This window comes from Sciurus vulgaris (assembly GCF_902686455.1).
Source record: "Sciurus vulgaris genome assembly, chromosome: 3".
Lineage (NCBI taxonomy): Eukaryota > Metazoa > Chordata > Mammalia > Rodentia > Sciuridae > Sciurus > Sciurus vulgaris.
In genome coordinates this window covers 121220996-121365174 of record NC_136463.1, presented here as the reverse complement: position 1 = coordinate 121365174, position 144179 = coordinate 121220996, and the positions used below count along the sequence as shown (strand labels likewise).

At 35.0% G+C, this 144179-nt stretch overlaps 1 protein-coding gene across 1 annotated transcript; it reads right to left on the bottom strand.

Annotated features, from left to right (window-relative positions):
- Window positions 1–114106: 114106 nt before the first annotated feature.
- On the bottom strand, window positions 114107–114709 carry LOC306655754 (uncharacterized protein; the record flags this gene model as incomplete). Its single annotated transcript, XM_079130377.1, has 1 exon — window positions 114107–114709. One exon carries the CDS (start codon window positions 114707–114709, stop codon window positions 114107–114109), a length of 603 nt encoding a protein of 200 aa, XP_078986503.1.
- Between the last annotated feature and the right edge of the window lie 29470 nt (window positions 114710–144179).

Below are 144179 nucleotides of genomic sequence, written 5' to 3'. Positions count from 1 at the left end.
CTGTAGTATGCAATAGGTCTTGGTTTTTAATACAATATGTTAATCTCTGTCTTTTGATTGATGAGTTAGGCCATTTACATTGAATGTTATTATTGAGATATAATTTTTCCCAGTCATTTTGATTTATTTCTGTTTTTTAATTTGAATTAGTTTCTCCTTTGATTGACTGTTCTTCTAGAGTAGTTTCTCCCTTTGCTGGTTTTCACTTTTATTTTTTATTTCTTCTTTATGAAATATTTTTGCTGAGTATTCTGTAGCACGGGCTTTCTAGTTGTGAATTCTTTTAACTTTTGTTTATCACGGAAGTTTTTTTCATCAATTCTGAAGCTTAGTTTTCTTGGTATCCTATTCTTGGTTGGCATCCATTTTATTTGAGAACTTGGTATATATTTTTCCAAGACCTGTTAGCTTTGAAAGTCTGGATTATGAAGTCAACTGAGATCTGGATTGGTTTATCTCACAATGTTCCCTGTTGCTTTACTCTTGCAGTCTTTAAAATTTTATCCTTATCTTGTATGTTAGGCATTTTCATAGTAATGGCCTAGTGTGGCTCTGTTGTAACTTTGTATATTTATGATCCTTAAGGCTACTGTACTTGGTTTTCCATTTCTTTCTTAAGGTTTGGGAAATTTTCTGTTATTATTTCATTGAAAATATTGTGCATTCCTTTAGTTTTGATCTCTGCTCCATCTGTTCCATTTAATATTAAATTTGGTCTTCTCAAATTATCCCATATTTCTTGGAATGATCTAGACATGGGGATATAGGCCATGGATTATGCATCCTCCTTTTCTATTGTGTTGCTCACTATGTTGAAGGTTAAGGTTAAGGTTTACCAATTTCTAAACCCCAGTTTCACTTCTTGGGAAATTATTGTGGGTGGGTCATGCTGCAGGCCTGGAGGTAAAGTGGTGTGCTGGGGAAACTGAGCTACTGGTGGGAGGAAAAGCAGTTGGCCATGTTGTGGGTGGGCAAAAGGATGAAGGCCTGGTGCTGGATCCCACCATCCAGTTTCTAGGCTGTGTGCTGGACCAGACAGATTTGGCAGTGAAGTCATAAGTTGGGCAAGTTGGGGCCTGGCCATGTCAGAGGCTCAGCTGTGTATACCAGGTGGGTAAGTGTGGGTGCTGGATCCTGTGGGCTGTCCACCAAACTGCTGGGATGGGCAGGTCTGATGGTGAATCTGCAGCCTGGCCTGCAGATTTACGGACTGGTGGCTAGATTTGGGCCTATTTAGCTGAGGGGTGGGCTGGGGCTGGGGGTTGGGAGACTGGGAACTGGGAACTGGTGAGCTGGAGTGCCTGATGGGTGCTGGATTGGTGCCAGACCTGATGGGTCCCAGGGACTCATAAATGCTGGAATGGGGAGGGGGCCAGGGACCAAAATGGTTCCAGGACTGGTGAGTTTGGGTTCAGATGTGCCCCAGAAACCTGATAGGTGCTAGATTGACTGACTGGGTGAGCTGAGAGCAAAATGCCCTCACACCATGGCTTCCAACCTTCTGACCTGCTATAAGGCCATCAGTCCCCACGAGCCACAGGACTGATGGAGCTGGGGAAAGCCTGCTTCTCTTAAGCCTCTCAAACCTGTGTTTCTCCCAAGGCAAAATGCTCCCAGTTTCTAACTTTCCACCAATTTGTTAGACTCAAGCCTATGCAGACTTAGCTGCAAACAGGTGTAACTGGGTTTCTAGTTTCTGTAGGCTCCGTCATGCTGCAGTCCCAGAATGACTCCTGGATCTGCTGTGGTTGATTGATAAAGTCTGGTGGAGAATTTATTTTAGAACTCATTAGTGAGTCAAACAGTCTCTGGTTCAGCTAGGGCAGACTGTTACTCCAGTCAGGATTTTTCTCTCTAAGCTTTGGGGAGATCTAGTATTCCTCTTGCATGAGTCCTGGGAGCTGAGCTAAGAGAAATGCTGCCTCATTCTAATCTGCCATCTTGCCTCCCTCCTAGGCACTCTCTTAAGGATGAGGGCTATGAAACCCAGCCTTTGCTGGGTCTTACAATTCAGTGGGGATCTGGAGACATTAAGTGGCAAATATAAAACACTACGATTGTTCTCTCCATCATACTTTCCTAGAGGAATTAAATAGCAGGATCAAGAGAGATAGAAGAAGGAGCAATCAAGTAGCAATCAAGCAGTGCTAGTGAGGATGAGGAATACTGAAAAGGGAAAGATGATTCAATGTGGTGAAAACAGGAAAGGAGATCTCAGTACAGTGTAAGAACAGGTTCTGAGCTGAAAAGTGGCATTCCATGAGTGAGAAGGAGAGCTAGAGCTATCAAAGGTCTCTCCAAGAAAACAGCCAAGGGCAAGGAATTTCCTATATTTTCAATGTACTACAAATTTCACAGCAGCTTAAAAGGTCAGTAATATTCAATGCCTGCTAAGAAATTTATATTTGAAAATCACTTTCATGACAAAATTGCTGTATGGTAATTGTTTTTATTGCTTCTTTTATCTCCATATTATAAAAGATGAAGAAATTGAATAGTCTATCTTTAATTTTATAGTAGACACAGAAGGGACCTTTTCTCAATCTCTTTAATGATAATAGCAATAGAACAAATATTATCAAGAATCTCTTAAAGAATGTGACAAATTTCAAAGAAAAAAGGTTCTTACTGATCATGCATCTTTAAAGTTGCATTCCAACTGATCATCAACACTACTTGATCCTGGTCAGTCTTGTTCTAATACACCTCAGCAATTTAGACAGTATTCTTCAAAGGTGTCAAGTCCCAAAAGAGAGTCTTGGGAACTTTTATAGACTAAGAAGACAGAGAAATTGATACAGGTCTGAGGGCGCTGGGAGAATATCTTCAAAATCAGAGTGAATTAGAATGTCTCACTACCCCTCTATGGAAGGGGTCCCAAAACCCTCCACTGATCATTCCAGAATATATCTAAAGAAACCTAATCAACTAAATATATGAAGTTGTGTCCTTATTCTCACAATGTCTCCTGTCAGATGTAGTGGTGTCACATTACCACTGTCTCTGGGTGTCCCTCAGGCTGTGATTCACTCCCTGGTACAACCCGGTACTTTACTTACTCATTTCCTCTTCTGCGATAGGAGACAGACTGCAGCTTTCTAGTTCCACCAGTGTCTATCAATGCAGGTTACTCTTCTGTCAAACCTGGCCAAGTATATTTTCTTCCCTAATCACTAGATTGCTTTACTTGGGCACTATGAGTCTTCTCTCTGGTGGGTTCTGAATCCTGAGAGCATTGTTACTATTGTTTTTAGAGTTGAATAATCAGAAATTCCTAACATCACCCACACCCAAACCAACAGTAATGTAACCATTAGTTAGGTAAAGCTACTATATTAATTATTGAAATAAGTAGTAATCCTAAATAAACATTTTGGCAATGTTACCCAGTGAGTTAAAAATGACATTTGAGCATATACACATGCATGGAAGATCCTTTGACTGTATAGATTACTTTTCTTTTTCTTGTCTCTCTCTCTTTCCTGCCTGTTAGCTGAGGTCACCTGGTTGTACTTGTAAATGCTTTAATCGTTGTTCAAATTGATTTCCATTTTTAATGAAGACAAAGGGGAAAAGAGTTGTGATGTGTTTAGTATCACTCCAGTCACTGCTTGTTTTTATTTTTATTTTTATTTTTTTTCACTGCTTGTTAATCACCAAATTTTGTGCAAGATGTTGTGAAAATAAAGAATTATATAACACATCTGGCAACTAGAGTTTCAGAGAGTACATAGCACCTAGGCAAATAATTATACTCATTGAAACCAACAATGAGTTAGATTGAGTTGGATTTTTATAAGAGCATTTGGTTTACAGGTGGAGACAAGGCAGGAGAGTTAGAACTGATCTTTAAGTTAACTTTGTTTTTAGTCTTACAAAGTCAATATCCCACCAACCTGTAACACGTGAATGATTTGGCCTATCTAGTTCTATAACCCAAATGACAGAACTCCCGTTTAAGTGACAAAATTCCAACTCTAATGTTTCATGAAACATAACTTATTCAAACTCTATACATGTGTTTCAACACTAATGTCTTCATACTCATTAGAACTATATTTTGCTTCATTTAACATGGATTTCATTAGTATTCTATCCTTGGTAAAGCACGTTTTTTGGTACAGTAGTTTTTCATTTTCTATTTTTTAAATTGTTGCATTTTAATTATACAAAACAATGAGTTGCATTGTGACATATTTGTACATGCACTTAATATAATTTGTTGAATTTCACTTCCCATTGTCTCCCCTTAACTTCTTCTCTTCACTCCCCAATTACTTTCCTCTGCTTTGTCGTCCTTCTACTTTTGTGACCTTTTTTCCCTTCTAGCTTCCACATGTGAGAGAAAATATACTAAACTTATTTTTCTGAATCTGACTTATTTTCCTTAACATGACACTTTTCAGTTACATCCAATTTTTAAAAATGTCATAACTCTGTTCTTTATGGATTGATAATACTCTTTTGTGCATATGTGACATATTTCCTTTATCCATTCATATGTTGATAGATGCCTTGGCTGATTCAATAACTTGGCTATTGTGCTTTGTGCTCCAATAAACATCGGTGTGCATGTATTGCTATAGTATGCTGACTTCAATTATTTTGGATAAATACCAAGGAGCGGTATGGCTGGGTCATATGGTTGTTCTATTTTTAGTTTTTTGATGAATTGCCATATGGATTTCCATAATGGCTATATAAATTTACATTTCTACCAATAGTATATAAGAGTGCTTTTTCTCCTGTATCCTTACTTGTTACTTGTATCCTTTATTGTTACTTGCATACTAACTGACTAGGCTGAGATTGAATCTCAAGCAGTTTTGATTTGCATTTCCCTGATGGCTAAGGGTGTCGAACATTCATTTCACATAATTTTTGGCCATTCGTATTTTTTTTTTTTTGAAAAGTATCTGTTCATATATTTGCCCAAGAGTTTAATGGGTTATTTGTTGCTGTGGTATTGAGTTTTTTTCAGTTCTTTAATCTGTAGCTAGCAAAGATTTTCTTCCACAATTAGTTTTTCTTTTCAGATTATTGTTTTCTTTGCTGTGCAGAAGCTTTTCAAGTTGATGCCATCCCACTTATCAATCCTTGGTCTTATTTCCTGAGCTATAGAAGTTTCATTCAGGAAGCTTAGTTGCCTGTACCTATGTATTGAGAACATTTTAAACACTAGTCTTAATGCTCAAGTATTTGTTTGAAAACCTGAAAATAATAGCTCAAATAAAAGTATTACTTTCCCAGCAAACGGGTATTCGTGAGTTATACATTGTTATACTATTGTTTTATAGTGACGCTTAAACTATTTTACAAATATGTGAAAATTAACATTGAGAATAAATCTCAAGAAAATTACTAAGTCATATTAAATATTTCACACAAATTTATTTATTTATTCATTCATTTGAAACCATGGATTAATCCCAGGGGTGCTTTACCACTGAGCTATAGCTCCAAACCTTTTTATTTTGAAACAGGGTCTCTTTAAGTTGCAAGAGGCCTTGCTTAATTGCTGAAGCTGGCTTTGAACTTTTAATCTTCCTTACCTCAGTTTCCTGTCTCTGGGATTACAGGTAAGTCTCAAGAACGATATTGAATAGAAGTGGTGAAAGAGAGCATCCCTGCCTTGTTCCAGTTTTTAGGGAGAATGCTTTCAGTTTTTCATCATTTAAAATGATACTGGCATTGGGCTTAGCATAAATGGCCTTTACAATGTTAAGGAATGTTCCCACTACCCCAGTGTTCTCTAGTGTTTTGAGCATGAAGGGATGCTGTATTTTATCAAATGCTTCTTCTGCATCTATTGAAATAATCATGTGATTCTTAACTTTAAGTCTGTTGATATGGTGAATGACATTTATTGATTTAAGATGTTGAACCAACCTTGCATCCCTGGGATAAAACCCACTTGATCGTGGTGCACTATCTTTTAAATATATTTTTGTATGTGATTTGCTAAAATTTTGTTGAGAATTTTTGCATCGATGTTCATTAAGGATATTGGTCTGAAATTTTCTTTCCTCAATGTGTCTCTGTCTGGTTTAGGTATCAGGGTGATATTAGCTTCTTAGAAAGAGTTTGGGAGGGTTCCCGCGTCTTTTATTTCATGAAATACATTGAGGAGTATTGTAATGAGCTCTTGTTTAAAGGTTTTGTAGAACTCGGCTGAGAACCCATCTGGTCCCGGACTTTTCTTTGTTGGTAGGCTTTTGATGACCTCTTCTATTTCATTGCTTGAAATTGATTTATTTAAGTTGTGTATGTCCTCCTCGTTCAGTTTAGGTAATTCATATGTCTCTAAATACTTGTTGGTATCTTTGAGGTTTTCTGCTTTGTTGGAGTATAGATTTTCAAAATAGCTTCTAATTATGTTTTGTCTTTCACTCTTGTCTGTTGTGATATTTCCTTGTTCATTCAGAATTTTAGTAATTTGAGTTTTCTCCCTCTTTCTCTTTGTTAGTGTGGCTAAGGGTTTATCAATTTTGTTTATTTTTTCAAAGAACCAACTATTTATTTTGTTAATTTTTCTGATTGTTTCTTTTGTTTCAATTTCATTGATTTCAGCTCTAATTTTAACTATTTCCTGCCTTCTACTACTTTTGGTGTTGGTCTGCTCTTCTTTTTCTAGGGCTTTGAGCTGTAGTGTTAAGTCATTTATTTGTTGATCTCTACTTCTTTTCTTGAATGCACCCATGAAATAAATCTTCTTCTAAGTACTGCTTTCATAGTGTCCCAAGATTTTGATATGATGTGTCTTTTTTCTCGTTTACTTCTAAGAATTTTTTTATTTCCCTCCTGATGTCTTCTGGTATCCATTCATCATATAATAGTGTATTATTTAATCTCCAGGTATTGGAGAAGTTTCTGTTTTTTAATCTGTCATTATTTCTAATTTCAATCCTTTATGATCTGATAGAGTACAAGGTAGTATCTCTATCTTCTTGTATTTGTTAACAGTAGCTTTGTGGCATAAGACATGGTCGATTTTAGAAAAGGATCCATGTGCTGCTGAGAAGAAAGTGTATTCGTTCTTTGTTGGATGGTATATTCTATATAAGTCGGTTAAGTCTAAATTGTTGATTGTGTTATTGAGATCTATGGTTTCTTTATTCAATTTTTGTTTGGACGATATATCCAGCAGTGTGAGAGGTGTGTTAAAATCGCCTAGTATTATTGTGTTGTGGTCTATTTGATTTCTGGAATTGAGAAGGATTTGTTTGACGTACATGGATGAGCCAATGTTCGGGGCATAGATATTTATTATTGTTATGTCTTGCTGATTTATGCTTCCCTTAAGCAGTATGAAATGTCCTTCTTTATCCCTTCTGACTAGTTTTGACTTGAAGTCCACATTATCTGAAATGAGGATGGATATCCAGCTTTTTTCTGTGTCAATGTGCATGGTATGTTTTTTCCCATCCTTTCACCTTCAGTCTATGGGTATCTCTTTCTATGAGATGAGTCTCTTGCAGGCAGCAAATTGTTCGATTTTTCTTTTTAATCCATTCTGCCAGTCTATGTCTTTTGTTTGATGAGTTCAGGCCATTAACATTCAGGGATATTATTGTGATATTATTTGTGTTCCCAGTCATTTGACTCAAAAGAGGAACTCAAACTATCCCTGTTCGCTGATGACATGATTATATATTTAGAGGAACCTGGAAATTCCACCAGAAAACTCTTAGAACTCATAAGTGAATTCAGTAGAGTAGCAGGTTACAAGATCAATGCTCATAAATCCAATGCATTTTTATATATAAGTGATGAATCTTCAGAAAGAGAAGTTAGGAAAACTACCCCATTCACAATAGCATCAAAAAAAAAATAAAATACTTGGGAATCAATCTCACAAAAGATGTGAAAGACCTCTACAATGAGAACTACAGAACACTAAAGAAAGAAATTAAACAAAACCTTAGAAGATGGAAAGATCTCCCATGTTCTTGGATAGGAAGAATTAATATTGTCAAAATGGCCATACTACCAAAAGTGCTATACAGATTCAATGCAATTCCAATTAAAATCCCAATGATGTACCTTACAGAAATAGAGCAAGCAATTATGAAATTCATCTGGAAGAATAAGAAACCCAGAATAGCTAAAGCAATCCTCAGTAGAAAGAGCGAAGCAGGGGGTATCACAATACCAGATCTTCAACTCTATTAGAAAGCAATAGTAACAAAAATGGCATGGTATTGGTACCAAAATAGACAGGTAGATCAATGGTACAGAATAGAGGACATGGACACAAACCCAAATAAATACAATTTTCTCATACTAGACAAAGGGGCCAAAAATATGCAATGGAGAAAAGATAGCCTCTTCAACAAATGGTGCTGGGAAAACTGGAAATCCATATGCAACAGAATGAAACTAAATCCCTATCTCTCACCTTGCACAAAACTCAACTCAAAATGGATCAAGGACCTTGGAATCAGACCAGAGACCTTGCAGATTATAGAAGAAAAAGTAGGTCCAAACCTTCAACTTACTGGCTTAGGATCAGACTTCCTTAACAGGACTCCCATAGCACAAGAAATAAAAGCTAGAATCAACCACTGGGATAGATTCAAACTAAAAAGCTTTCTCTCAGCAAAGGAAACTATCAGTAATGTGAAGAGAGAGCCTACAGAGTGTGAGAATATCTTTGCCACTCATACTTCAGATAGAGTGCTAATTTCCAGAATATATAAAGAACTCAAAAAACTCTACACCAAGAACACAAATAATCCAATCAACAAATGGGCTAAGGAAATGAACAGACACTTCACAGAACAAGATGTACAAGCAATCAATAGATATATGAAAAAATGTTCAACATCTCTAGTAATTAGAGAAATGCAAATCAAAACTACCCTAAGATTTCATCTCACCCCAATTAGAATGGCGATTATCAAGAACACAAGCAACAATAGGTGTTGGCGAGGATATGGGGAAAAAGGTACACTTATACATTGCTGGTGGGGTTGTAAATTAGTGCAGCCACTCTGGAAAGCAGTATGGAGATTCCTCAGAAAGCTTGGAATGGAACCACCATCTGACCCAGCTATCCTACTTCTTGGCCTATACCCAAAGGACTTAAAATCAGCATACTACAGAGATACAGTCACATCATTCTTCATAGCTGCTCAATTCACCATAGCCAGATTGTGGAACCAACCTAGATGCCCTTCAGTTTATGAATGGATAAAGAAACTGTGGCATATATATACAATGGAATATTACTCCACCATGAAGAATGATAAAATTATGGCATTTTCAGGCAAATGGATGAAATTAGAGAATATCATGCTAAGTGAGATAAGCCAAAAAACTAAATGACAAATGATCTCGTTGATAAGTGGATGAGGACATACAATGGGGGTAGGAGGGGTTAGCGTTAGGGTTAAGGTTAGGTTTAGGGTTAGGGATAAGGAGAGTGGTAAGAATGGAGGAAGGAAGGACTGTATAGAGGGAAAAGAGGGGTGGGAGGGGTGGGGGGAAGGGAAAAAATAACAGAATGTATCAAACAATATTGCTCTATGTAAATTTATGATTTTTTAATTAAAAAAAAAGAATGCAAGTAATAATAAATGCTGGAGAGGATATGGAGAAGAAAAAAAGTTAAGGATGTACTGTGAAATCACTAGAGGGACAACTAAACATGTCCAAAAGTAAGTAACTAAAAATTCAATAAATATGCTGAAGGGAAATTCTGAAAGTATTCATTAATTTTAAAGTATGATTTAAAGGAAAAAAAAGTAGAAAACAAATAATAAAATGATGATTATAAATTTTTAAATGATGATAATTTTTAAATGATGATTATAAATTTTTAAATGATGATAATATTTTTTTTTAAAAAGAAAGAGATGTTTATTCCTGCCCCATAATTTTTGTCATTATTTCTAGTTACCATGGTGGGTTTGTTTCCTTTAAGGGCAAATGTCATTCGATATTGTGAACAAACTATCCTTGATTGTATCATTATTAATTTTCGTTTGTTTTGTTTTTTTATCACGCACCTTCCTAATGATACCTAGATAACTTGAACTCAGGGACCTTTCTTTTCTCCAATTATGTGATATTCTGTGCACACATTGCTTGGATTTCTGTTTTTTTCATAAATTGTACTTTTGCCTACTTCATGATAAAAAGCCAGTTTCCAAACTGAAAAAGAAATGATGAATATTACTTAAATCACACTAACAACTTTATTAATCACATGAGTAACAATAATAACTGCATTGATGTCGATAATTACAATAAATATTGGTCAACTAAATTCTTCAATTAAAATGCAAGATGGTCAGAAAAGATTGAAAAAGCAAGACTCAGCTGTATGCTGACTACAAGAAACAACATTTTAAAACATCAACAAAATATTTATAAAAATTTATGGACTAAGCAACAGTAATAACAAAAAAGAAAATAATAAATTGCCAATATCAGGTTCAAAAGTGGGGTTATCAATATAGAAGCTACATATATTAAAAGTATAATGTAGAAATTTTTTTGGGGGGGTGTATACTGAGGATTAGACTCAGGGGTACTCAACCACTGAGCCAATCCCCAGTCCTATTTTCTATTTTATTCAGAGACAGGGTCTCTCTAAGTTGCTTAGAACCTCACTGCTGCTGAGGCTGGCTTTGAACACTGGATCCTCCTGCTTCAGCCTCCCAAGCCACTGGGATTATGGGTGTGTGCCATCATGCCTGGTATAATGTGGGAATTTAAAAATTAACTCCACGTGTTTTAAATTTAAAAGAAATTTCTTTTTAGATATATATAATAGTAGAGTATATTTTGACATATTATACATACACGAAGTATTTTAGCACATAAAATGGACAAGTGCTAAGAAAGACATAAATTGCTAAGGTTTATATAAGAAGACATAAATAAACTGAATTTCATTACACCAATTAGGATTCTGAATTCATATCTGAACATTTTACCAAGAAGAAAACTCCAGGTTCAGAAAGTTTTCTTGACTATTTTAGGAATAAATAATTTCAAGTTCAGCCAACTCTTTCAGAGGTACAAAAGAAGGGGAGTCTCCTAATTCAATTTCAAGGGCAGGATTTTCTTGATAACAAAGCACATAAAAACTTTGCAGGCAAACTATGTGCCAATATGACTCATGAACACAGTTGTGAAAATGCCTAACTGTATTAGTAGTTTTAAATAATCATTAAATCAAAAGGAAAAAACCACCATAACCAAGTAGTGTTTATCTTTAGAATGCAATGTTGTCATACATTAAAAAAAAAAATCTATCAAAGCAATTTGTCATACTAATAAAGTAAAGCAGAAAAATCCCATGGTCATTGCAGTGGATGCATTCGAAAACATTTGACTAAACTAAATACTTATAAAAATAACATTAGATCAAACTTATAGTAGGAGGGAACTAAACAGTACTTTAAAAATAATATTTGAAGAAACTTACAATCTTCAAAATGATAAGTGATATGTTTGAAAAACCAACTCTTAGTCCCTTACTTAACAGTAATGTATAGAATGCTGTCTATTGACATTTGAGATAAGTCAATCAATGCCCATTAGCCATTATGCTGGAGGCTTTAACTCCTACTGTATGGCAAGAAAAAGGAGTTAAAAGCAACATACTACTGTGATGCAGTCATATCAGTATTTATAGGAACTCAGTTCACAATAGCTAAGCTATGGAACAAACTTAGATGCCCTTCAAAAGATGAATGGATAAAGAAAATGTAGTATATTTACACAATGGAAGATAACTCAGCCATAAAAATGAATGACTTTATGACATTTGCTGGAAAGCTAAGTGAAATAAGCCAATCCTTCAAAGCAAAGGTCAAATGGCCTCTCTGATATGTGGATGCTAACACACAATAAGTGTGTGTGGGGGCGGAGGACAGAAGTTCATTGGTTAGGCAAAGGGGAATGAAAGGAAGAGGGGGATAGGAATAGGAAAGACAATGTAATGAAACTGACGTAACTTTTCTATGCACATCCATGCATACACCACAGTGAATCTGACCATCATGTACATTCACAAGACAGGGATCCTAATTAGAATAAGATATAATCCATGTTTGTATGAATATGTCAAAATAGACTCTCCTGCCATGTACAATTAAAAAGAACAACAACAACAAAAAGATAAAAAAGAAACAGAAGGCATAAAGATTACTAGTGCAAAAATCAAACTATCAGTATTTGTAGATGGCAGACAATCTATGTTAATAAAAAATATTAGAAGTAATATCCTAACACTATTTTTATAAGAACATTGGATATAATGTAATATAGAAAATTATTTTTTATATGTAAGCAGCAAATAACTGGAAATAATTAAAAAGGAATTCTTTCCCCAATACGATCACAAATATATTTCTAAAGAAAATCAACAAGACATATGCAAGATCTTTTCACACTGAACTACTAAACAATGTGGAAAAGTAAAAAAAAAAAAATAGAAATAAATTGAGATATCATGATCATGACATGGAAGACTCAATAGTAAGATGTCTATTCTACCACAACTAATCTATAAATTTAGTGTAACTGGAATTTCAGTGTGACAAAGTTCTTCTGTAGAAATTGATAAACTAATTCTAAAATTATGTTGAAATTCCAAGGAATTACAATACAAGAAGTAATCTTGGAAAAAGAAGAATCAAATTGGGGGACTTCTAATGTCTTCTTGTAATTCACTACAATAAAAAGAGTAGAGTAATGGCATTAATATTGAAAAATAGACTAGTGCAGCAGAATGGAGTACAAAAGAACAAGTATACGTCTATGGAGTTTCAGCAAAAGTGCCAGAGCATCCTGATGGGATAATCGGCAATTTTTCAAAGGTAATGCCACAAATACTAAGTATCTACATAGAAAGAAATGACTTGACTACTTTAGTATGAATACACATATTATTTAGAGTTGGACTGTAGAACTAAGCACAAAATTTATATATAAAAATTTGAATTTTAGAAAGGAAAAATTTATCAGAAATTAGATGTAGGCAAAGGGTTCTTAAATAAGATACAGAATATAATAATTTGAAGCTAATTTTGCTCTTGAGGTAAGGGACTTCTGAGTTGGTTGTCTCATGCCCCATGACTTCTGAGGATTACTCTCCTTTCTCCATGGCCTGCAGCTTTCTGCAGCAGTAAGCTAAAGAGATTGCAGGGCTTATCTCATTTATTATAGATTCTATTTTTCACTGCTTACTCTCTTTGTTGCTCTAAATCTAATGACTTCATAATTGTGTTCTTATGTCTTTATTCTGTTGTTGTTTGCAATAGGAGGTTAAATTTGTTCATTGTTACTTTTTTTGGGTTAGAATCTGCAAAAATTATCAAATATAAAGTATACTGAAGGATGGATAAAGGGTTGGAGAGAGAAATGATAATACAAGTATAGAAAAATGTTTATTGTAGAATCAATGTGATGAGTGTATAATAGCTCACTGTAATACCTTTGTAGTTTATGTTTGGTTGAAATTTTTCCTAAGCCAATGCTGAAGCAAAATGAACAGTTTCACTGTGAGAAAATATGAAGTCTTCTAAAATACTTGAGACTGGAGTATATTGGAAAAAGTAGACTGAAAATGGGATAAAATGCATTTTTGAAAAAAAATATAACTGAAATTTCCTATTTTTGAAAAATGTTGACAAGAAGCTTTATTTTAAGCTTGGAGAATGCCAAGCAATATAAATGTATGCACATGTCCTCATCGACAGCTAGATGTACCATGGCCAAAATTTTGAAAATAAAAAATGGGATGTATAAAGTATTGAAAGTAGCAAGAAGAAAAAAGACAAAAAACCCAAATACATGTTGCATTTAAAAGAACAATGACATGAACAATGGTTGATTCATAATCAGTTATTAGTTGAATGAGAAAACAATGGAGAGATCTTTAAAATGCTGAAAAATAGTCCCCGACAACAAACTATGACTTTCTAGAACACCCTTCAAAAATGAAGGTGGTGACAAAATATTTTCAAATTAACGAACACTGAGAATTCATTGGCACCAGACCTACACAAGAGGAAATGCTAAAAAGTGATGTTAAGATCAGGGAAGTGCTAACATATGAGATACAAATCTTGCAAAAGGGTGAGCCCAAGAAATGGTATATATGTGGGAACATTTAGATTATATTTTTCTTTGACAAGTGGGAAATGTTACCATACTGATTCTAAGAAAATTGATAATCTAAATTGCATTTTGTAGCCACTTAGCAAACACTGAAAAACATTAAGGAAGCAGGAGGCTTAAACTACAGAGCTGTAGTAACAAAAACATCATGGTATTGGCACCAAAACAGAAATGAAGATCAATGGTACAGAATAGAAGACACAGAGACAAACCCACATCAATACAGTTATCTCATACTAGATAAAGGTGTCAAAAACATTCATTGGAGAAAAGATAACCTCTTCAACAAATGGTGCTGGGAAAACTGGAAATCCATATGTAACAAAATGCAATTAAATCGCTTACTCTCACCCTGCACAAAACTCAATTCAAAGCAGATGAAGGATTTAGACACTATGCCTAAGAAGTAGTCCCAGATCTTCACCATATCAGCTGAGGATCCAACTTCCTTAACAAGACTCCTAAAGTACAAGAAGTAAACAAGAATCAATAAATGGGATGGATTCAAACTAAAAGGTTTCTTGACAGAAAATGAAACATTCAATAATGTAAAAAGAGAGCCTACAGAATGGGAGAAAATCTTTACCATGTGCAACTCAGATAGAGCATTAATCTCCAGGAAATAGAAAGAACTGAAAAAACTCAATACCAAAAGAACAAATAACTCAATCAATGAATGGGGAAAGGAACTGAATATTCACTTCACAGAAGAAGAAATACAATCGATCAACAAATATATGAAAAATGTTCTACATATCTAGCAAGTAGAGAAAAACAGTCAAAACTGCACTGAGATTTCATCTTATTCTAGTCAGAGTGACAATTTTCAAGAAACAAGCAACAATAAATGTTGGTGATGATATGGGGGAAAAGGTACACACATACATTGCTGGCAATATTGCAAATTGGTGTGACCACTACGGAAAGCAGTATGGAGATTCCTCAGAAAACTTTGAACGAAACCACCATTTGACCCATTTATCTTACTCCTCTGGTTTCCATCCACAGGATGTAAAATCAGCACAATATAGTGACACAGCTGTTTATAGCGGCTCAATTCACAATAGCTGAACTATGGAACCAAACTAGATATTCTCCAATGGAAGAATAGATAAAGAAAATGTTGTACATATACACAGTGGAATGTTACTTATCCTTAAAGAAGAATGAAATTATGTCATTTTCAGGTACATGGATGGAACTAGAGAATATCATGCTAAGTAAAATAAGCCAATCCCCAAAACCCAAGGTTGAATGTTTTCTCTGATTTGTGGATGCTAATTCACAGTAAGTGGCAAGGGCTAGGGAAGAATAGAGGTATTTTGTATTAGGCAGAGGGAGGAGAGGTAAGGGATGAGGGTAAGAAGGATAACAGAATGAATTGGACATTATTACCCTATGTACATATATGACTATAAAACTGGTGTGATTATACATCATGTAGGAGCAGAAGAATGAGGAGTAATACCCATTTATGTATGATGTGTCAAAATGCAATCTACTGCATGTATAACTAATTAGAATTTTTTAAAAGTTGGTTGAGATTGAAAGTGTCTAAAAAAGAACTTTAGCTAAAATGCTAATAGAAAAAGAACTAAAATGTTAACAATAATAAACTTTTATTTTACTTCTCAAAAGAGGCAGAAAAGAAGCAACAAAGTGATTAAAATACAGAACAAATAGAGGAAATTTAAGCTGATAACAGAATGTGAGAGTGGAAGCAAGGCCACACAGCTAGAAAATCTGGCCTTAGATAAAAGAGTAGCCTCCCTATTATTACAAAAGAGCGCAAAGGCAACAGGTACCAAGAAGATAGAAAATATCAATCAAAGTAATTTCTTATGTCTGTTAGGTTTTATCACTTAGGGAAACTAAATCTCAAAGAGATTGGGGATTATACCTGTTTTAAAGTCTTTTAAATGATGACTTCATAAGTGGTTAAACAACTGTTAACTATACATCTGAGGATAGTTGGAACGTTGTCTGTTTCAATGTAAAAGTTAAACTTAGTTAATGAGGACATCTGTATTGTTATGACCCTATATACTGACTTCTCTGTATACTAGGTGTATTCATGTTCTTCCAGTGTACAAGTCTTTTCAAATGTAAATCTTAGGAAAGCATTTTGTCAAGATGGTGTTCTTCAAGTTAAAATTGTTGCGATAGTCTCCTTCAGATTTATAATTTGGTTGGCATTTATGTCATTTAATGTTTTGTAACTGTACAAAGGTAACATCTTACCAACAAGTTATATATATAATTTTGTGTTACTCTTTATACTTGGATGAGATTTTAAATGTGTTTTTGGAAGATAATAAGAGTCTGACTTGTTTAAATTAAGAACTCTCTTAGCTTTTCTGTTTGATTTATGTTTCAGGTGTAATATTTTATTACATTAAGTAAAATTCAGATAAATTCAGGAAATAATACATGATAATGTTGTAAAATGATATTAAGACAGAGGCAAAGGTCAGTTTCAGAAATGAAGCACTTTACCTAAGATTTGTCAAGGGCCCAATCTCACTTCAGAGAAGACTCTGCCTCTCACCTTATCCATGTTAGGATGGAAGGTAGGCCAGAATTAAGCACATTTAAAGTTATGTTCAAGAGTTAGATTTTTTGTTGTAAAGATTACTGTGACCTCAAAATAAATAGAAGCCATAATATATAACCAAGTAAAGGTTTGGTATTACAAAAATTACATTTCTTGTTTCATTGCTATATACAACTGAATGTTTTTGCTCTTGTTAATTTCATGTTGTATTTTTATTATAAAACTTTATAACTGTTGCCTGTTGGTATTTTACAGAAGCATACCTTCTCATAGAACAGCCTGAGTTAATTTGAGATAAAAAGCCAACACTTACAGGACCAATAGGAAACAATGTAGACTTCCAGTACTAATATTGACCCCAAGTAATTATAGACTTTAAAGTTAAAACCCAGTACTCCTACTTCAAGATTGGTGAACCTGACCTGCTGGATGTTTAAAAACAAAACTTGGAGACAAAAATCAAGGAAGTAAAAGGGCCAAAGAAAAGGAAGCCAATATTTTGGTTCTTGTCCTCTAAAGTCATCTAGAATCCAGGGAACAACAGGACCCTACAACTTCAGTGAATCACCCAGCCCCCAATCAGGGTGATCAAAAGGATCCCAGAGAACAGGAAGCCAACCAGTACTCATTGTGCAAAGAAAAGGGTTACTGGAAGGGAAGTCATACATCTTCAGCAAACCATGACCTATTCTGGCAGATGGCACAGCTTTTAGAGGAAAAGTTGAAGGAACTAAGAGGATTCACACATGTTCCCAAAAGAGATCACTGACATAGCTCAGCTGACTCCAACAAGGATGGTTATCCTAAATGCTAAACTGGAGAAAATTCATTACCATGGGCTGTTTTCACTCAAAATGTTATTATGTCTGGGATGGGTGGCAATACCAAAGGTTAAAAAAACAAAAATGAAAATGAGACCAAAATGTATAAAAAGAAAAAGGAGGACTCATGAGAAGATCCATTTGTGACCATTTTAAAGATAGCCCTTCTCTCTCCCCGTCTCAATTTCAAAGTTAGCCAATCATTTATGTTGTTATCCCAAGCTTTTATTAGAGCTGCATTAGTTATAGAAACAGGGGACTGCCCAGTCAAGTGTGCTTGCTTGTCAGATTTCATTCATTAGCATACTCTTCTGCATTTGTACTTTGATATTCAAACTTTAAAAAAAATGATATAAGCAATGACAACATGAGGATTTGTCTTACATGATAAAATATCTGGTTTGTTACAGATCTAGACCTAGTGAAACTGGGAGCGACACTATTTTGACACTTAGATGGGTTGAAGCACCCAGGCATTTAGTAATGGTAAATCAAAACAAAGGTTCTGCATATAACATAATCCACAAAAACCTATGAAATTCAGCAATGTCTTTATCACTATTAAGTGGCAAAATCAAAGTAACAACTTGATTTTATTGGAAGGTTAAGAAAATTATTTCTCTCAGTTTAGATTAAGGAAAGCAGGGCTATTAAGGGCTATTATCTGTTAAAGAGACAACTATCAATGCCTTAATAACTGTCTATGCTATTTGAGGAGTTATTTTAATGGAACCAGTGACTCCTTCTTCCTTCATTTTCTAAGATAATTGAACATAAATTATTGAACTTACATTACGTCAAAAGACTATCTTTACCATTAGAAAGTCTATCCTCCAAAATTTTCTAACATAACAGTATGATTTACACTTGTGATGTGCATCAGTATATTCCTTTCTTTTGCTGAGCAGCATTCAACCATATATATGTACCACAAAGTTTGGAACTTTTCTGACTAAAGCTTCCATTAACAGCCTTGTGGATACCTTTGTCCTTTATTTTGGGTAAAAAACTAAGAGTAGACTCCCTAGTTCATAGAATAGGTGTATGTGACTTTGTATATGCAACTGTATATGTATATGTATATGTACCAAGATGTTCCATATCAAGCAATACCTACCAAGATTTAACATCATCAGTCTTATATAGGTGAGCCATTCTATTGAATATGTGGTATTTCAATATTTTGACAGTTCATGATTTTAATTTGGACTAACCTGAATAATAATGATGAACATATTTTCACATTCTTCTTGGCCATTTATGGCTTCTTATGTTTGTATGAGTAGTTTGACTTTTTATTTTAATTCTACCAAGGTAGAAGAAAATATTGGATTTTATCAAAATTAAGAACTTTTGCTTTTCAAAAAAAAAAAAAATAAAGAAATGTTATGGAAGCCACAGACTGAGGAAAATATTTCCAAATCACTTCTCTAAGAGAAGAATATAAACATAAGTCTCAAAATTCAATAATAAAACACATAACTCTGTTAAAAATGAGCAAAGGATTTGAACAAATATTACACCAAAGAAGATATATACATGGCAAATAAGCACATGAAAAAAGCCAAACATAATGAGTCACTATTTTAATCAGCTTTTTCACTGCTGTCACAAAAAAGACCTGATCAAAACAATTGCAGAGGAGGAAAAGTTTATTTGAGGGCTCACGGTTTCAGAGGTCTTAGTCCATTGAAGGCTGGCTCCATTACTGGGGGACCAAGATGAGGTTGAACATCATGGCAGAAGAATGTGGCAGAGGGAAGCAGTTCAAAGGATGATGAGGAAGCAGAGAAAATCCACTCTCCAGATACAAAATATATACCCCATAGCCACTCCCCCAGTGAGCCATATCCTCCAGCCACAAGCCACAACCCACCTGACTCCAGTTACCATTCAGTGAATCCTATCAGGGATTAGGTTAAGGCTGTAACCCAATCATTTCTCCTCCAAATCTTCTTGCATTGTCTCATGCATGAGATTTTGGGGGACACCACATCTAAACCATAACTGTTGCCAAGGAAATACAAAGGAAGCCTGTATACAATACTGCTACTGACATATTTAAATGTCTAAAATTTTAAAAACTCACCAAGTATTGGAAAGGCTGGGATGAATCTGGAACTTTGATACCGTGCTAGATGAAGTATAAAATGATACTTTTACTCCAGAGAACAGTTTAGAGTTTCTTAAAAAATAATTTATGATTTAGTTACTTTACTCATATGTACTTTCCTCAAAGGTGTGAAACAAAATGTCTGTACAAGAATTTCTGCATGAATATTTAGAGCAGCTTTATTTCTAATGATCAAAAATTGAAAACAAAACAAAGTTCATTGACAAGGGAAAGGACAAACAAACAATGGTATAATCATATAACAGGATACTATTCAACAACTGAAAGGATGGAAATATAAGCAATGGCATGGATATATCTAAAAATATTTATATTGAGTGAAAAAAAGAGTACCTTCTCTATGATTTAATCTATATATAACTAGAAAATACAAGCAAATATATAGTATTTAAAAAGTCATAAGTGGTTGTATGGGGGGGATCGGTGCAGGTAAGAGGGAAAAATTACAAAAAGTCAGGAGACACATCAAAATTTATCAAAACACATATATGTTCAATACATGTGTTAATTGTATATGTTATATTCCAATAAAGTATTTAAAAGTAAACTATTATAGTGGACTCTTTCATTTGATGTATGCATGTCAAATCCTTTCAATGATTTTACTTTCTTTTCTTTGTCCAGTAGTGGGGATTGAACCCAGTGGTGCTCTATCACTAAACTACATCCCCAGCCCTTTTGATTTTATCTTTTTATTTTAAGACAGTGTCTTACTCAGTTGCCTAGACTGGTTTCAAACTTAGAATTCTCCTGCCTTAGCCTCCAAAGTAGTTGGGGGTTACAGGGATGCCCCTCTGTGCCCAACTTCAATGCTTTCACTTTCAATCTATTTTTTTTTTTTTAACTTAAAATGTGATTCAGTTGTATTCTATATTATTGAGGCTTACCTTTTCATTTATTTCAACTCCCAGTTTTTAGTTAGACTGTTTACTCCATTCTCATTTGATGTTATCATCGATATGCTTGGAGTTAGGCATATCATATTTGCAACATTTTTATATTGTCCCATCAACTCCTCTAGTTTTCCTTTCTTATTCATATTCTATTATCTTATATAATCAATTTTAAGTGGTATGTTTAATTACTTTTTGTTTTATGCCTTTTATTATTACTTTGTTATTACTTATTACTATTAATTATTACTTTTTATTTAGTGGCAATGCTACTATTTATAATATTTATCATTTAGTCAATTTAAAGCTAATATTGTATCACATTATGAAAAATGCATGAATCTTGGACAGCAGTATATATATACATATATAATTTAAAATTTAAATTAAATTAATTTAATTAAAATTAAAATTTAAAATTTTTGCTTAGTTTATTATTTTTAAACATGAAGAAAAAAATTAAAAGAGTTTTGTTGTCACTCACAGATTATCACTGATATTCTTCATTTCTCTCTTTATAGCACAGTTTACATTTCTTTTCATCCTTGAGGACTTCCTTTATTGTTTTTCTTTCTTTCTTTTTTTTTTTTTTCCTTTCTTTTTTCCTTGTTTTTTTTTTGGTCAGGGTGAGTTCAAGACAAACTCTCTTCTCTAAAACCTCAAGTCATTAAGACTAGATTTTTGCCTCCATCTGGCCAATTTGTGCTAAGTCTGGGAGTGAACTCAAGACAAAAACCACAAAAACATAGATGGTTACCAGCACATATTCCTTTTTTCAGTCCAAAAAAAAAAAAAAAAAAATCTGACTTCTATCTACAGATAGTTGTTCTAACAATCCTTTATGTAATTGACTACTGCCATTTATAATTTTTTCTGTGATAGATTTGTCTGCTAAGAGGCATTCTGCCATTAATGACATTAGATCCCTTCATTTGCTCACTCTTTGAATTTATTTAATAACATCATATGGTTTCTCTATAATAAATAACCATTAGTTTTATATATATATATACATATATATGTATATATATATATGTATATATCTACAACCTAATGGAAAACTAATGGAATAACTGTATATAAAACTAACTGTATATAAAACTACATTCTCAAGAGTACTTTTAGGAAATGAATATATGCTTACATGGTTTGGACCATGGATTCTCTTCAGTGATGCAAATGACTTAAAGCAGTACTTCTCAAACTTTAATGAAATGTTTTATAATGCAGATTCTGGTTCACTATTTTACAGTAGGGACTTAGATTCTGCAGTCCTTTGAAGTGCTTATAGAAAAATGATATGACTGGTTAATGATATACACTTTGGTAAGAACCAGTAGTATATACTGGCACTGCATGAATTTTGAATTTTGTAGCCAGCCTGACCTTTGTTTGACACCCTGTTCTGTTATTTTTTAGCTGTGCACCTTTGGGCAAATAAATTAGTGATAATTTTGCTATACTTAACTGTGAGAAGAGAATAATTAGACCTACTTGGTGAAACTGTTGCATCGCATATATTCAGTGTTTATAAAGTACTAAGAGCAAAGGCCAAGGTTAAAAGATCATAATGGAAATACTTCTAGTTGAGTAAGAAATCTTATAGTTTCCTAATCCATGATAAAAATGACAAAATATTTTTCATTAAATATTCTAATAAAATCAAATTTTATGAAATTATTTCTCACACTTTCTTAAAATACTATGTTGTTCTTCAAATCTTGATCACTTCTCCCTCTTTTGAAGAAAATTTTCATTTGTAAAACTATCGCTAAATTTAGGGGAAAATAAAGAATGCCTGATGAAATGCAAGTGGCATAAAATGAAGGACTTATTCAAGTTAGATTCAATCAGCTCTTCAAAGAATTTACTAGAAAAAATAAGCTAAAGAAAAAAAAAGTTGTGTAAAGCATTTTACAAGCATGAAATATGCTTTCACAATTTGTGTCATATTAGATAAATAATAATAAATTTGTTAAAGTATTTTAAATATAACTGGAATATAAAATATGTGATTACAAAAGTTGCTACTTTATTTCTTTTTATTTTTTACCAAGACCACTTTTCTCTGAAAATTACCCTGCTCATTTATTAATAGTCATTACTAGGATCTGAATGACAACAAAGTGGAATAGAGAGTCAACTCTAGACAACTGCTCCTATGCTTCCCTCTTCCAATTTCCCATTAAGGGTGCTAGAATTGCACATGAAAACCTCTTTTGGCTGTATACATTCCTTTAACTCTGTGCCAGGGAATGTCTGTTGGCTTTTTGTCACTGTGATCAAAATACTTGACATGAACTACTTAAAGGAGGAAAGATTTATTTGGGCTCACAGTTTCATGAGTTTCTATCCATAGTTAGTTTTGGGATTGAGGCAAAGCAGAATATCATAGCATGAGGGCTTGGTGGAAGCAGAGGTAGAGGAAGGGTCTGGAGGCAAGATACAGATCCTAAGGACATGTACTCAAGGACCCACTCCCTCCAACTAGGTTTTACCTCCTACAGATTCTACCACTGCCTCCTAATGTCATCAATTATCAAACCAATAATTGATTAATCCACTGATGAGGTCAATGTCTTCCTCATCCAATCTACTCAAAAGTCCTACCTTTTTGCTCTACTGGAGACCAAGTGTTTGACACAAGAACCTTTGTGAGATAGTCCAGATTCAAACTATAACAGAAAATAGTTAAATAAAGTTTCTACATGACTTTACTTAACCATAATGTACATGTTTTACTCAAAAGAATCTTTGAAGAGTGAAGGTAGCAGAATATGCACCATTGTCCAGTGGACACCATGCAGTGCCTTCCCAGAATTCACTGTTACCTCATCTTTGCTAAAAGAGTCTTTCCCCATCAGCTGAAAATCGTGATCCAGACCCTGTTTAGTTTAAGCCAATATGTAACTTGTAGCTACTCTCCTATTGACATAATTGAGGTGTTGATTATTCATATACACATGAAGATCATTCCACCTGACATGCAGTGACATGAGAAAGCATGCATAAGTTACTAATGTGAGGCAGTTTGGGCTTATTAAACAAAGTACCAGAGTGAATGGCCAAAACAACAAATATTTTCACAGTTTTGGATGGCTGAGAAGTTGAAGATCAAAGTGCAGGTAAGTTCACATTCTCCTGAGGGCCCGCTTCCTGGCTTACAGATAGCTGCACTTTTGCTATATTCTCACAGGATGGAGAGAGAGAAGGCTCTACTCTCCTTCTAATAAAGGCACTAATTCCCTCATGGGGCTCCACCCTCATGATCCTATCAAACTTTATAACCTCCCATAGACCACACCACTAAATACTTTCACATTGTAGAAGAATGCATTCAACATATGAATTGGGAGTAAACACAATCAGTCCATAGCAAGTGTCTGATAGGGTAGAATCATTTTACCTTATGAGTTTTTCTGATACTTGTATCTAAAAGTGGAATGCAAATTGAAGATACTTAGAAGCTTATATTCATGGATATGCAATGCCTCTTACTCAAATTGTTAACTACTCTTCTATTACCATGTATACTCTGTTGTTCATACATCTCACCCACCAGATTTTGATAATTAAAAATAATTTTCCAAAAGAAATAAAAGATTCCTATGAAACATTTTATTAGGTATTCTGACATAGTGCTATATTCAATCATGTAGGTTAGTATTTGATTTTGTAGAATGATTTTAAAGAAACCACTGCAAAATATCCACCTGGAAAAATGTCATGATATCAATATAATGTTCTACATTCAAAAAAGAACTAATTACATTCAGCAAGTGACTTTTTTTTTTCATTCATTAGCTCATAAATCACAAGCTTGTAGAAGAGAATGAGGGAGTAGGGAGTCTAAAATATCGGAAGTAATTAACCCATGTTGTGCTCTAATGAACCAAAATATTTGATTTTAAAAATTCTCTCCTTATTAGAAGCTCAATAAATTATTTAGATTTTCATACTTTTTTCCCTTTATTCAAACTATCTCTTAAAAGATTTTTATACTAATTATCATTTATTCAATAAAATTTAGTGAATTTCTTCAATGACTCAAACACTTTGTTATGTGCTAAAAACAATTAGAGAAATCACAGTTCCTGCCTTGGTGTATCGGGGAATATTTCAGGGAATATTTCAGGGAAAGAAGGAAATCAATTAAAATATAAAAACAAAAAATAAAGTAAAATTACAATTGTATTAAATACTAGACAGTAGAGATTTACTGTTAAGAGATTTTATGATATGGAAAAATAATCTCAATATAAATATGGCCCTTGATATTCACCTTAATTTCTTTTTCCATCATGATAGTAAAATTATGTATGTTCCTTCTAAAATTCAGGATGACTCCTTCCCACATATTTCATTCCCCTATATATTTGCTTCTATATTTAGACATCACATCTGTTTCATTTATTTGTATTTTGTTTTCATTATTAAGACCTCATAGTATTTTAATGTAATACATATTAGCATACTTATTGTAAAATATGAACTTCTGAATCAGTTTTCCAAATCAAGAATAATGTTGATATTTCTCTTACACTTTAAATTTATATGTTAACACTTCAAATTTTATGAGAGAATCTATATCTTCCTTGTTTAAATTTTTCTATGTAAGATCATGAATTCTTTTCATTATTTCATGTCTTCCATGAGTCACTGAGTTACATAACCATTAAGTGAGATATCAAATGGCAAAAGCAAAAAAGAAACACAGCAAAGTAATACGGAGACAAGTACAAAAGAAGAAAGGGATGAGATGAAGGGTGTGGGGAGGGGAAGGGAGAACAATAGGGGTGGATATCATCAAAACATATTTTTGGACATAAGAATATACCACAATGAAACCATTTTTCTATAACATTAAAATGCACTAAAACAAAAATTTTGAAAACAATGCAAATAGCTCATGGCATTACTTGAAACAGAAATAACTAGAGAATGAAAACCTTAGTCTGATTTGTCACATTATTACAATGCCAATGAACAATTATGCCACACAGACATTTCCGAAAGAGGAAATTCGAACTGGGAGGAGCAAAATTTAAAAAAAATTGAAAACCATAAGAAGTGGTGCCTAGAATTCATGTCTTTTAGGAAATAAGAGTCAGATAAAATTATCTTTATTTTCACACTGGGGTATGAAATAAGGATAAAAGAATTGCCATGTTATAACCCATTCCTAAAGTATAAATCAAATCATTTTAGACATTTTCAGATCCTGAAGACTGTTATCAGAAAATAAGGGAGAAAAAAATTAAGCAATGCAGTATACATGGCAGGCAAATGATTTTAAGTAAAATGTGGATTAGCTTCAAAATAAATGTGTTCCTTGCATTAACTTGGAATTAGAAGCAAAAAGTAAAAACAATTCAAATGCTAACAGTTCATGAAACTGACCTACAAATGCTTTGTTTGCTCTGCTTTTAATTTGCTGTCCTAAATGTGTATAAATGTTTCTTGGAAGAGTTTTTAAGGGTATGGGGAAAATTGCTGCTTGTTTAAATAATTTTAATGAAGGACTAACCTTTTACATTTAACATTTGTTCTTTTCATTTGCTTTCTGGCAGTAATTCATACTTTTTATTTTTTTTTCCCTCTCTCTCAAAGGATGTAGTATAATGAACATACATGAGATTATTTAAATGAATGCTTTTAATGAGTTCTTTGAATAGATTCTTTAAACAGCAAGCATGAAATTGCTCTCCCAGTTGAGATGCTTTAAAATATTTTTAGAAAATTCATATATAAAGCCTTAAAATTCTAACCACTTTTAAAGGAACAATGATTGAAAGGGAGGGATTTTTAATGTAATAAGATTTATTCTCACTCATACTGCAGAAGACATTATAAAACCCAGCAGGATTTTTGAATTATGTTAATGGATTATCACATTTCATATTAATAAGTAGTTATTTGTCAAATTGAAAAGCTGCAGCTTTTATACACTACTTTCATGCATGGAAACATATAACTTCTGTAATTGATGAGTATTGACTGGATATGAATAATTTTATGTTATGAACATCGTTGCTATTTTCTCAACCTTTAGAACTCCTGTTTGATCTTTCCTCGTCTTGAAGTTGGGTTGAATTCATCCCAGCCTCTTGCTACTCCGATTATTTCAGAAATTGACATTAACTTCATTTGTTCTCATTGAAGTGTCATTTAAAACTTCTATTTAGTGACTATCTTCACTCCCTGGATGTGAATGAGGAAATGTATAAACCCAAGAACCGTTATGGGCAGATGAGGACTAAGGACAAAGTAGAGGCCTGGAGCAAGATGCAGATGTGAGAATGGCAGAGAAGTAGAACTGTTACCCTGATAAAACTCTTCTTGACATTTGCCTTGCCCTCAGGCTTTTCTGCTATGTGAGAAAGTAAATCCCCTTTATTATTTCAGTTCCTTTGGAACTAGTATATGGAGTCCAGGAGTGATGTTAGCTGCTCTAACGATCATTTTGGAACCATTATCTAAAATCTTCCAATAGCTCAGCTCTTTAAAGGTGACATTTGGAAATTAAACCACCTTGTTAGACATAAATAAAAGTTGGATGCTGATGAGTCCTGCACATGTTATCATTATATCTCAATATGTGCTATATTTCTGTCAATCAAAAATATTCCCATGTGCTATTGTACTAGGTTCTACATAAAAAAAAAAAAATCAGAAAAAAATAACATGGATATTACCTTCAAAAGTTAACTGACCAGTGTGATTCACACCATTCTCGAAAACAGAGATTGGTCAATATAAAAGGATATTGTGACAAAATGGACAAAATTCTGGATATTTCTTCATTGGTAAAAAGATTTTGCAACAAATGATTAGTTAAGTTTCCTTCAAGCTGTCATGTCTTATGATTCTGTTGCAAATGAAACATCAGGGATTTAGAATGGAGAGATTGAGGAAACCTGCACATGGAGATCATCAAGGAAAATTAATCCTCCTGTAAATCTGTTTAATTTCTTTTGTAATCTAACAGGTGCGGGAATCCATCCATGATGACTCATATGAGAACAAAGTATGATTGGAGCATTCGCCAGAAATATCTGGCCTTGAGAACTCATAGTCGATATTGACTGTTGGAGAACACCTGAGTCATGTGGTTATCCTGCATTAGCTCACCACTCAAGTTCAAATACAAGCATTGGATGTGGGAGTGACCCACTAGAGCCAAATGGCTCGCTTACTTCTACCCCTCATCCTGATATTTGAAGAAACAGCCCCTACCAGTCCCTTTTGATCTGCAACACTATAAACAAATCAAGCACTGGCTCCTTCCTTTCTTAGAACCAGACCCTTCTCGTGGGCTCTATCAGTTAGGTCCCTGCTCTTAAGATAATTTTGCCTTCCATCTTTATCTGATAAATAAATTTCATAGCTTTTATTTCACACCCAGTCCATCCCTCTGATAGGAACACTTTTCCCTGCCCATGTTGCTGGCTCTTTGCGGTTCCAAAATCCGTGGATATTTGTCACCGCCTGCAGCAACAACTTGCATGGGCCTTATGGGTGGTGGAGTGGAAACTGAGGCATTTCTATCTTTCTCTTTGGTGCACTGCTTTCTTGCTTGTTTATAGAGGATAGAGGAAATGAGGTTTACTTGCTTTGAGAGGAGAGAGAGAGAGACCCCGCTTATCAGAGAGAAAGAAACTTTGCTTAAGAGAGGAACTTTGAAAGAAAGACAGGCTTTTCTTAGAGCTTAGAAGGAGAGAGGCCTGCCACGCCTTAAAGTCCTGCATAAGGTGCCCTAGTGATGCGTCTCAGTTCTCTGTTCTGCAATCTGCCTTCCGCCGCTGCCCCTACTCGCTGCTGTGTTCTTTCTTCTGTTCTTTCTTTCTTTTTTGCTAATGGCTGCTGTGGCATGTCTTTTCTGACTACAGACGCACGTGTGTCCTTCTGCTTTTCTGCTAATGGCTGCTGTGTCCCTGTCTCGCTCAGCCTACGCTTATATCACCTCCAGGATGCGGAGAGCCGGGCCACGCCTCTTACGCAAAGATTAGGCGAGATGCTCCGAGCAGGCAATTAGTGCTTGAGAACACATGCGCATACATTGTGTGTGTGGATGAGAAAAATCACCTGAGTGTGCTTATGTCAATCAACCTCCTCGCTGCCGGTGTGATCAGGCACCATCCCGGCGCCTCCAACATGGCACAGCCCCCAACATGCCCATGCAAATATGAGCAAGAAAGAGGGGTTTTGTCATTGTTGCTTTGTTTTGCAGTACTCAGGAGTGAACCCAGAGGCATTTTACCACTGAGAAACATCCCCCGCTCTCTTTATGAGTCTATTTCAAGACAGTCACTAAATTGCTAAGGCTAGCCTTGTATTCTGCCTCAGTCTCTGAAGTTGCTGGGGTTACAGATGTGCACCACCAACCACACCTGCTTATTACTCATACATTTTTAAAGGACAAATTCTGTTTTGTTCTCTGCATTACTTTTCACAAAATACCTTGCTAATATTCGTTTTTCATGATTAGATAGTCTTCATTGCCCTTTTTATATGTGTAAAGAAACATCAAAATGATGTTAGAGATTTTAGAAATTTGGAATCTGAAGATTTAGAACTGGGAAAGCTTCTTTGGAATAAGTGGACCCATTAAAGCATGTCCCTTAGGTCATCGCTGGGTCTGTTTTGGGTCTGTGTCAAAGGGTTCTTTTTTTTGGGGGGGGGTAACCAGGAATTGAACCCAGGGACATTTAAGCACTGAGACACATTCCCAGTCCATTTGGTATTTTATTTAGAGACAGGGTCTCACTGAGTTGCTTAGAGACTCACTAAGTTACTGAAGCTGTCTTTGAACTTGTGATCCTCCTGCCTCAGTCTCCGGAGTTGCTGGGATTACATTCGTGTACAACCATGCCCAATGGCAAAGGGTTCCTAAGATCTAAGAATCTCATTCCACTTCCACAAGGTTCTAATGGTTATTACCTTTACCTATATGTTTAGCTAACACCTACTCCCTGGATTCTAAAAGCTCATCTGACATGTTACTATAACTGTAAATATATTATTTTATGGAAATCTGCTATACTTAATTATCAAATATTTCTTACTTTTGTCAGATATTCTTAAAATGCACATTTACATAGACGATTAGTAGTCTTTGACCAAATAAGTATCTCACTAGTATAGATTTATTGACTTAAAAATCACCCTTGTCACCTTTAGAATCGTGCAAATGAAATTCTTTACCACATAACACTACATAGTTTTATAGGATTTATTTAAATAATAGAACTATTATTTTTCTGAACTGTTTCACTGATTATAGTCACACTCCTGGTTATTAGTAGAAAATTGCTTGCTTATACATGGTTGTGTGAACATAAGACTTCAGTCATATCTGCAGAAGATAAAGGAGAAAACCTCACCACATTTTTCTTCATGCAAACCTTCTGATTATGTAGTACCCAGTTCTAAACAGTGTCAATTATATCCAGAGGCAAGTAGACTGTGTGGGGCTGACAAATAGGATCAATAACTACATTGATACAGTTTAGCAATATGCCATTTGTACTTTATACGGTTACATAAAATAAGCAGTTTCTCATGGTTTCTTTGAACGAATTGCATGTAATTTGAGGAAATTAGCCTCCTAACCAAAAGGGACTACAAATGTATCAAGGCAGTCAATTCTTTCTTAATATGGGAAAATTTTGACTCTTCATAGTGTGTCTGTCCTTTGCAAGAACTTGCCACAGGGCATCTGCATATATTTTATTTTATTATATTATTCATGTTTCCTTAACGAGGGTGAGGCAATGATATTTTCATCTTCCCAGTACTCCATCAGAATTGTGATAACTATTAATGGTAAGGCAATGGAAAATGATATTTTGCAATGGAACTCAAATCAGGAAAGAAGAGATATATAACATAGTATCATTGATTAAAAACAATGATTCTTAAAATTTGGGTTGCTTAAAAAGCACCCGCAAACATTGAAAAGAAGTAAAATCATATCTATTAGACATGAGATAGGCCTGAAACTCTCACTGGTGAGAGGTGATGTTGATGCTGCTGGTTGAAGCAACAAACTTTGCAAAGCAAGGTGTGAGAATACATGCCAATGTTGACTGTGTACAGCTGTATATTGGTTTTTGTGTCACAAATTATCTGATATCTATGATTTACCCTAATCTCAGAGCACTTTCACTCTTTTTCATTACCCATCTCTGTCTTTATGGTAACATAATTAGATGAAGCAAATAAAGACTAATAATTTTCTTAAGAGTTGACTAAAAGAGTTGAACTCTAAGATGAAGAAAAACTAAAATAATTACATGTAGAAAAGTGGAGTAGAGGAAGGAAAGTAAAGTAAAAAGAGCATAGACACAGAACAGAGGCCACAAGAAGTACAGCAAGTTTTCTGTCCATGGTCATATCTCAGTATCCAGAGCAGAATTTTTCAAGGGATTCTGTGGGATACCAAAATCCATGTTTACTCAAATCTTTATTATAAAATACTGTAGTATTTGTATACGATTTATACACATCCTCTCATGAACTTATTTATTTGTTCTAATTAGTTATACATGATAGAATGCCTTTGACACATCATACATAAATGGAGTATAGCTTCTCATTCTTCTGGTTGTACATGATATAGAGTTGTACAGGTCATGTAATCATATGTACATATGGTAGTAATATCTGATTCATTCTACTATCATTCTTACCCCCATATCCCCTTTCCTCCCATTATTTCCCTCTTTCTAATCCAAAGTAACTCTATTCTTCCTGAGCTGCCCAACCCCTTATTGTTGATTAGCATCCACATATCACAGAACATATTCAGCCCTTCTTTCTGTGGGATTGCTTACTTCACTTGGCATGATATTCTACAACTTCCTTCATTTACCAGCTAATGCCATAATCTCTTTCTTCTTTAAGGCTAAGTAATATTCCATTGTGTATATATACACAACATTTTCTTTGTCCATTCATCTCTGAAGGGCAACTAGGCTGGTTTCATAGTTTAGCTATTGTGAATTGAGCTGCTATAAACATTGATGTGACTGTGTCACTATAGCATGCTGATTTTAAGTCCTTTGGGTATAAACTGAGGAGTGGGATAACTGGGTCAAATGCTGGTTCTATTCCAAGTTTTCTGAGGAATTTCCATACTGTTTTCCATAGTGGTTGCACCAATTTGCAGTCCCACCAGCAATGTATGAGTATACCTTTTCCCCCACATCCTCACCAATGTTTGTTGTTGCTGGTATTTTTGATAATTGTCATTCTGACTAGCATGAGATGAAATCCCAGTGTGGTTTTAATTTGAATTACTCTAATTGCTAGATATGTAGAACATTTTTTTCAAATATTTGTTCATCCATTGTATTTCTTCTTCTGTGAAGAATCCGTTCATTTCCTTTGCCCATTTATAGATTAGGTTTTTTTTTTTTTTTTTGGTGTTCAGTTTTTTGAATTTTCTATATGTCCTAGAGATCAAAGCTGTATCTGCAGTGCAGGTGGTAAAGATTTTCTCCCATTTGGTAAGATATCTCTTCACGTTCCTGATTGTTTCCTTTGCTGTGAAGAAGCTCTTTAGTTTGATTCCATCCCATTTATTGATACTTGATTTTAATTCCTGCACTTTAGGAATCATTTTAAAGAAGTCAGGTTTTTCACCACTGTTTATGAAGTACTCAACCAGAACAATTGTAGAGGAAGAAAGCTTATTGAGGGCTCATGGTTTCAGAGGTCTCAATCCATAGAGAGCAGGTTTCCTTCCTGAGGGTTTGAGGTGAGGCAGAATATCATGGCAGAAAAGCGTGGTAGAGAGAAGCAGCTCATATCATGATCAGATAGCAGAGAGAGAGAGAGAGTCTCCATTCTCCATATATATAGAGTCTCCATTCTATATATATTATAAAATATATATCTCATAGGCTACTCCCCCAATGAACCACTTCCTCCAGCCACACCCCACCTGCCTCCAGTTACTACTTAGATAATCCCATCAGGGGATTAATTCACTGATTTGTTTAAGGCTATAACCTAACTATTTCTTCTCCAAAGCTTCTTGCCCATTGTCTCACCCATGAGCTTTGGGGGACACTTTGCATCCAAATCACAACATTCCACTCCTGGCCCTCAAAAGCTCACAACCATCTCACAATGCAAAGTAAATTTTGCCCATTCCAAGAGCCCCCATAGTCTCAATAGTTCCAAGTTTCCCCAAAAGTTCAAGTATAAAGTCTCCTCTGAGACTTGGGGCAAACTTGCTTTGTAAGCTGCTGTAAAACTCAAAATCTATTTACAAGTATCCAATATATAAAGATACAGAGTAAACATTTCCAATCACAAAAATAGGGGCATAGAAATAAGAAATGGAACCAAAACAAAATCGAAATCCAGCTGGTCAAACAGGTCCTATATCTCAACATTTGGAATCTGGGGCACATGGCATTGTGATGTTCTCTTCAAAGGGCTGTGTAGCTCTGCCCCTGTGGCCATGTTTGTTGCAGCCCAATTGGCCTTTCTGTTAGCTTGCCTCTGCTTGATTCCTGTAGCTTTCCTAGGACAATGTCCCATGTTACTGGCATTTCTTAATTTTGGAGGTCTCCACTGCAGCTTTGGCTTCCTCCTCAATTCTACACTCTTCACCCTCTCAGGATGTGCCCTCAGGGACTTTGACCCTGCAGTGCTCTGCCTGGCATCTAAGGCCTTCCTATGAAATATTGGTGGAAGCCTCCTTGATCCCCTAACTCCAGCATCCTGCAATCTTGCAGAACCAGGGCCATGTGGTTGATCCCAAGGTCTGTTGCCATCCTGAGCAGTAGTCAAACCTCTAAGGACCATGGCTGCAGCAGCCTTTGAGTATCTGGGTGGCTGAGCACATTGAAAAAACTTCCTAGGCCCTATTATATAAGGATACCCAACTGGTCTCTTCTCAAAAGAATTTTCAATTTTACTCTCCTGAGCTTGAGATGGGTGTGCTCTTGCCAGCCTCTGAGATACCCTCAAGCCATCTTATTGTCTCTAGGCAGTCTTCGGCATTTCTGTAGTGGTTGTAATGTCTTTAACAACTGTGACTTTCTTTGCCCTAGTTTACTCAACCCTTTTAAGTCCACCATTTTACACGTCTTTTTGCTCTGCTTTCTGCTCCTGATTATCATAATATATTTGGCTAAAAGTCACCAGCAACTTCCATGGCACTACTGAATGCTGTGCTGCCTAGAAATTTCTTCTGCTAGCTTAAGAAGTCCATCACTTTTAAAATCAGCCTCACAGAAAGTCTTAGGACATGTGCAAAATGCAGACAACTTCTCAGTCAGAACATAACATGAATGGCCTCTAGTCTAATCACTGACAGTATCTTCTTTTTTCTTCAAACCTTTTTGAGCCCTGTCTTCACTGTTCATGATCCTATTGGCATTCTGGTCTTCCAAGCTCCTACCAGAGTCAACCATTAAGCTCTGTTTACAACAACCTAAAGTATTTCCATCTTGCACTGTTAAACATCTCAAAATTCCTCTCACCAATTCCAAAAGACTGAAAAAACCTTCTGAACCACATGGTCAGGTTGGTAACAGCAGGGACCCCAATTCTGGTACCAATTTCTGTTTTCATCAGGTTTTTCACTGCTGTGACTGAAGGACCCATCCAAAACAATTGTAGAGGAAAAAAGTTTATTGAGGGCTCACAGTTTCAGAGATCTCAGTCTATAGACAACAAGCTCTGTTCCCTGGAGCTCCAGTGAGGCAGAATATCATGATGGAAGAATGTGGTAAAGGAAAGCAGCTCAATCATGATCAGGAGGCAGAGAGAGAGAATCTCCACTCTCCAGATAAAAAATATATACCCCAGAGCCATGCCCCAAAGGATCCGCTTCCTCTAGGCATACCACTCCTGCCTCCAGTTACCACTCAGTTAATACCATCAGGGATTAATTCACTAATTAGGTTAAAGCTGTAACAGAATCATTTCTTCTTGCAATCATTTCTTCTTGCATCTTCTTGCAACCTTGCAACTGATGCACGAACTTTTGGGGGACACTTCACATTCAAACCTTAACAGTATCTAAGTTGACATTATGGAGATTTGGGCCTACATTTTCTTCTATTAAACACAGTGCTTGTGTTCTAGGGTCTAAGTCCTTGATTACCTTTGGATTGAATTTCATGCAGGGTGACAGACAGGGGTTTAATTTTATTTAGCTACATATGGATTTCCAGTTCTCCCAGCACCATTTGATGAAGAGGTTATCTTTTCTCCAGTGTGTGTTTATGTTGTCTTTGTCTAGTATGAGATGACTGTATTTGTGTAGTTTGTCTCTGTGTCTTCTATTATGTACCATTGGTCTACCTGTCTGTTTGGGTGCCAATACTTGCTGTTTTTGTTACTATAGCTCTGTTGTATAAATTGAGAACTGGTATTATGATGCCTCTTTTTTTCTTGCTAAGGTTTGCTTTGGTTATTCTAGTTCTCTTATTTTTCCAAAGAAATTTCATGATTACTTTTTCTATTTCTATAAAGAATATCACTGGAATCTTAATAAGAATTGCATTAAATATGTATAACACTTTTGGTAATATGGCTATTTTGACAATGTTAATTCTGCCCATCCAAGAGCATGGGAGATCTTTCCATCTTCTAAGGTCTTCTTCAATTTCTTTTTTAGTGTTCTGTAGTTTTCATTGTAGAGGTCTTTTACTTCTTTTTTTATATTCATTCCCAAATGTTTTATTTTTTAATTTTTTGAGGTTATTGTGAATAGGGTAGTTTTCCTAATTTCTCTTTCAGAGTACTCATTACTAATATATAAGAAAATCACTGATTTATGGGTATTAATTTTATATCTTGCCACTTTGCTGAATTCATTTATGAGTTCTGGAAGTTTTTTAGTGGAATTTTCTGGATCTTCTAAATATAGAATCATGTCATTGGCAAATAGTGATAGTTGTGAGTTCTTTTTTCCCCACTCACATCCCTTTAATTTGTTTCTTCTTTAAAATTGCTCTAGATTTTCAAGGATGATGTTGAATAGAAGTGGTGAAAGAAGTCATCCCTGTCTTGTTCCAGTTCTTAGAGGGAATGCTTTCAATTTTTCTCCATTTTGAATGATTTTGACCTTAGGCTTAGCATATATAGCTTTTATAAAGTTGAGGTATGTTCCTACTATCCCTAGGCTTTAGTGTTTTGTACTAGGTGCTATAGTTTGTCAAATGCTTTTTTTTTTGTATCTATTGAGATAACCATGTGATTCTTGTCTCTAAGTTTATTGATGCAATGAATTACATTTATTGATTTCCAGATGTTGAACCAACCTTTCACCACTGGGATAAACCACACTTGATCATGGTGCATTATATTTTTAATATGTTTTTGCATGTGATTTTCCAGTATTTTACTAAGAATTTTTACATCTATGTTCATCAGGAATATTGGTCTTAATCTTTCTTTCCCTGATGTGTCTTCGTCTGGTTTGGGTATCAGGGTGATACTAGCTTCATAGAATAAGTTTGGAAGTGCTCCTTCCTTTCCTCTTTCATGGAATAATTTAACAAGTATTGGTATTAATTCTTCTTTGAATGTCTTGTAGAACTTAGTTGAGAATCCATCTGATCCTGGGCTTTTCTTAGTTGGTAGATTTTGATGGCATCTTTCTCTTTCATTACTTAAAATTTATCTGTTTAAATTGTGTGTGTCTTCTTAATTCAGTTTGGGTAGGTCATATGTATCTGGAAATTTGTTGATGTCTTTAAGATTTTCTATTTTATTGGAGTATAACTTTTCAAAATACTTTTTGATTATCTTCTGTATTTCAGTAGTGTCCATCATATTTCCTGTTTCATCACAAATTTTAGTAATTTGAATTTTTCTTTCTCTTTGTTATTGTGGCTAAGGGTTTATCAATTCCCTTTATTTTTTCGAAGATCCAATTTTTTTGTCAATTTTTTTGAAGTGTTTCTTTTCTTTCAAGTTCATTGATGTCCACTCTGATTTTAATTATTTCCTGTCTTCTACTGCTTTTGGTGTACCCCACCCAAGGGCTTTAAGATGTAATGTTAGGTTATTTATTGCTGACTTTCTATTCTTTTCAGGAATGAGTTCAGTCAGGTGCAGTGGTGCATGCTTGTAATCTCAGTGGCTCAGGAAACTGAGGCAGGAGGATTGCAAGTTTAAAGCCAGCTTCAGCACCTTAGGCACTAAGCAACTCAGTGAGACTCTGTCTCTATATAAAATACAAGAAAAGGGCTGGGGATGTGGATAAATCCCCCTGGGTTCAATTCCATTACCCCTACCCCGAAATGGAATGATCTCAATGCAATGAACTTCATCTTAATAGTGTCTTCATAGTTTCCCAGAGATGTTCATATGTTGATATGTTGTGTCACTATTCTCATTTAGTTCTAAGTATGTTTTTAATTTCATCCCTGATTTCTTCTGCTATACATTGGTTATTCAATGATGAATTATTTATTTTCCAGGTGTTAGAGTAGCTTCTATTTTTAAATTTATCATTGATTTCTAATTTCATTCCATCATGATCTGATAGAATGCAAGGTGTTTTCTCTATTTTTTGAATTTGCTAAGAGTTGATTTGTTGCATAAGATGTGGTATATTTTAGAGAAGGATCCATGTGTGCTGAGAAGAAATTGTATTCAATCATTGATGGATGAAATACTCCATATGTGTCTGTTAAATCTAAATTATTGATTGTATTATTTAGTTCTAAAGTTTGTTTGTTGTTTTTTTTTTTTTTGGAGGATTTATCCATTGGTGAGAGAGGTGTGTTAGCATCATCCAGTATTTTTGTGTTGTGGTCTATTTGATTCTTGAAATTGAGAAGGTTTGTTGATGTACATAGATGCTTCATTTTTGGGTATAAGTATTTATAATTGTTATGTCTTGTTGATATACATTTCCATTAAGCAGTATGAAATGGCCTTCTCTGTCCCTTCTGATTAAATTTGGCTTAAAGTCCACTTTCTCTGTCAAGTATAGAAACCCCTGCTTGTTTATACAGTCGATGTGAGTGAGATGTTTATCCCTTCCTTTCATCTTCAGTCTCTAGATATCTTTGCCTATGCGGTGAGTCTCTTGAAGATGGCATATTGTTGAGTCTTATTTGTTGATCCAACTTGTCAGTATATGTCTTCTGATTGATGAATTTAGGACATTTACTTTCAAGGTTATTATTGAGAAGTGATTTGTAGTCCCAGTAATTTTGGTTTATTTCTCTTTTGTACTTGGAATTAGTATCTCCTTTGATTGACTATTCCTTTAGTGTAGTTCTTCCCTTCACTGGCTTTCACTTTTTTTTTTTTTTTTTTTTTCATTTCATCCTCATGGAATATTTTGCTGTGAATGTTCTGTAGTGCAGACTTTCTGGCTGTGCATTCTTTTAACTTTTGTTTATCATGGAAGTTTTATATTTCATCTTCAAACTGAAGCTTAATTTTGCTGGATATAGAATTCTTGGTTGGCATCCATTTTCTATCAGAGTTTGATATATATTATTCCAGGACCTCCTAGCTTTGAGGTTGAGAAATTAACTGAGATCCAAACTGGTTTCCCCATAACATAAACTGACATTTTTCTTTTGCAGTCTTTAAAATTCCATCCTTGTTCTCTATTTAGACATTCTCAATATAATGTGCATTGGGGTGGGTCTGTTGTAATTTTGTACATTTGGTGTCCTGCAAGCCTCTTGTAGTTGATTTTCCATTTGGTTCTTTGGGTTTGGGATGTTTTCTGATATTATATCATTGAAAATATAGTGCATTCCTTTGGATTGTAACTCTGTACCCTCATCTATCTTGATAAATCTTAAATTTGGTCCTTTCATGTAATTCCATATTTCTTGGAAGTTCTGTTCATGATTTCCTATCATCTTCTATGTACGTCAACTTTAGCTTCAAGATTGCATGTTTTGTCTTCATTCCTGGAGCTCTGTCTTCCAAGTCTGTTGGTGACATTTTCCATTGAATTTTTAATGTTTATTGATTCTTTCAGTTTGAGAATTTCTGCTTGATTTCTTTTCAGAATGTCTTTCTCTTTTTTGAAGTGATCTTTCACTTCCTGAATTTTGTCTCTGATTTCACTCCTTACATTGTCTTTTATGTCATGGGTCATTTTGATTTTGTGCATTCTAAACTCCTTCTCTGATATTTCTTTTACTGTGTTGTCAATGGATTCTATTATTGGAGCATCTTGATTTCGTTGGGGCACTTGTTTCCTTTGTTTTTTCATGTTGTTTGTACATGTACCCATCTAGCAGTATGAATCTGAGGCAGTACAGTTTCTACCCTCTAGACTTATAATGTCTTTGAAGGTTTCCTTCAACTTGCCTTTAAAGGGGAGACAAATGATAGCAGCAGCCAATGAAGCCTTAACCAAATTAAAACAAAAGCAAAGAAAAAAAAAAAAACAAAAACAAATAACTACCTTAAACCAAATAACTCCTACTAAAACATCTGCAGTTTCGTTGCAATAAAAAGAAATGGTGTGTTCAATTATAGACTACAATATAAACAGTAAGTTTGGAAAAGGGTTTACAATTTCAAATGGTGGAAAAATAGAGAACAGAAGGGGTATGGGATGTGGTGTTTATGAGGAGGGAGGAGAGAAGACAGAAGTAAAAAATTACTGGAAGAGTGAAATAGGGATTAATAGAGGTTGACACTTAGCAGGAAAAGAGAGAGAAATAGAATCAAGGGAAACAGATAAGTGAGAGGAAAAGAAAAAATATATATGTAAAGTAAAAATTATAAAAATTAAAAATAGAAAGAAAAAAGTAAAATACACAGCAAACTTGCAATATACTATTCAGACATCCCTGTCCTCAATAAACTGATGCATAAATAATGCTTAGTTTGAAAAATAGTAGAAATGTGAGAGAAAAAGGAAAATAAAAAAAGAAAAGACAAAAAGAATAGGAAAAAAAAAATCCCAATGAAAAATTTAACAATTGTTTCCATTGGAGTTCAAATACTCTCAATTTCCCTCCTCAGTAGATAGGTGTGGTTGTCTGGAATATAATGTTAGCTCCACCCTCAGAATTAGTGGGGTTGCTGGGGTGAGAGGGTCAGTCCTGTAGGTGGAATTCCTGGAGACAGGATATAGTCTTAGGTATGCTCTAGTCTCTTTGCTGGGTGTCAGTTGGTCTTGAGATTTTAAGTCAGTGTTCCTCCAGGACCCAGCAATTGCTGATCCACACTGAAAGACTGCAACTCAGGAATTTCTTTGGGTTCCTGTTTTAGTCAGTTTTTTCACTGCTGTGAATAAATGATCTGACCAGCACAATTATAGAGGAGGAAAGGTTTATTTGAGGGCTCACAGTTTGAGAGGTCTTAGTCCATAGAATATCAGCTCCATTCCTTGGGGCTCAAGGTGAGGCAGATCATAATGATGGAAGAGCATGCAGAGAGAAACAGCTCACATTATCAGGAAGCAGAGAGAGTGAGAAAGACTCTGCTCTCCAGATATAAAATATATACCCCATAGCCAATTCACACCTCCTCCAACCACATACTACCATTTCAACTAATTCCATCAGGGATTAATTCACTGATTGGGTTAAAACTCTTCCAACCCAATCAATACTCCTCTGAAACTTCCTGCATTGTCTCACATGTGAGCTTTTTGGGGACACCTCACATCAAAACCATAACAGTTCAACTTAAGTTGTATTGGAGCCTGTTCTTAGCTCAGTGCTTTGCCTGCAGACCCCATGATTTCTGGTCTTATTCATTCTCCAAACTCAAACTCTCCCACTCCCACCCTTTTGAATTCCCAGTTAGGTGCTTCTCTCTCAATCTGTCCTGCAAGTAGATGGATTGGAAGGGGAGGGGGAGGACAGGTGGGTATCCATAATCAGTATTCCTGTGTGTAAACCTCACTCCATTCTTGATTTTCTCCTGGCCACTTAGGCATACTCTGTCACACAGTGTGGGTTTGCCCAGCTTGTTTTTTGAGTCAGACTCTGATCTCAGTAACTGGCTCCCTTCGCTGTCAGCCTGTGAGCCACAGCTGCAAAATAGTTCCTTCTGTTGTCCTCTGAGCATGCTGCCAGGAGAGATGGTGGCTTCTTTCTCACACACAGATACCGTGCAGCACAGCTTACTGTTTTTTGGGCAGTGACTCTGATCTCTAAGCTGTCTGGACCCTGATATACCTCAATCTTCCTGAGAATGGCGGCTTCTTAATTCCTTTATCTCTTTACTGTGTTCACGCAGGGACCATTATGGTTTGTGCCTCCAACCACTCTGTGGTTGTGGGGCTGAATATCTTTCCTCCTTATTTTATTATATAAGATATCCTAAGTCCCTGATCTGTTTTGAGCATCCAGTGTTAAATTCCATAAAGCCCCCAACCCCCACTCCAATTCTTGATTATTCATTCATCTTGCTGAAAAGCTGCCTGTTTGCTTTTATTGGTCTATGTCACAGAGCTGCCAGGAAAGCAACCTCTCTATTCCACCATCTTGCCAAAACCCTGTCATTAACTTTAAATCATCTACAGGTTACGTATAATACCTAGTATGATGTAAATGATACATAATGGTTTTCATAGTGTGTTGTTTAGGAAATAATAACAAGGAAAAATATGTCTGTACATGATCAGCACAGGCGTCATTTTTAAAAAGGATAATTTCAACCAAAGTTGATTGAATCTACAGATGTGGAAGTCACAGACATAGTGGGTTGACTGAAAATCAATTTATACATAGGAACATATTAAATAGTGTATAAAACATACAAAATATAAACATATAAAACAAATATATACAAAACCTACAAAACAAATATTTAATATGTAGTGTTTATAAGCACTTTTAACTCATATTTTAAGATCTGGGTACTTTTTGATGGATATTGTATTTATAAGTTACACGAGCAGAAATTAGTTATCATTAGTGATCCATTTTTGAAATAAACATTTAATACTTACAAATACCCAGATCAAATTATTAATTGAACATATATTAAGAATAAAAAAATCAACTTTTAAAAACCTCAAATACTGGTGACTTTTTAGCCCAAACAACCCAAATAAAAAAATTCTTATTTTTAACCAAATTAAAATATAACTCTTTTGTGAAGGTTTATATATACTACAGTTATGAGACAGTGGAGGTTTCTTTTAAAAGCTTGGTTTCATTGACTGAACTTATTAACAAAATATGATTTGTTTACCTGATTTTAAGTAAACACACTAAAGTTTTACTTTTACATTATAATTTATCAGCATTATTTAATTTGATAAAGGGAGAATACTGTTCTAGAACAAAAACAATCTTTGAGAGCTATCTCTCAGAGAAGATGATCATATAGCTTACATAATCTGTATCTAAAAAGGCGACCCTATGTTACAGTCTGCCATCCAGGCTCATTTACTCACCTATAAATATTTAGTACATGTGGGACTAAATTCCACAGACATTGACATGATATTGTATTTTAAGTGCTAACATACAAGTGTATATTGATGGAGAAAATCATCTTGGAGGTAAGGATTGATTCAAATGACTTGCTAAGAGCTAAGTGAAGGGAAATCCACCCCTAAATAATGCTAGGAGCTGTCTTGGTAGAGAATAGCAACACTGGTGATCCAAGTCAGAAGACATGTTAGTGACTGCCCAAGTATTATTGATCCTTCATCATCTAAGCACATTTCAGAACTCCTCCCGCTTATTATTGGGTTGAGATACATAACTAGTTAAGTAACATACATCACATTTGTGCTTCACCACTTAATAGTTTTTTGTAGAATTCTCCCTCTTGCTCTCTACCTCTAGTGGGCAACTGCCAAGACATATAGTAGAAAAAAGACATTCTTTTCAATAAATGGTGCTGGAAAAAATTAGATATACATATATAAAAGAGAGTAAGACTAGATCCTTTTCTCTTGCCATACACAAAATCAACCCAAAACAGCCTAAGTGGAAAAAATGAAACTATGAAATTCCTACAAGAAAATAGGGCAACTATGTTCTAAAAATTGTGGTAGGCAAAGATATTTGGATAGGATCCCAAGGACATAGGCAATGAAGGCAAAAATGAAAAAAAATAGTATTGTGTCAAACTAGGAAGTTTTCGCACAGCAAAGGAAACAATGACTGAGATAACCTAAAAATGGGAGGAAATATTTGCTAATTTGACAAGAAATTAATATACAGAATACATAATGAAATAAAAAACCCAAACATCATATACCAAAACAAAATCAAACAAACATAAACAAATAAACTAATTTAAAATAGGTGTAAAACTAAAAAATTCTGACAAGAATGTGAATAAAAGGAAACTCTTATGAAGTATTGGTGGGGATAAGTTAGTGAAGCCATTATAGAAAGCAGTATTAAGATTTCTTAATAATGAAATCTAGGGCTACCTTCATCTACCAATGCCACTACTGGGTATAGATCTAAAGAAGATGAAATCTTTGTGCCAAAGAGATCTGCAAGTTTATGACAGCACTATTTGCAGTAGCCAAGATATGGAGTCAACTAAGATGTCCACCAATAGATGAATTCATAAGAAAAATGTGGTATACATATCAAAAAAAGAAATCTGTCATTTTATTACTATGGGTGAACCACAGATCATTATGTCAAGCGAAACAAGCCAAACACAGAAGGACAAATACTACCTATTCTCGCTCATTTGTGAAAACTAAAAATCTATCTCATGGAAGAATGCAGTGGAATAATTGCATTGGAGACTTGGCAAGGCAGTGAGGAAGAGGGATGGAAAGAAAGGCATGGAAGCACAATTGGAGAGAAGGGATTGTTTCTCTCACATAGTAGGGTAATTATTGGTTACAACAAAGTATGATATATTTAAAAATAACTAGAAGGTTATTATAGTTCCATATACAAAAATATAATGAACGTATGAGTATACAGAAATGCTTATTACTGTTATTTGATCATTACACATTGTATGACTACTTCAAATTATCACACCATACTCCATAAAGATGTACAAATATAGACTCAGTAAAAATATTACTTTACACTTTCTATTTATGAGAATCAAACTAAAACTATTTTAAAGTGGTCATGCTAATATTGAACATTCATATTTAAATTTATAGCACTGACATTTCTCTTTTTTAAAAGTACCACTGTGGGCTGGGGATATAGCTCAGTTGGTAGAGTGCTTGCCTTGCAAGCACAAGGCCCTGGGTTCAATTCCCAGCACCGCCAAAAAAAAAAAAAAAAAAAAAAAAAAAAAATATCACTAACTAACTAACTTTATGTCACACTCAAATTCATTGTTTTAATTTTCACTGATTACCACAACTTTTCACATTATTTTAGGTGAAAAATTTGCCTATATAATAAAGGAATGACAAGATGATTATTTCAATTAAATATTTGAAAATGTGCAATATAATTTTAAATTTTATTTACTTAAAATATGTGCTATAGTAAAAACTGAAGCTCCAATGAATTTTTTTTTTTTTTTGGTACTATAAATTGAATCCAGGGGTGCTTAACCACTGTACCAATGAGCCATACCTCCAGCACTTTTTATTCTTTACTTTGGGACAGAGTCTCACTAAGTTGCTGAGGGACTCACTAAGTTGCTAAGGATGGCTTTAAAATTGTGATCCTCCTGCCTCAGCCTTCCAAATCACTGGAATTATGGGTATATGCAACCATGCCCAGCCCAATTAATTGTTATCCATATATTTAAAATTAGGATATCTGTATAATCAAATTACAATGCTTAATACAAAGACTATTCCAGTTCAACCTACTTAATGCCTTCAAACTATAAGCCTAAAAGTCATTTTGACTTTCTCTAAAGTTTTGAAGAAACTAAAGTTTATAAGTCCTTTCAGATCTACTCTATCAATATATTCATACTCCTTCAACTGGAGAAAACACTATTCCTTCATTCAGACAATTGTAATTGCCTCCCAACCTTGTCTATTGCTTCTGTATTCTTAGTGTATTTGGAACCATCCCTGATATGCCATTTAAAAAACCTTGAGAGATATTCATTGATTTAAAAATAGAGTAAAAAAAATGCCATTAATTACAAATCCTAATTGATGTCAATGTCATTTACCTTGCTGATGTCATTCTTATTTCATGACTTCTCTCCTTTGCTCTGCTTCCGCTATACTGACTTTCTTCCATCAGGTTCCTAAATCCATCCTACATCTGCCTCAGTGTCTTTGTCATAATTTATCTCTATAATTCCTTTACCTTCATTTCTCAATCACAAGAGATTAAGATGACTGATAACTCTTTGAGGCATCTGATCAAATATCTCTTTCTTAGATATACCATGACCAATCATTTCTTATGAAACATACTCTCCTCTGACATAACTTTAATCTTCTCTAACACTTTTTAAAATCACCTGCATTAACAGTGCTGTCCATCCAAAATTATCTTATTTATTTACTAGTTTTAGTCTATTTATCTCTGAACATGTGACTCAGTAAGAATGGTAGACTGGTCACCTCTGAATCTCCAAAAGCAAAAATGAATGAATGAATTTTCAGAATAATGGATAGATAATAATATATGTGTTTGCTGATAGTTTATAGTTATTCTGCTTATAAATTACTCAACAGATTTTATTGATGATTTTTGATTTCATACTTTTATCTCAGAGTGGTTGATATCAAATTAGGATACTAAGATATCAGGAAGATATTTTCTGAACTTCTTATAATTTGTAACCCCTTCTGAAAAGGAACATATTTTTCATAAATGTTTGAGTAATTTTAATAGAATTTAATGAAGTTAAGAACCTAATTTTGCCTTCCACCCCACTGCTGCCATGCCACCTCACCAACCGCTCCTAATCTACCAATGGCAGCTGCCACCATAGCCTACTCCACATGGTAGCCTCCACTTTGGGTCATGAGGCAGGGCCTGGAGGCAGCTGCATGCCACAGCATTGCCTGCCATAGAGCTGCATCTCCAACCATGCCACCCAATGCCACTGCATAGTCCACCCTCACTGCCCCATCTCTGAAAGAGTTTCTATCTTGGGATACCAACTGGGACCTGAAAGCATAACATCAACATATCTACAGGTTTATCTCCACTGGCACCACCAACTTTGGATATGGCCACTTCCATCCAGGAACAACAGCCAGGGCCTGGGGGACCATCACCAAGGTCCCTACAGGCGTGGTTATACCTTAAGTCTCCCTGATAGGTGTGCTAATAGCCAACATCCTGCTGAAGAGGCAGAAGAGAGACTTCCTCAGGGTCAGTAGGGTGAAAAAGGTTGTGAGGGCATCTTGATCCCAGTTTCCCAATCCCCAGTCTCCCAATCACCCCTTAACCACCAACTCGGTACAGTGCTTATGGCTACATGGCTGGCCTGTGGCTCTCAACACCCAGTCTTGATCTCCATGATACAGAAGAGCTATCCATGAAAGGCCCAAAGATCCTGGTGCTCATGCTTCAGGACCTCTGGAGAGAGAGAGAGAGTTTCCTGATATGGAAGTCAAAAGGGTGGGGGTGTGAGAGATACAGTTTAGAGACTAAATTAGAAACCAGGAATTATGGGGTCCACAGGCATTGTTAGGGGTGAAGACCAGGCTTCTACATCACATGAGTGGACCCAAAGGAGATTACTGGGGTGCAGTCTTTCACCTGTGACTGGCAATTGCTATACCTCACCTCCAGGAGTTCCACCTCCAAAACTAACCTCCTATCCTAGTATCCTTCACCATCCTGAGGGTGGAGGTACCAGCAAACTCCAGACAACCACACCTATCAGATTAAAGGGGAAGCATAAAAGATATTGAACCCCAACGAAAGATACTGTTCAATTTCCTTTGAGATTTTTTTCTTCTTTCTTTTCCCACTTTCATGTCCCCAACATTTTTGAAACCACGTACTTTTCATACATCAGGCTACTGAGGACTGAGATGTCTAAATAGTATATTAAAATTTTTTTTGTATTTTTTTTATTTTTACATTCTTTTTCTTTTTTCCTTTTATTTATTTTAATTTTTATTTTTTAAATACCTTTTTAAACTTTATTTGTTCTAATTAGTTGTATGTGACAGGAGAATGCATTTTTAATTTTTTATTCTATATATTTTCCTCTCACTTAACTGTTTCCTCCAAGCCTTTTTCTCTCTTTTCTCCTACTAATAGTCAAATTTTTTTGATTCCTCCTTCATTCTGCTGTGATCTAACACCTCTATATTCTCACTTCCTACCTCGCAAACATCACATCCTACCTCCTCCCGGTTTGTTCTTGTGTACCATTAGAAACTGTAGACCCTTTTTGCAAGAATACTGTTTATATTGCGTATTGTTGATAATAATTTAACATATCATCTAAATAGAAGCTATTTCACTTAAACCTTGCATATTGATTATATTGCATGCTGTTAATATTGATCTCCCCTTTAAAGGCAGAGTATTGGAAACCCAAAGGAACACTATAAGTTGATAGGGCAGAAACTGTAATACTTTGGATCCACACTGCTAGAGGGGAAGACACATGAACATAAAAGATCAAGGAAAGAAAGTGCCTCAAACAACAGACCAAGATACTACAATAACAGAATCCACTGACAGTACAGTAGAAAAAATGTCAGAGAAGGAGTTCAGAATGTGCATAGTTAAAATGATCTGCAAAGTAAGGGATGATATAAAAGACCAAATACAGTCAACAAAATAATATAGTCAACAAAAGATCACTCCAAAAAGAGATGAGAGAAAATACAGGCAGCAAAAGATTACTTTAAGAAAGAGATAAAGATTCTAAAAAAAAAAAAAAAAAAAAAAAAAAGGAAATGCTTGAAATGAAGAACACAATAAATCAAAAATAAATGAAATAAATAAAAATAAAAATAAAAAAATCAACAGAAAGCATCACCAACAGACTAGATCACTTGAAAGACAGAGCTTTAAGCAATGAAGACAAAATACATAATTTTGAAAATAAAGTGGACCACACAATGAAGATCATAAGAAACCATTAACAGAACCTCCAAGAATTATGGGATAACATGAAACGACCAAATTTAAGATTTATTGAGATAGAGGAAGATACATAGATACAAACCAAGGGACTGCACTGTTGGGACTAATGACACGTTAACTAACTCAGGCTGACTCCTTACTTCCTGGCGGGTGAGCAAGATCAAGGCCTCAAAGGCAGTTTCAAAACTTAATGACCATAAATCCGACCACCATCAGGGATCGGTTAACAACAGTTCTGCGAATGTGATCAGCTCATGCTTGCCATATTGTCCTATGGGACTATTGCCTGTGTGAACCCCCTATGCCTTGCTGACCTTTAAGCTGATTGGTTCCTGCCTAGCCTTCATCCTACATAAAAGCTGTGTGACTTCCTCAATAAAGGAGTTCCTGCTGTGAGTGGTCTGCCTGACGTGTCTGATTGTCCTCCGCCTGGAGGGTTGGGTGCAGGCGGTCAGTTGGCCCTACCTTTCCCGGTCTGGCCTTGTTGGGGAGTGCTCTCTTCCCTTGTTGCTGGTTGAGAAGAGCAAGAGGGCTAAAGACCCCAACACTGCACCATCTTTTCAATGAGATAATATCAGAAAATTTCCCAAGTCTGAGGAATGAATTGGAAAAACAAATAAAAGGGGCTTACAGGACACCAAATGTAGAAAATTACAACAGATCCACACCAAGGCACATTATATGAAAATACCTAGCATACAGAATAAAGATAGAATTTTGAAGACTGCAAGAGCAAAGTTTCAGATTACATATAGGGGAAAACCAATTCAGATGCCAGCAGATTTCTCAACCCAGATTCTCAAATCTAGGAGGCCCTGGAACAACATATACAAAGTTTTAAAAGAAAATGGATGCTAACCAAGAATCCTACATCCAGCATTAAGCTTCAGATTTGATGACAAAATAAAAACTTTCCATGATAAACAAGAGTTAAAAGAATTGCAAATAAAAAGCCTGTATTACAGAGTATTATCAGCAAACTATTCCATGAGGAGGAAATGAAAAACAACAATGAAAACAGCAAAGGGAGGAGCTACAGTAAAGAAAAAGCCAATCAAAGGAGAAACCAATTGAAGTTAAAAAACAAAAATAAACCAAAATGACCAGGAATACAAGCCATATTTCAATAATAACCCTGCTTGTTAATTACTTAAACTCCTCATCAGAAGACATAGACTGGCAGATTGAATTTAAAAAAAGACCCAACAATATGCTGCCTTCAAGAGACTCATCTCATAGGAAAAGACAACCACACACTGAAGGTGAGGATGAGAAAAAACATATCACTCACATGGTTTGCATAAACAAGCAGGGGTTCCATTCCTCATATCAGATAAAGTGACTTCAAGCCAAAGTTAGTCAAAAGGATAAAGAATGAAATTTCATACTGATTAATGTAACCATACATCAATAAGACATAACAATCATAAATATTTATGTACCAAAAATTGGAGCATCTATGTACATGAAACAAACCCTTCTCAATTTCAAGACTCTAATAGACCGCAACACAATATTACTGGGTGACATTAAAACCCCTCTTTCACCACTGGATAGACTTTCCAAAGAAAGACTAAACAAAGAAACTAGAGCTAAATAATACAATGAATAATTTAGACTTAACAGACATATATAGAATATTTCATCCATGAATGAGTGAATATACTTTCTTCTCAGAAACACATGAAACCTTCTGTAAAATAGACCATATGTTATGCCACAAAGCAAGTTTTAGTACATACAAAAAATAGAGCTACTACCCTGCATTCCATGAGATCATAATGGAATGAAATTAGAAATCAATGAAAAAATTAAAAATAGAAGCTACTCCAACACCTGGAGACTAAATAATAAACTATTGAATAATGAATGGATAGCAAAAGACATCAGGGAGGTGATAAAAAATTTCTTAGAGGTAAATGAAAACACTGATACAACATATCAAAATCTCTCGGACACTATTTAGGTAGTGCTAAGAGCAAAGTCCATAGCATTGAGCTCATTCATTAAAAGAATAAAAAGACAACAAATAATTTACCTAATATTACATCTCAAAGCACTTGAAATAGAAGAGCACATCAACAGCAAAATTAGTAGAAGACAGGTGATACTTAAAATCAAGGGTGAAATCAATGAAACTGAAACAAAAGGAACACGTGAAAAAATTGACAAAATAAAACTTGGTTTTATGAAAAATTAATTAAAATCAATAAACCCTTAGCCACCCTAATGAAAAGAAGGAGAGAGAAAACTCAAAATACTAAAATTCCTGATGAAAAAGAAAATACCACAATAGACACTACTGAAATAAATAGAATTTTTAGAAACTATTTTGAAAATGTATGCTCCAATACAATAGAAAATCTCAAAGACATTGAAAAATTTCTAAAGACATATGATCTACCCAAACTGAATCAGGAGGACATACACAATTTAAACAGATAAATTTCAAGCAATGAAATTGAACATGCCATCAAAAGCCTACCAACTAAGAAAAGACGAGGATCGGACAGATTCTCAGCAGAGTTCTACAAGACCTTCAAAGAAGAACTAATATCAGTGCTCCTCAAATTATTCCATGAAAGAGAAAAGGAGGGAAACCTTCCGAACTCATTCTATGAGTCTAGTATTATCCTGATACCAAAACCAAAGACACATCAAGGAAAGAAAACTTCAGACCAATAACCCTAATGAACATAAGTGCAAAAATTCTTCATAAAATTTTGGCAAATTGCAGACAAAAACATATTAAAAAGATAATACACCATGATCAAGTGGGGTTCACCCCAGGAATGCAAGTTTGGTTTAACATACAGAAATCAATATAATTGATTCATATATATATAATATATATATATATATGAATATATATATATAAATATAATTCATCACATCAATAGACTTAAAGATAAGAATGGTATGATCATCTTAATAGATACAGAAAAAGCATTTGATAAAATACAGTACCTATTCATATTCAAAACATCAGAAAACATAGGGCTAGTAGGAACATACCTCACTATTGTAAAGGCTATCTATGCTAAGCCCAAGGTCAAGATCATTGTTAATGGAGAAAAATTGAAAGCTTTCACTCTAAAAACTGGAACAAGATAGGGATGCCCTTTTTCACCACTTCTATTCAACATAGTCCTTGAAACTCTAGTAGGAGCAGTTAGACAGACCAAAGAAATTAAAGGGATACAAAAAGGGAAAGAAGAAATCAAATGATCACTATTTACTGACACTTGATTCTATATTTAGAGGACCCAAAAAATTTCACCAGAAAACTTATGGAACTAATAAATGAATTAAGCAAAGTAGCAGAATATAAAATCAATACTCATAAATCAAGTGCATTTCTATTCATGAGTGATGAATCCACTGAAAGAGAAATTAGGAAAACTACCCACTCACAATAGCCTCAAAAAATAAAACACTTTGGAATCAATGTAACAAAAGAGGTGAAAGACCTCTACAATGAAAACTATAGAACATTAAAGAAAGATATTGAAGAAGAACTTAGAAGATGGAAATATCTCCCATGCTCTTGGATAGGTAGAATTAATATTGTCAAAATGACCATACTACCAAAAGTGATATACAGATTTAAGGCAATTCCTATTAAAATCACAATGATATTCTTCATAGAAATAGAGAAAGCAATCATGAAATTCATTTGGAAAAATAAGAACCATAATAGCCAAAGCAATCCTTAGCAAGCAGAGTGGAACAAAAAGCATTACAATACCGGACCTTAAACTATAATACAGAGCAATAGTGACAAAAATGGCATGGTATTGGGACCAAAATGGACATGTAGACCAATGGTACAGAATAGAAGACACAGAGACAAACCCACATAAATACAGTTATCTCATCCCAGACAAAGGCGCAAAAACCACTTATTGGATAAAATAGCCTTTTCAACAAATGGTGTTGGGAAAACTGTAAATCTATATGTAGCAAAATGAAATTAAACCTCATCTCTCACCCTGCACAAAACTCAACTGAGTGTGGATCAAAGAACTAGGTATTAGAGCAGAGACACTACACTTAATAGAAGAAAAATTAGTACCAAATCTTCATCATGTCAGCTCAGGACCTGACTTCCTTAATAAGATTCCTAAAATGCAAGAATAAAATTAAGAATCAATGAAGGAGATGGATTTAAACTAAAAAGCTTCTTCTCAGCAAAGGAAACAATCAGTAACATGATGAGAGAGCCTACAGAATTGGAGAAAATCTTTACCATATGTACATCAGATGGAGCACTAATCTCTAGGATATATAAACAACTCAAATATTTAACAACAATAAAACAAATAACCCAATCAATAAATGGACTAAGGAACTGAACAGAAACTTCACAGAAAAAGATATGCATTGATCAACAAATGAAGAAAATGTTCAACATCTCTTATAATTAGAGAAATGCAAATCAAAACTACTCTACTTTTCATCTTACTTCAGTCAGAATGACAATTTTCAAGAATACTAGCAATAATAAGTGCTGGTGAGAATGTGGGGGAAAAGGAACACTCATACATTGTTGGTTGAACTGCAAATTAATGTAACCACTCTTGAAAGCAGTATGGAGATTCCTCAGAAACTTGTAATGGAACCACTGTTTGACCCAGCTATCCCCACTGGTTGGTCTACACCCAAAAGACTTAAAAAGCACCACATTGCAGTTACACAGCCACATCAATGTTTATAGCAGCTAAATTCACCACTTGTATTCAACATAGTTCTTGAAACTCTAGCAAGAGTAATTAGAGAGACAAAGTAAATTAAAAGGATATGAATAGGAAAATAAAAACTCAAACAACCCCTATTTGCAATGACATGATTCTATAATTAGAAGATCAAAAAAAATCCACTACAAAACTACAAAACTTCCAGAATCCATAAATGAATTTAGCAAAGTGGCAGGAAATAAAATTAATACCCATATATCATTTGTGTTCCTATTCACCAATGACAGATAAGCTAAAAGAGATATCAGGAAAAGTATCCCATTGATCCCATAACCTCAAAAAAAAAAAAAAAAAATCTCTGGGAATCAATCTAACAAAACAGGTAAAAGACATCTACAATGAAAATTACAGAACACTCAAGAAAAATATTGAATAAGAAGATGGGAAGATTTCCTGTGCTCTTGGATAGGCAGAATTAATATTGTCAAATTATCCATATTTCCAAAAGCACTATACAGAATTAATGCAATTCCTATTAAAATTCCAATGACGTTCTTCACAGAAATAGAAAAAGCAGTCATGAAATTCATTTGGAAAAATAAGAGACCCAGAATAGCTAAAGCAATTCTTAGCAAGAAAAGTGATGTAGGAGGCATCACAATACCAGACCTTAATTTATACTACAGAGCCAAAGTAACAAAATCTGCATGATATTGGCACCAAAAAAAGACATGAAGTCCAATAGTTCAGAATGGAAGACATAGAGAACTATCCACATAAATACAGTTATCTCATGCGAGACAAAGACACTATAAACATACATTGGAGAGAAGATAACCTCTTCAACAAATGGTGCTGGGGAAATTGGAAATCCATATGTAACAAAATGAAATTAATCCCCTATTTCTCACTCTGCATGAAACTTAATTCAAAGTGGATCAAGGGACTTGGCATTAGACCACAGACCCTGCACCTACTTGAAGAAAAAATAGGCCCAATACTCTAGCATATTGGCTCAGGAATGAATTCCTCAATAAGAAAACCCCAGAAGTAAAATCAAGAATCAATAAATGGAATAGTATCTACCTAAAAGTATTCTTCACATGAAAGGGAAAAATCAAGAATCTGAAAAGAGAGCCTAAAAAATGGGAGAAAATCTTTACTACCTTCACCTGAGATAGGAGATTAATCTATAATATTCAAAGAACTCAAAAATCTCAACAACAACAAAAAAAATAACACAATGAATAAATGGTAAAAGAAACTGACCAGATAATTCACACAAGAAATACTACTGGTTAGCAAATATTTGAAAAAGTATTCAACATCTCTAGCAATTAAAGAAATACAAATTAAAACTATACTGAGATTCCATCTTACTCCAGTCAGAATGGCAATTATCAAGAATATAAGCAACAATAAAAATAGGGAGGATGTGGGGTAAAAGGTACACTCATACATTGTGGTGGGAGTGCAACTTGGTGCAACCACTACAGAAAACAGTATGGAGATTCCTCAGAAAACTTGGAATGGAACCACCATCTGACCCAGTTACCCCACTCCTCTGTCCATACCCAAAGGACTTAAAATTGGCATACTATAGTGACACAGACACATCAAAATTGATAATTGGGAATAGAAAAGATAGTAGAATGAATTGAACATACTTTCCTATGTTCATATAAGAATACATGACCCAGAATAACTCTGCATCATGTACAATCACAAGAATAGGAAGTTATGCTCCTTGTATGTACATGTTAAAATACATTCAATTGTCATGTACAACTAGAAAGAACAAATTTTAAAAAATTAAAAATGAATTTTCTGTTATCAATGTAGGAGGCATTATTTGTCTCCCCAAATAATTTAAATTTCATGCAACAAATCAGTGTTACTGAGGTAAATTTATGCTGTATCCAATAACAGTGTGGTTTTATCCTCCCTTAAGACACAGTTGGGTCACTCATTGTTTCACATGCATGATTTCTATGATCATGTTTATGCAGTTCCTTAAATCTAGCTAGATTTTCATCCCTCTTTTGTATGCTTACAACTTCTTTAGTCTTATAAGGCACAATTCAAGATTTATCTCTTCCAAAAAAATCTCTTGGGAATCTTCTAGAAATATTTGATTATCAACAAAGACCTAGCTAGCAGTTTAGGTGACTTTTGGAACTGGCAATCATTTTAATTTAAGTTGACTTAGAACTATTGTGTGACTGGGAGCCAGGAGTTCTAAACACAGTATTATTTTGTCCAATTATTTAGGTACACAATATGATCTTCCTGCTATGCTAAAGTTTTCTAGATTTCTGAATGCTCCATTCATTCAGAACAGGTGTGAAATCTATTTTTAAAGTAGATTACTGTATGGGTTTTAATACATTCCTTTAGCCACAGCACATTTAATTTGTTAATTAATCTTAAAACAGTAAAGTTAATGGCAGACATTTAAGGTGATGTGAATTAGAGTTCTAATCCATGGAAGAAAACTAGAGAAGATATTTCTAGAAAGATGAAGATTAAAGAGGATTATTCAGCCCATATATAAATATAAAATTTTTAGGTGGATTCATGTCCCTTGTCCAGTCCTTTTATTCTTCATCAGTGAATATCTCATATCTACTTCTGACAAAATAGGGAAAAGAAAATGTATTTGTTAAAGATTATTTGTATATTCTCTGGTCACACAGAGCACTTCATTTACTTGTTTTCTAAATAAAATACAAAATAAGTAAACAAGTATATTAGTTGTTTGAAGGTTAATTCAGCTGTCAGATTTGAAGTTTTTCTTGATCTTTTTTCTGTAACTGATAATGCAAACTTGGAATGTGGAAGAAAATAGTTTAAAGCAACCCTGTAGCTCTGAAACTCAGTGAACACCAATTTTGAAGTCACTAAAAATATTCTGAGACTTTAATTTGGTAATATTCCAGTGAATTCAGAAGAGGCATGCACAAATGCTCTCTGGCATAGCCACTTTTGATGCTGGGCAGGTCACTTTCTGTCCAAGGAATGAAACAAGTTCTAAATGACAATTAATACAAAATGACTCAATCATCATTAATGACTGTGCCCTCTTTACCCAGAAGCAAGGGTTAACTCTGTTATCTGCAAAAATTCTCTTAGCTGAAAGTTTGCCAGCAAATCTGTAGTTTATTGCATAGAGCCAGAGAAGGGGTCTGCGTAGTGGCACTTTACATTAACAGTACTCTTCATATTCTTGTTATGCTAATTAAGAAAGTGCAGCAATCTGATGCAACAAGGGTACTTAAGCTGAGCTCTCTAATGGCAATAATGTGCCTCAAAGGGCACAACTAAGTGTCTTGCCAATGAGTTTAATACACGCCTGGACAAGTTAAAGGTCGTGGTGGTTACAATGTGCCAATAAATGCTTCTAAGTAGGAGGTTTGGAATAAAATCAATTTTAGTTTCTCTAAAAGTCCTTATAAAAGTTCCTGACTTGATTTCCATTATTAAGTATTTTACAATTATTAATTATATCTACTTTCATTGACATAAATGATATGGGTCCTGATTTTCTGACAGGTGTGAACAAGCTGACCAATTATGATCCACATTAAATTTGCCCCTTACAATCCGAACTCTTAAAATTTGGGATTCAGAGGATATTTGAAGCTTACTCCTTACAAATTTGTGCTTTTGAGAGTGGTGTACACACTGCAAACTAAAGGGGCTCTTTCCTTATCAAGTTTCTTTGAATTTTTGAAAATATCCACCAACATGCTCATCAAAGCAAGGGCTACAGAATGAGTCTGATCTGGCCTTGGTGGGAGACCTGGGATGCTGGCTTTTGAAACATACATATGCCTTTTTCGTGAGTACAACTGTTCTCACTAAATTGACCCATTCACATAGTTAACCTTATTTCCCTTCTGTTCCCCCATTACCCTCCTCCATATATATATTTCTGCCATTTGCTCCCCAGTTTCAAGCAGGAAGGATGCTGTTGTTTGCATTTTATTTCCCATTCATTTTTTATTTTGTTTTGCCATTTGACTAACACTTTCCACAAAGTGCTCAACTCTCCAACGTTGTGATTTTCTTAGTTTAAATAGCAAAACCACTGTTAGCTCAGTGTGCTCATAATGAATAAATTTTCTACCTAACAAAATGGATTTTATTGCTAATAACATCATTTTTTAAACAACAAGACTAGCTACACAGAAGCATTCTCAAATTACAGCCCATGCAACAAAACTGGCAGGGTAAAAATAAATGAAGCACTATTTTAATCGTGATTTAAATTTATTTTTAATTTACTCAATTATGCCTTCTATTTTCCTAAACCTCAGCTACAATTCATCTCCATTTCCTTAAAGTGATCATGTTTATCAGTTCCACTAGGCCAGCTTTATGGCTAATAGACCTTGTTTGGTATCACAATCTCTGGGATTGTATCTTCCGAAATAGAAGGTGTTTAATCTCAAAGACTCATTCTCTTTGGTGCAATAAATTTTGGTTAAACTATCAAAAGTACATCAAGGGTGTCAAAATCTAACTCCAAGAATGAACAAGAGAGTAATAAATCTCCCTAGACTGAAATTTCAGAGTAGACAGGTTGATTTCTATATCTGAAATCATATATAATCATCATAAATATAGTCTTTAATAAATTAGTTTGCCAATATTACTCTGTAACTTGCCTATGTACTGTTTTCTTAACTTCTTGGTTTCCCATCCAGAAAGATGAAACATTTAATCACTTTCTCTTTCCTCTGCATTTCTAAACCAGACACATACTGTAAGTACACAGCTTCTGAGAAGCAATTAGAGTTAATGGGATTAAAAACCTAATCACACGACTGCTCTTGGCTTGTATCTGCAGAAGAGCATAGTGAAGCCTTGCATTTCAAATGCACAAAAATGAGTTATTGCACTCCTCTATGGAAGGCCTCTGTAGCCTTTCTTTTATCTGGATCTCTCTGGGGGCAACTTTTCAGGGTTTGATCAGAGAAAATGGCTCAGACTTATTTCTAACAGCAGGGACATATGTACTTTCTTCCTTTTAAATGACTTTGATATATGTTAAAAACAACAGTAAGTGAAGAAACAGGGATACAGCCAAGAGAAAAACACATTACAAATATGTTCTCCTGAGTCTACAGTGATGACCATCTCCACAGACACTATACTTCCTTTAAAGAATGTTTCTACTTTAAGAAGTTGGGAGAAAAAGAGATGCTTTTGCCCAAGCATTATGGGATATGAAGAGTCACTGCAAAAGACAGAGTGGTCTGGGTTGGAGTCCTTCTGATGATCTGTGACAAAGAAGAGTTTGGAAAAGAATCCCATCCCCCTAATTCCTTTGCCATTGAAATTCCATCAGCATATGGTGTTGAATGAAAAGTTGATTATATGTTAATAGTGTAGATCATTTGTATTGTAAGAAAACTGGACAAAAAGATATATATTGAAAGAGAAACTCACGACAAAGATCATATTGCTATAGACAGCCTACTTGTGAAGTCCTTTATCCCATAACAATAATAATAATAACATTTATTGACTTCTTTCAACTCTCTAGCTTTGCTGTTTTCTTTTTCTTTTTACAGTATGAGGTTTGAACCCAGAGTCTCATGCACGCGAGGCAACTATTCTATCCCTGAGCTATGCACCCAGTTCTAAGCATTTTAAGTGTATTGTCCTTTAATTCTCACAATCATATGAGACAGGTAGTATTATCACTATTATATCACTATTACTAATTTTCTTTTTACTTTTACTTTTTTTTTTTTTTTTTTTGCACAGAAAAAAACTAAAGCACAAGATGATTTAGTAATTTACTCAACATTGCACACTGAAGTGCCAGGTCCAAGATCAGAATATAGACAGTACAGTTCAGACCCAGTTGCTAACCAATATTTACGAAAACAAAATTTATTCAAAATCTCCAGTCTGACTCATTCATGTGTGGAGAACCTTTATACGTCCTTCATAAACAATTCAAATTCAATTAATAAAGAGAAACCAAACATTCCCTTGCCTTCTCTATTAGAACCTCCTGCTTTCCTACTGAAAATTGAGTCAGACTAGTTCTTGCCACATATATATCTAATTTATACAATTGCCTAAGCAGTGAATGACCATTCCCCATAACTGTCTGGCATGCATCTAGCCACCTTACAGATAGTCAATGGGTATTCTCTGTCAAAGCATTCCTAAGAAGTACCCAGTCAGCAAACCTAAATTCATCATCATTGAAAAACAACAAACAAACAAACAAACAAAAAAACACACACACACACACAAAAAAAAAAACACCACCCAGCAAGCAAATTAATCTCTCATATTTCAAGGCTAAATATAAACAATTCTTAGATTCCAAGTTTGCCAATCACATTGGGTTTTCAAGGTATTCCTTCTTCATTAGTTTGTAATTTGCCCCACTATCATCAACACTCAAGAAGTAAAGCAACTAGTAATCACAGTAAAAGAATAATCTAAGATATGCAGGAAGCTCCTAATCCAGTTGCAAAAGGAATTTGACTGTATACAATGCAGAATATTTTAGAGTGCAGCCCTCTCTTATGTGCATTATCTTATAAACTCAATGATTAATGTGAAAGTCAGCTAGCAAAAAATTGCCCAAAAGGGATGCTGAACCATTCATTCCTATGAGTCTGTCCAGGTGACTTGTTTATAAACCCAAACCAAACCAAACTAAACATTCTCTTGATAGGTCTTATATAATTAATATGTTTTACATGTGGACATAGGTCACAATTTCTGCTACTAAGTGTGCAATGCAACATTTTGCTTGCATTTATGATCCATATTGTATTTAAAATGCCCCACTTGTCACCATCCAAGGAAATCATGTACAGTTAGATTGCATGTGAAAGAAAATGTGCATATATGTAGAATCCAGTGTATTTAAAAAGGGCAGTTATTACTGTTAAGCCCCTAGATTAGTCTATTTATTGATTCATAAATGTAAACTTATTTATATTTGCTTAGGAAACAATACAAAATGAAATGGGATAAGTTCTAATAAACAAGAAGTATTAAATAGAAGCAGTATCAAATAAAAGATTTTAATTTTTAATGTTTATGTTTGAAGAAAATTATTTTAATCAAAGGAGTCAGAAAAGGTAGATAGAATACGGGAATGGATAGTTTCTTATGTTTTTCCTTTGTATGATTTAATTTTAATAATGACCTCCAAATAGATAAATTTTTCCATAGCTTTTTTGAGGTAAAATTGAAGTACAATAAAATGCACATATTTGAAGTATGCAATTTGATCAGTTTCAACATGTATGTAACCAATATAAAAACATTTCTATTATTTTTTAAATTTTAAATCATGAAGACTGTGTTTCCTGTATGATTTATTACATTAGAAATCAATCACCTTAGGATATATAGAACCCACCCCCACATATCAACTATTTCAAAATTAAATGGCACACTTATAAATATCTCAGAGGTCAAAGTAGAAAGAACAAGACAAGTAAATAAAAAGTGCTTTGAACTAAGTGATAATAAAATCTTAAAATATCAGGATCTCTGGAATAAAATAGTACTCAAATGAACAACTATAACTTAAAGTACTTATGTCAGAAAGAAGCTAGAATAACAAATTTTTTTCTAATTATGTAGTAGGAAGGACAAAATAAAGAGTTGGAACTGAAATACATGAAATAGAGAAGAAATAATTCAGCTAAAAATTTGATAAAAATCAAACAAGTCTAATCAAGAAAAAAACAAGAACACAAAAATTAATATCAATGGAAGGGGAGCTATAAAAATAACTCTACGAATGTTAAAATATATTAAGGTAATATTACAATTGTATGCCAACAAATGTGATACCTTACATAACATGGTCTATATTAGAGAAGGATCCATGTGTTGCTGAGAAGAAAGGGTGTTCATTGTTGAATGAAATATTCTATATGTGTTTGTTAAGACTAAATTATAAATTGTATTTTTTATTTCTGTAGCTTCTTTATTTCGTTTTTCTTTGGAGGATCTATCCAGTGGTAACAGAGGCATGTTGAAGTTACCTAGTATTATTGTGCCATGGTCTATTTGATTCTTGAAATTGAGAAGAAAATGGATGCCAACCAAGAATCCTATATCCAGCAAAATTAAGTTTCAGATTTGAAGATGAAATAAAAACCTTTCATGATAAATGTAAGTTAAAAGAATTCACAACTAGAAAGCCTGCACTACAGCACATTCTCAACAAAATATTTCATGAAGATAAAATGAAAAAAAAAAGTGAAAACCAGTAAAGGGTGGAACTACACTAACAAAAGAGTCAATCAAAGAAGAAACTAATTCAAATTAAAAACTAGAAATAAACTCAAGTGACCAGGAATATAAATCATATCTCAATAATAACCTTAACATTAATGGCCTAAATTTATCAATCAAAAGACACAGACTGGCATATGGGATTAAAAAACAAGATCCAACAATGTGCATTCTCGGAGACGCTCACCTCATAGGCAAAGACATCCACAAACTGAAAGTGAAAGGTTGGGAAAAAACACATTACTCCATGAATTGTGTAAACAAGCAGGGGTTTTTATCCTCATATCAAAGTGTATTTTAAGCTAAATTTAATCAGAAGAGTCAAAGAAGGCCATTTCATACAGCTTAAGGGAATTAAACATGAATAAGAAATAATAATCGTAAATATTTATGACCCAAACAATGGAGTATCTGTATATATCAAACAAATCCTTCTCAATTTCAAGAACCAAATAGACAATTTGAAGAGCATAAAATATTAATATCCTTTGACCAATAATCAAGGAAGGAAACAAAATAAAGGGAAAATAACAACAAATTGGAAATAATTAAAGTGGAAAGAAAATGTACAGGCATGTTATTAATGATATCTATCTTTGATGGGATATAATATTACAGGATGATGGCTTTAAAATTGCACAATATACATGCAAAAATACTTACAGTGAAATTAAAAATATTAAATGTGACTGGTATTCACACATATATAGTTAACTACTCAATATTCATTCTAACCTTTCATAACAGAACTTCACTTTTCAAACATTAACAATGTAGCTTGAGTAAAAATAAATAAGCATTTGCTAGACTGCTGTACGGTCAAATCTGGTCATGTGACACATTTCTGGCATTAAGATAAGTTCCAGTCAATGGGAGTATCTTCCAGAAAACATCTAAAGAAACACAGAATCTCTAGGTATTTATTCTCCCTTTGGTCTTTCTCTTTATTCCTGCTTATGCTCCCATGTGTCCTGGGAGAGCCATCTTGAATCCATGAGATTAAGGCATGAGGATAAAAGCCACATGGTAAGGATAGCTGACTGCAAGGTCAGAAGGAGCCTGGGACCTGATCAATCTCCTTTGGACTTCTTATTTAGTGGAAGACAAACAGCTAATATGTTCAAACTACTCTTTCTCAGGATCTGTTACTTGGTTCTGAATTCAGTTTATAAACAAAATAACAATTTACATGAAACAATTACTCCTGCACACACAGCTACACACACACACACACACACACAGACACAATACAGTCAGACCTTAAAACTTGTGTCTTGATATGAATAGGTTTCAGTTACTACAGTATCATTAAATAACACCATTTCACTCAAAAAAAGTTGAAATTTTTGTTACCACAGGATATTAGCAGTGGATTATTGTATCAAATAAAAACACCATTGCTAGCTCTTCAGTCCACAAATTAACAAGAAACAACAAAAGACAATGCTTGCCATGATCGATGACCAATCATACCACTTCTTTCAAAATTGGTCAGTGATCAGTTGCTATACATTTGTGTTCATCTCATGCACAGATAACACATCATACAGCCGTGTTTCCTCCTTGTCTGTCAGTGATAAGCTTGTTTGATATTTTTTAAAAAGCATTTATGAAAAGAGGTAATTGATCAAGAAAGATGAAATGAGGCAAAGAGTTGAGAAGAAATAATGCTGGAATTAAAATTCTAGTCAAATTTAATGAAGTTATGGAAAAAAATAACTGAGTGCAGGAATGTTGATACCACATTTGAGAGACTTCAGATATGTAGCTGGAAGAATTACTGAAGACACACTTATTGACATAAGTGGTTGTGATGAAAAGGCTGAAATTTCCCAGGTGATGTCAGTTCTAAACAAAAACAAAACCCACCTCATACTAAATGAATGCTCATAGATTCTTCACAGTATGGAAAGCACAAAGGACAAGATTCTTGAAGCTGGTTCAGTCCTACAAAGGAGAAAGATATCTCACGAAGACAGAAAAAAATGAATGTGCCATGTCATAAGTTGTATGAACAAAAATAATGCAAGCACTATTTAAACTATTCTTCATCAGTTTCATTTAAATATATAATTTTATTAGGCATAATTCACTCACAGCAAGCATATAATTCAGTGATATTTTTATTACCAAAATTTACCAAGTTGCACAGTCATCACCATTGAGAGTTTTGAGAACAGTTTCCTCATCCTCCAAAAAAATTCTTTATGCTCATTTACTATTAATTCTGTCCCCCACCAACTTCTACTATAGACAACCTCCAATGTTTTCTATCTTCACAGATTTGCCTTTCTGGACATTTTATATAAATAGAATCATACAATTTGTTATATTGTGTCTCTTTGTATTTGCCTTCTTTCACTTAGCATAATGGTTTTAAGGATCATCCACATTGTAGTATGGATTAGTAATTAATTCTTTTTATTACTGAATAGTATTTCTTTTCATAGGTATACCATATTTTGTCTATCTACCAACTGATGGACACTTAGGTTGTCTATAATTTTTGGATCTTAGGGAAAATGTCACCAAGAATGTTTCTGTGTTTTGCTAAGTTTTACAGATAAAGAAACAGCTTAATTCTCAATATTTATGTTTTAAATTACAGTGTACTAAATACATGCTTTATTATTTTTATTTTCCATATAAGTATATAATTTAAAGGTTTGGAATATACTGACAAAATATTAAATCATGGAAAATTTATAATTTTTTTATTGTTAAGATTAATTTGTATGATTTAATTTATATGGTCAGTTTTATGATCCCACACCATTTGTTGCCTGTACACACATACTCACACACACATATACACACAACTAATAGAGTTATACAAAAATATATCAGTTGCCTAGGGTGATGGACTTAATATTTTATTACTTTTATAATTAAAAACAATAAAGTATTTTAGAAAATTCTCTATCATTTCCTTATATTTCAATTTAGAAATATCACTCAATACTTTTGTACATTTCAGCATGATTAATATTATGGTTTTAGGTGAAAGGACAAGAGATCAATTGATTTATGATCCTATACAAAAATTAGAACAGAAGAAGGAAGACAGTCATACTTTAGAAAGACAGAAGGATATAATAAGAATGTCCACACAGAGTGAAGATGAGTGCCTGATAAGGGCCTTTTTACAGGATGGTACACCCAAGTTAGTAGCTCCAAGTCCTCTATTTCAGGACCCATAGTGGTTTCGGAGCTGATGGAGCATTCTACTTTCATTCCAAAAGAAAGGCCAGATTAACTAAATCAGGAAAATTCTTGATCTATTTTTGCTAATTTATTGCTCAAATCCAAAAAAATCCAGATGTTAGTATCACTGATAACGTGATTCTCCAGTATTACTGTGTCTCTAAGGGATCTTCTAATTTCATGCTGAAGTGGAATTGAGCTGTCTACATAAAGCAGCGGAAGTAGCCTGGTCTCTGTGTGTTGCAATCTGATGTGTGCTATATACTTATAGTTAGGATAGTATCTGGCTTAAATAACATTTGCATGACAGGACAGTGACATTAGTAAATGGACCAGGGATATTCTAGTTGGTTCCAGAAGCAGAAGAATATTTTAACAAAAACAAAAAGGATTTTAGTTCCTTTCTTGACATATCTCCACATCTGCAATGATTTGACTTTGTTTATGAAAATGCCTAAATAGTTTTTACATTGAATTTGCTATTGAATTTGTATAGTGTAACCCTGGTGGTCAGGATGAAACTGTTTCTCTATCATTTCTTTTACAATAGCTTACACTGACCAAAAAAAATTGTTGGGTAAAAAATTCATTTATTGAAGCATGTTATTTTCTAAAATTCAAGTTTTATTTAAAATGAATCTTTTGGAACTAATATCTGAAGAAAGAAAAACACAAAATAAAGATGAGCATAAACTGTTCTTTTACATTTTGCAATACTTTGACCTATTTAAAGTTGTCAAAGAAAGAAACTAAACCTTTGGAAGTCTAATAAATTATTATTTCAGGATTCTCATGGGAATATTAGTATTAATCATCAAAGAGAATTGAAATTCATGGTGAGAAAAACCTAGTCTCTGGATGTGGAGAACTGTGAAATTTGTGTAATTCTAGACATGTTTGTCCTAATTGCAAAATTCTCAGAAGAATGGATTTTCTCATGTCTCGGCAGGGTGTTTCTTAAATTTATTAGCTTATGAAGTTAAATACTGGCATATGAACACTTCAGGAGTTCAGATATTACCTAAATTACAACGTGTTCCGACTTGAACTTTGTACATTTTAAATTCAGTGAACATTAACAGTAGAAAACATTTGATGTCAAAGTGAAGGATAAAAATTAGTGGTTGGTAGGAAATGGAGGCTTTGTAAATTGTTTAGTGGTTTTCTTTTTGTATGACAGTGAATTGCAAACTTCAAACTGTACTTAACTATTTTTTTTTAATAAAGCCATTACAAAAATTTGGTTTAGAAGGCCACCTACCTGATGTAGGTTCTTCTTCACAAATAAATTAGGTTGAAAACTTATGTATATATATTTAACAGCAACCAAAAGAACCCCAAAGATAAATCCTAGGAGTTTAGGATCTCAAATCAGTCCATAAATACTAAAAATATGTTTCATAATTATCATTTTTACTTTTATGAGAAATATGATTTCACAAAACTACTTTTTGCAACAGAAGGATATACATATTCCTTTTCCATCCCAACCTTCACCAACTCAAGCCTGGACACTCCAAATTATGTGCTTTCTTTGGGTGTAACAGGTAGTTTAGTTCAAGTTTAGAATGCATGGGTACAATATTTTGAAGATAAGGGTAGAATGTTAGGTTGTGGCTCAGTTGTGAAAGACCCATACATCACACCTTCACCTCTAGCCCAGTGAGTCCTAAACCTTAACCAGTAATGGAGCTTTGACCAATCCATGACAAATTGTTTAAAAAAAAAAAAAAGTATATAATATCCAGTACACAATTGTATACATTCCTCAAGCTTACCTGACAGCAGTCACTGACACCATGGTCTAAGTAAGCCAAACAGTCTGAACAGAGAAACTGAGGTAACGGTAAAGACTCACCATGGAATGAAGGTCTTTGCAGCTGCTGAGGCTGAGTTTGAGCTGAGAGGAGGCCTCCTTCTGTCATGCATCACAGAAAGCTGTGATGTGAGCTCACCCACACTGCCTTGCCTCATGCTGTGTGCAGGAGCTTGCCATTTCCCCAGTCCTTTGTCTCAGACCTGTTACTGGGCAGAATTGCTTAGGCATGCTTGGTTCGTTTACATTACCTGGACCCTCGATGTATATTTCACCTATAGGCTGACTCTGTTATACTTTAGAAAGTGTGTTAATCTGATTGGATAATGTGCCTATATATGTCCTGTGCAACCCTAAATAAAATTAGATCCGTGCCTTCAGGGCTCTATCTTCAATTCCTGAGTAAGTGCGCTGGGTAAGGCTAGGTAAGGTAGGTGTCTTTTGTCCTCACCCTCAGCGAAACCCATCTCTCAACATCTACACAATTGTAGAAACACTCTCCCTTCATTTACAATAATGTCCTTCATATTTAGTTTCTTTAATATCCACTTTATTTTTGAAAACAGTGGAGAGAGTTGTTGTTGTTTTCTATTTTAACAACTTAACCAAATGTGTGTGTGTGTGTGTGTGTGTGTGTGTGTGTTGTTGTTGTTGTTATTGCTTTATAAAATCTAGACGTCTAAGAGAAACACTGTTAAGTTCATTGGAAACTACTGGGAGTTTTTAAAGAATCAAGCTTAATTTGTTATAATATATGAATTTTTAAATATTTGGGTATTTATGTTTAAAATGGTTTGGGTAATAATAATAGTTCACAATTCTTACAAACTTCCATTCTCTACTCCATTATATGTTTTCATATTCCTGTTTGTTCATGCCTGTTTGGAGAATATTTGGGGCCAAAGAAAGAAAAAAAATTTTTTTCAGCATCCTTTCTAGCCCCTCCTTAGCATCCCTGTTATACTGAAAGTGATACTAAGTACTTGAACTATGCTATGAATGCATTTAACAATTGCTCACATAAAGATCAAATGATCAAATGATTTCTTAAAGGGGAAATATCATTATCTATCCATGTCAATAATCAGTGACATCCCTGGTCTTGAAATGGTTTGGCCTGTTTTCACCATATACAACAGGAAGAAATAACATTAATACCCCAAAAATGCTGCAGAAAATCATTCCAAACTGAAGAAACAGTATGCTAGGAACAAGCTTGTATTTTAGTGCTCAGTTTTAATTTGTGAAATTCAATGATGGGCAGTAATTTAGAGAAATTGCTTGTAGTGTAAAACATGCTTTTTCCATCTTCAAATCATTTGAAAACATATTTTAATACAATTTAGATTTTATTCTACAATAGCTCCCTGTAATTATGCTTCCACTAATTAAGGCTTTTATAGTTTGGGTTTAATTCAGACTTCCAACCTATTTTCCATCATTTTTTTGTATCCATGAGCTGTCAAAAGTAACAACCCTACTCTCATTTTTCCTTGTATAAAAGTCAGAAACTACTCCCAAGACCTCACCACAATTAGATACAAGAGTGGAAAGGCACATATTATAATGGAAAGCAAATTACTTTTTTGCCTCAGTGACAACAAGTACTTGAGATTCTTCAAAGATTCTTCAAATAGCAAAACAACCAGGGAGGGCACTTCAGTTGCTGCATAAACAAATACTACATGCAGATATTCTAATCAAGAATATTGCCTAATGCTACCTTTAGCATTTGGTTTGCATTTCTAATTTATATTATTCAGTGTGGAGTTATATCTTGGATTAAGAGCCTGCTACCCATCACATTTATAAAACTATTTATATGTGATTATCATTTGCACTTGATGACATATTCTTTTATATCCAAATGTGCAATGTAATGTTCAGCTTCTGGTCATTAAAAGACAGCATTCTGAAAAAGGGAAGTAAAATGTCAAAGAAAAGGAGATATATTCAAGATTGAGTCACCAGGATTTTTAAAAATTATACCCTTTAGATAAACCTAATTTTCTGGTTTTGAAGCCAAGAAAGAAACTGTAGAAATGCTGTAACTATAAACATAGGGCATGGCACACCTGTATGTTAAGTTCAAAGAACTGTACATTATGTTAGTGGGTTGGTTCTGGGATGAATCTTTGATTGATGACCTGCTCCTAGAATCATGAATATGCTTATTCAATTTGTAGTGATATTAAATTAATCACAGTTGCTGATTGATTGTCTGACATGAATACAAGTACATAAAAATTTAGCCAAGTGGAAACATGGTTAATAAAACTCCATAGCATTAAATGCAAGATGGCATTGACATGGAGAAATAAAAAGTAAGGTAAGGAAAGAATATCTAGAAAAAAGTGAAGGAAAAAAAAAAAAAAAAACAGAGCAATACCCTTCAGGCTTAAAAATACTGTAGCCCCTCCTAATGGCTACCATAGAAAAAAAGTTCAAAATGAAGTCAATCTACAGTTGGCAATCTTGACTATCCGTTGGCATGTGCGAAGTCCTGTTAACTACTACATAACACTTTATAAGGTAAACTTCATTATTATTGTGCACATTTTAAGAATTAGGAAATTAGGGCAGAGAATTTAGGTAAGTTGTTTAAGGACACAGAGCTAATATCGGGAGAAGATCCCACTCGCATAGAGATGTTTGTGACAGTGCCCAACTCTCACGTCACTATAAAGCCTACCTTCTGTATCCCAGGTTCCATGTTCAAGGATTCAGTCAACCATTGTTCAAAAAATTTTGAATTAAATAATTGTGTCTGTATGACTTTTTTTCTCTTCGTTGTTCTTTAAACAATACAGTATAATAACAATTTAGTTAGCATTTACATTGTATTAGGTATTGAAGTGATATGGAGATGATTGATTAATAGGAGAGGAGTGCCTATGTTTTATATACTATTACTTAATTTTATAGAAGGGTCTTGAGTATTCTCAGCTTTTGATGTCCTTGTGGAGGCTGGAACCAATTCCCGACTGGTACTAAATGTTGAATGTACTCTGAATAATAACAGTTTCTTTCAAAATTAGAAATGAAGCAAAATAGTACTTTTGATTTTGTAATATTATGCTAGACCACTTACTAAAAAACCTGTTTGACTTACATCTGCCACTCTTGAAGGATGCAATTCTGTTTCACTAACAAGGGCCAGGTGACTTACATGCCTATACTGTGAGAAGTTAATCTTCAGAGAAAGAAAAAAAAAAAAAGCAAAAACAAAAGTCTAATGAGGTGTCACTGAGGGGTGAGGGACTTATGGGAAAAATAACATCAAATTTTATATTTAATTCTATTAAAACAGAAAATAGTGAGTTTTATGTTTAATTTGCCATTTAAATAAAAATGGCAATAAAATGGTATTTCTGTTCTGACTACACAAAACTGAGCTTTGTAAAATGCTCCTGGAACCAGCTCTCTTGTGTTTCTATTTGATTCATTATTAATTGAGTCAGTCTTGACTCAACTGAGTATGCCCACTAACCACTTTTATGTTTCTTAAGTGCTTTTTATAACTTGCTTTTGGCAAATTAGAATATTGAAATATGGCCCTATATAAGCACCATGGTGTAGTGTAACAGATACTAGAGTTAGACAAACCTGGGAGCAAATGCAGGCAGATGCAACTGTTTAACTCCTCTGACTCTTACTTCCATTACCTATGAAATGAGGGTAATTGTTATTAGCTCACAAGAATGGTTGAAAGAGTTATAAACAAATTGCTAAGGTACCTGGTATAGGTTTGACATATCCTCTTTAAGATTCTGTTTCTTTTCATTTTCCCTCAGTTAGTCAAATGAATGTTTTAAAGTTCTGCCACCACACAATAGACTTTTCTAAAAAAACAATATTTTAGGTCAGTTTTTGGTTCACAACAAAATTGAAAAAAGGTACAGAAATTTCCTGTACACCCTCTGCTTTCACACATGCATAGCCTCCTTCATTATCAACACCCACCCATCAGAGTGGACCATGTTATGACTGATGAACCTTCTCAGGCACATTATGGTCAACCCAAGCCCACACCTTACAAAAAGGCATTGTACATTCTCTGGGTTTTCACAAATATAAAATGACATGTATCCACACACTACAGAGTAGTTTTCATTGCCACTAAAAATCCTCTGTACTACTCCTTTCCTGATCCTCCTTTCCTATTCTTAGGAACTACTGATTTTTTTTTTTTCTATGTCCATTGTTTTGCTTTTTCTAGAATCTTCCATAGCTGAAATCATACAGTAAGTAGTCTTTTCATACTGACTTTTTGACTCATTAATATGCATATAGTTTCCTCCAAACCTTTTTATGGGGTGATAGCCCATTTCTTCCTGCATTGAATAATATAATCCACTGTCTGGATGAACCACAGTTTATTCATTCTTGAACTAAAGTTACATCTTGGTTTCTAGTGAGTTTTGGCAATTTTCATGAAGTTGTTATGAACATATGTGTGTAGATTTTTGTGGGAGCATCATAAGTTTTAAACTCCTTTGTTGAAAACAAGGGTCCCATGGGCTGTATCACATGACAAGCATATGTTAAGTTTTGTAAGAAATCACTGAACTGTTTTCCTAAGTGTCTGTACCATTTTGCTTTCCCACCCATGACAAATGAAAGTTCCTATCACTCACAATAAAATTCTGAACACTATATTTAAATTTCAGTGGAGAAGGGCAAAGGACAGATTTGGAAAATAAATGTAAAATTAACAGAAAACTAAACAAAGTAAACACAAGTATCAAAGCTAAATAAAAGATTCTGTTTGCAGTATATGAAAGTGACCAAGGAAATGGAAATGCATTTTACATTTGAGGAAGTATTTGAATAAATGAATTCATATGAAATAATTTTTTATAAAGTGCTCTCTAAAGGACTTGTTTTGAACCATTTGTGTGTCGAACACTACTTTAGACTTTGATGAAAGCAAACTGTATTTTCCTACAGTAAAATCATAAATGCTGTCCATGTATTCCAGGTTAAGAACTCCTTAAAATAGGAGGCAATAAATCAGTAAGTTTCAAGCCATCCTTCATTGTACCAATTATTCATCATTTTATTGGGAAAAAATTGAGAGGGTGAAATAGAAAAAGCTGCCAACATCTATATTTCACTTCTCATTATTTGCCATTTCACCCAATTATATGCATCAGGACATTATAGTGTGAGGATTCCTGCTGAGGATTATTTTTAAACTGGAAATAATTGAACTGGACATGAAATCAAACCCACTATAGAACAGGATCTGTTCTCTAGAGAGAAATTGTCTTGAAAGTTCAGGTGAAAGATCACATCAATGGCCCAGCGCATCTCTTAGATGAGTAGTAGAAGAAAAGGTAAAAAAAGGTAAAAATGAAAGATTTTTTGAAATTCTAATTTAGGTAACTTTCTTACAGGATTTACATCATTTTTAGAGGTCTGACTTGAGCCCACCACTAGCTAGTCACTGTGATGTGGGACATCCACAGACCCAAGTCCCACCCTGGCTCTAGAGTGGCATTTTATCCACACTAACATGAACCAAAATAAAAGAACATCGCCTGCTATATGAAGCCACTCATACAGAAAGAGAAGCACTTCACTGTGAAGACAGCCTTTAAGTATCTATAAACAAAATTAATATTTTACTTGATTTTATGAAGGCAACAATATTTCCAAACTAGTCTTTAATGTGGAGACCAAAAGAATCCTCTGATCAGATCAAGGACAAAGAGAGAGTAGAGATATTTCATGGTGGTATCCAAAAAATATTCAGCTTTACATGCTTTGGTTATCTTTTACATTTTTTGTATTATCTTGTAGTATTTATAATTAAAAATGAATTATGTATCCATTTGATATTTTATTTTTAAAAATAAATCAAGAGAAATACAAGCATCTAAATTATTAGTCTTATGGTCAAGATCTGTAGTTGGTATATTTCTCATATGAATAATACACGGTATTATTCTGAAAATCAAAAGAAACAAAGTTCTCAAAGGGATTTTTCAATGGGTGTATTAATTGTCCTATCTGATAGCCATTGATTTGTATTTAATGGTATTCAAGTCAAATTTAATGAAAGCAGAATTTAATTTTATTCATCTTTCCTTGATATAATTCTTGATGACTCATGTATATTTTGATGTTTTTATTACTAACAACAAGAGATGCCATTTGAGAATTTAAATTTAATAGGTAATATTTTGATGCTGTTAATTACTTTTAACACTTAAGCCAGCAATTTGGTTGATGCTGTAGATTTTAAAATTCAACACACTCCCTCTGCAAGGCTTTTATTTTGCATTTTAAAAATATCTGACACTGATACTTCTTTTCTAATATAAGTATGTGGAAAACAACTTTCTGATGAAAAGATCATAGTTTGAAAGTAATAATTTTAACACATCTGCCTCCTCTTAGGAATTGTTTATCAGTAAAAGTTTATGAAATATGCATAATCACAATGGTCTTTAAATAATACATAGAATTTGATACTGTGGCTAGGTTGTACAATGTTTTTATGGAAAGAACATAATGGATGATCTTTGATTTGGTGGCCAATTTGAGCTCTGGTTCTACCACTTACTAGGTGTGTGACTTTGGACGGACCACAGTTACAAAAGACCTCATTTTGCTTCTATATGGGATGGAATGAAAATGCCATGACTTTTTTGTGCTTTGTGAATTTTTTTCTAAAAATAAGTGAGAAAATGTCCATTAAAGCATGTAGAATATTTTCAAGGGGTCTACAAATTTAGGACATTTTATTATAGGGTATTTGCTTGACCCCTAAGACAATGGTTGTTTGAGGATTCCAAAATACTCACAGGGTCAAGTTTTTTTTTTTTTTTCTTTTTTCTTTTTTTTTAAGACTGACTAAAGTCAGGGAAATTTCAGAGAAAATATGCAGAGGATTTTCCCTGTGTGGCACCTTCTGGCAGCCTTAGGAGCTTTGTTAGAGTTCAGGTGCTTGTTCTGTTTTTGTGGCAATGCTTGTCAACTCATGTGCTGACTTGGCACCAAAAACTGAGGATGGTATCAACTCTCAAGTATTGGACAGAATAAATAGCATTTACATTTTCATACTGTTCTTTACACTTCATCTCTTTCTAGCTGCACTCTTCCTATTTATCCAATGGCCTATAGTCTACTATTGCAAATTATTTCAGATATGATTTTTAAATTGCATTTTTCTTATAACATTATATATTCATTATTTTCTACATTATAGACTAATTTCCTAAATAGAATAGTTGCTGCTACTATCTATAGGACATTTCTAAATGTTTCATAATAAAATTTCATTTCAAAAATTCTATCAGCACAATCATAGTTTTAATGTCATCCATGTGATCTATTATAATAGATTTTCTCTGGAAGTGTCCTAAGGTAACATTTGGAGGAAATACCTTTACTTATAGACTGATTCAAGGAGAAGTTTACCATCTCACAATTGACAGTGATGTACCTATACATAAATCATGTATTTTGGAGAGGAAAATAGCATAGATTGTGGCCATAGGTGGCAAAAATGAAAGTTTTATAAATATTAACCTAATGTATATTTTGATTGTGTTTTTACTGTGTTCATTTTATATTAATAGGTTACGAATTACTACAAAATTATCAGTCTAAAGAAACACACATCTATTATTGTATAGTTTCTGTAGGTCAGAGGTCTGGACACAACTTTACCTGAGTTTATCTGGGTTTTCTATTTCAGGATATCAACAGATTGTAACCAGGGTGTCAGCCAGGATCACATGAAAATCAAAAGGTTTGACTGGGGAAGGATCTAATTCTAATATGCTTTTTATTGTTGGCAGATTTCATCTTCTTGCAACTGAAGGACTGACGGTTTCATTTCTCATTGGAGACTATCCTCAGTTCTTTGAGGTACTTGCAGTTCCTACATGGTTGTCTTCCCTATGATGACTAAATACATGGTAGCTTGCTTCTTCAAAGCATACAAGAAAGAACTCCTAGTTTCCTATGAAATGGGCTCTCATATAACACAACATAATCACAAGAATGACATTCTTCATTTTTTCCATATTCTGTTGGTTATAAGCAGGTCCCACCTTCATTCAAGGGCTTAAATATAAGAGGGAAGAGTTACCGGAGGTTGGATTAAAGTCTATCCTTCAATTCTGAGGACTTCTTTCAAGTCTTCCACAACTAACATGAATATATTAAGGATCTTTAAAAAAATCTTCTCATTTTTAACAAATAAATTAAATAACTAGACATGATTTATTAATGAGTCAAAAAGATAATATGTTTAGGTATCAGCTCTCCCTAAGTTGATATATATTTTAATTCATCTCAAAAAGTTCAGAAGCTGTGTGCTTGTGTATACGTGTGCCTGCATCTGCAGAATAGCAAACTAATTCAATAAGCTTGAATGTAAACATGAGAAAATATACATAATCACCCAAGACAATCTTAAAAAAGAAGAACCAGGTGGAGGAATTTCATCAGATTCTAATATTTATTATAAAACTATAAAACTACAATAACGAAGATAGTGTGATAATGATATGCAGAGACTAGATGAAAAGAATAGAATGATTGGTTTAGAAATAGATCTACATATAAAGGGTAACTTAAATGATAAATATGCCACAACATTTCAGTGTAAGTCAGGGAATGCAGCTGGTCTTTCAAAGCAACAGTGCTGAAGCAAATAGATACCCATATATTTTTTTTTTTATATATATTTGTTTTGCTGTTATCATTTTTTTTTATTTTATTGTAAACAAATGGGATACATGTTGTTTCTCTGTTTGTACATGGCATAAAGGCATACCATTTGTGTAATCAAAAATTTACATAGAGTAATGTTGTTTGATTCATTCTGCTATTTTTTCCCTTCCCCCCACCCCTCCCACTCCTCTTTTCCTTCTATACAGAGCTTCCTTCCTTCATACTTGCCCCCCTCCCTAACCCTAACTCTAACCCTAACACTAACCCTTCCCTCTCCCCATTATGTGTCATCATGCACTTATTAGCGATATCATTCTTCCTTTGGCTTTTTGAGATTGGCTTATCTCACTTAGCATGATATTCTCCAATTTCATCCATTTGCCTGCAAATGCCATAATTTTATCATTCTTTATGGCTGAGTAATAATCCATTGTATATATATACCACAGCTTCTTTATCCACTCATCAATTGAAGGGCATCTAGGTTGGTTCCACAGTCTGGCTATTGTGAATTGAGCAGCTATGAACATTGATGTGGCTGTATCTCTGTAGTATGCTGATTTTAAGTCCTTTGGGTATAGGCCAAGGAGTGGGATAGCTGGGTCAAATGGAGGGTCCATTCCAATTTTCTAAGGAATCTCCACACTGCTTTCCAGAGTGGCTGCACTAATTTGCAGTCCCACCAGCAATGTATGAGTGTACCTTTCTCCCACATCCTCGCCAATACTGTTGTTGCTTGTATTCTTGATAATCGCCATTCTACTTGGGGTGAGATGGAATCTTAGGGTGGTTTTGATTTGCATTTCTCTTATTACTAGAGATGCTGAGAATTTTTCCATATGTTTGTTGATTGCTTGTAGATCTTCTTCTGTGAAGTGTCTATTCATTTCCTTAGCCCATTTGTCGACTGGATTATTTGAATTCTTGGAGTAGAGTTTTTTGAGTTCTTTATAGATTCTGGAGATTAGTGCTCTATCTGAAGTATGAGTGGCAAAGATATTCTCCCACTCTGTAGGCTCTTTCTTCGCATTGCTGATAGTTTCCTTTGCTGAGAGAAAGCTTTTTAGTTTGAATCTATCCCAGTTATTGATTCTTGCTTTTATTTCTTGTGCTATGGGAGTCCTGTTAAGGAAGTCTGGTCCTAAGCTGACATGTTGAAGATCTGGACCTACTTTTTCTTCTATAATCTGCAGGGTCTCTGGTCTGATTCCAAGGTCCTTAATCCATTTTGAGTTTAGTTTCGTGCATGGTGAGAGATATGGGTTTAATTTCATTCTGTTGCATATGGATTTCCAATTCTCCCAGCACCATTTGTTGAAGAGGCTATCTTTTCTCCATTGCATATTTTTGGCCCCTTTGTCTAGTATGAGAAAATTGAATGTATTTGGGTTTGTGTCCGTGTCCTCTATTCTGTACCATTGATCTACCTGTCTATTTTGGTACCAATACCATGCTGTTTTTGTTACTATTGCTTTGTAGTAGAGTTGAAGATCTGATATTGCAAAACCCCTTGTTTCACTCTTCCTGCTAAGGATTGCTTTAGCTATTCTGGGTTTCTTATTCTTCCAGATGAATTTCAAAATTGCTTGCTCTATTTCTGTAAGGTACATCATTGGGATTTTAATTGGAATTGCATTGAATCTGTATAGCACTTTTGGTAGCATGGCCATTTTGACAATATTAATTCTTCCTATCCAAGAACATGGGAGATCTTTCCATTTTCTAAGGTTTTCTTTAATTTCTTTCTTTAGTGTTGTATAGTTCTCATTGTAGAGGTCTTTCACGTCTTTTGTGAGATTGATTCCCAAGTATTTTATTTTTTTTGATGCTATTGTGAATGGGGTAGTTTTCCTAATTTCTCTTTCTCAAGATTCATCATTTATGTATAAAAATACATTGGATTTATGAGCATTGATCTTGTAACCTGCTACTTTACTGAATTCACTTATGAGTTCTAAGAGTTTTCTGGTGGAATTTCCAGGTTCCTATAATATATAATCATGTCATCAGTGAACAGGGATAGTTTGAGTTCTTCTTTTCCAATTCGTATCCCTTTAATTTCTTTGGTTTGTCTAATTGCTGTGGCTAGAGTCTCAAGAACGATGTTGAATAGAAGTGGTGAAAAAGGGCATCCCTGCCTTGTTCCAGTTTTTAGGGGGAATGCTTTCAGTTTTTCACCATTTAGAATGATATTAGCCATGGGCTTAGCATAAATGGCCTTCACAATGTTAAGGAATGTTCCCACTATCCCTATTTTTTCTAGTGTTTTGAGCATGGAGGGGTGCTGTATTTTATCAAATGCTTTTTCTGCATCTATTGAAATAATCATGTGATTCTTGACTTTAAGTCTATTGATATGGTGAATGACATTTATTGATTTCGTGATGTTGAACCGACCTTGCATCCCTGGGATGAAACCCACTTGATTATGGCGCACTATCTTTTTAATATGTTCTTGTATGCGATTTGCTAAAATTTTTTTGAGAATTTTTGCGTCGATCTTCATTAAGGATATTGGTCTGAAATTTTCTTTCCTTGATGATTCTCTGTCTGGTTTAGGTATCAGGGTGATATTGGCTTCATAGAATGAGTTTGGGAGGGTTCCCTCCTCTTCTATTTTATGGAATAGTTTGAGAAGTATTGGAATGAGCTCTTCTTTAAAGGTTTTGTAGAACTCGGCTGAGAACCCATCTGGTCCCAGACTTTTCTTTGTTGGTAGGCTTTTGATGACTTCTACTTCAGTACTTGAAATTGGTCTATTTAAATTGTGTATGTCCTCCTCCTTCAGTTTCGGCAATTCACATGTCTCTAGAAACCTGTTGATGTCTTCGAGGTTTTCTGTTTTGTTGGAGTATAGATTTTCAAAATAGCTTCTAATTATGTTTTGTATTTCAATCCTTTCTGTTGTGATATTTCCTTGTTCATTCAGAATTTCAGTGATTTGGGTTTTCTCTCGTCTTCTCTTTGTTAGTGTGGCTAAAGGTTTATCAATTTTTTTTATTTTTTCAAAGAACCAGCTATTTATTTTGTCAATTTTTTGTATTGTTTCTTTTGTTTCAATTTCATTGATTTCAGCTCTGAGTTTACTATTTCCTGTCTTCTACTACTTTTGGTGCTGGTCTGTTCTTTTTCTAGGGCTTTGAGCTGTAGTGTTAGGTCGTTTATTTGTTGAGTTTTACTTCTTTTATTAAATGCGCTCCATGAAATAAATTTCCCTCTAAGTACTGCTTTCATAGTGTCCCAGAGATTTTGATATGATGTTTCTTTGTTCTCATTTACCTCTAAGAATTTTTTAATTTCCTTCCTAATATCTTCTGTTATCCATTCATTATATAATAGCATATTGTTTAATCTCCAGATGTTGGAATAGTTTCTGTGTTTTACTCTTTCATTTATTTCTAACTTTAATCCATTATGATCTGATAGAATACATGCTAGTGTCTCTATCTTCTTGTATTTGCTAACATTAGCTTTGTGGCATAATATATGGTCTATTTTAGAGAAGGATCCATGTGCTACTGAGAAGAAAGTGTTTTCACTCTTGGTTGGATGGTATATTTTATAAATGTCCGTTAAGTCTAAATTATTGATTGTGTTATTGAGATCTATGGTTTCTTTGTTCAATTTTTGTCTGGAAGATCTGTCCAGTGGTGAGAGAGGCGTGTTAAAATCACCTAGTATTATTGTGTTATGGTCAATTTGGTTTCTGAAATTGAGAAGGATTTGTTTGATATACATGGATGAGCCACTGTTTGGGGCATAGATGTTTATGATTGTTATATCTTGCTGATTTATGCTTCCCTTAAGCAGTATGAAATGACCTTCTTTATCCCTTCTGACTAACTTTGGCTTGAAGTCCACATTATCGGAAATGAGGATGGATAGTCCAGCTTTTTTGCTGAGTCCATGTGCATGGTATGTTTTTCCCCTTCCTTTCACCTTTAGTCTATTGGTATCTTTTTCTATGAGGTGAGTCTCTTGCAGGCAACATATTGTTGGATCTTTCTTTTTAATCCAATCTGCCAGTCTGTGTCTTCTGATGGATGAATTCAGGCCATTAACATTCAGGGTTATTATTGAGATATGATTTGGTTTCCCGATCATTTGGTTCATTTTTTAAATTTTATTTATTTATTTGTTTGACACAACTTGGCTCCTCCTTTATTTGACAATTCCTTTAGGATAATTCCTCCCTTTGCTGATTTGCTTCTTTGTTTTTCATCTCTTCCTCATGGAATATTTTGCTGAGAATGTTCTGTAATGCTGGCTTCCTTTTTGTAAATTCCTTTAGCTTTTGTTTATCATGGACGGATTTTATTTCATTGTCAAATCTGAAGGTAAGTTTTGCTGGGTATAAGATTCTTGGTTGGCATCCATTTTCTTTCAGGGCCTGAAAAATGTTGTTCCAGGCCCTTCTAGCTTTTAGGTTCTGGATTGAAAAATCTGCTGATATCCGTATTGGTTTCCCCCTGAATGTAATTTGGTTCTTTTCTCTCACAGCCTTTAAAATTCTGTCTTTATTTTGTATGTTAGGCATTTTCATTATAATGTGCCTTGGTGTGGGTCTGTTGTAATTTTGTGTATTTGGAGTCCTAGAAGCCTCTTGAACTTGATTTTCCATTTCATTCTTCAGATTTGGGAAATTTTCTGATATTATTTCATTGAATAGATTGTTCATTCCTTTGGTTTGTTTCTCTAAACCTTCCTCAATCCCAATAATTCTTAAATTTGGCCTTTTCATGATATCCCATAGTTCTTGTAGATTCTGTTCATGATTTCTTACCATCTTCTCTGTTTGTTCAACTTTGATTTCAAGGTTAAATATTTTGTCTTCAATGTCTGAGGTTCTGTCTTCCAGGTGTTCTATCCTACTGGATATGCTTTCTATGGAGTTCTTAATTTGTTTTATGTTTCCTTCATGTCAAGGATTTCTGTTTGGTTTTTTTTCAATATCTCTAACTCTTTATTGAAATGATCTTTTGCTTCCTGTATTTGCTCTTTTAACTGTCGATTGGTGTGATCATTCAACGCCTGCATTTGCTCTTTCATCTCATCGTTTGCTTCTCTGATCATTTTAATTATGTACAATCTGAACTCCTTTTCTGTCATTTCTTCTGCCATGCTGTCATTGGGTTTTATTGATGTAACATCTAGATTTGTTTGCAGCATTTTCTTTCCTTGTTTTCTCATATTGTTCAGGTATCAGTGGACCGCTGAGATATTGTAGATTTCCTTTATTGACTTACAATGTCCCTGAAGATTTCTATATATATCCCCTCTTAGCCTTCAGTAGGCTGAAGTCTTGGAGGAAGTTCATAATGCGGTGCTCCACAAGGAATCTGCCTCTCTAGGAGTGTTGGCCTTCAGTTGGGGTATATTCCCTGCTAGTGGGCAGAGGTGTCTCCACTTGTTGACCAATGGTCATCCAAAGGGGAACTAGGCTGCGGGGTGAGGCAAGGCCTGTTTGGGCCTGTGTCTCTGGTTTTACCACCCTTGTGGGGAAACCTCACCCGGCAGGGAAGACTCACGCGGTGGGGAGGTCTCGCTGGTCAGTTCCCTCCTAGAGGTTCCCCTCAATTTACAGCTACCGCCTGGGCTGGGCTGCGTTCCTCTGCAAAGTTCCCAGTGTCCCGGACCTACCTCCTGGGCCTGCGAGCCTCACCCTTCGCAGATGAATCTCCTTAGGCTGCCCCTCCTCAGAGAATCTGCCCGCAGTCCTGGAACCTTCGCTCCGCTCCTAAGCCTGTCTCTGTTTGGCTCTTCCACCAAGAAGCCTCCTAGATCCTGGGATCCTGCTCTGCACCTAATCGCCTGGCTATGCGGCCCCTCCTGTGAGCAGCCACCTGGGGCCCTGTACAATCGCTCTGAGTCCCAGAGACCCACCACACACCTCCTCCTCCAGACAGCCGCCCAGTATTTCGGTGCAGTCACTAGGAGTCCAAGCAACTCACTGCATGCCTCCTCCTCCCACTGACCACCCATAGCCCAGGGCAATCAATCACTCCGAGTCAAAATGACACTCCCGGTTCCTCCTCCTCCTCCTGGTAACCCCCCGGGTGTTCAGGAGCGGTCACTCTGAGTGGCTCTGAATCCACGTGACCTGCTGCACGCGTCCTCTGGGCAGCCGCCCGGAGCTCTGGTGCGGCCACTGGAGACCAAGCGACCCACCGCTCTCCTCCTCCAGGCAGCCCCCCCTGTGTTCAGGAGCGGTTGCTTTAAGTCCAAAGAACTCACCACTTGCCTTCTCCTCTGAGCAGCCGCCTGGAGCTCCAATGTAGTCACTGCGAGTCCAAACGCTCTGCCGCGCTCCTCCTCCTCCTCCTACTACTCCTCCGGGCAGGCTCCAGTGTTCAGAAGTGGTCTGAGTCCAAACAACTCGCCACGCAGCCCCTCCTCTGGCAACCGCCTGTAGCTCTGGTGCAGTCAGTCCGAATCCAAGCGGCCCCGCTCCTCCTCCTCCTCGTCCTCAGGGCAGGCCCCGGGGTTCAGAAGCGTCGCTCTAAGTCCAAACAGCTCGCCGCGCAGCTTCTCCTCTGGCAACTGCCTGTAGCTCTGGTGTATTCACTCTGAATCCAAGCGGCCACGCTCCTCCTCCTCCTCCTCAGGGCAGGCCCCGGTGTTCTGAGTCCACACAGCTCTCCTCGCCGCTCCTCCCCTAGGCAGCCTCCGGAGCCCCAGTGGTTGCTCCGAGTCCCAGCGCTGTGCTGAGTGGCCTCCTCTACGACGCTCCCAGTTGTCCAAGTTCACTGCTCCAGCGGGGGGAGGGGTGTCTCGCCGGCAGCTGTACTTCACAAAGTTCCCTGCGTTCCGGGACTACCGCCCCATCCGGGACGCCTCCCCAATGGGAGAGACTCACCTGGCTGCTTTAAGTTGGTCCCAAGTCTCTCAATTTCTCTTCTTTTGAATCCTGAGTCCTGGAGCAACATGAAATGCAGCCACCCTCTAGGCCGCCATCTTGAAAACCCCGATACCCATATTTGGGATGGAAAAAAGTTGACTGCTATCCCAAATCATACAGAAAAAAATTATTCAAATTGAACTTTGTATATAACCGTGAAAATAATCAAGTTTCTAAAAAAAGAAAATAAAAAAATCATCAAAACATTGGAGTGAGTGAATATTTCTTATATAAGAGTAAGAGTTTATATATTGAACTTCTTAAGAATAAAATGCTTTTGGTTGACAAAATATATCATAACAAATGCAAATATGCAAGTCCTAAGAAGGAGATGGTATATGACAAATGACTTGTATTTTATCATATACATACATTTATATCATATATACTTAAGGTCATATACAAACCCCATAAATTAATACAAAAAAAATTTAAAATGACAATCAAAAGACTTGATCAGGCTATACATGAAAGAAGATATCCACATGGCAATGAACATTGACAAGGTGGTCAAGATCATTAATTACTAAGAAAATGCACTTAAGACCCAAATGAGACCTTATACATCAGCTAGGATAGGTAATATCAAAATACCACAGTAATAACAGCAAGTGTTTTAACTAACTAAAACTTATACATTGATGGTAGAAATGTAAATTAGTTCAATCAGTTTGATGAACTACTTCCATGAATCTATTAAAGCTAAACATAGACAAGGAATTGTGGCAGTAATTCTACTCCTATCCAAGAGAAAAAAGAATGCACGCACTTACCAAAATTCATGTATAAAATTAGTCATAGGAATTTTATTCAAAATTATTCAGTGAAGCAGTAAAAAAGTGAGAACAGCTCACTATACACCAAGAGGAGAATGGATAAACAAATTATAGAATATTTACACATCAGTATGCTACTCAGCAATGAAAATACAAACTACTGTTATATACAGCAACATGGAAAAAGCACAAACAATTGTGTCGAAAGAAAAGGGGTAGACATAAAAGGATATAAACCATATTAGTCCATTTACATGAAGTTTAAGAACACAGAAAACAAATCTATTGTGGTAAAAGAGGAGTTGCTGCTTCTGGGGACTGGAAAAGAACAGGAGGGAATCTCTTGAGGTAAAAATTTGGTTTAAGTAACGTTCGAGTGGATGAATGGATATATAAATATGTAAAACTCAACTGAGCAGCACACTTGAAATTTGTACAATTTATTGTATGTGAATTAAGCCCTTCAAAATAAGAGTGGGTCACCAGATTTCACAGCATTACGGTTACAAGTATTAGGGCCTTCTGCTCAGTCCAAATATTACTATTTAATCTTATTTGACTTATAATACTCCTTATTCTCTGTGTTCCAAAACTGTATTTTCAGTCTCCAGCAAGTTTTTAAAACTTTAGTTCTCTACACTGTGTTTATGACATGGTACTGTGATTTGCTTTTCCTTTGCATTATACTCTGGTTCCAGCTGTGTCCCAAAGACCAACCCATTCTGAGTTCTGGAATTAACAATCATTTAGTCTATTTCCTGCAATTTAAAACTAAGAAAGTTCAGGTCCAAGTTAGGCAACCAGTACAAAGTGACACAGCTAACTATCCTCCAAAGGTATATTAATACCTACAACTTACTCTAATGTATCTCAATTTTTGATGTAAATATTCTGAAATAAAACTTTGTTTATAAAGTCTAGAGTAGAAGAGAAGAGAGTAGTGGTAAAAGGAAAGCCCAAGAGCTTCAAATGAAATTTTTGGACCCTTCATTAAATCTATGGAAACACTGACATTTAGAAGTTGAATGAATTATTAATAGCATCAGCAAATTATTGTAGTGCTACTCAGAAGTGCATTCAGATATTATTTTTCCATGTTTCTAATTCCAAACTGATTTATCAAACCACATAATGATACACACAAAATTACCTTTATGCAGTCAAGTTTCTTTATCTTAAAATAATTTTAATATAGATATTTTTAATAATTTATTGAACCTCTGTTTTGTGCCCTGTGAATCAATTGAAATATATTTTATAAATAGAAATCTAAAATTCCTGCAATTGATTTCTGTCCTCAGTAGTAGTTAGAAGAGAATAAAGGCAATGACAATCAAAAAGAAAAGTTGTTTTGCCATCAAAACACTGTTTTAGAAGTGTTGCTTCCTAGAATAGACAAAAAGTAAGAGAATGTAGAACAGGTGAGCATCAGATTCCAGACTGGTGGTAAGTGGTATGTTTAATATACATATATGATATGTAAAATATTATAATCATATTATATACATATATGTGATTATGCCAGGTCTGAGAATCATTTATCCATGTTAAAAGGATAAATTCATATTTTTAAAATAACTGATGAAGAAAGTTGTCTTAAGTAAGAAACAGAAAGGCAGAGAAAAGAAAAAAAAAACACAGTCCAAATCACTGTTTTGTTTTTGTTTTGGGAAAATAAGAAATTAAATAACAGAGAATTTTGATTTCTAAAAGTATCAAATATAGAAAAAAAATAACAGAAACATGCAAACCAAAGCACTAGTTCTTTAGTAAATAAGTAGCAAAAAAGTCTCCTCAATAATACTTAGCAATACTGTAATCACTAATCCAATAATACTTTAATACTATAAAAACTCACAATAAACAGCAATCTTTGAAAAAGATCAATCTTTTTGGCACCTTTCCATCTAACAATGGAAGCAAGTAGAGGCCTAGTAAGTCTATTGACCAGAGTCCTTCAGAGATCCATTGGAAGGCCAAATCTACAACCCTGGTTTGATCTTCACTTTTCAGGATTCTCTTCAATGTGAATTTCAGCAGAGATTTTGAAAACAGCAGCCAAATAGTAGCCCCAAGATATAATCTTACTAGAGACCATAGTTCTCACTTCTTGAGTAGCTACATCCAAGGGGAAAATACATCTGCTCTGATCATAAAGTTATCCCAGATCAGTGGCTCTCCATTTTAGCATACTTTGGAATCACCCGGAGGGTTTGTTCAAACAGATTTCACACCCCACCTCCAGAGAGTGTTGATACCATGGGTCTTGGTGGGATTCCCAAATCGGTCTAACAGGTTTGTAGGTGGCCGATGACACTGCAGGAAGGGGGTCAATCCTTGAGAATAAGTGATACAGAGTATTCAGAAAGATTTTATGGTAATTTTTAGTGTCTAAAACTGGAGCAACTTTCCTCACTGTCTGTTGGCAATCCTCAGGAACTGTGATTAGATAATAGAATATCCCTAGGGTGATTCTCCCTGGAATTCCTCTGCTTCCAGGCTGACAGTCCAAAACATGCTTGCCCTATGCCCATCATCCTGATAATCAGCAGGAAGAACAGGATGAATTTTGATAGTCTTTCCCCATGAGAACTGGGGGTGGGGCAGAATCAGATCTATCTCCAAATACTTTCAGTATGAACATTGGAATATGCATTTATTTAAAGAGAGTCAGTTGCAGCAAGTGAGTTGAGCTGATTATGCTGCTTGAAGTGTCTATTAAATCACAATTGATAAGAAAATAAATTATGCCATACACTAAAAAAAAGTCAGAAATCCCAGAAGGTACCTAGCAATTGGGAAAATAATATCCCTGAACGCATCATCAGTGAGTGATTCAGTAAATACAGGCACTTGAAGAATTTGTGATCTGAATAAGTAAAAGGCAAACTTAGAAACTGAACTAAATAGATCAATGAAAACTTTATAAAGTTTTTACTCTAAATATTAAGTGCTTAATATTGGGACCTCCCTAGGTGATGCAAACCAAATTCTCATCCCTTCAAAGCGCAGTGGTACTCCCTGTGATGACTTCTCATAGACCACTCTGTCATTTCATGCCACCTTCACTTCATCTTTTTTAATCCCATCTCTTCCTTTTTTGTGTGTAGTGCTGGGGATCGAACCCAGGTCCTTGTGCAAGCATTCTACCAACTGAGCTACATCCCCAGCCCCCCATCTCTTCCTTTTTTCTTTTTAACTTCACCTTGTTTGGGAGAATGGTCAATTTTTCTTTGTCACTTTGTATACATCTATCTGTTAACAACAAACCTTATGACTTTTCTGCCATAGGCAGGAGCAATATCTTCTCTGTAATGTGATGTAACTTCCAACTGGTTCTCCTAGCCTCCAAAATTGATATGCTGAAGGCAAAGGAAAAAAATATATAAAATATGTTCAACAGTTTCATTTTTCAATATTGGAAGCTGGAGTTTTTATCCTTTTTTTTTTATAGAATCCTCTAACATTTCTAATCTCCTCTCCAGCTAGATGAATCCTAAAGCTAACTAGTGAAATGAATGCATATTAACAAACATAAAAACAAATGTACATTTATGATTTTGAAACATGATCAAACATGTATGGCTATGGTAGGAAGAATGAGGGCTTCCCTTCCCTCATCAAGGATGTCCATGTCCTGTTTCCCAGTACCTGTCAATGTGTGATCTCACTTGGCCCAGGGAAATCAAAGGTGCAGATGAGTGGAGTTTGCTAATCAAAAAACCCTGTGCTAGGGAGTTTGCCTTGGATTATCTTGGTCATCCCAACATAAAAAGAGATTAAAGGCAGAGTGGGGGAGTAGAAGTAGAAACTAGAGTGATGCGCTGGGTGGTTAACTTACTCTGACTGACTCTGAAGAGGAAGGAAGGGGACCATGAACAAAAAAGTGCAAGTGGCCTCTACAGACTGGACTTAAAAAAAAGAAGAAATGGAATTCGTCATAAAGCCTCCGGAAAAGAATGCAGACAGGCTAACACCTTACTTTTAAATTTAATTAATTAATTAATTAATTAATTTTTGAGACAGAATTTCCCTCTTTTACTAAGGCTGGTCTTCAATTCCTGGGTTCAAGTGATCCTCCCTCTTCAGCCTCCACAAAAGCTGGTGGTACATACCTTTTGATTATGCTAGGATGGCCCAGATAATTCAAGGCAAATTCCCTAGCATAGTGTTTTTTGATTAGCAAACTCCACTCATCTGCAACCTTGATTTACCTGTGCCAAGTGAGATCACACATTCACGGGTTCTGGGGAACAGGACATGGGCATCCTTGCTGAGGAACTGGTGTACTCTGACACTCTGACTGCTGGGTCATGGGCAGCTGCTGCCTTATTCATTTGCAGTGAGACTCCTGTAGGAATTATGATTTGAACTATGAGACAAAAAAATTGCATGATTTAAACCACTAAGGTTCATGTAATTTTTATAGCAGCAACAGAAAACTAATACCACTATTCAAATTGGAGATTGGCCTGCTAAATCTAAAATAAAGTTAATCGTGTTTTTTGGTTGCCCATTCAATTTCTCTGCTCTTTCTAGTTGGCCTTTACTGTAACAGCTAATGGTAAGCCCTAAAATTAAAATCTACACCAGTGAAGAGAAACACAAAGACTAAAATATTAGTTTTCCAACTTGAAAATCATTCCAGAAAAATAATGTTGAGCAGGAAAACATTCCAAACTAATGGTGAGCCTCCATCTCTTAAAATTACATTTTCAACTCTATGAGCCATGCTCATCTTAGCCTCCCATTACCAAGAACAACTTAGAGTTGACGGTTCAAAAGCAGCAGTGTTCTCAGGATTTCGAGCTAGGCTGACTACATCGTGGCTGGTGCACTATGTCAGCTGGTTCATGGGTGACTGCCGCCGTATTTATTTGTAGATATCTGCTCTGTGGACTGTCCACTGAGTAAGTTCTTAGACAATGAGATTGTATTTCTTTGGCAGGAAGTAAACATTCACAATAACTCATGTCAGGAAAATATTGCAGAAGGAAGGATCAACTGTAAAATGATGCCAGATGAGAATATGAGTCTATTCTGTCAACTCTGACACTAGCGTTAATGTGAGTCTGGAAGACAAGGAACAGTCACTGAATAAGAGGATTTTGTTTTGTAGGGTAGAGCAATCTGGGAGTTTGTTTAGCAGCTGAGTTTCTTATGGGTGACCTCTTTGAATGCTACAATAAAATAAACACTAGGGCTCTGGAGTTCTTTTTTCTAATGGCAACAATGACACTGACAGGTGGCAGCAGACTGGAATAGTAGCTATTTTAAATCAAGCAGATAGCTTTCTGTATTTGAGGTGGGAGTGGATGTATAGATTATTGTTTGTGCCAGTTTTCAATGATAGATTATTCACAGTTGAGAGCATAATGGAACAGGGTGGGTAGGAAACAAGAACATTCCACAGAGAAACTTGAGAAGAGTTGTTTAAATATGAAATGAGCAAAGATATAACTCTAAAAATAAATGGATATGAGAAGAGTACTTCATGAAACCAAATGGACTCAGGTGCTAGTCCTTTCAGTTTTATTTGTGAAATTGTAAAAGGCACAGGATTGTCACTAAATGAATTTATTTATTTGACAAACATGTATTGCATTCTTGCTCTGTGTCCGTTTCTCTTACAGGTGGTGGGGACACCAAAAGGAACTTTGTGTAGTCTTTCCCCATGAGAATAATGGAGGGAATCAGACATACCTGCTTCTGACAGTATGAATATTGGAATATGATTTTATTTAAAGACAGTTGCAACAAGTGAGTTGAACTGATTATATTGTTTGGAGCATCTATTCAGTGACAATAGACAAGAAATTAAAATTATGCTGTACCCTGAAAGCAATACAAACTCTGTGTCTTTTCCTGGCAATAAATCCTGGGATGTCCCTAGCAACTTGAAAAATAATATCCATGAACACATCACCAGTGATTCAGTAAATAAAGGACCTTGAAGAATTTGTGATCTGAACAAGTAAAATGCAAACTTAGAAACTTGAAATGACTGATGAAAACTTTATGAACTTTTATGCCATCTGAAATACCTAATATTGAGACTTAAGATGTTTCATAGAACAATACAGCATGAAGGCTGACAGCTGTCTAACTGCAGAGTTGACAACACTTTTGATAAATATAGCTACTACCTATTATAAGTGAAAGTATAGCCTGTAATACTTTCAATGAGAGAAAAACACATGTGGGTAGGGCAGTGCTAGTGCCAACGATTGGGGGTTAGGAAAGGAGAGAAAAACCTACACTTTATGAAGTCCACAGTCATTCTTAATATTTAAAAACAGCTTCATTTTCTGATGGAGACCAAATACCAACTCTATTCTTGCCTTTGCACCAAGTATCAAGGAAATCAATATTTAAGTGCTGATTCTATGGAACCCTTGATAATTTCTGAACCATTCTGTTTATATCTAATGGCATTCTTAACTCCCATTACCCTTGAAAATGTAATCATAAATCACAACTTAAATAAAAAAATGCTCCAGGGTCCAATGTGTCATAGAGCTAGGTGCTGAGAGACTAGAGTTACATGGGTGGGTTGGAGGAAAAGTTACATTCTGCTGTAGAGCATCCTTCAAAACAGGGGGTTTTAGCAATTGATGCACTTAGGAAATCACTTCCAATTCAACCCTGGTCTTTAATCTGCTTGTAATGACAGAAGTAATGATTGTCTAGGGACTAAAAGGTCATGTGCAAGTGTAATCATTCCTTTAAAAAGAAAGAATTATTATATATATTTTTGTGATAGAAGTTGTGGGTGGAGAAAAAAAATTCAAAAAATTATCTGAGCAACATACAGAAGTGACATGATTTCTTATATTTCTACAAGTTGCTGCTGTAATCTTTGGGTTTGGTGCCTTGCCAGAAAAGTCAAAGCCTCATAAGGGACATGCCATCTCAGCACCACATGGTGCTAACAGTTCTGAAGTGTCTGAATCACACTCAAGAAAGATATTTTTTCATGCTTGATGGAACCCATAGATTTCAATCCTCTGCCATCCTACCAAGTGTTTATTTGCAACAATTGGACAAAAGAAGTCAGTGGTATTTGTCTCTGCTGAGCCTCCCAAGTGAGTCTAATAATGCATTCCCAACATGTGTCCACAAACAAGTGCACAAACAAAATTATGAAATAACTTCAAAGAACATACTCCATAATATTGGCTGACCTGTCCAGTACAGGCTCATTAATTAGCATCCAATTTTTGTTTTCAGGACCTGCCTTTCTTCAGTCTGAACCTGCTGAGCCATATCATGTCCTTGTCATGCATAGGACTGGCCCTGACTCTTCCTAAGTCACTCAGGAGTATTTCAACCTCACCTCCTACTGCTAAGCTGTGTCCTGAGCCCTCAAGGTTAGACATAGCCTGCCATTTTCTATAGTGACAAATGGAGAATATCCTGAGTTGATTCAAAGGCCAAAACTTTACTGAAAATGTGGATATTCCCAGGAGACACATTCTCCCCAACATGAAGGTTAACCTTCTAGGAAGTAGAGCTATCTGATGGTAGAAAGAGCTGCTTTGCAAAAGCATGAACTCCTTGACATTGGAAGTGATAAAGATGTGGGCTACCATCTGTCTGGGACATAACTTGGATTGCACAGTTGGAAAGGGAGTTTGCCTCAGTGATTCCTGAGTTTTCTCTTTTAGAGTTTTATCATTCCTCTTCACCCTTTTTTCCATTTCTTGCTGGAAACTATCTCTTGTTTTTAATGATCTATTTTGGAAATGGATGTGCTGGATAAAAGTCAGTATCATCTTCTCATGCTGGGAAAGGACTTATGAGTAATGTTCATATTGGAATTGGAATCATTTCTTTAGAAGAATTTATAGTTTTTAATTACTATATTTGCTATTTAGCATCTCTCAATAGAGAATAATGAATGCAAAAGATCTCATTAGATATATTCTATTGAGGCTCCTCTGAGCAATATGCTAAATAAGTCCAGTGAACACTCGAGGCAAAATATGCTGGTATGGAGAGGGTGTTTACAGAAAATTGATCCTAATTTCAGTTTTACTTTTAAAACATTAGAAGTATAGATTGATTTAGTATTTACTTAATACAGTTTAATTTTTGCATCTATATGCTAACTACCACTCTAAATGGCATCACAAATATGAGTATCTGTGCTTCTTAACAGTATATTCTTCCTTAGTTTCTATTCCCCACTCTCTTTGAAATGATAGAATGTCATATATATGCCAATTATCATATATCACATTATATTTATCATATATGATATAGATACACATGACATACATTTCCTGTGCCTAATGGTACATATGACATACATATGTACACTTAATATATGTATATACACATGTGTGTATGTGTGTATATGTATATACACATATGTATGTGTGATATATATATAATAAATATATATGCATATATGTTAACACAGATGCTAAATTTCCTTGATGATCCAACTCTTGTTTTTATTCACTGATGAAAAATAGGAAAAAGAATATGATGATCCAGCACAACTGTACTTATGAAAGTGTCAGTCTCTGTACTAGAAACCATTTTACTTTGCGAAAGGTGCTATAGACCTCTGATAACACTCTTTAAACAACAACAACAACAACAACAGCAACAAAACCCAGGAAAATTAAAAAAAAAAAAGAAACAGAGTTTCTTGTTGGCTTAATTTTAATATGTGTATATATGTGTGTAGAATCGGGAGCAGCATATATCTATTCTGAATCCTGCATCAACTGCATTTACTTTCTGATGTGGAAATCTAGAAATATTGTGCAAATGGGGAATTTGGACATTAGTACAAGGTAAAGCTTAACAACAATAATAACACAAATCAACTCCATATATCCCACATACATAAAGGACTTCAATACCTGAAATTCTTTATATCCCCATTACTTTGCTATTGATGTAGTGTTGCAAGAAGATGTAGAATATACTTTTATACATTTCCCTATGTCTGAAATATTTCATAATTTAAAAGAGTGAATAATAATAGTAGATTATTACACAACATTTTCTAGACCAGGAAAAACAGATCAAATAACAGAATTTCACAGGTCATTATGAACGTGCTTCCTGGGCTGGCATTGATCTGCTGGTTAAGTGTAGGTCTATAGTTCTTGAGGGAAACTCTACCTAGACAGAATATGCAACACAGAGATGAAAGCTGTTTGTCAAACTAGCTGTATATTCAGGCCACTGTTTAGCAATCCACTGGGAAAATATAACAAATATATATCAAGAAGACAAATTGTTCTTTGGGAGGATGGTAGATAGTTTGATATCAAAGTAGCATCAGGATTTAGACTTAAAAAGAAAAGGTCAATAAAAAGAGTATTAATGCCTTTTTTTTTTTTTTTTGCACAATTTTACAATTATCATCTGTAAAACATATAGAACGGCAAGACAGGGTCAGCCCAGAGAAGCTAGCACACAGTCACAGGAAAGATTATTTAGCCAGCACTGACCACATCCAAGGGACAAATGACATTGGGTTGTCAAATGCCTGCTGTCAGATGAGCAGAAGCAAGGCAATGTGAGGCAGAATGAGTTGAAGAATTCAGTGACCCTGGAGCCCAGAGCCAAGGACACAATGCTAATGCACATGACCTGAAGAGTAGACACTGACAGAAGCCAGCTCACTTTAACAAGGGTCTTCCATCCACCTATTCCAAAGACATTTAATGAGCACACATTCCATGTCTGGCATTATGTTAAATACAATGGAGGGAAGAAAACAAAATAGCAGATGTAGTTTCTTCTTTATAATTCAGATGGGTATTCAAGAAGGTTAATAATTTAGCACTCAATAGAACACTTTTGAGAGTGGATGGGAGTATTGTTAACAATGATACTGGAAGAACATAGGTAAAACAGGACTGTTCCCAGCAAAGCAGGTTATATGGTTGCCATATAGATGAACTATAAGCAATCCATGCTTAAATAATAATTTGAAATTAAATTTAAAATGATACAAAATAAAGTATAAAGCAGGAATAAAAATGCAAGTTATCATAAACATAGGAAACTAAGATTATGCCACCAAATTTAAAACACCAAAAAGAGTAGAAAATTAATTTAGTACCAACTGGAAAAAGCAAAGAAAAGTCAAAATTATTCTTATTTTACACTTATTAAAATAGGTAAAAATCCAAAAACACTGAGAACTCCATAGGCTGCTGAGGATAGAGAGCCAAAGTCACTCTCATTCATTGCTGGTGGGACTGCAATACATTTGGATGTCATATCAACTACTTTGTATGACAATTTAGCAGTTTCTTATAATATTCAACAGTTTAATAATATACAATTCAGCAATTGAACTTCTTGGTATATACCCAAAAGGAATTGAAAATTTATGAACACACCAAATCCTGTATAGAAATGTTTCTGGGAGCTTTATTCATAACTGCAAAAGCTTGGGAGAAAATAAGAATCCTTAGTAAGTAAGTTGATAAACTATAATACACCTATACAATGAAATATTACTTAGCAATAAAAAGAAATGAACTACAAACAATAAAAAGACATATTACTAAATGAAAAGAACCAATCAGAAAAGGTACATACTGTATAATTCCAACTATATGTCATTCTGAAAAAGAGAAACTTAGGGAGATAGTAAAAGATTGATGGTTCTCAGGACTCCAAAGGGGAGAGGAAAGAAGAGGTGAGCCTGGATAATTTTTATGGTGCTGAAACAACCCTGTATGACACTCTAGGTTACATGGATGCTGTGATACATTTTTCAAAATCTATCAAATATTCAATACCAAAAGTAAATGTATCTATGATCTTTAATTAATAATGACATAATTATTATCAATGACCCATTAATGTAACAAATATACCACACTAATGTAAGGTGTTAATGATAGAGGAAACTTGGGGGATGCAGGGAGAAGACATGAGAACTATGTATTTTCTACTCAATTTCTCTCAAAACCTAAAAACTCTAAAAAAATAATACATATTGTTATTAAAAGTGGGATATAACCTCTGTGTCATTATCATAGCACAATAGGAGGAAAGCAAAGAACTTTCTTAAAGATCTATAGAAACCCAGGGTAGGGTCATTGGGCAGGTTTCTGTTCAGAATAAAAAGCTAGAAGTAAGGGGAGATATTTTTACAATTTAATTAAGTAAGAAAATCCAAACAACCAAACCTGACAAACTTATTTGAGACCATATAAGATCTTATATTAGTTGAAAGAAAAGGCTCGGCATGGATGAAAAACAGAATAGTGTATTAGTATTCACATTGTACTGCTGCTTCTATCCCTTGGTCTTGCTGATTAGACAATTTGGAGAATACATTCAAGGACAAAATAAAAAAGAGAAAGTCAAACTTACTATACCTGAGGCAGTAATATATAGTGGAAAATCAGAGATTTTATATTCTGTTATAAGCCACAGCACTCTAGAATACCTAGAACACTAGTAGGGAACCAAAAAGAGAAGGTCAAGCCCTAAAAATAGTTGTTAAATACGCAAAAGGAGTTTCTGTGATGATAGAAATGCTTTATATTGGTACTGTCCAACATGGTAGCTTCATGTAGCTAGTACTAGCCATGTGTAGATAGTACTGAGAACTTGAAATATGATTAGTGTGACTAAGGAAATGAATTAAAATTAAACTTAAAATTAAAGGAATACAGGTGATCCTATGTTAGTCAACTTTTCATCACTGTGACCTAATATATATCCAACAAGAACAATTTAGAGGAAGAAGAGTTTATTTTGGGTTCATAGTTTCAGAGGTTCAGTCCATGACAGACTCATTGCAACTGAGGTGAGGAAGAATAAGATGGCTGAAGGACATGGAAGAGGAGAGCATCCTAGTTCATGGTAGCCAGGAAGCAGAAAGAGAGAGAGGAGCTGAGGAGAATATGTAGTCCAAAGCCACAATCCCAGTAACCTTCTTCTTCCAGTCATGTCCCACCCACCTATAGTTGCCACCTAGTAGTCCATTCAAATTATTAACCTATCAAATGGATTAATCAACTGATGAGGTTAATCTCATATGTCTGCATTTCCTAACAGATGAGTTTTCCAGCTCATATCCAAATTATAACACCTCACAATTGATGATGCAGTCCTGTAAAACAGAATGCAAGTTCAAGATAAGGGGCACCTAAGTCTATAACTATGACAATTAGAGGAAATAACCTAGACCAAAGCATGACTTCTAGGATTTACTCTAGAAGGATCAAGAGCTTAGAATGGAAATATTATAATAACCCAAGCAGGAAGTGACACAGCTTGGTGGTACATGGAAAGGGAAAAGAGAAACTGAGAGATATGACAGCGAAGATGGAGTAAGCCACCAAAAGGACCCTTGGTCATAGTGTGTTTGGTGATGTCATTGAAAAGTATGGACTTTGGGAAAAAGTTGATATAGGCAAAAGAAAATGAATTCAGTTAGGCATTTTGAGGATGTTGAAGGCAAGTTGAATATCCGGGTAAAAGACTTCAGAATGAAATTAAAATTTGGATACAGAACTTAAGTAAAATGAAAAGTTTGTACATAAACATACCAGAGTTCTCTATATAGAATCAAAAATTGAAATCACAGAAAGAGGAGATAGATTGTGTGTGACTGTCCACAGTAAGAATGTAGAGTATTAACAAGAACTAAGAAAAGAAAAGCAAACAATACTCCTATTCATTGAATTTTTAAATTCAAACTCTGTCTCGACCTGCTATCTCTCTCTTCTCTGGTTTCCTTCTCTGGGAGCTTTTTGTTTCAAAAATTCTCATAGTCTTTCTCTATATTTTGATTTAGCAATAAAAGAATTATTTGCCTTCTAACAAATATTTAAATAAATTTCAAAGTATTTTTCTTTTCAAACCATTTTCTCTATGTTTTCCCTTCAAATAACTCTGAATATCTTTCTTTAGACTCAAATTGCACTATATCCATCTCAGCCTCCAGTCACATTTTCCCAAAGAAAAGCAAAACAAGTTAAATATAATGCTTTTTTTCCCCACCAAAGCAGCCACTGCTTTCACTTTTATAAAGTTCCTCATTAGTGGGAAAATTATTTTGCATAAAATTACCTGTTCACTAGACTAGAAAACTTCAGCTATTCTAAACTCCATTACCACCTTAAGCAAATAAAAATCTAACTTCTTCAGCTTTTAAGAGCAAGACCTCTGGACTCTGAGTTAGATTCTTTTCTAACAACTTACCTCAGGCAAAAACAGTTCACTACACTTCTGTTTTCTCACCCATATAATGAAATAGTGTCATGGTTGCACTCATCAGGTAGTTATGAAAACTAAAACAGAAATTACACGAAAGTCACTTAGTACATTCCAGATACCCTGCAAATATTCGATAACCTTTCTTATTTAATGAGAACATTGATTTTTTTCCAGATACTAACAAGAGTATAATGACATCATTCCTTCATGTACTTTTAAGAAAGGGGGATAATCATGAAAAATGATGAAATGCTATTGACTATAAGACACACAACAATTTCAAAGATGTTGCTGTGGGGAAAAACACACCTGATAAGAGAGTATACGACAGTATTTGTGACACTCAAAGTTTAGGACTTGTTTTGATTTCTGGGATTGTCCAGAATCCATTCATAACAGGAAGAGCAAGATTTCCAAGAGCATCCAGAGTAATATTTCAATATTGTGAGTTCTGAATTAAGATAGATATGAATTCAAATCCCTGCTCTATTACTTACCAATGGAGGGTCCTTGGGCAAATTATTTAATGTCCCCCTTTTGTTCCTATAAAATGGGAATAAGAATAGTTCTTCCTTAGCCCATTTATTGATTGGGTTATTTTATTTTATTTGATTGGTGTTAAGTTTTTTAAGGTCTTTGTACATCCTGGAGATTAATGATCGATCTAAGGTGCTGATGGTAAAGAATTTCTTCCATTCTGTAGGCTCTCTGTTCACATTCTTGTTTCCTTTGCTGTGAAGCAGCTTTTCAGCTTGATGTCATCCCATTTATTTTTTTAGCATTTAATATTATTTATTTATTTTTTAATTTTTAATTTTTATTTTTTACAGATTGCATTTTGATTCATTGTACACAAATGGGGTAATCATTTTGTTTCTATGGTTGTGCACGATGTAGATTCACACCATTCATCCCACCATACCATTCATTCCATTTATTGATTCTTGATTTCACTTCTTGCACTTTAGGAGTCTTATTGAGGAAGTTAATTCCAGTAAAGTCTCCCCTATATCTTGATCACTCTCCCATCTTGCTTAAAAGCTGCCAGCCTGCTTCTCTTGGTTCACTGCATGATCCTCCAAGGAAGTGACTCCTGTATTCTGCCGTCTTCCTCCCCCCGAGAAAAAACGTTTAGTTTTGATTTGCATTTCTCTAATTGCTGGAGATGTTGAATATGTTTTCATATATTTGTTGGTCTACTGTAGTTTTTTCTTCTGTGAAGTATCTGTTCAGTTCCTTAGCCCAGTTATTTATGGGGTTACTTGTGATTTTGTTAAACTTTTTGGGGGGGTTTCAAGATGGCGGCCTAGAGGGTGACTGCATTTCATGTTGCTCCAGGACTCAGGATTCAAAAGAGGAGGTATTGAGAGACTTGGGACCAACTCAAAGCAGCCAGGTGAGTTTTTCCCGTTGGGGAGGCATCCCGGATGGGGCGATAGTTCCGGAACGCAGGAAACTTTGTGAAGTAGAGCTGCCCGGCGAGACACCCCTCCCCCCGCTGGAGCAGTGAACTCGGACAACTGGGAGCATCGTAGAGGAGGCTGCTCAGCACAGCGCTGGGACTCGGAGCAACCACTGGGGCTCCGGCGGCAGCCCAGAGGAGGAGCGGAAAGGAGAGCTGTTTGGACTCAGAGCGACCACTCCTGAACACCGGGGACCTGCCCGGAGGAGGGGGAGGAGGAGTGTGGCCGCTTGGATTTGGAGTGACTATACCGGAGCTACAGGTGGTTGCCAGAGGAGGAGCTGCATGTTGAGCTGTTTGTACTCAGAGCAACCACTTCTGAACACCGGGGCCTGCCCGGAGGAGTAGGAGGAGGAGGAGGAGGAGTGCAGCAGGTCGCATGGACTCGCAGTGATTGCATTAGAGCTCCAGGTGGCTGGTCAGAGGAGGAAGCGATTGGTGAGTTGTTTGGACTCAAAGCGACCGCTCCTGAACACCGGGGGGCTGACTGGAGGAGAAGCGCGGTGGGTCGCTTGGTCTCGAGTGGCTGCACCAGAGCTCCGGGAGGCTGCCCGGAGGAGGCGTGCAGCGGGTCACGTGGATTCAGAGCGACTCAGAGCAACCGCTCCTGAACACCCGGGGGGTTACCTGGAGGAGGAGGAACGGGCGAGTCACTTGGACTCGGAGTGACTGCCCAGGGCTACGGGTGGTTGGCGGGAGGAGGAGGCATGCAGTGAGTTGCTTGGACTCCTAGAGACCGCATCGAAACACCGGGCGGCTGTCTGGAGGAAGAGGCAAGCGGTGGGTCTCTGGGACTCAGAGCGATTGTATGGGGCTCCAGGTGGCTGCTCACAGGAAGGGCCGCATAGCCAGGCGATTAAGTGCAGAACAGGGTCCCAGGACCTAGGAGGCTTCTTGGTGGAAGAGCCCCGCAGAGACACGCTTAGGGGTGGGGCGAAGGTTCCAGGACTGCGGGCAGATTATCTGAGGAGAGGCAGCCTAAGGAGATTCATCTGCGAAGGATGAGGCTCGCAGGCCCAGGAGGTGGGTCCGGGACACTGGGAACTTTGCAGAGGAACGCAGCCCAGCCCAGGCGGTAGCTGTAAATTGAGGGGAACCTCTAGGAGTGGAACTGACCAGCGAGACCTCCCCACCGCGTGAGTCTTCCCTGCCGGGTGAGGTTTCCCCATAAGGATGGTAAAACCAGAGACACAGTCTCAAACAGGCCTTGCCTCAGCCCGCAGCCTAGTTCCCCTTTGGATGACCATTGGTCAACAAGTGGAGACACCTCTGCCCACTAGCAGGGAATATACCCCACCTGAAGGCCAACACTCCTAGAGAGGCAGATTCCTTGTGGAGCACCGCATTATGAACTTCCTCCAAGACTTCAGCCTACTGAAGGCTAAGAGGGAATATATATAGAAATCTTCAGGGACATTGTAAGTCAATAAAGGAAATCTACAATATCTCAGCGGTCCACTGATACCTGAACAATATGAGAAAACAAGGAAAGAAAATGCTGCAAACAAATCTAGATGTTACATCAATAAAACCCAATGACAGCATGGCAGAAGAAATGACAGAAAAGGAGTTCAGATTGTACATAATTAAAATGATCAGAGAAGCAAACGATGAGATGAAAAAGCAAATGCAGGCATTGAATGATCGCACCAATCGACAGTTAAAAGAGCAAATACAGGAAGCAAAAGATCATTTCAATAAAGAGTTAGAGATATTGAAAAAAAACCAAACAGAAATCCTTGACATGAAGGAAACAATAAACCAAATTAAGAACTCCATAGAAAGCATATCCAGTAGGATAGAACACCTGGAAGACAGAAACCAGACATTGAAGACAAAATATTTAACCTTGAAATCAAAGTTGAACAAACAGAGAAGATGGTAAGAAATCATGAACAGAATCTACAAGAACTACGGGATATCATGAAAAGGCCAAATTTAAGAATTATTGGGATTGAGGAAGGCTTAGAGAAACAAACCAAAGGAATGAACAATCTATTCAATGAAATAATATCAGAAAATTTCCCAAATCTGAAGAATGAAATGGAAAATCAAGTTCAAGAGGCTTATAGGACTCCAAATACACAAAATTACAACAGACCCACACTAAGGCACATTATAATGAAAATGCCTAACATACAAAATAAAGACAGAATTTTAAAGGCTGTGAGAGAAAAGAACCAAATTACTTTCAGGGGGAAACCAATACGGATATCAGCAGATTTTTCAATCCAGACCCTAAAAGCTAGAAGGTCCTGGAACAACATTTTTCAAGCCCTGAAAGAAAATGGATGCCAACCAAGAATCTTATACCCAGCAAAACTTACCTTCAAATTTGACGATGAAATAAAATCCTTCCATGATAAACAAAAGCTAAAAGAATTTACAAAAAGGAAGCCAGCATTACAGAACATTCTCAGCAAAATATTCCATGAGGAAGAGATGAAAAACAAAGAAGCAAATCAGCAAAGGGAGGAATTATCCTAAAGGAATTGTCAAATAAAGGAGGAACCAAGTCGTGTCAAATAAATAAATAAATAAATAAAATTTTAAAAATGCATCAAATGACCGGGAAACCAAATCATATCTCAATAATAACCCTGAATGTTAATGGCCTGAATTCATCAATCAAAAGACACAGACTGTCAGATTGGATTAAAAAGAAAGATCCAACAATATGTTAGCTACAAGAGATTCACCTCATAGAAAAAGATACCCATAGACTAAAGGTGAAAGGATGGGGAAAAACATACCATGCACATGGACTCAGCAAAAAAGCTGGACTATCCATCCTCATTTCAGATAATGTGGACTTCAAGCCAAAGTTAGTCAGAAGGGATAAAGGACATTTCATACTGCTTAAGGGAAGCATAAGTCAGCAAGATATAACAATCATAAACATCTATGCCCCTAACAGTGGCTCATCCATGTATGTCAAACAAATCCTTCTCAATTTCAGAGACCCAATAGACCATAACACAATAATACTAGGTGATTTTAACATGCCTCTCTCACCACTGGACAGATCTTCCAAACAAATTTGAACAAAGAAACCATAGATCTCAATAACACAATCAATAATTTAGACTTAACGGACATTTATAGAATATACCATCCAACCAAGTGCGAATACACTCTCTTCTCAGCAGCATATGGATCCTTCTCTAAAACAGACCATATATTATGTCACAAAGGTAATGTTAGCAAATACAAGAAGATAGACACTACCTTTTGTCTATCAGATCATAATGGATTAAAGTTAGAAATAATTGAAAGAGTAAAAAACAGAAACTATTTCAATATCTGGAGATTAAACAATATGCTATTATATGATGAATGGATAACAGAAGATATTAGGAAGGAAATTAAAAAATTCTTAGAGGTAAATGAGAACAAAGAAACATCATATCAAAATCTCTGGGACACTAAGAAAGCAGTACTTAGAGGGAAATTTATTTCATGGAGCACATTTAATAAGAGAAGCAAAACTGAACAAATAAACGACCTAACACTACAGCTCAAAGCCCTAGAAAAAGAAGAACAGACCAGCACCAAAAGTAGTAGAAGACAGGAAATAGTTAAACTCAGAGCTGAAATCAATGAAATTGAAACAAAAGAAACAATACAAAAAATTGACAAAATAAAGAGTTGGTTCTTCGAAAAAATAAACAAAATTGATAAACCTTTAGCCACACTAACAAAGAGAAGATGAGAGAAAACCCAAATCACTAAAATTCAGAATGAACAAGGAAATGTCACAACAGAAAGGATTGAAATACAGAACATAATTAGAAGCTATTTTGAAAATCTATACTCCAACAAAATAGAAAATTTTGAAGACATCAACAGGTTTCTAGACATATGAATTGCCTAAACTGAACGAGGAGGACATACACAATTTAAATAGACTAATTACAAGTACTAAAATAGAAGAAGTCATCAAAAGCCTACCATCAAAGAAAAGTCCGGGACGAGATGGGTTCTCAGCTGAGTTCTACAAAACCTTTAAAGAAGAGCTCATTCCTATACTTCTCAAAGTATTCCATAAAATAGAAGAGGAGGAAACCCTCCCAAACTCATTCTATGAAGCCAATATCACCCTGATACCTAAACCAGACAGAGACTCATCAAGGAAAGAAAATTTCAGACCAATATCCTTAATGAAGATTGAGGCAAAAATTCTCAAAAAATTTTAGCAAATCGCATACAAAAACATATTAAAAAGATAGTGCACCATGATCAAGTGGGTTTCATCCCAGGGATGCAAGGTTGGTTCAACATCAGGAAATCAATAAATGTAATTCACCATATCAATAGACTTAAAGTCAAGAATCGCATGATTATTTCAATAGATGCAGAAAAAGCATTTGATTAAACAGCACCCCTTCATGCTCAAAACACTAGAAAAAATAGGGATAGTGGGAACATTCCTTAACATTGTAAAGGCCATTTATGCTAAGCCCATGGCTAATATCATTCTAAATGGTGAAAAACTGAAGGCATTCCCCCTAAAAACCTCAATAAGGCAGGGATGCCCTCTTTCACCACTTCTATTCAACATCGTTCTTGAAACTCTAGCCACAGCAATTAGACAAACCAAAGAAATTAAAGGGATACGAATTGGAAAAGAAGAACTCAAACTATCCCTGTTCACTGATGACATGATTATATATTTAGAGGAACCTGGAAATTCCACCAGAAAACTCTTAGAACTCATAAGTGAATTCAGTAAAGTAGTAGGTTACAAGATCAATGCTCATAAATCCAACGCATTTTTATACATAAGTGATGTATCTTCAGAAAGAGAAAGTAGGAAAACTACCAATTCACAATAGCCTCAAAAAAAATAAAATACTTGGGAATCAATCTCACAAAAGACGTGAAAGACCTCTACAATGAGAACTATACAACACTAAAGAAAGAAATTAAAGAAAACCTTAGAAAATGGAAAGATCTCCCATGTTCTTGGATAGGAAGAATTAATATTGTCAAAATGGCCATACTACCTAAAGTGCTATACAGATTCAATGCAATTCCAATTAAAATCCCAATGACGTACCTTACAGAAATAGAGCAAGCAATTATGAAATTCATCTGGAAGAATAAGAAACCCAGAATAGCTAAAGCAATCCTTAGCAGGAAGAGTGAAACAGGGGGTATTGCAATACCAGATCTTCAACACTACTACAAAGCAATAGTAACAAAAACGGCATGGTATTGGTACCAAAATAGAAAGGTAGATCAATGGTACAGAATAGAGGACATGGACACAAACCAAAATAAATACAATTTTCTCATACTAGACAAAGGGGCCATAAATATGCAATGGAGAAAAGATAGCCTCTTCAACAAATGGTGCTGGGAAAACTGGAAATCCATATGCAACAGAATGAAACTAAACCCATATCTCTCACCATGCACGAAACTAAACTCAAAATGGATTAAGGACCTCAGAATCAGACCACAGACCCTGCAGATTATAGAAGAAAAAGTAAGTCCAGATCTTCAACATGTCAGCTTAGGACCAGACTTCCTTAACAGGACTCCCATAGCACAAGAAATAAAAGCAAGAATCAATAACTGGGGTAGATTCAAACTAAAAAGCTTTCTCTCAGCAAAGGAAACGATCAGCAATGCGAAGAAAGAGCCTACAGAGTGGGAGAAAATCTTTGCCAATCATACTTCAGATAGAGCACTAATCTCCAGAATCTATAAAGAACTCAAAAAACTCTACACCAAGAATACAAACAATCCAAGCAACAAATGGGCTAAGGAAATGAATAGACACTTCACACAAGAAGATGTACGAGCAATCGACAAACATATGGAAAAATGTTCAACATCTCTAGTAATAAGAGAAATGCAAATCAAAATCACCCTAAGATTCCATCTCACCCCAATTGGCAATTATCAAGAGTACAAGTAACAACAGGCGTTGGTGAGGATGTGGGGAAAAAGGTACACTCATACATTGCTGGTGGGCCTTCAAATTAGTGCAGCCAGTCTGGAAAGCAGTGTGGAGATTCCTTAGAAAACTTGGAATGGAACCACCATTTGACCCAGCTATCCCACTCCTTGGCCTATACCCAAAGGACTTAAAATCAGCATACTACAGAGATACAGCCACATCAATGTTCATAGCTGCTCAATTCACAATAGCCAGACTGTGGAACCAACCTAGATGCCCTTCAATTGATGAGTGGATAAAGAAACTGTGCTATATATATATACACAATGGAATATTACTCAGCCATAAAGAATGATAAAATTATGGCATTTGCAGGTAAATGGATGAAATTGGAGAATATCATGCTAAGTGAGATAAGCCAATCTCAGAAAGCCAAAGGATGAATGATATCGCTAATAAGTGGATGATGACACATAATGGGGGGAGGGAAGGGTTAGTGTTAGGGTTAGAGTTAGGGTTAGGGAGGGGGGCAAGAATGGAGGAAGGAAGGACTGTATAGAGGGAAAAAAGGGGTGGGAGAGGTGGGGGGAAGGGAAAAAATAACAGAATGAATCAAACAACATTACTCTATGTAAATTTATGATTACACAAATGCTATGCCTTTACGCCATGTACAGAGAAACAACATGTATCCCATTTGTTTACAATCAAAAATTTTAAAAAACTAAATAAAATAAAGTTAAAAAAAATTTTTTTTGAGTTCTTTATATATCCCTGAGATTAATGCTCTATCTGAGGTGCAGATGATGAAGATTTTTCTCTCATTCTTTAGGCTTTCTCTTCACATTATTGATTATTTCCTTTGCTGAGAAGAAGTTTTTAAGGTTGAATTCATCTCATTTATTGATTCTTGATTTTACTTCTTGTGTTTTAGGAGTCTTGTTAAGGAAATCGGTTCTGAAGCCAACATGGTAAAGATTTGGGCCTACTTTTGCTTCTATTAATTAGGTGGTAGGTCCCTGCTCTAGTGCCTAAATCTTTAATACATTATGAGTTGACTTTCATGCAGGATGAGAAATAGGAGTAAACTGCATTTTGCTACATATGGTTCTAATTTTCCCAACACAATTTGTTGAAGAGACCATCTTTTTTCCACTGTATATTTATGGCACCTTTGTCTTGTGTCAGATAACTGTATTTATGTGGGTTTGTCTCCATGTCTTCTATTCTACCTGTCTGTTTTGGTGCCAACACCATGCCATTTTTGTTATGATAACTCGGTAGTATAATTTAAAGTCTGGTATTGTGATATCTCCTACGTCACTTTTCTTGCTATGGATTGCTTGGGCTATTCTTGGTCTCTTATTTTGCCTAAACTGAATGAGGAGGACATACACAATTTAAATAGACCGATTTCAAGTACTGAAATAGAAGAAGTCATCAAAGGCTTTCCAAATGAATTGTATGACTGCTTTTTCAGTTTCTGTGAGAAGTGTCATTGGAATTTTAATAGGAATTGCATTGAATCTGTATAGTGCTTTGGGTAAAATGGCCATTTCGACAATATTAATTCTCTCCCTCCAAGAATATGGGAGATCTTTGTATTTTCTAAGGTCTTCTTCAATTTCTTTTAGTTTTCTGTAGTTTTCATTGTAGAGGACTTTCACCTCTTTTGTTAGATTGATTTCCAAATATTTTATCTCTTCTGAAGCTATTATTAATGGGATAATTTTCTTGATTTCTCTTTCAGGTGATTTGTCATGGGTGTATAGGAACACAACTAATTTAGGGGTGTTAATATTATATCCTACTACTTTGCTGAGTTATTTATGAGTTCTAGAAACTTTTTGGTGGAGTTTTTTTGGGTCTTCTAAATATAGGATATAGAATCATGTCCTTGGCATAGAAGATCTCTTTTTATTTTCTTATTCATATCCCTTTATTTTCTTTCTTCTGTCTAATTGCTCTGGGCAGGGTTTCATTTTTTTAATAGGAAAAGAAAGATGTTGGCCTTGGGCTTAGCATATATAGCTTTTACAATATTGAGGTACATTCCTATTATCCCTAGTTTTTCTAGTGTTTTCAGCATGATAGGTACATCACAGAAGAAATATGAATGGTCAAAAAATGTATGTTCAACATCTGTAACAATTAGAGAAAAGAAAATCAAAACTACACTGAGATTCCTTCTTACCCCAGTCAGAATGATAATTATCAAGAATACAATCAACAATAAATATTGGCAAGGATGTGGGGGAAAAGGTTCACTTATATATTGCTGGTAGGACTGCAAATTGGTGCAACCACTATGGAAAGCAGTATGGAGATTCCTTAGAAAACTTGAAATGGAACCACCATTTGACCCAGTTATCCCACTCCTCAGTTTTTACTCAAAGGATTTAAAATCAGCATATTATAGTGACACAGCTACATCAATGTTTATAGCAGCTCAATTCACAATAGCCTAGCTATGGAACCAACCTAGGTGCACTACAACAGATGAATGGATAATGAAAATGTGATATATATATATATACAATGTAATATTACTCAGCCATAAAGAAGAATGAAATTATGGCATTTGCCAGTAAATGGATGGAACTGAAGAACATCATGCTAAGCAAAATAAGCCAATCCCAAAAAAACCAAAGGAGAATTTCCTCTCTGATATGTAGATGCTAATCCACAACAAGGGAGGGGAAGATTAGATGTTCACTGGACTAGACAAAAGGGAGTAAAGGGAAGAGAGGGGGGCTAGGAATGGAAAAGAGTAAAATGAATCAGGCATATATTTCCTATCTTTATATATGAATACACGACCAATAGAACTCCACATTATATACAACCACAATAATGGGATCCTAATTGGAACAAGTTATACTTATTCTATGTATGTGTATGTCAAAATACACTCTACTGTCATGTATATCTAGAAAGAAGAAATAAATTTTTAAAAAAGTACTTTTTTAGTGGTGCTGGGAATCATTAGCCTATGTACATGTATGATTGAACAGTACGATTCTACATTGTGCACAACCATAGAAACAAAAAGTTATACCCACTGATGTACAATGAATCAAAATACAGTCTGTAAAAATAAAAAAAAGAATAAAAAAATAAAATTAAAAAAAATGAATACTTCTTTCCTTTTAAGATGTATGTGACTATTAAATTGGGGAAATGCCCATGAAGCCCTGAACACAGTGTATAGCATACATGTAGTGCTCAATGATTATCAATTGCTAGCAGTAAGTGGCAGCTCAGTGCCTTTCTTCTAGCACCTAGGACAAAGCCAGAGCTGGGCTGGCTGTGTCAAGACATTCAGGGACAAGCTCAGAACTTACAGACACTGTAAAATAGGCGATAGCTATAAACTAAAGGGCAGATGTGAAACAGATGTTAGTAGAAACACAGTTGCAGGTCCAGGAAAAATAAATATTTAAAGACATTTGGCACATAAGGCCAGCAACTTCTCTGCTTCAACTATAACCCTGAAATTTCTTAGAAAACCTTTGTGTTAGCAGGGGTGGGAAAGAGAAAATGAAGTTTTTTTTTTTTTCTCTTTTAGTAGCTTGAACTTTCTTTCCTATGAAAAATTTAAACCAACACATGTTAAGACATGAAGGAGAAAATTCCCCTAAACTCAAAAAAAAAAAAAAAAAAAAAAAAAAAAAAAACAAGCAAAATAAGAAAATAAGAAAGGTAAAATGGAAAAGGAGTTAAATCTTAAATCATAAAATCATTATAATCAGAGATGGAAATATTTTTATATCATCTTAATCATTAATAACAAAAACTTTTGACACCTAATCAATGTTGAAATCAGAACATTTTGATTAATTTAAAACATATGCTCCTGACATGTTTCCACAAATAGGGGGAAGAAGGAGCACTGTACCCATTAAGATGCATTACCATGCCTTAGAGCAATTTGTCTCATGGCATCCAATAAATGACTTACACTGACATAAAACAAGTTAGTACACTATTAAGCACCATAAATCATTATATTTGGTAGCTGGTGCAGATGAAAAACATTAATGGAGCTTGAATTTGTTTCAGGTGTTTGGAACTCATTGCATTCACTCACCACTACACATTAAACAGATAAAGAATTATTTTACCAAGTAGGAAAATGTGAATTAACCATCTGTTTTCCACACACAATATAGTGAGTGTTAAGCAGGTGCTAAAAAAGGGCACAGTTAGGCTCCTGCAGGCTGCTTTACTTCCAAGATGAGGGACCAGAATGGTTATGCCTGTTGTTTATAACTACACCTATTCCAAATTGTCAGAGCCTATGCTGCACCACAGGTAAAATACCTTGAATTTCCACCCCGACAAAAGATCAAAGACTTCTATATGCAGACAAAGAACTTAGACTAAGGAATAAATAGGAGCAACTTTATTAAAGAGGGTTTGCCTCTATCAATCCTGGGGCTTGTTGAAGAAGCCCAGAAGTGGAATTAGGGAAGTTGACCATCAGACCATCAGGAAGGAAGATTTCCATACTCCTAACATCCTACTTAACCACAGTATGATTTTGAAAGCAAGAAATACCAATCTTATTCAATGTTGACCATCTTTACCACAAATGCTCTCCTCTCTGGTCCAGGACTCAGCAGAAGATCACACATTCTCTTGGTTGTCAGACCATTTCAATTTCTTCAATCTATGGTAGTGTCTCCATATTTCTCATATAGTTTTAACATTTTGAAAAAGCAATGACCACTTATTTTACTGAATGTTCTCTACACGGGTTTATCAGAAGGTTTTTCATGATTACTTATTTTTGGCAAGAACACCCCAGATGATGATTTGCCCTTTACAGTGTATCATGTCAGGAGGCCCAAGATGTTGATATGTCTTATAACTGAGTTAAGATGGTTTCTTCCAGGTTCTCCACAATGAAGGGAAGTTTATATAAGAGATGTGGTGGAAGAAATTCCTGTATTGACTCCTTTTAGGATAGCCCCTGAACAGTTGGTGAATTTTCTATGATTGGATTTGGAGACAGTCTTTGGAATGTCATTTTAACAGTCCTTGGCGGAATCAAAGGCCTAATTAAAGACCCAAATCTTTCCTATATAATCATCCTTTCCTACATGAGTTTTCCTAAGTTCTCTCTTGATTTTATCTTGAAGATGACAGGATTCTTTAAAAGTACGTGGTAGAGTTTGAAAATCAGGAATGGAGAGACAGGGAAGGTGACAAATTGTCAGGCATGGAAGTTATTAAATTAATTCAGTCAACGAGTAGAAATGTTGGTTAAACTTCCAGAGATGTTAGGATGGGTTAAAAAAAAAAAAAGCAGACTCCAAACAGAGGCAGTAGAGCTGCTATCAATATTCTTATAAGGGTGAAAACCCTCACTAGTTTACCAAGTAAAATGTCAAAGAATGCCAGATCATGAACTGACAGCATTCTCCCAGTTGAAAGTGAGTCAATATTGCTTAACATCTTTCTGTGGTTACTGGTACTACATTCTTCAACAGTGTCAAATTGTGATTGTATACATCACTGTGACACACAAATGTGATGAGTTGGCAGTTTCCTCTGAAAGTCCACAAGACCATGCAAATGTTTTCAGTTGGGAATTTTACCAGCTAGTGTTTTCCCTGCTAAGATGCAACACTTAACAGAAGGCAGTAAAGTGGCAAACATATCAATGGATGAAAAGAACAGTCAAAGAACACAAACATCATTTTAAAAAAACAAATTATAACACAAAGAAAAAGTGCATAAAATAAAATGAAATACTATAGCACATACTTGTGGTATCCTTGAGGTCTAAGTTTAATTTGTTTTCTGTGTGTGTGTGTGTGTGTGTATACACATGTGCACATGGCTGTGCATATAACAAACATTTTTTTTTTAAGCCATGTAACTCTCACTTGTTTTGGACTTGAATTTTGAATCATGGAATGACAGTGAAATTTATTAATTGGAGAGGACAATGAAATCAGCATATATATCTCTTTCTAGGATCTTAATAAAGTGTTCAGAACTATAATTTAACAAACTGTGGTAATTTGTCTCATCATCTTAAAATGGGACTGTCGGAAAGTTTTACTTCTATTTGCTCCACTGTTTCAGGAGGGCCCTTCCAAGTGGGGCCTTTGCAGTTGGAAGACTATGGTGGTGTCAGATGTGAAATAAAAACTTCCTTGCTCAAAGCACCTTTCTATTGTTAAAAGTCACAGAGTACAAGCCTCTTCCTTTATAGGTGGGAAAAGCAGAAGTCCATTGACATTAAGTATTTTCCTCAAGGGCATGTAGTGAATTACAGAAGTAATTCTGTAGGAACAAAAGGTAACAGACAAATACTCATATGGTGCTACTTAGGTGCTGTTTCTTAAATTTCATTAGGTGCTACCTCTTAAATATCTCTCTTCAGGTATTGTACTTCTTAGTCTTTATAAAAATTCTATGCTGTATTAATTTCTTCATTTTATAGATATGAAAACTAAGGATTAATGAAGTAAAATAAATCATTCAAGTTTATACATAAGGAAATTGCTGAGCCAAAGTTTCCAAACGACCCTTTGCCATCAAATGTTATGTACTTACATGCTATGCTGAAATTAAAAGTATCAATCTGTATAATATATTGTCTAACCAAAGCAGTGAAGTTTTTTATTAAACTATGTACTTCAGCTCTATAAAGCAATAACAAAAAGAAAAATGATTTTTCCCATTGTTCAGGCAAGGGAAAAAATATGTTACTTCAAAGATCTCTAAATTTCTTCCAATGCAATAAAGCTTTATTTTGCTATTTATTATTATTGTTTTTATTTTCCTTTATAATATAAATCTTTATTTAAAATTTTCTATATTTTTGAGACTTTGTTGAAACAACTCTTCAGTAATCTTTTATAAGATTGAAAAAACTTTTATTCTGTTAAATGCTTTCACAAAATGCATCATGCTTGACAGAAATTATCTTAGAGACACTGATGTGAGGGATTTAGGGAGTTGGAGTCAAAAGGCTCTGAGAGAGGTAACCACCAGTGAAGTGCTGCTTTCTGCTCTGAGGTTAAAGAAAAAATTAGTCCCTGAGTTCCCACATGCCTGGCTTTAAGGAGCAAAGATAATAATTCAAGCAACTAACAAAGTGAGTTTGTAGTGGAAGGCAAACCATAAGCCATGATTCACTTGTGCTTTTCAATGCCTGATCTTATACAGAACTCAGAAGTAGACGACAGATTGATTGTTAAGTGAAAAGCCAGAAGCTTTGATTACTTGAGTGAATGAAAACAACATGCTGGAGAATATACCATCTTTGATTATTTATAACCCATGTAAACACTGGTGCATACGCATGTGCACAGTCCCCTAACATTGTGCTACATATTTTTCTCCATGCCTGCAATCATGCAACAGGTTGAACTAATACATTCTGAGGTGAGGCAGCACAGCCACTATGTATTGATAGAGCTTTCTATTTTTTTATCAAGTTCATCTCATGTTTGGATGACTTTTGTCAAAGACCTGGGACCTGAGTAAATGGTAGGAAGAGTCACTTTTGAAGATGAGGCTAATGCAAGTGATTGCAATATGGAGAAGAGCTTTAGATAAAAAGATCATAATAGATTTTTAGCATGGGAGTCCAAAAGATTCTTGAATAGATTTAGGTAAACTTACCAGTGATAGATTATTTGCAGCACAGCTGCAATTATTCCTTTCCTGGAATCTATTCCTGTTTGCTAATGCAAGTTTGGAGTTCCTTGCATTAAGAGATGAAGTCTATTTCAACACACTGTAAATCCAGTTTGTTTTGTGACAACTTTGATCAATAGAATATGGAAAAGTAATGCCGCACAATTTCTGAGCATAGGCCTCCAGAGGCCTCATGCATTGCTGCCTTCCCTCTTGGAACTCTTTATGACCTGTGTGTAAGTCTGAGTAACCTGCCGGAAAAGTAAAGACCACGTGGGTCAAGCTGACTTGTTCCAGTTCGCTTGTCATCCTAGAATAGTGAGACCCCCATCTGCCCTGCCAGCTGATGTAAATGCATGAGTAAAAAGATGAGATGGACTGCCAAAATCAGAAGAGACTTGTAAACAATGATGAATGCTAATTTTGAGTTGATTTGTTACTCAGTAAATACTGATGCATTACATAATAACAAATTATTTCTTAGTATTGCACGCAAGTAGATGTGCCATTCCTCTTGAGATTTAGGATCTTATAATAGATTCCTATAAATACTTATAATTTATTAGTGAGGATATATTAGTAAATATGTCTTTGAAATATAATCTGCCTTATAAGTATAAAATATGCAGTTTAAATGTTTATTACAAAATTATTTAACAGAGTGCTTTAGAAATGATCTAAAAAGGTTCAATAACACTTTGAAAATTATAAAATATCAGCAGATAAAATTATATTAAGAATTTCTCATTGATTTCCTATTATAGTTACTGGGATAAATTGTTATAATGAAGGCTTTGGAACATGGTGGAATGTTTATGGATTGATATATCCCTTTAATGAGCTTATGCACTTACAGAAAATAACATTAAAAGTTTTCTATCTTTAAGTGCACTATCTTTAATCGGAAAGTTCTTAATAAAAATATTTTTTTCTTATGTTTTGCTAAAAATGCTTTAGACAAAATATATATGCATTAAGCATAGACACATGCATATATAGATACAAGTATGTACATATATCTGTAGATATACATATATGTAATATTGTATACCCTTAAAAATTCTAGAAACTCTCAATATAATGCCAATAACTACAATATTTTTACTCAAGTGCCTATAGCTGAAGTTTCCTTTCTATAATACTAATCATTGTTTTTTACTGTTGAGATGATTTGCTATTTGAAAACAATTTTCCTTATTTCAAACTATTTTTGTCTTTTTATTAAATGTCATAAAATATTGAATAACTTTTCCTACATTACCAATATTTCAGGACAGTATCCACAAATATAATTGTCAGAAAGTAGTTAGAAATTTTTGTGCAATTTATTCAAATAAACATTATCTCATTACTCTATAAAGATAAACTAAAAAGTGTTGATATGAAGAAAGAGTCTATAGAAACTAAGTGTGAAGTTGTATACAATTACTCTGCTATGGGGTGAAACCTATAATTCCAACTTAGTTGAACTAGAATTGTGTATCACATACCTAATAACATATTAAAATAATTAATGAGGAAAGAATCAGTTAATTCCTCTCTGCCTTCCCTTTTTTCCTTTTCCGTGTCCCATATCTTGTTCTAGAAATTTTATGGAATTTATATATAGAGAGAATTTTGCTAATATTCCTAACTCTTATTTAGTTAACAGATTCTAAAAACTGCTGTGGGCAAGAATTTTCTAAAGGCACAATCTATGTTTCAAACATTTAGGGAAGTGCCATATTTCAACATGGTATCTTAGAATATTTAAAACTAAATGTATTAAACAAATATATTTGCAAGCAAAATAGTGGTTTCTATATGTCTTATTCTTTCCATATTCTTATGAATACTAGATGGTAAACTATATACCATGATGGATAGTAGTGATCTCACATTTCAACCAGAAATTATTCATGCTTCATTTTCTTACTATTGCATTTAAGCAACTACATCTTACCCAGATGAGAATGTTATAATAATTCATATGAATGGAGTTTTTGTTACATTTGGACACCTTTGCCAATCATCTTTGGTAAATGTCCAAGATTGTTACAATGAAGTCAACAGAGATTGAGGTGGAGACTCTTTTCTTTTGCTTTATTTGATTTATAAAGATTTTTAAAAGTGTTTTGAATATCTGCATTCAGTTTACTCCAATACCTAGATATCCAATTAAGAAAACATCCAAAGCTACAAAAACCAAACAAACAGGATTGCACCTGCAGGACTGAAAAAGAGGGAAAGAAGCCTCAAATCAGGGATCAGCAAGTGGCTGCAGTTTTTGAGGGGTTGTCTAATTTCAGCATAACCTCCTAAGTACAACTTCATATACTGTATAATCTCATCAAATCAACTAATCACTTGATGATCAAGAAGGGCAGACTAAATATATTTGTCCCAATAGAAAAACTGGGAACAAGTATTAGCTAAATAATTTACTTTTGAATTTTTTCCTATTTTTATAGCATATTCTATGAAGTTTTAATTATCCATCAACAAGGAATAGGGCTGTATGTCTCCATGATAATCACCATTAGATAAAACTTAAAAAGGAAATGCAGTTTGTTTCCCAATGGAAAACCTGAGTTCATTTAATAATTCTTCATGAAATTTGCCTATAATATCTTTTATGTAGGGGCCCTAATGAGTATAATAAATTCAAGTAACTCTAGTTGCAATAGTAGTTGCTTTTAATTGCAACAGAAGTATAATGTGGTTTTAGTTAATAATATTGCTAATCCTATTTTCTGGATTTAATGAAATATCCCCTTTAGCTAATAGACGTATTTCACATGTAACATTATAGTAGATCATAATTCCTAAGGCATGATCATCATCAGTCACAATACTTTGTGGGCTCTATGCTTGGTAGTTTAAATACATTATATATAATCCTCTAAAAATCCCTGCCAAGTAGTGGATTAAGACATTTGCATTTGCAAGGTTAAATGTCATTCAGGTACAGAAGTAAATGGCAGGTTTTAGGATTAAAGACTAGCTTACCAGGTGGTTTTATGGCCTGTGAAATTCCATTTCATTGTCATTATTGGTAAATCCTGAAGGAGATCACAAGATCCCACCCCAAACATTTCTTTGATATATTTCAAGTTGGCTATTCAGAGAAATTGCTCACCTCTGCAGATATAAGCGTGACTGATAAACTGTCCATTTGTAAAAATAAATTTAATTCTGTCTATATGAATGAATAGCAGACACAGATAGAAGTTTTTCCAACTGATAGCCCACTTTCTGCCTAGGAAAGATCTTTTCATAGGAAGAAGAGATCGGGGTCTCAGACCTGATCTAAACAAATGGCCACAGCATGTCTTCTGATGATAGCTACCTGAGAGACTTTATCTGCATAATGGAGCAATGTTGGTTCACCTTGTATTACTCTTCTCCACCTCCCATGGCTTGTTGCCATCCATCCTCCAACACGGCAGGTCACTATTTCTTCATAGATTCAAAATGTTATTTAAGCTTCCACTACCCAGACCTCCTTTGAGATTCACTGCATGGGGGTGACTCCTGTGCTTTGGCACTTCATAAGTTGTTTTTTTTTTTTTTTTTTTTCCTTCTGTTACTCTTTACTGGTTGATTTCATAGATGAAAATTATGGAAAATAGGGAAAAGAGAAAAACCAAGCTTCCCTACAGTCCTTGCTGTACTCTGACAAAAGCAGCACCAGTGTCAAATGTTTGAAATATAAAGAGTGGATAGAAATTGCCCTTGCCTCTAAGAACTTATACCCTAATTGTGAAAACAAGGCACATACTTAAGAAATACCAACATAAGAGGACACATCAGAATTGTTTTTGTGGGAGTGGAAGGAGGTCAAGTCCCCATTGCAACAGACCATAGCGGAAGTCAATAAGAGAGGATGCCATGTTTCACACTGTATTAAATGATTGCTTCCAGACATCTGTCTAGAGTACAGGCGAGGGGGAAAAAAGAAAACATTACATACTTAGAAATAAATAGCAGACTGGGCAAATTGCCTAGGTTGTCAACTGTAAATTGAGACTCTCAATGTATGCTTCTTACCTTTCGATCATATTCAGCCAGTCCAACTGGTTTGTTTTCACTCTTAGGAGCTTCAAAGACACTCCTCAGCTCATCGAGGGCAATGGAAAAGCGCTCGATCCTGCGTCGACTGGTCAGGGAATCCTCCTTCAGCACTTCAGGCCGGCTCTGTTCCCTGGAGTGGTCACTTTTGTGCTCAGGCCCCTTCTCTCCAGACTCTGCACTTAATGTCCCTTCCCTTGCTCTGCAAGGCAGTCTTGAGGGATCCGGAAGTTCAGGTGCTGATGTCTCCTCTCCTTTGGGCTCAAGTCGTTTGCTTTCCCGAAGCTGCAGGAGCCTGCAATGACTGCCCCCAGGACAGCACTCACTTCTCTGGTAATCACTGGATTCCCATTTCTGCCTTAGGAGGTTCAGGGAGCCCTTCTGAATCGGGAACATGGGTGACTCTAGGTTGTCCTGCAATGTCAAGAACCTTTTATTAAAAATGTACTCAGACATCTGAGTCACTTCCAGAACACCACTTCCAGGAGTACCAAGTCTTGCTGTATGATGTCTGTCTCTTGACTTGGCCCCAAATGCTATGTTAGTTAAACTTGGATTAAACATTATTAAGGGTTTATACAGACATGGCAATTTAAATAAAGAGACAGAATTTAGGAAAACGTGATTTTTTTTCTATGTGAAATTAACCTTAAAAATTCTTTGTTTAGTATGTTCTGTGAAAAGGGCAATTTATGATAAAGGCACTGAAGCAAAAGGGGTCATTCCTGCCTGTGTCCGTTTAGGATTTTCATTGAAATTATTGGTTTCTGCAAATGTCTTACTTCAGAACCCATAGACTAATAGCTAACAGTTATTAAGTTTTTGCTGTAAGGCAAAAACTTGGATAATTTCTGTTTGTATACCCCACTGTATCCCAAAAGTTATCACACACAAGTTAGTTGATACTATTATTAACATTTTGCAGGTAAGAAAATTGACTTGGATAGTAATTGGTCCAGAGTTCTTAGTGACAAAGCCTGGATTTGAAATACATTTATGCAACTAAAGAATCTTCCCTCCTAACCACTGAAGTTTACAGAAACCCAGTTCTCATTCATTGTGAAACTGATTAGAATTTCACCTTGTTTTAGAATTTTGTTGTGTGTAACTGAAAAAATTATTAAATATACTTTTGCCAGAAATACAGGTGCGCGCGCACACACACACACACACACACACACACACACATTTAAATCACAGGCTGCAAAAGTTAGATGCTAACATAAACTTTGGCTACACACACACACACATGTATGCACACACACAGGCACACACACACACACACACATATGTCTACTTTCTATTCTACCCCAGAGATACTGCATTGCAAATTTGGGTCTTTAAAAAAAGTAAATTTTGCTCAAGCATTTTCCTGGAAAAGTATTAGCACAATGACTATGATAAACTATATTATAGAATAAGTCCTGGAAGTATCTCAAAAGGTCACCTAACACAGTATTCCTAGACTTTGCCTGCCAGTCATGTAGGAAAAACGTTAATGCATTGGAACTTAGTATACATATTAGGTTAATAAATATATATATGAACAAAGTATAGCTTTCATTAAACAATACTTTCCCTTACTATGTAAAATATCTGTTAATATTTTCTACTCTGATCTCTTTCATTTAAAAAATGTTTACCCCATTATGTTGATTTAATGGTATACTAATCTCTTGTGGGACAGCAGGAAAGTACTACACTTACAACAGGAATTCAGTTCCAGTTTGGGTTTTACTAGCTGGATTACCTAGAGAAAGTCTTATTAGTAAAATATGCATCAAATGTTTATTCTGAGGAATGCATTGAGAATGCATGTGAAATTTCTAGCGTGACTTAGTACTTATTTATCAACCTTTCCCTGTTCCTTCTTTCCCCCTACACTCCTCAGTCACCATTGTACTCTGAACTTTTATGAGACCAAGGGCTTTCAATTCCACATATGAATGAGATCAAGACTTTCTGCTTTTTTTCTATTGCATAGTAGGGTAACACATATAATGGTAATATACTGATTTTTTTGTTGATAAAAGCAAGAAAAAAGGATTTTGAGTGCTGTCACCACAAAGAAATAATAAATGTTTGAAGAGATTGCATACCCTGATTTGAATGTTATACAATGTATATATAAATCTAAATAACATATGGTACCCAATAAATATGTATGATTTTAATGTGTGAACTTAAAAATGCCCAAATTCCCATTTTTACTGTGTATTATATTCCATAGTGACTAATAATCCTATTCCCATCTCTATATCTGGCTAAAACAACATCATTTTAATTATTAAAACATTTACACCATTCATGATCCTCTTTGATCAGAGTGGGAGAAAAAATTGGGTGTTTTAAGACACAAATCCATAGACTAAACAGTCTGGAAAATTTGGCTTTAATAATATTGTTAATTAATAAGTTTGGATTAGTCCCTTACTATGGAAAGTCTCAATTACATAGTAGCACCAAAGGAGACCTGAATATCTGTTCAGGAAACTGATCAGCATATGTTGAGAATTTAATCAACATATGCTGTTAATGTCTGTGTCTCATGTGTAGATAAATGAAAAACAGAAAAGATCTTATTAACATGGATGTTTGAGATACTGTCACAGCTGGTATGAGTGACCTCATGAGGTTATTTATTGGAGAATTATTTCTGAGCCAACCTTGCATAATTAGGAAAGGAAAGCTGAGAGAAAGATAAACTGGCAAGCCAGAGAGGAGAGTCATTTCCTCCGATAGAAAATGGGATTCTAAAAATTAACACTGAGATGGGATAAACAAAACTTCATTTCTCCCATTGAATATAGCTAAGAACCGTGGAACTTTTATTTAAAAATTAATGTAAGAAAACATTGAAAGTAAGTGAAAAGGCAAATTGCCAACGGGCCTTGGAACCTGAGTCACAATATAGCAGTGAAATCTCTGAACTTTCTTCTTGCTTCACATGTGCAGCACTGATTGTTGGAAGAATGAGGAACCCAGAAACCCCAAAGGGAACAGATAAAAGAACTTTTTCCAGGAAAACCTTGCTTTTTCTAGTCAAAGAAACAAGAAAAGTACAACTAGAAAGACTAAACACTTCAATCTTTGGAAATACACCAAGCAAGAGCTGCAACTAAACCCCCACTCCCATCAGCAAAGATATGAGTCCAGATCATTTACTTTACTCCCTTAATATTCCTTGCCCCATATACTACCATGGTCTCAGAGAACACTTAGTGGGGAGCAGGACTTTTATTCCCACTTGACGGTTGCTAAGCCCTTATCAGTGGAGGCCACTCTGTACTTCTGTTCCCCCTAGTGGTAATGAGATAATTTTCCTCTAACCTGTTTGTATCAGAAAACACTTCACCATCATCCATGAGACTTCCCTTCTGGTGGTGTTGCCAGTGGCATCCACGAGGAGAGAGTAAAGAGGGGCCTCTCCTCTGCCCAACCAACCAGACTGATGCTAATGGAATAATAGAGGGGAAACTGAAATACCACTTCCATCTAGCAGCAATGACACACCCCTCTCTTGAGAGTCAAAAGAGGCTAATTGGGGAAACTAGACTCTTACCCCAATCCAGCAGTAACAGGCCAACTAGCTTCTTCATCTTCTGAAACAGACTCAAGTAACACTAAGAATCTCATAATATAATTAAAAGTATCCAAGATACAATTGGAAATCATACAGATTTTCCTTGTATCTGAAAGTCTTGATTTATTTTTTTGAGTCATAATTGTTAGAACTCACATTAACATTTCCTGTTTAGTTTACTATGTGGCTTCTATTTCTGGATTGGAGCCAGACCACCTGTTCTTGTTCAGTAAGAGAGGTTTGTGGTCTAATTCTGACAGCAGGTCATGCTGACATACCCTTCAGTGTTCTTAGTGATGGTCTGTGCACTGCTGTCCTAGGACTTGTGTTGCTGTGTGCCTGAAGTTGTGGAAACCCCTCACACGCCTGCTCAGGGGATTGTAACATTATGGCAGAAGGCAGTATGTCCCTGGATTTGTCTCATAGACTACTAGTCCTGTACAATGTTCTTCAGAAAATAAAATGGAAATAATTATATGGACAAATGAGTTTAAGAAACTTAATCTATATCTCATCTGTGCGAATTACAAGGTGATTTTCTGCTACATGCTGTGAAAAGTCCTTTAGAGAAAAAGAAGCACAAGCAATTCAAATTTGTTCTAAACTTATTTGACTAGGAAGTCTTTCATAATAAGTTGCCCCTAGTGTCCTGATGTTTTCTTCTATCAGATTCACTTTGATAAATGTTGACCTAAGAGTGATATTAGTTAAACTATATTGTGTGCGTGTATGGATATGTAACAACAAATCCCATCATTATGTACAACTATAATATACCAATAAAAAATGTGGAAAGAAGAAAAATATCACTAATAAAAAGTAAGCCTTGGTTTCCTTTTAGTGTGTATGTATATACATATATATGTGTACATAATTGATTATTCATCTCATTTAGTCATGACTTTAGCAAGTTATCATTATCATATTTAACAAATTATTTCTTGGATTTTTATTATATTAAAAATCAGCTGGTACCTGTGAAAAACCACAAGATATGTACAAATTATGTATGAAATGATAAAATTTCCCCAGTATTTAGAGAATTGCATGGTAAGTCAGATTCTGGATATGTAAGAACAGAGGAAAATAGCTGTATATTTTAAAATAATGTTTCAAAAAGCATGTAATTTTTTAAAAATGAGTTGAAATGAAGAATTGAAGGTGTCGTATTGGTAATGACTTATGACCATGACAAACATGTTGCAACTGTTCATATATGCAGAAGTCGATTTGTCACCTTATCTAGCCACAAGAGTGAGCAATGTTTAAGAACAATTCAAGTGCAGGAAGTTTGAACTTCAATGTTCCTCTGCGAAGTGCTTATCTTCTCTAAGTTAAGCTCCAGTGTGTTGAGTCATTAATTCTGATGATGTGCCAAGGTGGATTGAGGTGGGAAGAAACTAAAAATTTCTATGGAAGCTATAAGATTAACCAATGACCTAAAAACCACCATTGATGCTTAACACAAGCAATATTTACTTTTCAATAGAAATTTGTGCTATTTTAGATTGTCACATATGGCACAAAATCATTTTGGTTCTATTAACCAACTTTACATTTCCTTTTCTTTCTTTTAACAGAGAAAAGAATGCACACTCAAACACGCCTAAAACATGAGAGTATTAGGCTTCTGAATTTTTCTTATTAGGTATTGGTTTTGGTAATTTCAAGACTTTTCAGCCAAGATTCTCTTCCTTCAACCTCTCTGGGCATTTAATTTCTCCATACTTCTTTTAACCTGTTGTAGTTCTTTTAATTTTCCTCTCCTTCCACAGGTTCTTTGTAAATAATGTTCCTCCTTCCTGAGTATTCTTCTCTCTTCTATTCATCTGTTATCTGTTAATCACATTTCTTTTCTTGGTGAAAGGCCCGAATCCCTTAGAGAAGCATTGTTGACCTTCCAAGGCATTATAGCTTACTATTTAATCTCCCTCACAATATGGTCTTCACTGCATAGATTATCACAATTACAGTTTCATAATTGTTTGTGTCGTTATTTTATTTTTGTCTCCTAACTTGCAAAGTTCCTGAGATCAGGGCACATGTCCCTTTTGGTTGAGCAGTTTATACTTGGCCTCTAACATAGTGTCTGGCACAAACTTATGGTTCGATAAGTAGTAAATGGAATCAATGGTCCAATGCTATCAAAGTCAGGTGTTTACTACAAATCATCATAATATATAGAAGTAGGTTTTTTTTTTTCTTCTTCTCATATAGACTCAATCTATGGAATAACATTTCTTCTGTAATTAATTTAGATTTATAGATCTTCAGGGAGACCCAATTAAATACGTTTTCAAAAAGCACCTGAGGTAATTTTAAGGAAAGTGATCTGAAATTCATACTTTGAGAAATACTAATAAATGGAGCAATGGTTTACATGTACCTACAGAGATAAAATCTGCCAAGATTTAGAAAATACACATGATCTGACACTCATGCTAGGATTCCAAAAATTAGGTTTCCTATTGCAGTCAGGTGATCTGATACCTCAGGTGAAACAGTATCAGGTTTGCAGAGGGAGAATTTTTTTAAGGAAGGATGGGAAAACCTTTGCCAAAACTAAGTTATCAGTGCATTAAAGACTGAATTATCACCAAAGTGTTCTTATATCTTGTGATCTCTGTAATTATAAGAATTATTGCTTACCTTTATTATTGTAACTGTGATTTTATTTCTAATCATAATAATAATGTCAGGTTTGGGGCTCATTGCATAAAACAGCAGGAAAAATAGCAACGACTTGATCTGTCAAAGACACCATTTTGCTCAGAAAAAAAGTTAAGTGTTTGTGTAAGTATTGGAGAGAAGAAAAATTACTAAAAGCTTCCTCATTCTACCAAAATTCCCTAAAGTCAAATTTTAAACAAGCTTTGTAAATAGTCTCCTATGGTTGATTTACTAAGACTTCTTATAAGTCATAACTCTTGTTTCTTGTATTTTAAGACATGCTTTGGTGTACTTTTCTACTAAGAGTGTTTCAAGTTGAAAGCACGGTTATTTATCAACTTGAAATCTAATAAATATACGATTACTACAGAAACATAGTGAGTGAAATGTTTTAAACAGCCAGATAGATGACAAGAATGACAAAAACACTGTCACCTTTGAGCTACATTTCTAAAAAGGAAAACTTATCCTAAAGTAATAATTTAATAGAAGAGCATTCTTCATATGTAAATGTGCCTTAAAGCTCTTTTGTATTTATTAAAATAAGAGAAAATCCTGAAGTTCAATATAACTGGAATATTTTGCTGAATTATGGTCTAGCCACACAATGAAATTGTATAGTCATTTCAATGGTAAATAAAAAGACAATAGAAATATTGAAATGTATTTATGGCATAACATTAGCAAAGAAGTGCTCAGAAGGGACTTTATTTCATGATGTCAAAACATATGCATATTTTCAAGAACTGAAAGGATTTTAAAAAAGGAAAACAATTGTACTGCTGTATTGGGATTTAAGACAGTCGGTTTTTCTATACTTGAAAGGAAAAAATAAATCCTGTCTTTAATAGCAGGGTTTAAATTGTACACTTTCTTCCACGGGAGGTGGGAAAGCCTTTTAAAACAATTACAGATTTTCTGGTATATTTTTTAATTTCTCACCAATCTCTCTATATTTATAGCATCAAATTCCAATATTCTCACTTTTCACCAAGCAGAGAATGACCATTGAAAGTAATTTAAATCCAAGAGTCAGTTTACTGCAATCATCTCTGTTTTAAATTACAACACTATCTCCTTCTCCAAAATCAGCATGCAAAGCCTCTCTTTTCCCTCTGGTGGTAATAAATATATTTATTTACATTACTTCTCTGAAATGATACCTGAGTCTGCAAGTGATGACATTTTCATTGCTCCAGAAGCGTGGCACCCTATGTTGAGTAACCAGTCAAAGGTTATATCAGGAAAGAATACAAAATTCAGTTTCAGGAACTCAAGGGGCCTCCTCAATCTATTTGCTGTGGAGACGTGGATGGATGACTTTTTGTTGAAATTTGCATCTAGAGGTTCTTCAGGTGACTGTTAACTCTCTTTCATTCTCTGCAATAATTTAAAGTTGACTTTGAATTTCTGAAAACGGCATGCTGCATAGAGCCTGGATTACATGCCAGGGCTGTTCTGTACAATAATTTCAATCACAAATCAATTTCTTTTTTTCAGGAAAGAATAACAAATGCCTCTCTTTCTTCTCATTGTTTCTACCAGTCTCTATCTTCTCCCATTTCTCAAGACTCACTGCCCTCCTGCCCACTGTACGTCACAGATCAGAATACCTCTCCTGATGCCCTTTAAACATGACTACAATTATTTTTTTCAGCTATCTAATTTAGCAATTTTCATACAAACTAAAATTAGGAAATATTTTTATCAAAATGAAGGCTCTGGCAATTTGAGAATAAAAAACATCAGTGTGGAATCAAAGGTATTGTTGGATAGAACTTTTTTCTTGTTTGCTTCTCAGTTTTGATAACTACAACTATGTGACTGCAAAGGGAAAATATTTTGCAATACAATTTTAGTCTCCTTTAAAATAGTAGCTAATGATTCCAACAAGATGACAGAACATAAGTAGATAGAAAGGCTTATCAGCATCAGCAAGCTGCAGTTTCAATCTACAAAACAAAAGGTTTCCAAGAACCTGCCAAATTTATGTTGTCACTAAGCCAGACACTCTGCCAATGAAACCCTTAAGTCTGGCAACTGTAGAAAGCAAGTTAGGGTTAGGGAAATAGTTCAAACTAGCACCTTCCAATGAGGCAAAAAAACCCCAAATTAGGTCTATTATATTATTTATCAGTACAATTTAGTTTTCTGTTTGTTTGCATTTTCTATTATCAGTCAGCATTTTTGTTGTGTTTGAGAAATATTCTAATATTTTTTTCAGTGAAAAAATTCTAATGGCAACAATTAAAATTGCTTGTTCAAAAAAGAATTAACTGATATTCTGAGGGAGAGAAATTTGTATTACTCTTAGCAGATAGTTGCTGAACATCTCTACCTGATGAGAATGTAAAAGAAATTAGTTAAGTTTCAAAGATGACATTTTCAACATTAGGAAAAAAATCTAACTACAGCTTTAATGTTAGATGTTGCCTGTTTCATTAATTTTTCTGGTTATTCTAAGTTCATCAAAACAGATTTTCAATTAGTTTTCCTGTTGAAAATGTACCTAACAGTACATTACTTAATTTGTCACTAATAAGATGCATGCATAATTCATATACTCAAGGAACAAGATAGGAATAATGCATTTATTTATTTTTCTTTCTTTTATCTCCTCATTTGCATTTAGTAAGCAAACTGGCTAAGGCACCTTGCTAAGACAAGTTATTAAAAGAATTTATGAAGTTGTACATTTGTAATAAGCTTATCTTACCGCCATGTCCTTTTCTGTCAAGTTTCTGTCCTGTGACTCTGCTACCACAGTCATGTATCCATTAAAGGAAAACACAAATTTAACAGTTCTTTAACTCACTGATCTCATCTAACTAATGAACATCAAGCATGATGGACATACGTCGCCAGATAGCAGTTACCAGACACCAAATCTCTCATGGCTACCTCTGGGAGCTACATTATTTAGTAAGTCATGGAAGGGAGAATTGCACCTCCCATCATGACCCTTCTTGTGCTAGGTACTCAGCTTACAAGTTTACCAGTTAAAGGCTGATTGAAGCAGCTTTTGTTTCCAGATTCTATAGAACAAAAACTAATCCTCATAAAAGGACCCATATTGCAGCATCCCAGCAAACTGACTGCAGGATGTGGATAATTAGTATTTAACAAAGGAAGGTATTTGTTAAATGTTTCATGGATTATTCCAAGCAGGCTGGGTACCAGACAATACTTGTTATTAAGAGCAAAGCTGATGTACTGTCACAGGGCAAGCTTCTACTCACATACAGTATATAAGGGTGGGAAAACACCCACTCAAAGCTTGTTCTCCTGAGGTTTCAAATATGCATCTCAATATTAGTGATACAAAAAAATAAAAAAAAAAGGTTTTGAGTTCAGTGCAGAAAGCTGCCAAAGGGTTAGGAAAGATAATTTCCAACTTAAAGGGTTTACAATCTACTCAGATATGCTTTGGTTCTCACCGTCACTGTGCACCAACATCATCTGAGGGTTAACAGTGCAGATTCCTGAGTTTCAGAATTCCTAGGTTTGGAATACACCCTGGGACTCTCCCTTCTTATAATGTACCACATGTGATTCTAATGTCTAAAGCCTATGAATCCCACGATTTTAAAAACTGCTGTTGTTTGTTACGTCACAGAACTATTTATGAACTAGAGACAATATAATAGCATTCATTATTTCAATAAATTCTTGTTGACTGCTTATTATGAGGAAGGTACAGGAAGGTACTATGCTAAGTACTTATAAAGCATTTATAAAACAACATATCAAAAGAGAAAGTAACAAATATTCATGTTATGTGTATTTTATCACAATATAACCCATAAAAACCCATCATTGAAAATCATGCAAATAGTGATTAAAAAGTATAGAAAGTACATTGTTAAATGACGTGTGATAAAATAGGCTTCCTAATGAAGAGGATTTTTGTAATAGAGGTTGAAGACAATGGTATCCAATTCCTCCCTCTTTTCTGCCCTCACAACACACACATAGGAAAGTTGAAATAAGGTATGCACATGTAGAAGAAATATCAGATCATCTATGACATTTCAGTAGACAGACCCAGATATTGTTAAGATTCCCTAAGTAAGGAGATGTATGAATACATAAAAGTGTTTCTTTGAGTATTGAACAAAAAGAGTAACAATAAATAAAATTACATTCATCTTCAATGAATGAATGAAATTGAGACTAAAAGGGGTACCATTAGCATATTGTCATAATACTGGCAGGCAGCTTATTGGGTAGTAGCCAATAATACAGAATTGGAGTTCACCAGTCCAAGTTTTTTTTGCCAGAGATTTTTTTATTCAGCTTGTGACCTTGAGCTTTAGTTTCCTTGAATATAAAGTGGGGTCTCATAATGTCTTCCGTAACACAAACTTGTTGTATAGATCACTTATGAGGGAATATGTGGAACTTCAAAAGTGTTTTACAATATCTCAATAATCTCTTTATGCAGTACCAAAAATGGTATTCAAACAAACTGAATTTTGACACCCCCACAACATTATGAATTAAGAAGTACTTACTTCTGCAGAGAGTGAAAACTGAAGGACAGTAACCCCATCTTGACAGGCCCCAAAGAAGTTAGGAGTGGAGATGACTCTGCTTTGGCCTGTCTAGCACAAGCCAACTAAGTCTACATATGTATATCACCTGACTTTTGTTTCTATAAATTCTAACTCATTTTGTGAGACTGGAGGGAAAATCCACCTAGTTGTTTCTACCCAGTTTGATCTAACTGCATAAAAATCCTTTTCTTTTTTCTATAGTTTGCTTATTTTTTATGTAAGCTGGTAGTCAAATCCAGCCTGCTGGGATCCAGGAAGGATCCATGGGTTAGGCTTCTGTTAGAGTATTCAATAGAGTCTTAATTCATTTGAGAAATATACTAATTGAGCACCATTCTAACAGTAATCCAAATATATTGGAAAATTTCCTCCAAATTTGTAAATTAACCTCAAATTTACAAAATTAATGTGCACCACAAAATGATGTGTTTGAGGTGATAAAATGTACTAATTACCCTTATTTGATCTTTATACATTGTATACATATATTGGATTACCACACTGTACCACATAAATAGGTACAATTGTTATGTGTCAATTAAAATGTTTTTAAAACAAATTAATTTTGAATTTTTAGTGGAGACAAATCTGTTAAGGATGGTTAGTTTTCAGAAATAGCATCAAAGATAAGGAATTAAAATGGAATATCATGGTTCATTAAGATCTTAGAAAACGCCCAGAAATGCTGAGATGAGAGCCAATACTGATGAGTGGCCAATACTTGAAGATTAAAAAGGTCCTTGTTTCTCAGGGCCTTGGTTCTTTCTATTGCATTAATCGGTGATCTTTTACAGTTTGGGGCGTGTGGGGTTCAAAGAATATATCCCAGGGCATTTTCTGAGTGCAATGCTAACAACAGAAAGTGTAGAGCAGTCTGGCCCCTCCAAACCTCACATTCTCCCATTTTCATATTCAGGACACTCAGCTTAAGAGGTGCTCTGAACACTAGTTACTGTTTTGAGCATTGATTGACTCAGGTGATGAGGGCTGACGATCTAAGTACTCCTGGTGGAAGTCATGAAGTGTTCAGGACGAGGTGCAGTTGAGTCTATTTGGAAAAAGATGACTTAGGCAGGTACATCTTACCTGTTTTTAAAGGCAAAGCTTCCTACGAGAGTTTGGTTCAGGGTTCAATGGCAGGTACAGAGTTCTCTGCTTAGGTTTCAAATGAGGTCCAGGCTCATACACATCCACAGCAATGCTTTGGGGAAATCATTCCCAAGAATTGCTCTCAATAGAACAGGGACCCAGAATAACTTTGCTTACACACACACACCATTTCTCAAGGCAACACTTGGCTTATAGGTGCTGGTTCAGGATTGGTTTTAGCAAAAATTGTCATAGGCATTTAAAATCCATTATTTTTCCTTTCCCTCTGAGAGTTCCTCTTTCAGTTTTTCTTATTAAAAATACATTCAAAATGAAAACAGTACTGCTTACCTTGAATTCCAGATTCTATAGATACTTCCCTTAGACATTTCCAATGTGTTTGTTTTCCAAGAGAGTTTATCCTTAATGTGGTCTTTACTTATTCTGCAATTAACCTGGCAAATCTTACAACTAAAGGCAAAAAAAGGTTTAATCTGTGACAGAGCATTCTCTAATAAAATGTGCCACTACTGAGTAAGAGCAGAGGCAACATTAATGACTTACAAATTGTGTTCTACAGGGACCTGGTGCATTGTGGCAGTACCTATGAAACTTCGACAGGAAGATCAAGGTGAAGATACTCACTTCTCCATGCTAAGACAACACTGTAAATCTTAAGGTAGGAATTTCACCAAATTAATAAGCTTCATATCTTTCTGGACAAAGACCTTTTTCAAATATATTTTATCAAAACTTCTTTCATTGCTTTGAAGTTTGATAACTTAGAACTAGATGGTAGAATTTCTTGTCTTCTACTATCCTGGCTCTCATCCCACCTGGGTTTCACCAAGCCCTTACTCCTTAGAAGGGCACAGGGCCAATCTTCACAGGATTCTTGGCTTGTCTTCATCTATAAAAGAAAGCTACAATTTTGATGTAAGAGCATGATGGTCTTCAGCCTCTGGCTAATGAGTATGCTTCTCTTTCTGGTTTTCAACTTAAAACTTAGAAAACAACACATCTTGTTTTAAGTTTTTTCTTTAAAAAAAAAAAAAGATTTGGGAATGCTTAGAATTGAGGTCCACATTTACATCCATTGCAACTGAGAGGCGATGTTTTTAATTATTTTATATTTAAATTATCTCTAAGTGTGGTAATTCAAAGAGTTCTTAATAGGACTAAAATAATATAGATATGATTGTACTTTTTAACATTGAAGAATCAGATAATATTTCAAGTGACGCTCAATTACATAAAATCCTGCTGCAGAGACTTAAACAGAAAATTCCACCATGGACATTCATATTCCAAAGAAGTGAGAGTTAGTACAGGCAGGTTATGCCAAGTCTCTCTTTATCATTCCTAGCTTTTGTACTCAAGTTCACAGGAAAGTTGACAGATCTGTAAAAACCATCCATGTTTTAAGGAGGAAAGCGGAAGGGCCAAATTCTTTTCTTGGGGTTACTATTTTTGTTAGACTTTAGTCTCAGCAACCCCTGACTATCTCTCAGTAGCCATAATTTGCCACTCAACTAGCCTTTTCTGCAAGGGAGTCTGAGAAATCAGGTGTTTTCCCCTGTGCACATAGCCACCCCAAATAAAATAATTTATCTCATTGTAAGAAAAAACAAATAAATAATTGGTCTAGAAACAGTGTCTGTCACTAAGTTTTATCTCAGATATGTTTATAACACTATTAGTCTATGCTAACTTTATGCATATTTCTTAAAGTAAATAGGAAGAGGGGAACAAAATATTTTTCTGCCAAAAAACATTTAAAGAAAACTATGAGGGAGATAATTACTTTCCTCTTAGAAAAATCTTACTTTTTCTATATGTTCTAATCCCTGGAGAGTGTTCCCTTTTGGCTACTCAGTGAACTGATGGATCACTCTAAATAACACTGACTTCTTAAATCCATCCACATGGAAACACAGGATTTTTTTTTTTTTTTAAGAAAACAAAAATAAACTGTGTTAAATTCTTCAGAATCAGATTCTGCTCATCACTTTGAAACTTAACCAGTTAATCTGCAGATGAGTTAACAGATATCATTGGGATAAGATCTTCCCAGGAAAAGGAGACTTGTTCATGCTTATTTATAGGTACATTCTTCTTTATAGATAGTTTCTAGTAGGATGCTATTTTGTTTCTCTTCCTCTATGTGAATTTGGATCCTTGTGTGGCATTTATTAGATATATGACTGAACTATGCATTAACCATTGTTAAGCCTCAAGGCCCATGTGTATAAAAATGATCCTAATATCTAACTCAAGTAATTCGTGAAGGTTTGGGTCACTGGACTTATTGTGGAATGGTCAGGGCTGTGAACTGCAGATTCAGACCAACTGACTTCAAATTTCTCTTCAACACTAGTGCTTATGTAAAAACAGATGAATTATTTAGTATGTTTAAACACCAATTTTCTTACTTTCTAATTTGAGTGATAACAGTATCTCTCAACAGAGCTCTAATAATGTAAATGAAATCATGTTTATAACGAATGTAACAATGTCTAATATGGAGCAAGTGCGTTCAGCAGTTGTTGGCTTCTATGAGCAGTATTTAAGTGTAGTGATTGACACCCCAAGAAGTGCTTTAAGATAAAAGTTATCTTCATTTAAAAACAATAGAAAATTGTAGTTTCTGAGATAATTTGATTTTGTTTCATATAAACTATTATTATTTTAAATGAGCTCCCTAAAAGTCTTTCCCCTCAGAGACTAGAATCACAAAGCCTGATTAACCAACTGATTCGTATTTGTCTTATGACTATATCAATCTAGAATTTTCATATATGATTTTTCAGTGATATACTATTCAGGATGATGTTGCTTTTTATTTTGAATAAATGAATCCAATAGCAGAAGTACATCTTAACATAATATCTTATATCTTATATGTTTAATCAATGAATTTTCACATATGAAAGGACTGTAAGTCATATAAATAGTTGCAAAGATTAGCCAATCTTCAAATTGGATATTTCTAAAGTTCTATTTTAAACATTAAGATTATAAGTCAGCTTTGATAACAGCATTTGTAAAAGATACAGGGTATGATATGAGGATTTCATAGTAAGGCTAATGTACTAAACTTACATGTGTAACTGCAAATTCTGGGGACTTACAATATTTTTAAAGAGTTTTCCAGTGCCAATAAATAACAATTAAATCAACATCTTTTAAAAAGACTTAGGTATTCTTCTATATTAGAAAAACTAAATGCAATACTTACCTATGTTTCTTTTTTTATCCTGAGGAAAAAAATGATAGTCCTAGAAATTATTCACTTATCACTACTTAGTTGGAACTTACTGAAACATATCAAGAAAGAATCAATTTGTAAACACTTAGAAAATCATGGGGTTCTGGATAAAATTTAACATTGTAGAAAATAAATCTTGTCAAATCAACTTGATTTTTCTTCTATGATAGAGTGACAAGAACAGTAGACTTAAGGAATTTGATACAGAAAGTATACCCTGACTTTGTTCAGAATGTAGAGGCAATACCATATAATACAGAGAGAAAATACAGTTTGGATGACATTTTATATTTTAAAGTACCCTAATTAATGTATCGGGAAATGATGCTCAATTTGAATATTGGGCAGATGAGGTGACCTGCTTGGATATGAAGATGATAATGTCCAAGACCAAGTGTGACAGGACCAATTCTGATTATTTTTTCATGAAAAAAAATTATAAATCTCGAAAACCAAGTAATCATCAGCAAAATTGTGCTACTTCTTTTTGAAAAGCAATCATGCCTTTATAAAAACTATCCATCTTCTCTTGGCCTCATTCATGCCTTTGTTAAGTTATAGAGATCAATCCAGGATTCACACCTGGGACAGGTATGGGCCATAGTAGTTCCCATGTCACATTGCAAGGGGACCATCATCTCAATGTCTGAGGTTTGGAGGCCTGGGAAAGTGGAGGAGATAAATGACAGGGAATAGGTAAGCCATTGACTTAATGATTAAGCAAGCACTCTACCACTAGGCTACATTCCTAGACCTGTTTTGAGACAGGGTCTTGCTAGGTTGCCCAAGCTGGTCTCAGACTTTTAATCCTCCTGCCCCAGACTCCTGAGTAGCTGGGATTACAGGCATGTATCACCATGTCTGGTTTGCATTGAACTTTTAAATGAATGCCATAAATATAAAACCTTATGGGGGTGGGGAGGGACTTTATCCCAACAACATAGTTTATTTTGTGTGACTTCTAAAGTTTCAACAGTCTTAGAGTCTTAAAACACTTCTACTTTAACTATATTTTTGTTGATATTTCCTATTATATTTTAAAAGAGATACTAAAAGAGAAAAAATTTAAGTCTCCTTCCACTGCCATGGGCATTGTAAAACTGTTGTCAAGTTTATACACACACACACACACACACACACACACACACACACACACACACTCTCTCTCTCTCAAAGTTTAGTTGAATCCAACTGGTTCTGTAGGTTGAGTAAAAAAAAGGAATCCATTTCAATGCAAGAAACTAAAAGCTTTTTGAAAACGTTTAAGCTTTACTTTATTGTGCTTTTGGTTTTTGTAGGTCTATTAGGGATTTTAATTTTTTTCCCAATAAATGTATTTAATCACTCAGTCATTTCCCAAAAATTATTCCATTTGTTGTATAAAATATAAGTCTTGAATATTTAAATTTTTCCCACATTTTAATGGAGGAAAGATTATTGAGTGTGTATCTGACATCTTGATTTTTTTATTACTACATATTCCAGACAATACTCAAGTATATATCTAAGATCCTGATGTTACCTTTTCTCTGGATGGTGGAGGGGAGCTGAAGTATATTCTCTCTGTACTTCTGAATGTAACCATGTTATTTATAAAATAGTTTTGCATAATTATCAAAATTCAAGAATAGTTCACCTAACAGTATTTGTAATATGTGAGATATTGGTGTTTAAAATTGTACAAACAGCTGCCTCATGGAAAACATACAAGTTGTATTCAAAGGGGGAAAAAATTGCTCTCCAAATTATAGTCAAAGCCAGTCTTCTCAGCATTTTAGTCTTATCTAACATAGAGTGAGAACTTATGTTACTTATTATCTGTTCCTTTTTAATGGCTTACTCTCCAAAAATAAGCAAACAACAAAGCTGAGATCTGATCCCAGAAAATGTTTGCCATTTCTAGTCAAGGTTGTTGAAAAACCATGGAGCTCACTGTCCACAATTGCTTCTTGAATTTTCTCTTAACCCCTGCTATGGTTTGGATAAGTGTAACTCAATGGTCCATTTACTAAAAGCTTGGTCATCAGCCTGTGCCACGTTTGGGAGATGGTGGAACCTTTAAGAGGAGGGGCCTAGTGGAGGAAATTAGGTCACAGGGGAGTCCCCTTGAAAGGGATATTTGGATACTGGTGCCTTCATATCTCCCTTCATTTCCTGGCCATCATCTCTGCCACCTGCTCCCATCATCTTTTACTGGGTTGTCATAGGCCTAGAGAAACAGGGCCAAGCAAATATGGACTGAAATCTCTGAAACTGTGGGCCAAGATAAACCCTTCTTCCTTCTAAGTTGATTCTATCAAGAATTTTTTTTTTTTTCACAGTAATGGGAAAGTCATAGACCTCCATAATTTATTTTTTATTTTGAGACAGGATTTCACTAAGTTGCTGATAGTCTCACCAAATTGCTGGGGCTGGACTTGAACTTGCTATGATCCTCCCTCGACTTTCTGAATTGCTGGTATTATGCACCAATGTCAGCTGCAGTTTTTATTTTACTGAAGCTTATAGTCCTTAAATTTCTATATTTCCTTCCATCTCTTAGAAACATAAGAACTGTTTTGTGATATATAAACTAATTGTTTTTATTATGAAAATCATTTTGAAGAATTTGTAAATTCCCAAGTACATGAAGAACACTTATTACTCAGCAATGCAAAATATCTGTTCTTAAAATATATGTATTAACATAAACACCTGAAATAAAGAACAGGATGGCCTTTATGAATCCTCCTATGAATTCTTGGCATAGGCAACAGGAAGATCTAGTTGGCATAGTCTTGTGAATAAATCAGAATTCCCCAATAGTTTTTGGTAATTTGCTTTTTTACTAATTTATACTGTAAATCTTCACTCTGAAAAACCTGCTCTTGGTCTGCTATGCAAGAAAGTACAGTGCCCTGCTTAAAATGTTTTCTAGAAAAACCACTGGATATTCTTTCATACTCTGTATGTAGTGTATATAGTGGATGGGTTCTGTCAATTAATACTTGCTTATCTGAGAAAATGTAATTTTAAAAATATGATAATAGGGATTAAGTTCCTACTACCCACAAATCTCTCAAATCCCCACAAAATGCTTCCTCACCTTCCTGTGTTTCTACATTTACATATAAAACCCTTAAGATTCATAATTGTTCCAAATATAGAGCAAACTTCAGTAGAAATTTCTGTAATTCAGTACTATTTTCTAGAGAATGTAGTTTCTGCCCAAGAGGACCTTCTTATCAATAGTAAGTTCGTTATAAAAATCTTGAACTTTCCAGGGTGCCTAACTCCAAAGCTCATGGCATTGTCTCTCTTAAAACTAGAGAACTGGGGTGTTAACATTAGGAGGCCTTGAACACCTATCATTTTGGCCAAAAGATCATCACATTTTAAAAATTAAAAACAAAGAAATTATGCTCATCTGAAACCAGCCTTTAAATTAATCATATCAAGTAACAAAAAATGAAAATGTTAAAGAATCCATAAAATGGCCTATTTCCAAAGCAATATTTTTGAAGACTTTTCCTTCTTTGTTAATAGACATTTAAGTTACTCCCTTCTAACTTGCTTTATGTCATAACTTGCCAACTCATTAAGCTTCACTGAATTTATGCCCATCTGTTGTTCTATTTTTGCTCCAGCAGAAGAATGCAAAAATGCATTAAATAAACTACATGGTGATTTATTTTGCACCTTACTCAAGACTGGCAGTTTCACAATTAAAATGAAATTGTTATTTTAGTAGATGGAATGATGGTCAATGGAGCATCACTCCATCTTTTGTTGATGCCAGAAGATCTGAAACCAATCTCATTAAAGTTGCCTGATTTATCCAACCATGAAGCGCTGCTAGAGGAAGGTGGGGATACCAGTTTTTTTTTTTTTTTTTTTTTTCCTTTAAAAAAAAAAAGAGGGGGGAAAAAAAAAAACAGGAAATCACTTAAAAAAAAAAAAAAAAAGCTAAGAGGAAAATGGAAAGAAGAAATGGAAAAAACTGAATCTTTCCTGATTGTTTATCTGAATTTCCAAACTAAGTTCAATAGGTTCCTTGTTCCAAACAAAATACGGTGAGATGCAACACTGTTAGCATCAACAGTAACTTCTGTCTTAAAGTTTGCATATAGGGAACTAGGCAAAATGCATAAATTCTTTAGGTTTCCAAAGCACAGGTAAAAGGAGGATCAACAAGAACAACATTTTAGCTCACTATGGTGATTAGCAAAAATTCATTACAAGCAAAAATAAATTAAAAGAAAAACTATTATATCAAAGGCTGTACTTGAAGAGGGGAATACTTCAGACCATCAGGTGTGGATTTCCTAAAATTAAGAAGTTTGAAAGTTTTTGAGACCTAAATGGAAGAAATCCTGAAGCAGCAGCACATCGATTTATTTTTCCTTCTGCTTTCCTGCCTATTCCTTACTCTAGAAAATTCTATGTACATCTACACCATCAGACTGAAATAGAAATCATACAGCTAGAAACCGCTCCACTCAGTGATATTCACCAACCTGTTCCTCCTCTTTCTCTCATATTCTATATCAACTTTTTATCCTCTATTTGTCTTTTTAGTCTCTATTTCTAAATAGCTCATCTGTTGTTGGTGTTCAACTATACAGACAGATCCATCTGTAGTCTTAATTTATTCACCAAAATACCAGTTTCAGATTTCTAAGTCTCTATTGAACCTCACAATGTGGAATGCCAAAACAAACTCATGGTTTATTTGGTGTTCCCACCAAAATAGCTTTTTATTTATTTATTTTTTTCCTGGTAGTAATCACCAGCACTCTTTTCCTACTCTCCCAGTTTCAACATTGTCAGGTCATTTTAAAATATTTTCCTAATGCTTAGTTGCTCAACCTACAAGTGGGAGTCCTTGTCATGATAGTAGCCACTTTGGAAAATTCCATTTAACAGTAACTTTCCCCTTCCATCTTTGCTCTATTATTCAAACAGCTATCATGTTATCCATCAGTTCTTCTAGATACCTATCGATACTTTCATTTTTTTTTTCTTCCTACAGTCAGAAAAACTATGTCCCAGAAAACTCTGTGGTCAATTAATTCCCCATGTAAAAACCATTAGTTCTCCCTTATGAGTCACAGTATAAACTCAGATTCCTGAGGGTATAAAAGTCCTAGCTGATTGTTACTCAAACAAGCCCCTTCATTCCTCATGGACAACCCAGTCCTGTTCTGAGTCTTGCAAGAAGGTGAACGCTCTACACAGAGAAGGTGGGTACATGGATGCTGCTGCAGGAACAAATAACCACTAATTATTAAAAACAGAACTTTATTATTTTACAGTCTGGAGGCCAGTGTACAAAATGAACCTCAGGGCGCTAAAAGCAAATGGTCAGTAAGGCTGCTACCCTTCTGGGGGCTCTTGGAAAGAATCTATTTTTTGCCTCTCCTGGTTCCTACAGCTGCATTCCTTGCATTCGTTCCTACCTCTGTTTGAAGGCTAACAGCATAACATTTTCTCTTACGCTTCATTTTCTCTTTGCTTGATTTTCAATGGCAACTTTCCTTTGTGATTGCATTTGGGGCCAACCCACACAATTCAGGAAAATTTCCCAAATCTCCAGATTTTATCTCTATTTCAAAGAAGTATAATCTTTCATGATAAAGAAGCAGGTAGGTTTCAAATAAACCACTGGTTTTTTTTGTTTTTTGTTCACCAGTTAAAAAAGTTGCCTTGCAGGTAATTTAAAGATCTGATTAGCATTTAAGTCAATAGACTTTCGGTAAAGCAGATTACTTTCCACATTGTGGGTAAGACATATCCAATCAACCCCAAGAAGAAGAAAGAATTCTGCTTCTAGACTGCCTTCAGATTCCAGTTGCAACAATAATTCCTCTGTCAGTGTCCACTCTACTGACTTCTGCATATTTTAGACTTTTACAGCTTCCACTCTGTGAGCCAATTCCTTAAAATAATCTATCTCTGCTCCCCAACCCCCTCTCATTCATACCTCTGATTACATTGTCATATCTCTTCTGACACTTACCCCTGTTCAGACCCTATTGATTGCATTGAGCCCACTTAGATAATCCAATATAAAATCCCTATCTCAATATCCTTTTTTTTCTTTTTTGTCCTCAATATTCTTAACATAATCACATTAGTAAAGTTCCTTGTACCTTGTATATTAACACAATGACAGGTTCTAGAATTAAATCATGGTTATCTTTGGAAAGTGATCATTATGTCTACTACAACCACATATAGTTGATTTTTACAAAAATCAATTTGATAATGTACAACTTTAATTTGTGAGTTTTCACCATTTACATGTAATGCAATTACTAATAATGTGTGTTTATATCTATACCTTATGTGTGACTTATTATTCTGCTTTTCTTATTTATTTTCCTTCTATTCCTTACTTTCTAAATTTTTGTTATTGTATCATTCCATTTATTATCTGTCACATGAGGATTAATCTGACTTTAGTGATTATCTCTGAGACTTTACTGCATACATTTAACTTTCCACCTTGATTGTTTTATTTCTGGATATTCAAATTTATAAAAATATGTCACTTAACCTTGGTAGCTTTTGTGTACTCACATTTACAATTTCATTTTTATCGCTTCAAAGATTCTTTTATATAAATGTTTGTTTCTTGTGTTCACTGACAGTTGCTCACATTGCTTTACATGTGATCAGTAATCTGTATCTGTATGTCCTTTAGTCTTCATTGTAGTGATACTGTGGGCCCAAGTTTTCAGAACCTTTTCTCCAGGAAGTGCATGGCTTTACTTCTGATGATCTTCAGATACAGAAATTGTTGATCCACTTCAGTATCCCTGGAGCTTTTTATTCAGAATGAAAGAAAAGATAAAATATAACAAAATGATTTGATAATATATAAGACTCAACCGAAATGCCTTTTATTTTATTCAAATGCATTTACCTTTTATACGTGAACTCCCTTAATATGTTTTGACCACAGACAGTTCTTTTTATTTGGGTGTTCATATTTTCAAAATATTGGCCAATAAAATCTCTTTAATAGGGCTTCTTCATCCTCATAGAATAATAGTAGTAATCACTGAAAGTTTAGTTTCCTTTGGACATTCCAAGATATTCTAGATTTCCCTTTTATCTATCCTGATTGAGTCATGGATTTCCATGGTTCAAAAATGCCTTAGTTTGTTTTGAGGATGATATTAGAAATTATAATCTAGGTCACGTTTGCTGGAGCATGAGAACTATGAGGTCACTGGTCATCACAAGTACAAAATAAACACTTGGTTTTCTTTAAAATGTGTTCATTATATTGATGACCCCATTCAGTTTGAACACTATGGCATTTCTATTTATTTTGCTGTTTTATTTTTTTTAGTTCTTGTGATTGAATTCAGAGGTAATCTACCACCAAGTTATAGACTCAAAATTTCTTATTCCTTTTTATTTTTTCATTTTGAGACAGAGTCTTGTGACATTGCCCAGCCTGGTCTCAAACTTGTGATGTTCCTGCCTCAGACTCCTGAGTAGCAGGGATTACAGGCATGTGCCACCATGACCATGTCATTTTCTTTGATCAATTCAATAATTGTACTGTTATTTCCTTATAATGAAAATGTCTATTTCTGACAAAATATATGTGATTATATAATTCTTTGTATAACAGCTTCAATAATGATAAAATAGATATTAATATTAGAAATAAAACACTGAAATAATTTCTACATTTCCTACAAGTTTTTCTGCTTCTTGTACGCATTCTAATAGATATCTCTGCACAATGTACTTTGATTTAGTGCATCAATCTATATGGCTACAGAAGTGTTTATTTGATGTATTTTTTTTGTAATTTATTTCAAACTCAGTGTGTTATCATTCAAACAGATGACAGTTCTATATTCTTAGTGCCATTTTAGTAGTTGATATTTAGATTCTGGTGAAAGTGGTACAAAAAGTTCTGTTGGTATACTTTATGAGACGTGGAAAGAAGAAAAAAATAAAAAAAACCTCAGCAATTTAATCTCCAAAGCCCTGTAGAAGTTTCTCATTTAGCCACCATCTGGTCTATCTGCCATGGTTAAATGCATGGCTATATGCAGAAGATTCATATGTATGACTTCAGCAGAGGCATAGCAATTCTGTTTTCTGCATTCAGTTTCTAATAGTATTAAAATCTACATGTTTTTACATATTCAATTAAATTTTAACTTTGGAAATCCTGTTCTGATATATTATTTAATTTATTTTCCTTATTTTAACAACCTTAAAGCTCACTTTATTTTGTTAAAACATAATATTCACTTACAACTTTCATATATCTTCTTGTGTACTGTTAAACCAATGTTTGAAAATGTAACATTAAATTCCCAGTTAGTATTATCACTTACTACTATTTAATTCTTTATATTTTGTTCCAGGAGGATTTTGAAGAAGACATGTACTATCTTAGAAGGTCTTAATTACTAAGTCAGTTTACATACTAAAAAAAGGTGGTTTCTTTTTTGAAAATTTGTCTGAGATTTTCTTATACTTCTCAAAGTTCTGAATATATATAATTATAATCCTTTTTCATTATAGACAGTCTAATGAAAATTTCCAAAGTATCTATTAATAAAATACTATATGTATTTAAACTTCCTAAAGTCAATTAAATAGTAAATAAATATAAATACAATGCATCAAAAAAATTACATTACTAAAGCATTGCTACAAAATATGTAGTAACTGTACCCTGAAAAAGTGCTACATTACACATTCAATTTTTAATAGAATCAGATAAATTTAGATTATCTGGCTTATTGAAACATACTCATAGAAAATACTGGACTTTATAATTTTTTAAAATTTAATAACCACACTTTCTTTGAAATTTATATTTCCATCTAGTCTTTACATACAAGTTTAGTTATTTCAGCACATAAATAAAATCAGACAAAAAGGATGCTAAGACACCAACTGACTATTCTGTGTATATTAACTGCTATTATTTAATATAGAATAAGAACATAAAATTATTTTTAAATCAAGGTAAACATCACATTTCTTAGTTTCATTACACTAATTTATTTATTTTGAAGAGTTTGCTGAAATTTTCTTCCTTAAATATTTTTAAATATTTTTATTAGTGAATTATAGGTATATGTAATATTGGGGTTCATTTTGACAAAATTGTGCAGTCATGGAATATGATTTCTTTCATTTCATTCCCTAGTACTTTCTCTTTTCCTCTCTTCCTCCTTTACCAAGTTTCCTTCTCTACTCTGCTGACATTCCTTCCATTTATTTTATTTTTTAAATGGCATTTCATAAATACACACAAAGGTGAAATTCACTGTGGTATATTCATGAATGTACATACATAATTTGGTCAATATCATCCTGCAGTTCCTCCTTTTCCCTGTCCTTCCTCCTTTCCCCTCAATCCTCTATCTCTACTCCACTGATCTGTCTTCTATTTGCATAAAATCCTCCCACCCCACATTCATTTTTCCTTTATTTTGCTCTAGCTTTCTCATATGAGAGAAAACATTTGATCCTTCAATTTCTGAGACTGGCTTATTTCTCTCAGCATAATATTCTCCAGTTTCATCCATTTATTTGCAAATGTCATAATATCCTTCTGCTTTATGGATGACTAAAACTCCATTGTGTATACATACCACAATTTCTTTATCCATTCACCTGTTGACAAACACCTGGGCTGTTCCATAACATTGCTATTGTGAATTGCTGTGCTAAGAATACGAGTATGCCTGTATCACGATAGTACACTGATTTTAGTTCTTTTAGATAAATACCAAGGAGTGGGATAGGTTGTCCTATGGTGGTTTCATTCTAGTCATTTGAGGAATCGCCATACTGCATTTGAAAGTGGTTGAACTAATTTCCGGTCCCACCAATAATGTATGAGTGTACCTTTTTTCTCACATCCTTGTTGTTATTTATTACTGTTGTTATTTATTACTGTTATTCTTAATGATTGCCAGTCTAACTGGAGTAAGGTGAAATATTAGTGTAGTTTTGATTTCCATTTCCCTAATTGCTAGGGATGTTGAACATTTTTCATTTATTGGTTGACCATTTGTATTCCTTCTTTTGATAAATTTATAGTTTGTTCTTTTGTCCACTTATTGAGTGGTAATTCATTTTTCATTGTTAAGTTTTTTGAGTTCTTTATGTATTCTGGACATTACTTCCCTGTCAGAAGAGTAGCTGGCAATGATCTTCCATTTTATAGGCTCTTTAGGTTCTTGTTTCTGTTGCTGTGCAGAAAGAAGCTTTCAGTAAACAAATGAAACCAGATCTCTATACCTCACCTTGCATCAAAGTAAACTCACAATTGTCCAAAGAGTTAAGAATTAGACTGGAAACTATGCAACTGATAGAAGAAAACAGACGTTCAACACTCCAATATATTGGCACAGGCACTGACTTAACAAAATCCCTAAACTCAAGATATAAAGCCAAAAATCAATAAATGGAACAGCATCAAACTTTAAACATTTAAGAGAAAATCTCCATGTCTTTCAGAAAAATAGACATTCAAACTACTAAGTTATTCTTAGGAAAATAGTTCCTGCCTTATGTTCCATTGTGAGTACAAAAATTGAATTTATGACTTGACTCTATTTAGGAAGATAAAAATAACTATTGGTTTTAAAATATGTATCATGGTGTTTTGTTTATGTTACATATAAATATGTTCCCAGAGTCATTCTGTCTTTCTGGTAGAAACAAGCACTCCAGCAAACTTTTCAGGTATAAACTTTTAGTATTTTTACAATAAAATCTTTGTGTTTAAAATCAAGTGTTTTATGTTCTTTGTTTGCAGTTTCCATTCCAAATAATACTTCTTGAAGCCCTAAGACCCAAAAATGTTTCAAGATTGAATGCATCTTTATAATGTGTTTTTATGAATCATAGCACTCCAAACTTCTTTTAAGGAAGCACTATATTTTTAATATATTTCAGAAGAACGCAAACTATCCCTGTTCGCTGATGACATGATTATATATTTAGAGGAACCTGGAAATTCCATCAGAAAACTCTTAGAACTCATAAGTGAATTCAGTAAAGTAGCAGGTTACAAGATCAATGCTCATAAATCTAATGCATTTTTATACATAAGTGATGAATCTTCAGAAAGAGAAATTAGGAAAACTACCCCATTCACAATAGCCTCGAAAAAAATAAAATAATTGGGAATCAATCTCACAAAAGAGGTGAAAGACCTTCACAATGAGAACTACAGAACACTAAAGAAAGAAATTAAAGAAAACATTAGAAGATGGAAAGATTTCCCATGTTCTTGGATAGGAAGAATTAATATTGTCAAAATGGCCATACTACCAAAAGTGCTATACAGATTCAATGCAATTCCAATTAAAATCCCAATGATGTACCTTACAGAAATAGAGCAAGCAATTATGAAATTCATCTGGAAGAACAAGAAACCCAGGATAGCTAAAGCAATCCTCAGTAGAAAGAGCAAAGCAGGGGGTATCGCAATACCAGATCTTCAACTCTACTACAAAGCAATAGTAACAAAAACGGCATGGTATTGGTACCAAAATAGAAAGGTAGATCAATGGTACAGAATAGAGGACACGGACACAAACCCAAATAAATACAATTTTCTAATACTAGACAAAGGTGTCAAAAATATGCAATGGAGAAAAGATAGCCTCTTCAACAAATGGTGCTGGGAAAACTGAAAATCCATATGCAACAGAATGAAATTAAACCCCTATCTCTTACCCTGCACAAAACTCAACTCAAAATGGATCAAGGACCTCGGAATCAGACCAGAGACCCAGCATCTTATAGAAGAAAAAGTAGGTCCAAACCTTCAATTTGTTGGCTTAGGATCAGACTTCCTTAACAGGACTCCCATAGCCCAAGAAATAAAAGCAAGAATCGACCACTGGGATATATTCAAACTAAATAGCTTTCTCTCAGCAAAGGAAACTATCAGTAATGTGAAGAGAGATCCTACAGAGTGGGAGAATATCTTTGCCACTCATACTTCAGATAGAGTGCTAATTTCCAGAATCTATAAAGAACTCAAAAAACTCTACACCAAGAATACAAATAATCCAAGCAACAAATGGGCTAAGAAAATGAACAGACAGTTCACAGAAGAAGATGTACAAGCAATCAACAGATATATGAAAAAATGTTCAACATCTCTAGTAATAAGAGAAATGCAAATCAAAACTACCCTAAGATTCCATCTCACCCCAATTAGAATGGCGATTATCAAGAACACAAGCAACAATAGGTGTTGGTTAGGATGTGGGGAGAAAGGTACACTCATCCATTGCTGGTGGGGTTGCAAATTAGTGCAGCCACTCTGGAAAGCAGTATGGAGATTCCTCAGAAAGCTTGGAATGGAACCACCATTTGACCCGGCTATCCCACTCCTTGGCCTATACCCAAAGGACTTAAAATCAGCATACTACAGAGATATAGCCACATCAATGTTCATAGCTGCTCAATTCACCATAGCCAGATTGTGGAACCAACCTAGATGCCCTTCAGTTGATGAATGGATAAAGAAACTGTGGCATATATATACAATGGAATATTACTCTGCCATGAAGAATGATAAAATTATGGCATTTGCAGGCAAATGGATGAAATTGGAGGATATCATGCTAAATGAGATAAGCCAATCTCAAAAAACTAAAGGATGAATGATCTCGCTGATAAGCGGATGAGGACATATAATGGGGGGTAGGAGGGGTTAGTGTTAGGGTTAGGGTTAGGTTTAGGGTTAGGGATAAGGAGGGTGGTAAGAATGGAGGAAGGAAGGACTGCATAGAGGGATAAAAGGGGTAGGAGGTGTGGGGGGAAGGGAAAAAAAAACAAATACTCAAACAACATTGCCCTATGTAAATTTATGACTTTTAATTAAAAAAAAAAAAGAAAAAAGAAAAAAAAAGGAAGCAGATTCTTTATCTTCAAAACAAAGTTGATATCATAAGCAAAGAACACATACATACATTGATATCTCAATTTCTAATCTCTTGGTAGAATGAAATTTCTAATTTAAAGTGTGAGGCAAGTGTCCTCTGCCTTCTTATCTTATGTACTCTAGGCTTACTAGAAATAGAGAATTATCCATTTGGATAGGTTTCCAATTACTCCAGTGTCTTGACTTTAACAGCTAAGTGCTCTCCTGGGTGTGCTGAGTCCATTATCTTTAGAGGCAGCCTTTCACAAAGTTCAACATCCCTCGCATTGATGCCTGGAAGGTTCAGTCTTATTTTAAGGTAACCCACTAGGATTCCTGGCATGCCTGATGCAGGAATTCCAGAAACATATGGAGACTTGATATATATGTGGACTTAGGTAACTCCAGGAGTCAAGGAAGATGAAGAACCTAGTCACCAGAAAGGCTACTGTCTCTGATAAGGAAGAGAACCCAACCCATAGCTTTAGAAGCTCATACTCAGTGTTTTAGTCAGATTTTTCATCACTAACCAAAAGACCTGACAAGAACAACTTAACAAGGAAAAGATTATTTGGGGCTCATGGTTTCAGAGTTTCAGACCACAGTTGCAGACTCCATGGCTCTGGGTCCAAGGTGAAGCAGAACAGCATTCATGACAGAAAAGTGTGGTGGAGGAAACAGTTCAGGACATGCCAACTGAGAAGCAGAGAACTCTGCTTACTGTGGACAAGTATAACCCCCAAATGCATACTCCTAGTGACCTCTTTCCTTCAGCTACACTCTACCTGCTTACAGATACCATTCAGTTAGTCAGTATCAGTGAACTAATCCACTGATTATTCTACACTCTCAGAATTTAACCATTTCACCTCTGAACATTCTTGCATTGTCTCACACATGAACCTGTGGGGGATACCTCATATGTAATACATAATGATTAGTTATGGCACTGATGAATGATTAATCAGGAAGGCTTTTGACAAGTGACTAAGAGTGGTACTTTTCCAGTTTTACAGTATATTTCACATAGTGCTCTAATTTCTTTTGAGTATTTCAGGGGTAAACTTCATTTTGCCCCCACATGCCATTACTTTGGCTGGTTAGAATGGGTTTATTCCAAGTCTCAATGTGTTTTAGATATGTCAGTATACTGTGGTCCCTGGAACAATTAAAAGGAAACTATATGCAATCCTACAATATGTACAATCAGAAAAATAAGAAATGTTTCTCCATTTATGTTTGATTTATCAAAATGTACAAATGCATTCTACTGTCATGTACAACAAATAAGAACAAATTTAAAAAATTTTAAAAGAGGAAAATAATTTTGAATCATCTCCATTATAGCAATATAAAACTTTATGAATTAGGAACCCTAACTATCCACTATTTTAAAATAGGAGTACAATGCTACCTCTATTCCTGAAACAGGGAAGCACCCATGGTAGATTGGTTTGGACTTGAGACAAAAACAAACCTGAAACTCTCATGGTTTCTTACAGGAAAAATTAAAAGTTGTCAATGTGTGACACAGAACTCAATAAGCATTCAGGTGTAATCCATAACTAGAGCCAGACAAGGATACTAGGGTTTGATGTAGACAGTTTTGTGACTTGTGTGCCACTCAAGATGTTGAATATGCAGACATGAGAACAACAACTGGTACTTCTCCAAAATAATATATAACATGTTATTAATATCAATGTAGTGTGTTTTTATTATTTGCATACAAATGAATATGTGCCAACCTCATAAACATCACTACTAGAGAAATATCCTGTCTCCTCTTGCTTATCTTTAATTAGCATGTCATTCCCCTGGCATGGCTGATTGAGCCAAGAGTAGCTATTCAACCCCAGAGGAACCAATCCATAATCTAATCTGAATTAATCAGCTTCCCTTTTGAGAATTTGAACTAAGATACACAGACACCTAATAAATTGCTAACTGAG